This window comes from Leptodactylus fuscus, chromosome 1 (genome assembly GCF_031893055.1).
Source record: "Leptodactylus fuscus isolate aLepFus1 chromosome 1, aLepFus1.hap2, whole genome shotgun sequence".
Lineage (NCBI taxonomy): Eukaryota > Metazoa > Chordata > Amphibia > Anura > Leptodactylidae > Leptodactylus > Leptodactylus fuscus.
Window position 1 is genome coordinate 134,986,497 of NC_134265.1, and position 144,179 is coordinate 135,130,675.

General features: G+C 43.4%; 4 protein-coding genes across 6 annotated transcripts; 3 read left to right on the forward strand and 1 right to left on the reverse strand.

Annotated features, from left to right (window-relative positions):
• Positions 1-15,895: 15,895 nt before the first annotated feature.
• Positions 15,896-24,975, reverse strand: PABPN1 (poly(A) binding protein nuclear 1). The gene is made up of 7 exons (XM_075276704.1): positions 24,615-24,975; positions 24,228-24,342; positions 20,186-20,253; positions 19,054-19,160; positions 17,776-17,863; positions 16,681-16,829; positions 15,896-16,586 (listed from the first exon to the last, which is right to left on the reverse strand). The coding sequence occupies exons 1-7, from the start codon at positions 24,936-24,938 to the stop codon at positions 16,547-16,549; spliced, it is 891 nt and encodes a 296-aa protein (XP_075132805.1). The 5' UTR covers positions 24,939-24,975; the 3' UTR covers positions 15,896-16,546.
• Positions 24,976-41,111: 16,136 nt separating this feature from the next.
• Positions 41,112-53,035, forward strand: PPP1R3E (protein phosphatase 1 regulatory subunit 3E). Its single transcript, XM_075277291.1, has 2 exons — positions 41,112-41,547; positions 52,547-53,035. Exons 1-2 carry the CDS (start codon positions 41,134-41,136, stop codon positions 53,033-53,035), a joined length of 903 nt encoding a protein of 300 aa, XP_075133392.1. The 5' UTR covers positions 41,112-41,133.
• Positions 53,036-64,163: 11,128 nt separating this feature from the next.
• On the forward strand, positions 64,164-92,331 carry LOC142194276 (twisted gastrulation protein homolog 1-A-like). 2 transcript variants are annotated; one of them, XM_075263304.1, is made up of 6 exons: positions 64,164-64,448; positions 73,914-74,033; positions 77,642-77,741; positions 79,072-79,281; positions 91,237-91,506; positions 92,103-92,331. In XM_075263304.1, exons 1-5 carry the CDS (start codon positions 64,437-64,439, stop codon positions 91,482-91,484), a joined length of 690 nt encoding a protein of 229 aa, XP_075119405.1. In that variant the 5' UTR covers positions 64,164-64,436; the 3' UTR covers positions 91,485-91,506; positions 92,103-92,331. The 2 variants fall into 2 exon arrangements, with proteins under 2 accessions (XP_075119405.1, XP_075119415.1); XM_075263314.1 differs by lacking the exon at positions 92,103-92,331 and having other exon boundaries at positions 91,237-91,508.
• Positions 92,332-123,290: 30,959 nt separating this feature from the next.
• On the forward strand, positions 123,291-138,098 carry HOMEZ (homeobox and leucine zipper encoding). 2 transcript variants are annotated; one of them, XM_075277022.1, is made up of 2 exons: positions 123,291-123,352; positions 133,067-138,098. In XM_075277022.1, exon 2 carries the CDS (start codon positions 133,154-133,156, stop codon positions 134,804-134,806), a length of 1,653 nt encoding a protein of 550 aa, XP_075133123.1. In that variant the 5' UTR covers positions 123,291-123,352; positions 133,067-133,153; the 3' UTR covers positions 134,807-138,098. The 2 variants fall into 2 exon arrangements, with proteins under 2 accessions (XP_075133123.1, XP_075133114.1); XM_075277013.1 differs by having other exon boundaries at positions 123,302-123,473.
• The last annotated feature ends 6,081 nt before the right edge of the window (positions 138,099-144,179 follow it).

The window sequence follows — 144,179 nt, forward strand, 5'->3', positions numbered from 1 at the left end:
ACTCCCGACTAGGCCCATTCATTGGGCCTAATCCGGAGCAGAGTGCGCAACTGGATCCCGGTGCAGTGCACCGGAATTCAGTCGCGGCTACCCGTTTTTTGGCCTCCGCCTCAGGTTCCGGACCAAAAAACCTGTGTGAACTTACGCTCAGGTCCAAAATGCCCCTCAAGTCAATAGCACTGTGTATAGGCATTTAAAAAGAGAAGAAACATATCTTTGTGGCCCCAAAGCAATGAACTAATACAGATGTTTTATGAATATGTAAATTAACCTACAAGTGCTCCAGGACTTGACAGACTCCATTTAAAAATCTTTTTGCACATTCTATCAAAGATGTATATGTGTATGTATAAACATACACATGTGAAACATGGGTACCAGAAAGCTTATTTCTTCATCACCTGCTTTGTCAGGGGCAATCTGGATGTCACCAGACACTTTAGCCTGTCAGCAGACCCTAATAAATATTAAATTGAGTACATGGACATTGGTACATTGTACGCACAAGGCAGCATGCAGTTTTCAAGTCGATTTGCTACAAAATGAAACTGGAAAATATATCTAGTTTCCACAGAAGCAGAAAAAGCCCTTGTTCCACTGCTGTTAGGCAAAAGTCAAATTGAGGACAGGGGACATACTGACTAGGCCTCAGACAAGCACATTGCATCAGTTAACTCCCAGACCCACCAACAGCTTTAATGAACTGAAGTCGCAGCACTGCAGATGAACCACAAGTACAATGCATTCAGACAGTCTGCAGACCCTTTCGCTTTTTCACGTTTTGTTATGTTGAACCATTGTATGAAAAGCAAAAGAATTTAAGTTTTCCCATCAATCCCAATAAATACCACATAATAAGAATGTGAAATCAGAATTGTAGTAAGTTCTGCAATTTATTTAAAAAGGAACGAAAAAACGTAAATATCACACAAGTGGATATAAATATTCAGATCATTTGCTATGATACTTAATGTTTAGCTGTAGGGCCGTCCATTTCTCTAGATTATCTTTGAGATGTTTCTACACCTTGATTGGATCCACCTGTGATAAATTCAGCTGATTGGACATAATTTGGAAAGACCCTTTCCCCCTTCTATATACGGTCTCACAGCTGACGACACATATCAGAGAAAAAACAGGCCATGAGCAGGAAAGAACTGCCGGTAGTACAGGATTGTGCTGACAAAGATCAGGAGAAGGGAGCAAATATAGTCTTCTGCACTGAATGTTCTCAAGAGCACAGTGGGCTCCATAATTCTTAAATGGAAGAAGTATGGAACACACAAAATTCAAAAGTCAGAGTTGAGGAAAAGCTGGATGGAGCAAAATACAGAGATATTCTTTCTGAAAACCTTATCTAGAGTGTTCAGGACCAAAAGGTCACCTTCCAACAAGACAATTTATGCATTTATGATCATACCCACTGGCAACCTTTCAAGACAAAAGACTGCAAACCACTAAGATGGTTTGAGAAATCTTTAACAGTCTGCAAATTATTAATTACTTATATGTTTAATTTAAATATGGTTATGTGCTAGGGGTAACATAACCATAACTATTCCTGCTGCAGTTTCAGATTTTAATTTTGACTTCATTCATTGAGCCCTTTAAGGGCTTACTTTTTGTGGAACAAATTGAACTTGGTAATGGTACCATTTAATATTTCATATAATTTTTTTTTTTTTTTTTATGTAGATTGTCAGCCCCATATAGTGTTCACAACGTATTTTTTTTCTGCTATCAGTATGTCTGTGTAGAATGGGAGGAAATCCACGCAAACACGGGGAGAACATACAAACTCCTTGCAGATGTTGTTCCTGGCTGGATTCGAACCCAGGACTCCAATGCTGCAAGGCTGCAGTGCTAACCACTGAGCCACTGTGTTGCCCCTAATATTCCATATGATTTACTGGAAAGCTCGAAAATTCAGAATGAGGTGGAATTGGAGAAAATCTGTGTTTGTGCGACTTTCTTACAAGCTTTGTTTTTACAGCCTTCACTTTGCAGCCAAAATGAGTAGTCACCTGTATTCTACGGGTCGGTACAGTTCTAGAGATACCAAATTAAGGCTAAGGCCCCACGTTGCAGAAAAGCAGAGATTTTCATTGCAGATCTTGCTTTGTTTTTTTTTTAGCCAAAGTCAGGAGTGTATTTAACACAAGAAAAATGTATAAGTGTTTCCTTTATATATTCTATTATTTTTCAAGTCGCTTCTAACTTTGCCCCGCAGTGTGGGGCCTTAGCCTTATATAATTTGTTTGTTTTTTGTTAAAGTTTTAACTTTTGGAAAAAATCTAAAATTGCAAGAAAAAAAAAAATCTTGAATCGCCGTATTCTACACCTGAAACTTTTTTATACTTGCATGTCAGAGGATGTTTAAGGCTTCTGTTTTTTTCAGGTCCAGATGTACATTTTATTGATACCAATTTGGGGACTGTCCATTGCTGTTTAACCAAATTTATCTGGCAGATGAAATAGGGGAAAAAAAACAAAAACATTTATATTTAGAAAACATTTAGAATGTCACTATGACATTCATCGTATCGTAAAAATAGTTATATAGGTTTGTAGACTGGGTGTTTTTGGTCACGGGGATACCTAATGTGTATGTCTCGCACTTAATTTTCTTACTTTTATATGTGTTATAGGGAAAGGATGACATTTCAGTTCATTTACTTTTTCTATTTTTTTTTTCTAATTTTAACTTTTTTTTTTTTTCAATTCAAATTTTTATTGCAAATTTTTAACAATACAACAGGGTCTGAAATCGACCTAAAACACGAAGAAACACAAAAAAAAAATACATACAATGCCAACAAAACAAAATGGTTTCGGACCGCCAGGAGGTCCCAGGACGGTCCGGCCATGGAAAGTGCTGAATTGCAGAAGAACGGAGAAGAAATGGAAGAGGCAGAAGAAAAAGAGGAGAAGCGCCATGGAGGGATGGGTAGAAGGAGAAAAGAAGGGGAAAAAAAAGTAGAGGGAGGGTAATTAGGGGAGAGCAAATAGAGGGGGTGAATGAATGACAAACTGACTAGATGGTCCATACTCGGTGGACTGGAAATCAGTTACCGGAGACCACAAGTCAACAAAACAGTAGAAGGAAGGATGCATCTGCTTGTAATAACCACAAACTGAATGCACCACACAGGTCTAGGTGGAAGATCCAGAGCCCAGGAGCATCTGATATTCCCCAGAGCATTGAAATTCAAACCAATAAAATCAGGTTTTAATGTAGGTTTCAGTCATGCCATGCAGAAAAGAGGTGAGCTTCTCCATACACATGATCTCATTCACCTTCAAAATCTATAAGGAGAGAGGAGGGGTCAACTCGCTTCCAGTAGAGTGGAATGCAAGCACGGGCACTGAGGACCAAAAATTAAAGCAGAGAGCGCTTGTAGACTTTCACTGAAGACTCATAGTGATTGAGGAGGAACAAAGCCGGGCCTAGGTGATCAAGAGTATCAGTTAGTTGCAAAATGATCCGTTTAACACCATCCCAGAACGAGGACAATACAGGGAAGGACCAGAAAATATGGAGCTTATCCCCCCTCTACCTGCCCACATCTCCAACACAGCGGGGAGACCTGTGGGAAGAACATGTGTAATTTTGTAGGGACCCTGTACCAACCAGACAGGATCTTGTAGCGGGCCTCCTGGTAGCGGGATTTTATTTTTATATTTAATCAATCAAATTTTACTAAAGATTACAAAATACACATAAACAAAAAACTCTATATACTCATTATACAAAACAAACCACCGCAGGCCCAAAAAACACAAAGTCAAAAAGGATGCAATTCAGGCTCTCACAATAACATAACCAAAAAAAAAAGACAAGAAAACTGTAGCCTAAAATGAGAGCTTCTCAGAAACCATTGTTCCCACAGGAGCAGGTATACATAGGACCAAAAACAAAAAAGACATAGACAGGAGATGACAAAGGGAAACAAAGAAAAAAAAAAAGGTCATTGGACAAAAATATAAAATCAAAAATGTGTTCCATATTATCAGGGGCTCAAGAAAAGGAGCTAAAAAAAAAAAAAAAAAAAAAAAATCAATCGACTCCTGGAACACCACCCATGGCTGCCAGAGTGCATCAAACTTAGAAGAGTCTGCGGAATCCACCGCTACTAACACCTCGATATGCCGTATATAAAGAAATTCCTGAAGCCACTCCTGCAAAGAAGGTGTGGCGCCACTGTGCCAGTACCTAGGAATGACTGTCCTGGCAGCCACAAGAAAATGTCTCAGGAGATCGCCCTTGACGGTTTTGTATTTACTCGGTATAAGGGAAAGGAGGGCCAAATGGGTGGAAGGCATGACAGTACAACCACTAACTTTACAATACAGATTGAAAATAGAATTCCAAAATGGACGATTTTCTGTGTGCTCCCACCAAATATAAAGAAGGGAACCCCTTTTTGCCTCAGCGCCAACACTGATCAGAAACACTGGGATAAATCTTATGTAGGAGATCAGGAAAGTGATACCACCTGGTCAAGGTTATAGTTTTTCTCCTGTGCATTGCATGGCAAGGGTAATGTATGGGCAAACAAAAAAAAATTCTATGTCAATCAATGGGAGAGATTGAATTCTGTAAGTCTCTAGCCCAAGGTCACAGTATACGCGGAGGCTCCCAGCATAGTGTCACTCAAAAGGAAATGATAAAGTAAAGAGTTTACACACATAGGGCTGTCGGGCCAAAGCAGGGCCTTTTCCAGTGGGGTAGGAGCAGAGGAGGAGACCGGCAACAAAGAGGACCTACGAATGAAACAAGACAGCTGGTAGGGCCCGGACTGGAAACACTCAGCTGATCCAAGGAGGGAAGGGAACCTAAAACACTACACAATTTTATATCATCATGGTCAGACCAGCATAAGATACACCAAGAGGAATGACGCGGTGGAAACATAGGGTTATGGAACAATGAGCTCAATGGCCCAGGAACCCTCACTATACTCTGACTCCAGCACACTGAATCTCAAACACTGGGAAAATGAGCAGAAAAAAATGTATGACGAACCTGTCAGAAGAATCAAGGCAGAGAGGAAAGAAATGTCGCAAGAATCTCCTTCTCCATAACTACCCACTGCTTGTCGGAATCCCGGTAACACCAATCAAAGAGACGCAACAGGATTACAGCCTTATAATACAAATAAAGGTCAGGTAAACCCACTCGACTATCACATTTGATAGACGTGACAATGTGAGAAATTGCAGGCAACTACGAGCCTAGCCCCATGCAAATCAGCTAAAGAGGGACTGCAGTCTAGTAAAATAGGAGTGGGGGGCCCAAATAGGCAAGGTTTGAAATAAGTACAAAAAGTGAGGAATCATATCCATTTTTAAAATATTAATATGCCCGAACCAAGAGAGGCCCAACACTCCGTATCTCCGCAGATCTGCTTCAATCTGTACCAAAAGACGAAAGTAATTACTTGAGAACAGATCAGAAGGATGAGGGACAATCTGAATCCCCAGATATTTAATAGAATAGGGCTTCTACCTAAAGGGGAACTGCGTGGCCAGATGGGTCACCTCTGCTGGTGTTAATGTAATGTTCAAAACCTCACTCTCAGACAGGTTACGTTAGGTTCACACCTGCGTTCAGGTCTCCGTTCGGTGGTTTCCGTCTTCTGCATGCAAGAAGACGGAAACCACAGACAGGGTCCGGCAGTGAGCGTTTTATGCTCTCCGCTGCGAAACTGTTTTTTTTTAATCCAGACACAGAGTACTGCATGTCCGACTCTGTGTCCGGATTAAAAAAACAGATTTCGCGGCAGAGAGCATAAAACACTCACCGCTGCACAGCTTTCTCAACCATTCAAATGAATGGGTGAGAAAGAGTCCTGCAGGTTTCTGTATCCTGCCTCTGTTTTGTGCAGGAAACGGAAACCTGCAGAACGGAGTACGGGCGCAGATGTGAACGAGCTCTTAACTCTAAAATTACTCACCAGAACAAACCTATGAAACTCATAGAATATCGAGGGAAATGACACTCTCAGTTGGATAACATAGAGAAGTAGATTATCAATACAAAGCTGCCTTTTTAATTTTTTCTTGTAATTTTGAAACAAGGCCCATGATGGCCATAAAGCGATCTGAGGTGACAGGTGGCACGTCATTGCATAATCTGGGGGCGCCATTGTTTTTTAATCACTACCTATTGAATTATTGCAATGTATAGCAGACGATAATTTACTCCATCCACACTCCTCTATGTGGCACTACATGTTACGTCACAATGCTGAAGACCAGCGTCTGATACAGCGTGCCCTTGTGGTGGCAGCACAGACCGGCCTGAACAGAAGTGTGGATGAGTGTTTAACCTATTGCAATAATCTAATAGGTAGCGGCCTAACATATCACTGTGTGGGGTCTATATACTGTGTAGGGAACAAAAACAATACACTATTACTTTTGGGGGTCACCAATATTTATGTGGGAGAACAATTAGGACATTATTACCTATGTGTATTAACAATTATGGTTGCTTTCATCTTATTTACGCATAACTGGTATGGCTAGATTTATACAGTCACAGAATTACTAACGCCCCTTTGAAGACAACCATAAGGCTGATGTAGCCCTGGGCGAAAATGAGTTTGACACCCCCTGTTCCACAACACCTTACACACAAGGCACTTAGATTGCTCCCACTCCTCATCCCCTTCCCAGAGTGAATGGCGCACATAACGTCTGGTTACTATGGAAACCTGCGAAGCAGCATTATAGACAGACTAGCTGGTACCCGCGACTTCGTCTGCGGTGATTGTAGAAGTGGGTATATACAGTCGCGGGTAAGGTTTCCGTACTGTGTATAAGGTATGGGATATAAAATGTAACTGTGTATCTTGTTGTTGCTGTAATTCTGAGAGCACATGAGACTTTTGTGTTGAATGTAATTTGTATTTCAGCCGCTATACGGTGTTGTTATAAACTGTACATAGTGACTTTGGGACAGAGGTATTTCAGGTTAATATACTTCGATATACGACATTGTATGATTTGTTATTTTCCGCCAGTACATGTAAGTTTTGGGCACAGGATACTCTTGAGTAAGCAACATAAAGTCTGGCCCTGTGCATGACAGTTTAGTAACTCCATGTGCCTCTTATTAATAGCAATTAACCCCATCATGTCCCTCACATTAACCCCAGTGTAAGGGTGCATGCACACTACGTAACGCCGGGCGTGTATGAGAGCCGTACACGCCGGCGTTACAGCAGGGCTGCCGAACACTTCCCATTCACTTCAATGGGAGCGCTCGTAAACGCCGCTGTTACGAGCGCTCCCATTGAAGTGAATGGGAAGTGTTCGGCAGTCTGCCGTAATGCCGGAGTGTACGGCTCTCGTACACGCCCGGCGTTACGTAGTGTGCATGCACCCTAAGGCTGTATTCACACAGAGTAACGCCAGGCGTTTTTTGTGTGTTTTTTGCACATAGCGCCGCGTTAACGCCGCGTTAACGCCGGGCAACGCCCCCGCTAAATAGCGCGGCGTTAACGCTGCGTATACGCGGCGTAAATGCGGCGCTATGTGCAAAAAACACACAAAAAACGCCTGGCATTACTCTGTGTGAATACAGCCTAAGAGTTACTGATAGAGATGAGCGAGTACTGTTGGGATCAGCCGATCCGAACAGCACGCTCGCATAGAAATGAATGGACGTAGCCGGCACGCAGGGGGTTAAGCGCGCTGGCTACGTCCAAGCGGAAGTACCAGGTGCATCCATTCATTTCTATGGAGCGTGCTGTTCAGATCGGCTGATCCCAACAGTACTCGCTCATCTCTAGTTACTGATATGTGAGAGACTTGGAGGTAATAATTAAGTATCTTCATTACTGAGGTCTTTTATTAGTACCTCCATATGTCTCACGTATTAGTAACCTTTATATGGGGCACACAGGGGTTAATATGAGGGACATGATGGGGTTTATTCCTATTAATGTGAGGCACATGGAGTTACTAACACTAAACTAATAACCCCATGCCTGACATTAATGAGAATAGGAAGTAAAGGAAGGAACCTGTGTGTTTCTTACTTTCAGTTTGCTAGCAGCTTCGGCAGGAGCTATCACTATAGCAGGCAGAGACCTGAGCGATTAAGCTCCACCCCCTGGGTTTCCTGCACCCCTCTCAAAGGGGAGTGTCCTTATGACTCAGCTCTAGCAGAGACTTTATTTAACTCTTGCAGGTCCTGTGCTGCTGGCATCCCAGTGAAATATGGCAGGAGTGCCACTCTTAGCATGTGTGCCAGGGGTTGCTGACCTCTGCTGTAGGGGGTAATATGAATTTTGTGGCTTGCTATGGTCCAAAGTGTGTGAGATTGCAGAGATAGTGATGTGAGTTTGGGTTTTGTGGGGGTCCTGGGAAAAACGTATGTGTGCTATTGTGACGAAAAGTAGCCTATTGCGCAATCGAGTGTAGGGACTATGTTTGTGGAAAATTTCAGCCAAATCGGTGGAGCGGTTTTTGCGTGATTGACCGCCAAAGATCCGAACATCCAAAGGGTCCTGGGAAAAACGTATGTGCGCTATTGTGACGAAAAGTAGCCTATTGCGCAATCGAGTGTAGGGACTATGTTTGTGGAAAATTTCAGCCAAATCGGTGGAGCGGTTTTTGCGTGATTGACCGCCAAACATCCGAACATCCAAAGGGTCCTGGGAAAAACGTATGTGCGCTATTGTGACGAAAAGTAGCCTATTGCGCAATCGAGTGTAGGGACTATGTTTGTGGAAAATTTCAGCCAAATCGGGGTCCAAAGTGTGTGAGATTGCAGAGATAGTGATGTGAGTTTGGGGTTTGTGGGGGTCCTGGGAAAAACGTATGTGCGCTATTGTGACGAAAAGTAGCCTATTGCGCAATGGGGTGTATTAACTATGTTTGTGGAAAATTTCAGCCAAATCGGTCAAGCGGGTTTTGCGTGATTGACTAACAAACATCCGAACACACAAACCCACAAACTTTCACATTTATAATATTAATAGGATCACCGATCTCCAGCATGGTATGGTATTATGAGACAAGTATTCACCACAGATGTGATTTGGGACATACATAGCACTGGGGTTAACAATACAAATGTATCCAGCTAACTGCACCCAGGGTTAAGCATATAGAATATGACCCCACAAGAGACTGAGGAAAAATGAGAGATTCCATATTTCAGCTCTCCACTTATTATGCTGTTTACTGATTTTGGACCCACCCTACATGTGGCCCTAATCTTTTGCCTGAAAATACGACAGGGTTCAGAAGTGAGAGAGGACGTGTATATCTGAGGCATACTCTGGACATTTATACGTCACTAGGGGCATTTGCAGGTCCTGATATACAATAACTAATTCACCCCATTTTAGAGACTATACCTACAAGGAATTTTTCGAGGGGTGTTATTATCATGTTGAACCCATGAGTGCTTCCAAAAATTCAAAGTGCAAATTTACATTTTTATAAAAATACACCATTTCAGTGCCCACTTTGCATCAACAGAGCCAGGCTCTCCTTAAACTTTTAAGATTGTTACCCCAGGTGCAAAAAAGTTCTATATGTGGGTGTAAACTGTGGGTTCAGAAGCGCTGTGATTTTTAGTTTTTGGAGTATAGATTTAGAGGCACTGCTTTCTGGATGCCATATTGTTTTTGTAGAGCCCCAGAGGTGCCAGTAATTGTGAATTTCCCAAGAAGTGCGAAATATGCCCTGCAAAAGCCACATGGTGATCCTTCGCATCGGCTCCCTGGTGTGTGTCCAAAGAGCAGTTTATGGCATTGCTTTTTACTTTGAAATTTTTTTATCATGCAGGATACAGCATAAGAAACATGCTACCTCTATTCTATGGGTCGATACAATTATGGCAATATCTAATTTATATTGGTTTTTGATGCGTTACTAATTTTGCAGAACAAAAACCCATTTGGGGACATAAATCGTTTTTGCATCATCGTCTTTTGCGAGGCGTAACATTTATATTCTTTTGTTGACAAAGCCGATTTAGGGCTTATTTTTTGCAGGGCGAGCTGTGCTTTTGAACCGGGTCATTTTGATTTCAAAGTAGAAAACACAGAAGTTTGACAATAAATGGCTTCACCCAACCACCAACTAAGTGGAGAAAAAGTTTTTGTGTTATCATTCATATTCTCTGAAAAAAGGCCAAAAACCCCCCAAAAAATCTGCCATGGTATGTAAACTTTTTAGCAAAACTGTGTATATTTTAATATTTTATTTATTAGACCCCCTAGGAGTCTTGAACCCCAGGGGGTCTGATCACTGATGCAATGCATTGCAAAATACCACCTTTGTATTAACTCTTTCTTAATGGATAAAGAACAAACAACTATAGAATTGCTTTTTACCTTTTAGTTTTTCTCATGCAGCATACAGCATAAGCAACGTGTTACCTTTATTCTATGGGTCATTACAATTACAGTGATACCTAAGAACAAAAACCCATTAGGGACATAAATCACTACATTTATTTTTTCTGAGATACTTAACATTTTTATTTTTCAGTTCATAGAGTTGGTTGAGAACTTTTTTTTTTTTTGTGGGGCAAGCTGTGCTTTTTCTTGGTACTGTTTTTGGGAACATATAGCGTTTTGATCACTTATTTAAATTTGCATATTTTGTGAGGCAGGATGGTGAAAAATCATTACTTCCCGCGTTTTTTTCTGAGTTTTTCTATGACGTTCACTGTGCAGGTTAAATAACATCTCAGTTTTATTCTACGGGTTGTTACGCACGGTGATGCCAAACATGTATCATTTTTAATTTTTAGGTTTATGTAATTTGTTTTATATAAGAAAGAAGAATTTTAGGGGCTTCATTCATTTTTTTTTTTTTTAAATACACTTTATTTTTACATTTTATGGATGCTCCACTACAGAAATCTAGGCTGACTTCCTCCATTCACGGCAGGATCAACCAATTATGTGGAGTCCTGACAGCCCTGGGTCACTGGTCAAACAAGGTCTGCTAATGATGGGGAGGGGTGACATTCACCGGAACAAGATTCGGGGCCGGTGATCAGTTGCCATGACCCCAGGCTGGTTTGGCATATTGGGGCTTTATAACTTAATTTTTATTTATTTATTTTACACATTTTTTAAAACTTTTTTTTTTGTCGTATAAGGACACTAGAACCAGTGATCAGAAAGGATCACTGGTTCTGTACTAACTATAGACTGCAAAACACATGTATTGCAGTCTATAGAGGAAGCTAGCTATGCAGATGCATAGACTAGGTTCCTCTCGTGCCGGCAGGATCAACCAGGTAACAGGGGGCCTTAGCAGCCTGGGGGTCACTGGGCAGATCACAGGCTACAAAATATAGATGCCAGCACCCCCCGATCTCGCCAAGGGGGGTTCCGGCAGCAAGAAAACTAAACCCTTTGTATGCCGGCGTCATGTTGGACGCTGGCATGCAAGGGGTTAAACCCTCTATCGGCAAACACTTAAGGTGCCATGATCGCTATTGATAATGGCACCTTAAGGGTTAAACAGCAGGGATCGGTGCAATCACCGTCCCTGCTGTTACAGCGGGAGCCTGGCTGTCAGATACAGCCAGGCTCCCATAGTGATCGCACGGGCTCTGCTTCTGAGCCCGTGCGGTCTCCATCACGTACATCAGAGGTTCTCAAACTTATTTTGTCTACCGCCCACTTCGAGAATTAATTATTTTCTAGCGCCCCCCCAAGTTTTTTTTACTTTACTACATCTTAAGAATCACAATCACAGTCATTATGTTAATAATTAAATTATGTGTGTCATGTGAAAATAAGACTTTCTGATGAGGGTAATGTAAAACACCATTTTATAATATTAGGAAAACTTTTATTCATGTTATTAAAACAAACATTTCAATTTTAATACTAATCTAATGTGAAGGATGAATTTGAAAATAAGTCACATTTTTGTCTTTTTTATCTGATGCATTTTATTCAAATGATCTTGTAGCCTTGAGGGTTTCATCGCTTCATTCGAAAATGTTTTTTGACAAAGAAGGCACATAGGCGAAGATGGATTTGTGGGATTTTCAATAAATCCATATTTTATATATTCCGCGCTATATTGCCGTTTCTTCTTTTTTGCTTCCGACATAATTTTGTCTTCAAAAATGCCAAAGTAAAGAATCGAGTATTAAAAACTTGCTAATGACACCACTCACAGTATTCACCACCGCACGTACAGCATTTTACCTAGTCGCTAAATTCACTTGTTTTCGTAATATCGTCGAATGACATGACTGGCTGTGACATGATGGTGCATGCGCTTTTATATGAGGCAGCGGGCGGGCCTAGTACTTTCGAGAATGGACTAGAAACTTCTCGCTTCGCATTGGAGCTTACCGCCATTTATGGTACAGTTTGACAACTTTTGGACAGGAAATAGTTACTGTCTAGTCCCCTAGATGGCGTTACACGAGGAAACGCACGTTAAGTGTAAAGGAGCGGTAAAGTTGGTGTTAAAAGCAAAAAAACAATTTTAAAGGGGTAGCCTCATGAAGCTTGATCTGCCTTCTAAGCTGCCTAAAAATCTCCTTTCTTCCTGTTTGCTCGCGTCAATTAGCCCCACCCCCAAATTAGCATGTAGCTCCACCCACCACATAGCGTGATCCTATAGGATGACTGAAGGGCCTGTGATGTCATCAAAAGGTCCTGTAGACTTGGATTTACCTTGTACGGAGTTTCCTAAAGGACCTGGCTCCTCTGCCCACTAGCAGCCTGCTCTATATAATAAAGCTTTATCCTAGTGAACAGAGAGACCAGGTCCTTTAGCCCAGTAGGATTTAGACTGCTTTATATAAGAAAGCAGCACTTATTCCACCCCACCCCCCCTCCCTCTATCTCACAGCAGGGAGCTAGGTGATGTGTATGTGATGTGTATGTGATGTGTATGTGTGGTGCAGACACAGGCTGGCTCCGTACACTCAGCCACCCCCCTCTCTCCCCCCACACAGCAGGGAGCTACGTCATGTGGCTCCCTCAGCAATGAGCAGGGGGCCAGGTGCTAGTGTCCATAATGAAGTGAATAAAGTAAGATAGTGGACAAACAAAGCCGTTTTGCTGAAGCAGTGTATTTAGGAAAAGTCTTAAATCCACATTAACAAGCAGTATAGATAGGATCATTGTTATGATACCACCCCTTTAAATTAGCCATCGCCCCCCTAAACCGCTTCAATGCCCCCCCCCACAATCTTCTCTGTGCCCTTTACTGCCCCCCTATAGGCCTCCAGCGCCCACAAGGGGGCGTTATCGCCCACTTTGAGAAAGACTGACGTACATGCACGTGGGAATGCAGGCACTAACCACATTCCTTGACGTGCATGTACGTGAAATTGCGCTAAGGGGTTAAACACCCGGCTTCCGCCATACTAGTACAGCGGATGTCAAGAAGGGGTTAATAAATTACAGGGTAAGACTGCCACTGAAAAAGACTTGGGGATTTTGGTGGACAGTAAGCTTAGCGACCAGTGCAAGGAATTACAGGATGAATCAAAAGAGCTATAGATTCTCATGACGAACATAGTTATGCCTATATATGTCATTGGTACAGTCACACAGACTATTGCGCTAAATTTTGGGCCCCACTATACAATAATGACTTAATTGAACTAGAGAGAGTGCAGAGAAGGGCAACCAATATTATTAACGGAATGAGTGGACTGAAGTACCAGTAAAGATTAACCCCTTCCTGCCGGAGGAATATGCGTAGTTATGCTTTGATAAGTCACCTATTTCTTATATCCCTGCAATATTATGCACGTTTATATTTCAGAAGCTTTGAAACGCTGAGTAACAACCAAAGGATTAGTATTCCTAGTGTAGCATATTACACACATAGCATACTGAGGATTTATTTTAGGCTATGGATAGGCCATCAATATTAGATCTGTGGAGGTATGACACCCAGGAATCCTGTTTTGAGCTCCCATAGTGCTCAAAAGCAGAAAACTGTTGAAGTAGGCCCAGATATACTGAAAGACTAACTTTGAAACAGTTTCATTTACAGATAGTTACTGTGCAACCCTAAGTGGTCCAGATGGATGGAGTAGAGGATGGCCACCATTTCCCAACAAGACTGCAATGTCAGCAAGGAGGCAACGGAGTCATGTTTAGGGCTGGAATCATAGGACCTCTGCAATGTATATAGAGTTTCTCACTGACCACTTTAGATGCAAGAACTGTGAAAGTGATATCAAAGGTGGTGTCCTAATAATAGTTTATAAGAATTATGATTTAAATTTTTTGTTTGTGAAAAATGTTATCACTGGGAGATTTGTCCAATAAAATTTGATTTATTCTCTAAGTTGAAAATTTGAACATTATACTGACTGTCATCTGGATCAACCATTTAGGAAAATCTGGGAAAAATATAAATTGCCTAATTTGGAACACTATAGAAAGCTTTGTGAAATGCCTTCCTTTCTATTACAGACTGCCTAGGACAGACTAATAGAATCCTATTGAAGACAGGCCTGAGGGCCAGCAATGCACCCATAAATTGCTGTACCAATGCACCACCAGGAAAGTGGCAGCGGCTATATTTAAAGACCCCAAATCCACGTACTATTATAGTTGATGGCAGGAAAAGATTAAGGTCACCATTTTGTGCAGCTCACTTCTATACAAATGAATGGGGCCAAGCTGCACCACCACTAAATACTAAAGCACAGTGCTGTACACTAAGGATTATACTTGAAGAGGCTAGAGTATACTGATGAATGCCAGTTTGACTCCAAAGGGAAGACAAAAAAAAAAAACAAAACCGTATTTTTCGGACTATAAGACGCACTTTTTTTCCCCAAAATTTGGGAGGAAAAGAAGGGTGCGTCTTATAGTCTGAATGTAGCGCCTGGCACCCGCCGTAATAGAGAGGCGAATGCCGGCAAGGGATAGACGCCGGCACAGGTGCCGGGGCCTGAGACATCGCTGCGTTCCTCTGCCCTGCATGAAGCCAGCAGCGGCAGGGGCGATGCTATTCCGCTCCTCCGTGCCCCCGCCTTCATGCAGGGCAGAGGAGCGCAGCGATGTCTCAGGCCCCGGCGTCTATCCCGTGCCAGCATCCGCCTCTCTAGTACAGCGGATGCCGGGTCAGTATCAGCGGCCCCTTCTCCCCCGGGGCCGGTCCCCACCAGCCCCATACCTGTAAAGTTGCAGGCCGGCTCCTGCGCGGCGATATCGCAGGAGCCGACCTGTTCGGGTGACAGCCGGGAGCCTAATGAGGCTCCCAGGCCTGTCACTGCTATATTAGTATTGCGGCTGGGTCTATGACCAGCTGCCGTAATACTAATAGACAGAATGTCCCATAGACGGCAATACAGTTGTATTGCCGTCTATGGGACTTGCAATCAAGTGACCGCAGGTTCAAGCCCCCGGGGGGGAATAAAATAGTAAAAAAAAAAAAAAAAAAAAAAAAAAAGCTTTAAAAATATATAATAAAAATATAAAATAAATAAAAGTTCTAAATCACCTCCTGTCCCTAGAAAATATATATATAAAAGTAGAAAATCATATATCATAAACCACCGGGTTTTTTTTCAATAGAAGGTGATCTAAGCAATAGATATTCCCCAAAATGGTATAACTAAAAAGTACTTCTGGCCCCGCAAAAAAAAAAAACACTCTATGCGTCCCCGTACAGCTGCAGGGTCACCTGTCAATGTGGCCTTGCAGCTGTTGCAAAACTACAACTCCCATATAAAATATTTTACCATTTTTTGCTTAAAATTTTTTTTCCCCTATTTTCCTCCTCTAAAACCTGCGTCTTATAGTCCGAAAAATACGGTACTTTTATACTTTTGATTTTACCCTCCCTCTCCCCACGTCTGGAACATATTTGCACCTATTAAAAGTTGAACTTTATGGATTTTCACAAATCAGAACACACAATATCCATTTTACCATCTTTTTTATTTATTTTTCTCCTTTTTCCCCTGACTGACGCTATATATATAAAAAATCTCAAATGAAAAAAAAAAAAAAAAACCATCCTAAAACAAAAGATGCCCAGCTTGTTTCTTCAACAGTTTGCAGGAATCTGAGCTAGAATAAAACTAAAGAAAAGGCTGTCGTGAGGGGGCAGCTGAGTCTCTCCGGGAAACAAGCTTCTCCCATAGAAAGAAACCTGCAAAGATAAAAACACGCAAAAAAAAAGAAAAGAAAACAGCAGGATGTTTAGCAGACATCACCCTCCCTCCCCATAGCTAACAATACACTGGGAACCATTTAACGTATACATTTGTTATAACCCGTTATCACCCCCAACAAGGAACAACCAGACCCCCCGTGTTACCAAGGGACAAGTCATACACTCGACACTGAGAATAAGGACTAATCACCTATATTCCCCCAATACACATTAAGCTTCAGGGACCTGGCCTACCAAACTCAACAGTGTGAATCCTGTACACGGGGCATGGGAGCAAGGGAGAAAAAAAAAGATGGCCCACAGGGACCTCATGTTATTCTTAAATTTCATTCCAGTCTTCTTTTTTTCATTTTTTTGTGTTTTTGCCTTTCAGGTCTTCCTAAAGATATATTTTTTAGTAAGGAGAATACCATGAAGTCACTCGAGCCCGACCCCTGAAAGAGATAAGCCTAGTGTAAGCAAGAAATAAGAGTATTTACCCACTCCCGACTTACAGTAAATTCACCATTACTTCATCCCTCCCCAGACCTGTACACGCGTCCTCTGGGCCTTGCTGTGTATCCACTGTAGAACCTGGAACGGGAACTATAAGATGATGCTCTAGCTCTGTATCTTGCCCTTGGATAGCCCCTGTCTGTTGTACTTATACCGGGTCTGTTAGTCCTCTTGGGAACCACCTGTAGAAATGAAAGATTTAATAAGCTTTACAGGCAATGTGGTTATCCTCATGATAGCTCATCAAGATTGGTGGGAGATCACCCAGGACCCCCACTGATTAGTTTTAGGAAATGACTGTGGTGCTATGCGATCGCCATAACCTCTTCAGTTTATAGCAACCGCAATCTGATTTATAGTGGTCATGCAATCTAGCAAAAGCCTAATCCTATTCAGTTCTATTGCAAAAAGCAGTCATATCTTTGCACTGCCAATGTGAAAGTTTTGCAGGTTACCAACATACATCTTTCCAGGACATTGAACCACATAGCTCCAGGATCTCAGATACTTTTTACGATCAGTGACATTTAGGTGAGAAGTTGGTCAACAGTAGTTCAGCTCATTCCAATTCACTAATCACATACATAAGAACCAATCTTAACAGCTGCAGTGCAGAGTATGGAGAAAAAAAAAAAAGGACAAACCGCTACAAAATTTCAATGGTTCATAAAATAAACCATTTTGATACAAAAGTGCATGGGCTAGAAAGACCAGAATCATTTCCACTAATAAAGATTATAGTGTACCCACATTGATCACAAAGACATTGGTCCAACTTCCTCTTCTTGAACACAATAGTATACTGCTGCCCAGTTTAAGGGAGGGGGCTGGAATCCAGACCACAGCTCTCACAATCAGTGGAGGATCCCAGTAGTTACTCCCTCCAGCCCCATCAGACAGACTTATGCCCCCTATCAACAGGGGAACAGTAGGGGAAACAAGCAATTTATGGCAGAAACCCATTAACAGCAAGTACTGTAGCTACTGGCATAGCATGCTGAATGTAGTCTTATCGGGTGAAACCAGAAGGTTCAAAGCAACCTACCTATCCTTTAACAGACTGGTTGGGCCGTAAGAAAAAGTAACAAATATGTAGTTTTGAAAAGTGGAAAATTAGAATCCACTTACTTTAATCTGTCGACCTCTGAACAAAGATTCATCTAATGCCATGGATGTCCGGACTGATTCTTTATCTGAGAATTCAATGTAGGCAAACCTGCAAAGACAGAACCAATCATTCCAGGAATTGCTGTAGTTTAGACCCACTTTTGTTACAAGAGTAAGACTCTTAAAATGCAACTGAAATTCTTCAAGAACAGAGGGGTAAGAGAGTAATTTAATGTATAAAACTCTATTAGTATACAGGCAACGATGCAATTTGTATAGCTGACGCTTCACCTATCTCCAATCATAAATTTAAGAGCCATGTGTCCTAATCACTGTGATGCAAGGAGTACACACTCCCCCCCCCCCCCCCCCCCCCCGATTTTGATGCGTTTAAGCCAAAACCAGGAGTGGATTTAGCGGAAGGAGTATGCTTCCTTTATATTTTTCATTCTTTTTGAAGCCATTCCACCTTGGCTCTCTGGGGTAGCTTAAGAAAATAAACAACCGGTTTAACTGAGGCCCTGTATACAAAGTGGTAGGCTGACACGCACCCTCAGTGTCAACCTACCACTTTGTATACAGGGCCTCAATTAAACCAGTTGTTTATTTTCTTAAATTACCCCAGAGAAAAAATGGCAAGTTGGTTCTAACGTTTGCCACTTGACAACGTTACTTCCAAGGAGCATATCAGATTTTCATACTGATCCATCCACAGGATTGGTCATCAATAAGTGATCTGAACACCCAGACCCCTCACAAATCTGTTTTAGTATCCTCCTGGTGCCAGTTTTGTACTGACCCATCTGACTAACAGCACTGATATCTCTGGAAACAGGGCAGACACTACCAAAACTACAGTGCTCTGAACACTATTGGGCTTTAGAATGGCATAGAACACTCATTTTACAGTACATGAAAGGTCCCCTATAAATTGTTAATCTCAACTTTTATATCTTGTGACACTGCATGGACACTACCCCTAAACTATGCCACTTCCGCTCCCTTAGGCTTCCCATATAAGCATGGTCTACTGAAGTGACACAAACAGTTCTGAAGAGAGATCTTTTAACACTGGGGATTAATATATTTTTGTATTTACGTCAATGCTTATGGAATATCAGGAAGTGAAGAAGAGTTTTCTATGCATTTCTAAAGACTTCTGTCAACCAGGCCTACCTGTGTTCATATGGCAAGATATATGTACCCATATACAAACATGCCGTTTAAGACCAAAACTGTTGAAACACCAGTCACCTTGATACTACTATATGACATACATGGCTTGGGCTCTAAACTTACCCTTTAGGGTGACCAGTGAATTTGTCACAAAGAATGGTTACCCTGTTCACAGAGCCACAACCATGGAAGTGTGCTTCAAGTTCCTCAGCTGTTGCCCCGTAATCCACCTGAAAATAAAAGTAAATATTCAGATTAACTGTCTGAACCATTGATCATAGCTAGGACTGGGCAATCTGACCCAAATAAAGAATTAAATATTTTAACTTTATTACGCTTAAAGAGAACCTTTAATGTCCTTGGGGCACATACGGTGTAATACACCGCTAGAACGCAGGTGGTGCACTGAATTCAGTATACTATCGGCTTTACCGTTCTGTGCCAACGCTGAAGAGCTATGGGTGCCGGTACCGTACCACTTCAGTGTCAGAAGGGTGTTCCTGAAAGTCAGTCAGGAACGCCCTCCCTCACAGCAGCGTCTATTGCTACTTACTGTCCAGCGATGACGGTGAGGAACGCCCCCCTACGTCCATAGACGAGGACTGGGGACTGAATATTTAGCTTTCTAGCAGTATATAAAACCGCATGTGCCCCGCAGACCTGAAAGGTCCTCTTTAATTTTAGGACGCTATCTTTAACATGCGACCCCCCCCCCAGTTATAAGTAATGCCACTATGACTTCCCATATGAGCAATTCTGATTGGATAGCATACAGTTAGTGACATACCATTTAATCTAATGTCCGTGTGAGATAGGATGGCATGGATGCAAAATTGAAATAATCAACATGTGCAGGTTCATGTTGACTGAGCTGACTTTTGGGATGAATTCCTCAGCCCTAATCATAGCCAAAGAGAAGATCTAGAATCTGTAGCACAACTTAAAGAGGAACTTTCATGTCCTCAGGCACATGCGGTTTTATACACCACTAGAACGATGACAGTGTGCTGAATACTTTTTATAATTTTAAACGTTTAGAACTTCACTTTACTGCAAAAGAAAGATTACAGAGGGAACCAGTGGAAAGGGAATTACTTTATCCTGCACATGATAGGGACAGTTTGTTGACAACCTGACCGGTTCCTTTAAGGTATAGAATTCACCCATTTTCTTAAATACATTTTTATCATATGAAGCCCACTATGCATTTACCATAATGTTCACCGCTTATAGTTTAAAAAAGCAAGTTACTTACATTCCCTACATAAATCGATCGAGCATCTGCTTCCATCTTCTCTTCTATGGACATAATGACTGGACCAGCTGTAGAAGAAAGAAAACTATGACATACTGCTTGTACCAGGACTGCCAAAGTTACCAACACACACACCGTGAAACATATCCACAGGGCTTTGGTCATCCCTACTGCCAAGTTAGTTTAGGACATGCTAACGACTAAACAGGAAAGCTTTACTCATTTTATCTATTTTTATATTTGCCAACATCAATATGAAAAAAAACTTAGGCAATGAACAGCAAAATACAACAGCCAGTGTCTGCTTACTCCATACAGACCTCAGGTAATCTGCTCTACACTATTGCCACTTCTAGCCATGAGACTTCTGTAAAGCTTATCACTGAATGCTGTAAAGCTCAAGCAAGATGGAATCGCCATAACCCCCTTCCTGACATCAGCTCTAGTATAGTGGTTGCCAGTTCATTAAAGAGGACAGCCACTCTGAAGCAGACCAGCCGCCATTGCCATCAAGTGATATGGAGCCAATTCCCAAAACTCAATGCTCTGTAATCCACCCCTTCCTACAAAGTGTGAATAAGTTCCCAGGAGCCAATCCCCGCGGACCCGTTGCAGGTTGGCGAGATCGTTAGAACCTTTCTGTTCTTATGGCAGCCCAGAGCTGGTCTGTGATCAACCTAAACAGCTGTGTAACAATTGTATCGCAGTCTCTGGGACATGAAATTAAAAGACTGCAGGTTCAAGCCCTCTAATGGGGGCTAATAAAAGATAAACATATGAAGTTTTTTTTTTTTTTTAAATATATTATTTTATATTTTTTTTCACCCAGAATCTAAAGATTCAAATCACCCCTTTCCCAAGATAAAAATACAAGTATCTCTGCCTTCAAAAATATTTTTGTTGCATCAAAATATGACAAATTTTTTGTCTTGGATTTTTTTTTTTCCCTTTTAAATCACTGGCGGACCGTCAATTGGGTTTCTACGTCCACTTGTCCAGTTCAGCAAGGAGTGGTCAATGAGCACTATATACACAGCTATGGGTGCCACCATGATGTGGCTACCCTCTGACCTGCCGGTCACATGATCCACCGGGATCGGAGTCTGTAAGAGATACTGGGTCCTACCAGACTGAGGTCAGCTCTATAGTTATGGACAGCTTTCCCTCCTCTCTTGTTCAAATTTTTCCGGATAAATTTTTTTTTTACAACAAATTAATTTAATTTTTTTTTTTCAGCTTCCCAGTACATTGTGCAGAATATTAAATGGTACCACTACAAAGTAAATTGGTCCCACAAACATTAAGCCCTCATAAGGCTGCACATGGAAAAATAAAGTCACAGTGTTAAGATGGTAGAGAGTCAAAAATACATTGAAAAATGCCTGCGTCAAGAAGTTGTTAGGCCAGACACCTGACCAATCAGCTGTACGGAGACGCTTCAGGTGCCCATCCTGTACATAATACGTGGCTGGAAGCAGAAAGCTTCTTCCACTGTAGAGCGCTCAATGCCTTCACTGCAGCTCACAGAGCTTTCTGCCTCTGGCCCTGTATGGCAAACACCATATGCGCAGAAAGCAACACTGTAAAGCTGATCAGTCGGGAGGCTGGCTGTGTGCGTCTCAAAAATCAAATTATTTATGGCCTATCCTGAGATAGGACATAAAGTTAAAGGGGTATTCCCATGTACATAATTATATCTATATTCGTAGATAATTAAAAGTTAAACATTCTTGCAAATATAAGTAATTAAAAAATTCTGCAAAGTTTTTAAGATTTTCTCCAACTTTCTTAGTGGTAACATCTGTTGTCTTGATCAGTTGCCAATGGTTATGACTACTAATGCAGAAACTTTCTATGGTCTGGGACTTGTCAGGAACCAGCTATGATTGTCTTATTGTACCTGGGTTATCAGGCAGGGACACTACATGTATCAGAAGATATCCCGGCCGCAATAAGGACATCGTGGATTTTCTGACCTTAGAAAGTTCCTGCATTCATGGTCGTATCCACTGGCAACCGATCAAGATAACAGATTGTGACCACAAGATATTTAGAGAAAATCTTTAAAACTCTGCAAAATGTGTAATTAGTTATATTTGCAAAAAATGTTTAACTTTTAATTATCTACAAATTTAAAAATAATTATGTAAATGATTATACCCCTTTAAGTCTGGACAGCCCTTTTAATCAAATACAGAAACTACAGTAAAAAGTGATCTACTTAATTTTTTGTTCTTCGTAAAGACAAATGGTGGTTCCCATTAAAGAGGACCTTTCACCATCTGGGGCACATGCGGTGTAATACACCACTAGAAAGTCAACAGTGAGCTAAATTCAGCGCACTATCGGCTTAACCCGTTCCGTGCCCCCCGGTGAAGAGCTATCGGTGCCAGTACCGTAGCTCTTCACAATCAGAAGGGCGTTCCTGACAGTCTGTCAGGAACATCCTTCTTCACAGCAGCGCCTATAGCGCTGTATTGTGTGAGCAGGGAGGAACGCCCTCCCCCTACTGATAGTACTCATCTATGGACGAGCACTGTGAGCAGAGGGAGGGGGCGTTCCTCCCCGCTCACACAGCACAGCACTACAGGCGCTGCTGTGAAGAAGGACTGTGAAGAGCTACGATAGCTCTTCACCCGGGAGGCAGATCGGGAAAGCCGACAGTGCGCTGAATTCAGCACACTGTCGGCTTTCCAGCAGTATATAGAACTGCCTGTGCCCCAGATGGTGATAGGTCCTCTTTAATGACTCTACAACTGACTGCGTACAGGCTATTGCTGCATCATCCTGATACTCAGCTATACAGCAAAGGAAAACTTATCAGGAAATTGCTGGTACTACAATTCCATCAAAGGTTTTAAAGCAAGTCTACCACTGAAGTCTCTCCAAACCATCTCTATATTGATTTAGAAATTGTTCATGTCAGTGCACCTGAATTACAGTATGTATTTAGCAACAAGGAAAACCTGGCACTCACTTGATAAGTTTTTCTATAGGCATAAAGCTCTTGCTTTTAGGACCGTTCAATACCTTTACCTATGCTGTAGGCATAGGCTTTGATTGGGTTGAAATGCATCAGATTGTGAACTCGTGCATGAAATAAAACTCTTATCAAATGCAGCAAGTGCCGGGACTTCCTTGCTGCCTTCCCACGAGCACCACAGGATAGGTGGAGTGCAGACTATTCTCCCTATACTACTTATTTTGTACACCAAAACTGCATTCACAATGTTACAGGCTTTACAGCCATGTACCACCAAGTTTGTCAACCATTTGCAAACCAGGAAAATGAGACATTGTTCCACCTTCTCCTTAGATCCAAGTGCTGAATCCTCAAGAGAAGGTAAGGAGTCCTTAAAATGGACAGTGTAAAGCATATTAAACTAGCAAAAACCTATGGTCAAGTTCCCCTGAGTGCAACACTTCCTCCTCACTCCCCATGGAAATTTAGGTTGCAGTTGCTGGAATTAATTTCTTTCACAATATGCAAATGAGCAGCCTGGAGCACAGTGGGTGGCTCCTTTGCTCTAAACTGATCTAACACGCGAGCATGAAAACACAGGGCCAGGATGGGGGAAGAACTGCATATTAGAGCAGTATGGAGAATAGCAGCTTGGAGCAGCAGAGCCACCACTGGTCTCCATTGCTCTTTTGCATATTGATAAGTGAGCATCCCAGCAATGGAGGAAAGAATTTTCAGGGGGGAAAAAAAAGGGCATTACACGCAGGAGAGTCTGACCTACCTATATTGGTGGTTTAACAGGCTTCATGCTGGGAACAGACTCCCTTTACTAAAAGATACTAGTCTGAGATAGTGATCTGCACTTCAGTGGCTGGAGACACTGAACAATTCAGCATATTATTGGGGCGCAACCCAAAGGTGCGCTCCACAGATCGCCATTACAGATCACAATTTCATCTGGAAGCAACTGAACTGTGGGTGCTGCCTCATCAACCCTCAACTACTGACGCCATGCCCCCCCCCCCCCCCCAAAGTCTATCAATCCTCTGATAAGGCTGCGGTGTTGCACACGGGGGTTACCATTGCCTGGCGGTGGGCTCATGTTCATCTGTTTCTCCACCTCATTCTGCAGCTCCTTTAGCTTGACGGCCTCCTCCTCCATTTCTCTTACACGGGCTTTGATGGCCTCGAGTTCCTAAAGGAGACACAAGAGTATGAACAGAAGGTTTCCTATACATTACACCACATCTAGCAGAATACTACACACATGCCAGTGAGAGGGGAGGCTGAGAGCACTGCCATTACTACAGCCATGTAACCAGCATCATTCTATGAGGAGACAGCATGGCTGCAGGCACAGGTAGCATGGCTAGGATGCCCAGAGCCCGGTCCTACACCACATGCCTCCATTACCTGTGCCTACGTCCCCTCCCCCCTCCTCTGACTAGGCCGCCCCTCAGTTCTTACAGGGTCCTCAATAGCAGGGTCTCCTCCGAGCTCTCCGGGCTCTTCCTCCTCAAGCTCCTCTTCCTCCAGCTCCTCCAGAGCGCCGGCACCTCCGCTCTCGGTACTCCCCCGTCCACCGGATCTCCTCCCTGACGCTATTCTGCCCCCTATCCGTCGAATTCTTCTGCCCGGGCCCAACAACTCCAGGTCGAGATCCAGCCCACCTCGACCCATGGGCTCGTCATCGCCACCATCTTCGCCACCACCTGCTGAACCAGCACCACCACGAAGGCCGTTTTCGTAGTCAGCCCCACGCAGTGCCGCAGCCGAGGACACCGCCGCCATCTTACGGAAAGATTGAGCACCCGGCCGTAGAGGCAACCCCTATAACCTAACTAGAGCTGTGATTGGAGGATGCTGCTGCCACTCACACAGACGCGTGCGACTACTGGCTATGGCGACGGTATTATGTTTTGTTGGGCGCTACGGAAAGTCCCGCCCATCCGGTATCAGGGGAATGGCTGCACGGCCTGCCAGTCATGAGGCAGGTTCACGCCCTGCTTATGGCCACAACTATAGACTATAGGGCCGGGGTTTATCTGTTCCATGTGGTCCTTTATTTAGATAATAACACTGTAGCACATCTCATCCGTGCATTGCAGAAAAATACCCACAGCGCAAATGCTGTATATCTCAAAACCATTGGGACTGTGGAAATTGTAGAGTGGAAATTAAACCTATGGAAACGCCAGCGGTTTCCCTATAGATATGATTTAAGAAGAAAGGCCACAGAAGACTAAGAGTCCATTCACACAAAGTTTTTTGGCGCCGATTTTGACGCTGAATCCGCCTCAGAATCCACGTGGAAAAAAAGCCTCCCATTGACTTCAATGGGTTCCTAGCGAAAAAAGAACCCATTGAAGTCAATTGGAGGCTTGTTTTTCCACATGGATTGAGGCGGATTCAGCGTCAAAATCAGCACCAAAAAACTCTGTGTGAATGGGCCCTAAGGGTATATTCACACAGAGTTTTTTGCAGGTGGATTTTGACACAGAATCTGCCTCAAAATCCGCCTGCAAAAAATGCTCCCATTCATTTGAATGGGAGCTGCTCGCTTTTTTTTTCCCCCGCTAGCAGGAAAAAGCAGAGATGCCCCTTCTTCCCACAGCTGAGACAGCCGCAGTGTCTGCGGTGCGAAACTCACTCCTGATTAGACCCATTCATTCAGGCCTAATCAGGAGCGGAATGCCGCGACTGAATGTCGGTGCACTGCTTGGCATGCTGTTGCGGCTAGCCACGTGGAGAGTTCACATGGCGGAATTTGGTTTCCGCCATGTGAACATACCCTAAGCGCTGAGGGGATAAACCGCAATGCTTTTCCACCGCAGTTTTCCCATGACACTGCTTCTTGCTAAATGGGCCTTTATCCTTAATATAGCCTCTACAACAGTTTTCTGATGCAAGAAAGACGCACGTTGATGCAAATGGCAATTTTATGCCACGTACGCCGCTTTTTCCGGTGAAGCTAAAATTCCACCAGAGCAACAGATATGAAATTGCTGCTCCTGATAAAACTCCCCTACTGTGTTTTACCTGTAAAAAAAAACTGTGCGTCTCAACTGCATGTGACTTTTCTGATGCAGATTTAACTGGATCTCTACTGCTACATGTGAATATACACTCACCGGCCACTTTATTAGGTACACCATGCTAGTAACGGGTTGGACCCCCTTTTGCCTTCAGAACTGCCTCAATTCTTCGTGGCATAGATTCAACAAGGTGCTGGAAGCATTCCTCAGAGATTTTGGTCCATATTGACATGATGGCATCACACAGTTGCCGCAGATTTGTCGGCTGCACATCCATGATGCGAATCTCCCGTTCCACCACATCCCAAAGATGCTCTATTGGATTGAGATCTGGTGACTGTGGAGGCCATTGGAGTACAGTGAACTCATTGTCATGTTCAAGAAACCAGTCTGAGATGATTCCAGCTTTATGACATGGCGCATTATCCTGCTGAAAGTAGCCATCAGATGTTGGGTACATTGTGGTCATAAAGGGATGGACATGGTCAGCAACAATACTGAGGTAGGCTTTGGCGTTGCAACGATGCTCAATTGGTACCAAGGGGCCCAAAGAGTGCCAAGAAAATATTCCCCACACCATGACACCACCACCACCAGCCTGAACCATTGATACAAGGCAGGATGGATCCATGCTTTCATGTTGTTGACGCCAAATTCTGACCCTACCATCCGAATGTCGCAGCAGAAATCGAGACTCATCAGACCAGGCAACGTTTTTCCAATCTTCAATTGTCCAATTTCGATGAGCTTGTGCAAATTGTAGCCTCAGTTTCCTGTTCTTAGCTGAAAGGAGTGGCACCCGGTGTGGTCTTCTGCTGCTGTAGCCCATCTGCCTCAAAGTTCGACGTACTGTGCATTCAGAGATGCTCTTCTGGCTACCTTGGTTGTAACGGGTGGCTATTTGAGTCACTGTTGCCTTTCTATCAGCTCGAACCAGTCTGGCCATTCTCCTCTGACCTCTGGCATCAACAACGCATTTCCGCCCACAGAACTGCCGCTCACTGGATGTTTTTTCTTTTTCGGACCATTCTCTGTAAACCCTAGAGATGGTTGTGCGTGAAAATCCCAGTAGATCAGCAGTTTCTGAAATACTCAGACCAGCCCTTCTGGCACCAACAACCATGCCACGTTCAAAGGCACTCAAATCACCTTTCTTCCCTATACTGATGCTCAGTTTGAACTGCAGGAGATTGTCTTGACCATGTCTACATGCCTAAATGCACTGAGTTGCCGCCATGTGATTGGCTGATTAGAAATTAAGTGTTAACGAGCAGTTGGACAGGTGTACCTAATAAAGTGGCCGGTGAGTGTATACTTTGACTTCTAATATTCAGACAGAGTAAGGGCGGATTCACATCTGCGCCCGGTCTCCACTTTGTGGGTTTCTGTCTTCTGTCCGAGAAACTGGACAGGAGATAGAAACCCGGCAGTCAGTGTCCGCCTGTGAGCGTCTTCTGGTCTCCGCGGTGAAACCCCCTTTTTTTAAAAAAGAAAAACAAAAAAAAAAAAAAACGGAAACAAAGTCCTGCATGTCTGACTTTTTGTCCAGTTAAAAAAAAACGGTTTCGCCACGGAAAGGCAGAAGACGCTCACGGGTGGACACTTTGCAAACCCATTCAAATAAATGGGTTTGAAAACTGACCGCCGGTTTCCACCTCCTGTCGGCAAAAACAGCAGCTCATTGAGCTGCTGCAACGACAAGTGAGTGAAGAGGCTGGCTGGCGTCACTGCTGAAATTGAGCAGGGCGCCAGTCCAGGGCCAATTCAACCGGGTGGTCTTGGCCCGACCTATTAGGGCTGGCAGGCCACCGGATCAGCACTCCACAAGTCCCCCTCCCACACATGGTTGCTGCAACAGCAGTAAGCGTGGAGATCGGCTGGCTGGCGTCCCTGCTCACTTTGAGCAGGACATCTGTCCAAGGTTCCCTGCCCTACAACAGCCGGTGGTTGCCTCGGCTCAGCCTATTAGGGCGGACAGGCCACCCGGACTGGCTATCCCTAATCCCCTCCCTCTCGCGGCGGGAGCAGAGCTCCAACATGCATAGGAAGGCTAGAAAAAATGCAAACGGCGGTCAGGCAGCATAACCCGTGCCGATTGCCACCCTCTGTGGCTGCTGCCAATCTGGCGACGGGCCAAAACACTTTGCTGAGCAAGGGCCTTGGAGCCCGTTGGTCAGCACGTGCTCAGGAAAATGTGGATGGTCAAGTTGCACCTACACCGGCCCACCACAATCAAGACTCCAGTAGGTCTCATGCCACCCAGCAATATTACCCTCCCCAATCTCCAATAGTCCTCCTGCTACCCAGCAATATTCCCTTCCTCAGTCCCCAACGCCATCTACGGCCAAGCCCGCGGGGTTGTCTAGTCAGTCCACAACAGCTGCTGCTCCTTATGTCATTCTAGCACTGCCTAGTGCAGTGCACAGCAATGTGGAGTTAGTAATCGGCGACTCCCAGTGCTTGGGTGCCCGCTCCTACAAGGGGTTTTTAGGTCCCCCCCACCCCTGTTAAGCTCCCGCCATAGATGGCAAAGGTCCTATGGTAGATCATCCACCGGGCGTCGTCCAAGTCAGTATAGCTGAAAGGTCCAGAGGTGCACCCGTAGCTATGACAGGGAGTAGTCGGCATTGCGCTCTTCATACTCTTCCTCTTCTTATAGAGCCAGTTAGAAAAGCGGCCATGTGATTGCACGGAGGCGGAGAAGAGAATCCAGGGCCGCCCGGGACTTTTCATATGTGGCTGAGGCTACGGTGCCAGAACCAGCTCCACTGCCTCCACCCTCAGACAGGCCAGCGAGTTGACGTTCTCAAATTGTGGTTTACACAGTCCGCCACTGGTGGTCATGTTTTGGATATTTCTCAAGCCAATGTTGGTAAAGTTGGAGTGAGGGCGTCCTCAGGAAGGTAGGGCGCCCTCAGTGATTGCACCAGGTGTTGCTATGCCACAGACCGGAAGGTTGGATATTCTTAAAGAAACGTTGAAAAGTTAATATGGCAATACCTCAAAAGAAGTGGAAACAGACTTATAAAATGTTTCTTTTTTTACAATTTTTTCATGAAAATCCTTTTTTGAACTGAAATGAGTCACTTAGGGATCGTTCACACCAGGCAAGAGGTCTATGTAGACCGTTAGCTTCCATTTTTCCATGAGCGGTATGTTCCCTCCCACGGAAAAAGAAGCGAGCTGCCCTTTCTTCAGGCGGACTCCGCGGCTGATTCAGCCCCGGAGTCGGCCTCGTGACAGCACCCTCCGGACTAGGCCCATTCATTTGGGCCTACTCCGGAGTGAGAAATCGCGACTGTCTGAGGCCGTCTGATAGTCGTGGCAGGCGCATTTTGGTCCTATTCTGATGCGGCTTCCTGCATCACAATCAGGACAAAAATACGCCATATCACGCCTCGTGTGAACTAGCCCTAACACGCACTAAACTCTATTCTTCTTCCTTGTGAGGCTCCTGTTAGCACATTTTGACTTGTGAGTTGCAACTAGAAGGTCTCTCTGAAGCATTTTCTATTAGCTCACTCAGGACGTTCTTATCTTTGAGGGTTAAGGTTTTTTTTGGCATTTTATATCTTAAATGCACTTATATGAATGAATTAATAGTAATTTGGACTTAGATTTAGTTAAAAATACATAATATAAAAAATGTCACTTTTATTTAAAATATTTGGCTTTTTTTTTTTTTATTACGGGTTTTGACCAAATTTTAGTCCAAATTACTATTAATTCATTCACATAAGTGCATTTAAGATATAAAATGCCAAAAAAACCTTAACTTTCAAAGAAAAGAACATCCAGAGCGAGTGAATAGAAAATACATCAGAGAGACCTTCCAGATGTTACTCACAAGCATAAATGTACCAACAGGAGCCTCACAGGAGTTTAGTGTGTGTTAGAGAGCTCATTTCTGTTCAAAAAAAGATGTCCCCAAGTGGGCGTTAGACCTGGTTGCTGCCACCCCTCATATGCATATATTGTTGTGACGTCCTCACAACCAGTCCAGTGTGTATAATAAAGCTGTGGTCAACCCCACTTATCCACAAAATTGGGATTTGCTTAAAGGGGCTCTATCACTAGGAAAAGTCATTTTTAACTAATCACACCTTTGCATAGCCTTTAGAAAGTCTATTCCACACCTACCTTTAGTATGTAGATTGCCTCAGTGGATTCTGAATAAGTCCGTTTTTATTCATATGCTAATTAGACTGGTGCACGATACATGGTGCACACCTCTCCTGTTGTTTCCTATGCACAGGCTGCTGCTGCTGATGACTCAGCTTCCTGTTTGCCTCACACACATAGAAGATAATAGGAGAGAGGAGGCTGCTGGGAACGTCCTGTGCTGGCTTGAGGCTCATTAGCATATGAATAAAAACGGACTTATTCAGAAACCACTGAGGCAATTTACATACTATAAGTAAGTGTGGAATAGACTTTCTAAAGCCTATGCAAGCATGTGATTAGATAAAAATGACTTTTCCCAGTGATAGAGCCCTTTAATTACGTTATTGTTATACATGAGCAATGTGGAGGGAAAAGGGTGTGTTTGAAAGAAGGTCTAGTATGGCTGGTCTAGAATAGGAGGCCACCAGTGCACAGAATGAGGCGATAAATCGATTAGCAGCCTCCCTCTCCCCTCTGGAGCTGGATAGGATTCTATTTATATAGAATCAGGTTGATAAGAGGAGAAGAGCAGGGGAAGAGAGCACATCCAGGACAAGTCAGGTAAGTACTGTCTGAGGCAGGGGTGAACCTACCTTTTTTGCCGCCCGAGGCGGACGACAGAAAGCCGCCCCCCCAGGAGGAGGGGGCGGGACGGAGCGAAGGGGGCCAGGGGCGGAGTGGCATTAGCAGGCAGAGAGCAGGCAGGGAGAGGACCTGCTCTCTGCCTGAGCGTGAGGGGAGGCCGCTGGAGCAGCGCTGCGTCCACTGGGCATCCCCCAATCCACCGCTCGCTTCCCGTGCTGGGCTGCCGAGACGGTGACGCTAAGCCAGTCCAGGACAGTTTGTCCTGGACTGGCTTAGGTAAGCAAAAATGCAGGCCCTGGCATAGCGCCGCCTGAAGCGGTCGCTTCAGGTCACCTCATGGGAGGTGCGGCACTGGTCTGAGGGGCCATTAAAGAGGGGGGGGGAGCAATAACATGTGTGAGATTACCGCAGTGGCCGCTTAGCAGTAATTTGCATGTATTAATATACAAGAACCCTTATGGTTGAGGATAAGCCCGCCATACTGGGACAGCATATTACCACCATACAGTACCAAAACAACACCACTGTACCATGATCACTGAGTACTACCACCATACATACACTGATTAATACACTACACCGCAAATGAATAATACGACCATAGACTGTCTGACTAAAACCACCATATACTGACTGCATAATACAACTTTACTGTGACTAAATACTACCATATCATACAGTAACTAAACATACAGTGACTGGATAATGTCACTATACTTTGACTAAATAATACCACCATAAAATACACTCACTGAATAATACTACTATACCATGACTGGTTAATACCAACATTATATAAGGAGTGGTATACATTGACCATATCTTTGATATTCAGAACAAAATGGATATACTGGCAGCAAAACATATCCTTGAATGTCATAAATGCCTCTAAGAGACTGATATTAGGTTCATACTAATGTTCGTCTCTCCATCGTTTGGGTCTGCATAGGGAGCCGAAAGATGGAGAGCCCGTACGGTTATAAAAATTTTTTTTTTTAAAAAAGCGGACCTGACAGACTATAATGGGGTCTGCCAGGTTTCTGCAGTTTTTTTCTCCCCTACATAGACTCCAGCACAGGTGTGAAACTAGACTGAGTGTGTCTGCTAAAATGTACAATTGAAACATCAGCATCTTAACCATTTCAGTACCGGGCCAATTTCTTGTTCATTGTTGGGAATTTTGTATGTGCGGTTTTGAGGGCTATAATATTTTTAGCATTTGGGTTATTCAAATAGTTTCTGGTCTTTTTTCATTGACAACTAGAGCTTTATTTTTTTTTTTTGCATGCAATTGTTTTTTTTTTTTTGTTTTTTTATATCCAGGAAAATATAAAACAAGAGGGAAAACATCTCTACTTCTCATTTTTTTAATTTAATAACACAAAAAGTAATACTAAAAAACTTTTTAAAATAGTTTTTTCGTCTCCATTACAGATAACATGAACTCCGGGAGCTGCATCATGGTGGCGCCCATAGCTGTGAACACAGCAATCGGGAAGACGATGGTAATAAACCTTCCCTGCCTTCTCTCTGGGACCTCCAGCTGAAGTTACAGACGGATCCGTTTCAGCAGCTGCACTATTTTGTACAGCTACTGAAAACAGTTTGGATCTATTGGTACGTCCTTGCAGAACAAGGAAGCCACTATCCAGACTTAAAGAGGACCTTTTATGGTTTGGGGCACAGACAGTTCTATATACTGCTGCAAAGCCGACAGTGCACTGAATTCAGCGCACTGTCGGCTTTCCCGATCTGTGCCCCGGGTAAAGAGCTATCGGTCCCAGTACCGTAGCGCTTTACAGTCAGAAGGGCGTTCCTGACAGTCAGTCAGGTACGTCCTTCTTCAAAGCAGCGCCTATTGTGCTGTACAGTGTGAGTGGGGAGGAACGCCCCTCCCTCTGCTCATAGTGCTCGTCCATATAAGAGTATTATCAGGAGGGGGCGTTCCTCTCCACACACACTGTACAGCGCGATAGGCGCTGCTGTGAAGGACGTACCTGACTGTCATGAACGCCCTTCTGACTGTAAAGAGCTACGGTACCAGTACTGATAGCTCTTCACCGGTGACTCAGATCGGGAAAGCTGACAGTGTGCTGAATTCAGCGCACTGTCAGCTTTCCAGCAGTATATAGAACTGCCTGTGCCCCAAACCCATGAAAGGTCCTCTTTAAAAACCAAATGGGTAGTCTGGAAGAAAGTCTGGTTAAAAAAGAAAGCAATGAATTTTTAGACTTCGTGCTAGTTCACATGATAGGGTTCTTTAGCCACCTACTAGCTGTTGGATTAATGGCCTGCACACAGCCTCATAGATCTTCATTGATCTATTCATATAGCTGTTGTTTTAATTGCCTTTGTTACTGATGCGAGAAAAAAAATAGAAACTGTTTTATATTGACAGTTTCTATTTTTCACAGATGTATGTCTGGTCGTGAAAAACACTTTATCATGGCTGAGTACATGGCTCTGTTGTGTAAATGAGCACTAAGCATATACTCACAGCAGATTAGCCAGCAGTTAGTCCACTGTAGTGTGCAGTAGCCGCAAAATGGATGAGATTTAAACTAGATTTAGAATAGGATAGTGATCCACAATACAGCCCAAAATAGTGCATGTGTCCTTTCTTTTTCTACATACCATTGGTCTGTGGCAATAGAACAGACGACTGAGTGTGCCCATTAAAGTTGAACTGTTTCCTCTGCTGGTTTCAGTTTATATTCAGTCAGTAGGGTCCACTGGGCTTCATGTGTAACTGCTGTTATAGCAGTCCACCTCTCTGTTATTCGGATGCAATACTAGTGTGCTGATCTCACTCTATGCAAAATACATAGCTTTAGGCTACATTCTCATAACAGTGAAAACTGGCTGTGTGAAGTCTGTTTTTGTAATGGACGTCATATAGCATTATTGATTTAACTATCAGTGACTGAGGCTTATTCTCACGACCGTTATTTTGACCGTCCGTCGTCATGTACCGTCAAAAAATAAGGTCATATCCTATTTTCAGCTGTTTTCACAGATCCCTCTATACACTGAAATGTATGTGGAATGTGTGAAAACAGGTGCAAGACAGCCGTATACATGGATGTTCTTTTATGGCCATTTTGCACCTCGGTCGTGTGCATCTAGCTTTACTGAGGATACGTAGATAAATAATCCAAAGCCTCTTTAAGGTTAATTGCACACGAACACGTGTGGCCTGCTGGCTGTGACTGCACAGCACACAGATGTCATGTTTGCTGCCCACCATGATTCTGTGGCCTCACTCACTGAATGAATGGGGGCTGCAGAAGCACCACCGCAATATTGGACAGGAACAGGACCTTGTCTCAGTTTTGCAGCCTGGACTGTTGGCCCGCACACTGATCCATGTAACATAGGGTCATGTTTGTGGACTGACAGAAATGAATGGGTCAGTGTGCTATCCAGGAAAAACCCTCAGATACCACACTGATCTTGCCCATGGTCGTCTGCAAGGGGCCTTATTAAGATGCTTAAATTGGTTTCTGGGGTCTGTTTGCTATGCATTTTCAGTTATTTACAACCTGACCAACACAATGCAGACAGAATAGAAGGGCTCTGTTTATGTAGAACATTAACCACTTCCTCCCTTCTCAAGATTTGTCAGTCCTACTGTGGTCATTAGCTTTCCCATGAAGATGAATAATCCCACAAAGCACAAAGATAAGATAAGGAAGGATAAACCAAAATGCCCAGGAAGTTGTAGGGAATATGCAAAACTGATTTCCAGGATGTAAATAGGAAAACAATGCTTCTTTTTGCTGCCTCAAGGACAGCCCCTTAAATATCAGGCATGGCTTTTTCAGATAGCCTAACACCATGATGTGAGATTATTGCCAAACTAGTAGATCTATTCCAAAAGGAACAGACTCCCAGCTGTGGAGAGCGCTGTTTCGATCTGGTTGGATCTCATCAGCACAGCGTAGGGAAAATAGTTTGGCTAGGTGAGAGACTATAGACCAGGTTCAGTACTAAGGAAACTCCTTAAGGAGAGTGCCTTTGCAGGCGTATGGAAGTTGTAAGCACTTGTTCAATATACTTACAAACTTCAGGCAGCAATCTGATCAAGTGAGGCAGGAAGAAGCAAAGAGAAGCCCCGCTCCTCCAATCAGCATTTCCTTCTTGAGCAGGGGAGGTTATTACACATTTATATACACCTTTCCACAATGCTCTAGTACCTCCCAGCACAGTCCAGTCCGTTGTCTTCCAGCGGAAGTCCCCACCACATGCGATTGTTGAGGCCAATTGTTACTTCAGAATAGATATCTCCCCACTGTCAGAAGGGTGAGCATTATAGCTCTGTGTTATCGCTGGGGCAGTAAGGAATACCCCCTCTGACAGTACAAGGTTATGGTACAGTACTATCAAGGTGGGCGTTCCTCACAACCCAGTGATTAATCACATGATCAATATATTCAATAATTCCTGCTCTATTTTTGACCGTTTTTACAGATCCCTCCATTCACTGTAATGTACGAGAGATCCATGAAAACAGTCGCCCTAGGTTGCAAAACTTCTATTTTTCACAAGCGTACGGTATTTCTGCTATACGAATTTATGCTAAGTCTTGGTTCACACTGCATCCGCATATTTTCTGATATGTTTTGATGTTCTTAACCTATGATCACAACAACAGACTAAACAACCAAGCTTAAAATAGATGTACCTTCACTGCGACTAAAAGGCAACAAAATATTTCTAAATATTTAAGCTGCCCATACACAAAACAAATTATCCAACGCCTTCAAAGGGTCACTTCACTCTCCTCTCACAGATGTGTATGGAGCTAAATTTCAACAAGCCTCCTTTCTTGTCTGCTTAGGTTTTGGGAGACATAACACTTTCATGTGTACAACCCAGTTTTAAAGGAAACGTGTGCAATTTTTGTTTTAAATTTATTAAATCTAGATTAAATATCACTATTTTCTCAGTCTTTTTATTTACAGAGTGTCGATTTTCAATTTTATTTTTTGTACATTATAGGGGCAACCAACTTGCATGAGCTCCTCCTTGCGCTGTTAAAGTGGCTGTCCAGGCTAAAATTGTATTTTTTTTTTTAATTAGGCCATTTAAATCATACTTACCTGTCCCCCAGGGTCTTCCAGCACGGTCCAGTCCTGCCAATCTGTTGTTGTCTTCTGGCCTAAGTCCCCGCCACGCGTGACTGATGAAGCCAATCAGAGTAAGGGACATCAGAGCTGGCAAGGAATTCCACTGCAAGAAGACAGATGAGCAAGCAGCAGGACCGAACCACACTGGGAGGCCAGATAAGTTTTTTTTTTTTTTTTTTTTTTTTTTTACAAACCTCTTAGGCTGGGGCCCCACATTGCGGAAACACTTTGTTGCACATTTTGCTATGTATTTTTGAGCCAAAAAGTATAAGAGGTTTTTTTCACATTATTAGCCACTACTAGGTTTCGCTTAAAAAAAAAAAAAAGAAAAAAAAAATGCGTTCCTACGGCGTAGGGCCCCACCTAACAGTCTGAAGAGCTTTTCACAGAAAATCCACAGAGTTTTCCTCTACGTACTTTCTTCTTCATTTATACCTATTATAATACCAGTGTTTCCGTATAGGTATAACTGACATGCTGCGATTTCCAAAAACACATCGGATTTGGAAATTGCAGGATTTCCACTGCTGGTATTTGCAGGGACTGTAAACTGCCATGGTTTTTACGCAACGTGTGGCCCTGGCCTATACAGGTTTTCCAGCATTATGATACAAAGCTCCATTTCTTCTTCTCAGGAAGTGACATCACGTCCTTTAGTCACATGGCCATGTTGCAGCTCAGACTCATTCAGATGGATGGGGCTTTGCTGTAGCATGCTCATGTGACTAATAGGTGTGATGTCACTTCATGTGGAGCTCATCAGGGAATTTTCCTGAAATGCTCTGTGCAGGGGAGGGGGTGGCAATAGATAATGTGAGATCATTAATGTTATCTTCTAGTGTAATCTTGTCTGTAAAGTAAATGACTGCAGCAAGGAAAACCCTGCAGAATTTACAGGTACCAGACTATTATTAGGATGCATGACTAAAGTGAAAATTGAAAGGTTTTAGTATGCAATGTGGCTGGGGCCCCACAGGATGGAAAAGCCGTGATTTGCACCGTGGGAAAAATCATGGCGTTTTACAGTAAGGACAAAGTGTATAGGGTTCTAGAGAATCCCATGCCCACTTTGCAATCCAAAAAATGTGGTGCGGACACGCCACGATTTCCAAAACTGGTAGTTTTGTAAATCACAGCATGTCAGTTATACCTACAGAAACGCCAGGGATTCCCCCATAGGTATAATTGTAACAGAAAGCCCACAGAGGAAAACGCTGCAAACTTTCTGTCTAAAGCGCCTTTTTGCTGCGGGATGTCCTGTGGGGCCTTAACCTAAGGGTGTATTTAGAATTGTTTTTTCCTGTAAAAATGGCAAGTGCATTTAAAAAAAAACCATGGTAAAAATGCAAGCAGTTTTTTTTTTTTTTTTTAAATGCGGTTTAAACTCCACCTCAACCACACATTTTCAGGATTTTTTTAAAATATTTTTTGTATGGCACAGAAGATTTGATTTTTTGTAGCCCATTGGAATTGCCACAGACGACTATGAAGAGATATCTGAAAATAATGCCATGTTGGGGTATTATTACATGATTGTTAGAGCCAGTAAATAACACATTCCATTTACCAGAGGAGGCCTCCAGGCATGTCATTGCATCCTTGGAGATAAGAAACAGCTCTACAAATCACTCACAGCTCCTCAATTTATCATACTTGGCTCCATCTGAGTAGGTTACGTAAGAAAAAAGTAATTCAGGAACTACACAAGCAGTTGTGGCTAAGGAATCTTTAATGCATGGATAAAATTTGCTCCACTTCTCTTTGTAGTGTTCTGTAGAGAGGGAAGCCACTGTTCCCTCATGTAAGAATGACCTAGGTGGGAAATTCCTCCTCTCAGCTGTCTTTCCATAGAGGCGCTTATGAAGACACTTTATCCAATATTTAGACCAGATGTAAACAGTTTTGAGGGAGTGATGCACAAACCTGCTACAGGAGCCTACACACCCTCAGACGCAGAGTGGTTTACAAAAGCGCAAAAAAAAAAAAAAAGTTTTTGTTTTTGAAAACAAAAACCACCCACTTCAGGACCCAAATACAGCAGAGGAAAGATTTAACTGGAGAGGACGAAACTCCCACAAATTCCATTAAAGTATATGGCCAGCAGCAAAAATAAAAAAGCAATAAATACCTGCACTGCATCACAGACACAAATGCATACCGAGCAATACAGGTCGCTCTTCCATACACAAAGCATTACAGGCACAACAGATACATACAAGCACCGCTTCCACACTAAACAAGTTTACTTCACATGCACTGAAAAAATATATGGCTGCAGACATGCCTACATGCACAGTACTAAAAACCATTCTCTCACATACCTAATGTACATATACTGGGTAACACAACCTTGTGTACAATGCCATTCAGCTCACACACACAGCTGGTTGCGCATGGTTAAGCACACTGTTTGCAATGGACATTTAGTGTCTGTTGCTTTGGGTGTCACTTGCTGGCAAACAGAGCTCCCACTGTCATAAGAGCCCCAAGAGCCACTGCCCCCGTCAGTACAGTCTTCAATGAAGCCCAGTTTCCTTCACGTTGCCTTCGTGCTTCTTCTATAGCGCCATCTCCATAAAGAGACAGGAACCCATTCTAATGAAGACATAGAATCAAAGGCTTACATTAATAATAGAACACATTGTACAGTATGTGCGTTATGAAATATACTGTAGGTCTACATAGTGTTCCTATTATAAGACAAAGCCTCACCCATCCACCGTTGCTCTGCATCCAGTCCCTCAAATTGGTCTCAATGTAAGTCACCATCCAGTCTTGGATCCGTGGCAAAAGAGGGGCCATCTCCTTGTTCACACTCTCTGCGCAAAGCGCGGCGCCAAACACAAAAAACGCTACCACACGACCCCAATTCACCCCACCTTGGAACAGGCCACTTGCCACCTCCGCAAAATGCGTATATGCTGTGCCAGGTGTTACATGTATCTGTGTAGAGATTTCACTGAAAGCCTGCCGGAAACGTTCTTCAAACTCATCTCCAGCAGCCCGCATAGCTGAATGCAGAGGACAGGATGCAGCTTGGTTTGGCTCTGGAACTAAGTTTCGCTGGCACAATTTATACTGCACAAAGTCTTCCACCAGGGGGCGAGTTCTTGGATCAGACTGCGCCATCCAGGCTTTCTGAAAGTTGAATAAATATATACGTCCTTTAATTAAAAAAATATGTAATTGGCTGCTACAAGGTAGAAACATGTAGCTATTAGAAAGGAAACTCCAAAATACCCCCCCCCCCATCAGTCATTACACACTCCCTTATGAGCAATTTCTCACTTGTGTTGCTTTTAGAGAGGACCTTTCATTTCTCTTCACACAGCTGTTTAAGGTCCGGTTCACATCTGGGTTTGGGTATCTGTTCAGGAAGTCCACTTGGGAACCCTCTGAACAGAAACCTAATCCGGTTACGTTAGGAAACCCGCGGACCCCATAGACTATAATGGGGTCCGTGTGGTTTCTGCAAGAGAAATGTGCTGCTTGCAGGACTTTTCTCTCCGCATTTTTCATTTAGAGAGGGGAACTGAATAGCCCGGATGCAGATGTGAACCGGGCCTTAGAAAAGGCTCAGGAAATAATGCCTTATAAACCTGCATAGTACCATTATACCAATTGGAAATGGCTAAATGAATTGACAACTAGATGTTACCATTCCCAATTGTTAAAAGGAGTGTGTGACTACACAGACTGGGAGTGTCAGCACTGTACACTAACACACCCACACCTGGGAAGGGTGTGTCAAGTTATGTTGAAGAGGAATAAGAGGCGAACAGCACAGTGCATTGTTATAAAGAAAAAAAAAAGTGCTAAAAAATTATTAGATTATGGGGAATATAAGCATTTACAGGCAACCCCCCCATGTGCACCAGCCAGACCCCAGGTCATGAATAGGACAGGGCAAAGTAGCCATTGCTGGGAGAAGTAACCAGTTCAGATTCCATTGTAGTTGCTAGACTAGGAAAGCTCTGCCTCACTAGGCCAGGGTGCAGACACATGAGGGGGGGGGGTACTAGACATGAAGCAGGACACCTATTACTAATAGCTGTGGTGTCAGGTGCATAGAGCCCCCACCCCCCTGGACACCTGCAGCTCATCCATGGAAGCCCTCCCTGTGGCAGCCTCTCACCAGTCATGTGCTGCTGGGGGACCCCCCGTAGCCTCTTGCTGCCACTCTCATGCTGCTTTAGACCACCTCGGTCCGTTCCTCTTCCCTTTTCGGTTTCAGTCGAATCCACTTCCGGTTCTGTCATGGCGACGCCCGATGACGTCCCCACAACCTCACCAGCTCCATTCTGATTGGACAGCGCAGACTGGCCCACAGGACTAGAAAATGCCGCCATACCGTAATGTGCAGAATATACGGGCAGCATGCACCGCTACCTCATATTCAGTGAGCCGCCTCTTTACAGGTGACTACAGCGATACAGAAGCAATGAGAGGCGGACTGAGAGCACTGGTGACGGGGAGGTGTGCTGCTGTGTCCTGCATGGCCGCTGTCTGGGCAGCCTAGCATGTTACCGCTGCACGGAGCTCCGGCCATGCGGCGCCGCATGTGCTCTCCGGTCCGTCTACAGAGCGGCCCCCCGTGCAGTGTTATGTGCCCGTGGCTGAGGTTCCTCCGGTGCAGCGGTTGTCTCCTCACAAGCGCCCCGGGTCCCGGCTGCCGCCACTCTTCTCCTGCTCCCCGGTTTCCTCATTGCCTCGCGTCTGTTCCTACACAGATCACCTTGCATTGGGCTCCGCCCTGCAGCTCCCCTCCAATCTGCTGTGTGGACAGGAGGAGGCTGGCCATAATAGACTGCCGCTCTGCACGGAGTGTTACGGTAGTGGTCCAGGCGTCTGCAGGATGCTGAGCTGCGGGTGATGGAGTGCAGCACTGACACAGAGGCAGCCCACACAGCAAGGTGATCGAGGTATACAGAGCTCCACAGGGGTGTGAATAGCAGGGAAGCTGCACGTCCATCATATATATGGCACACTGCTCAGGGTAGAGCTGAGCCCCAGCTGTATGGCACAGAAAGGATAGCTCGCTTAGGCTGGGTGCTTGCTCAATAGCCTGGGGGGATGTCTCGCCCCTCACGACCTCCCTCAGGGGACATCCCCAGAAACCTGAGTTATATAGCGGGATTATATGAGCGAGCCTATTACCGGACCGCCAGACCCAGCTTGGAGGAGCATGATGAGGTAGAGGAAGAGGCGTCCTCTCCTGGCCTCTCCTGTACAGTGAAAGCCCAGACTGCTCCGCGTAGGTGGAGATCGAGATCCGCGCCTGCGCTACGTGTGTCCCGGGCGGAACGGCACCGAAGTCCAGAGACCAGAAAGAGAGTGCGCTTTGCCGATGCGTTAGGCTTGGAGTTGGAGTCTGTGCGCCACTTCAGGCGTGAAGACCTTCCTTGTATCCCTCAGCATGTCACCCATCGATTGCAGAAAGAACTGATGGAACAACTCGGGGGCTCGTGCATTGCCAGAGAGGATGCGGTATGTACTGTGCTTCATCGTGTACATCTCCCCTTCACTAGTCTATAATATCAGTACCAAACGCTTGGTTCAGACCGCGCACATCTAAAGATAATTTGAAAACCGTATCGCCATCTTCCTATAGAAAAATCATTCCATTGTAAGATTTGAATAGCCTATTAACAGAAATTGTGTAGTGATTGTTAGCTGACAATAACCATTGTTCTGCATGAAAGCCACATAATAGCACCACCATTAAACCTCTTCTCGCCACAACCATTTTTTGTTTTTTTGCATTTTCATTTTTTTCTCCCCTTCTTCTAAAAGCCACAACTTTTAATTTTTTTTTAATCTTAGAGCCATATTAGGCCTAATTTTTGCAAGACAAATTGTATATTGTAATTATTCAACTTATTGGGATGCTGGAAACAACAGGGAATGGGTGGGAATAGAAGAGAACTACAATTGCACTATTTTCTTATACATTTTTTTCTTAAAACATTCACTGAGCAAAAGTGACATTCTTAAGGTGGGTTCTCTCATAGTAATAGCAAACTTAAGCAACATGCACACAGCCATTGTTGAGCAGTACGGAAGGCACACAGATGTTCGTGTGCCGCTTGCCCTTCTGAGGGCCCATTCATTCAGGAAATACAGTTCGCAAAACGGACAGGAGAAGGAAGACCTGTTCTAAGTTTGGCTCACAGACCCATACATCAGACCATTAAAATACACAGTTGTGTGTATGGGGCCATAGAAATGAATGGGTTAGTCTGTTACCTGTGAAAAAATGGCTAGCACACTGACTATACACAATTGTGTGCATGAGGCCTTATATAGTTTTTGCTTTGTTTTAATATCTTTATAAAAAATCTTTAAAAAATAAGGACAGGAAAGGGGCTAAGTTGCAGATCACTAAGACCCCCAGCAATCACATTGCAGCCTATTCTGAATGGATTGGTGGTCAGTCAGTTTCTGCAGTCCCATCGAAATGAATGAAACAGGGTTGCACCTTTCTGAGCACCACTCTATTGAGAATGCGGTGCAAAACACCACCCTGTGATTGATGAGGGAACCAGCAGTCAAACCCTTAAAAATTTACAAGTTATGCTGTATTTTGTGGATAGAGAATATGTTGCAAAGATGGGAAAACCCTATTAAGGCTAATGCATTTCGGTTGTTCCTGCAGCGCTTTTTACAAAAAGTTCACATAGGTTTATTTTGAGGACTTCTTGCTTCAGTTATACCTATAGGGAAACCACCAGTATTTCTGGTAGAAATACCGGTAATACCAGTATTCGTTCGGTAGAAATACCTTTTTTTACCGGTATGCAAATTAGTTATTTCGCAGCACTGGGGGCGGGCCACAGCACTCAGACAGCACTGGGGGCGTCCCCAATGCTGCGAGAGAACGCTCTCCAGCGACGCCTCCATCTTCAAGAGCAACCGCCTCTTCTGCGTCTTCTTCCGGCTGGGTCACACTCTGGCGTCTGCGCAGTCGGCTCTGCCATATCACATTGAAAGCAATAAGGAAAAAAGCCTCCCGTTGATTTCAATGGGGAGCGCTCGTATGCCGGCACCCATTCAAGTCAATGGGAGCTGGTTTTTACACGCTCATTCTGAACGTGTTTTACGTTCAGAATGAGCGGAGCGTATACTCCGTGTGAAGGCTCCCTAACTGTGTATGAAGTAAAGAGCTGTGTAAAATGTAGAGAAAATAATGGGGGTCGGGTGGTAAGGTCACTTACCACCGACTGTTATCTTGCACATTATAAAATGTACAAACTTGCTTTTGGCATCATATGAGAGAGCCGGGATTGGGATTATTATACCACACATATACAGCTACATAAAAATATCCCATTCCTGACTATGTTTTCAACCAGTGATATCTCTGGAAATAATATAGATAGCCAAGCAATCTTAGTGTCATATGAAAAAGGAAGAATAGAGAGATGCAGGATTTCACAGGAAAGAAACAAAATATGTTAATAAAATATATCACAAAATATATTAACTACACAAATACTACCAGAAAATTAGAAGTTGTCTGAAAGTTTAGTTATACATTATAAAAAATTAAAGTTATGCTGGTCCATACCAATAGGAGGCTCTTTTGCCATATTCCATTTCAAGGTTGTCCTATGGTACATTTGGCTTGTGCATACAATGATCTTTCTTGACCCTTTGGCCAAATGTAGTGCAGAAAACTAATGGAACACAATTTTGCATGGTTCCCATTTCAATCAATGGTCTGTCTGTGTAGTGTACCAAATAACCCCTTTAGTTTCAAAAGTATTTATTGTATAACAGCAAAATGTACAGTTTACAGGCAAAAAAATTAGAATAACCAATAGTGCAAGTACATAGTAGAAAAAGGGAATAGGATAATAATAATAATAATAATTTTTATTTATATAATAAATTTTATTTCTATAGCGCCAACATATTCCGCAGCGCTGTACAATTTGTAGGGTTCAAATACAGACAGGAAGATACATTACAAAGAAAGTCATTTCACACAATGGGACTGAGGGCCCTGCTCGCAAGAGCTTACAATCTATGAGGTAGAGGGGGCGGCATTGCTTATACAGAGGTCAGACACTTTTGTAATAGAGGTGAAACATAAACATAAAACTTTATGAGCCATCAACAGTCGTGTCCTTTAGCATATGGATGGAGCTTGGACCTATAAAGTTAGCATGAGATGACATCATATCATGTGGGGAAATGTGGGAGCGGGGACAGAGGAAGGTCAAGGGTTTATGTTAGACATTGTGATAGGCTTGTCTGAAAAGATGCGTTTTTAGTTTGCGTTTGAAACTGTAGAAATTGGGAGTTAATCTAATTGTCCGGGGTAGAGCATTCCAGAGAAGTGGTGCAGCTCAGGAGAAGTCTTGTATATGAGCGTGGGAGGTTCTGATAATAGAGGATGTAAGTGTTAGGTAATTGAGTGAACGGAGAACACGGGTTGGGCGGTAGACAAACCGAAATATTAAAGTTTTAAAAGTAAAAGGGGTAAAAAGGTATATAACCAGCAACAAACACAAAGGAATAGGGGAAAGGGCTAAATGTGCCAAGGAACATAGGTCGGGGAGAGAAGACTCTACTTAAATCATAACACTCGCAGCCAGTTACATATTAAAGTTGGAGACAATATGACAGGCCTGGGATATTGGTCCTATTAACCCAAGGAAACCAGACCTTGTGAAAATGCGGGCAGGTATCAGAAATAGTGGCAATGATTGTATTAATTTTATTTTTTTTTTTTTCATGGAGCTTGATCGTGTCTACGCAGCCAATGATCACCATGAGAGAAAGTTGGTTTTCTCCAATTGGAAGCAATATGGATTCTCGCTGCCATCAATATATACTAAAGCCGTTTATATTGGGTATGCCAAGGTGTAGTTGGCTTAAGGCCAAATAGAAAGACCGGTGCAGTTAATGGATGGCTTTCCAATAGTGGCGGGCTAGAGGGCAGGTCCAAACATGAAGAGTATCACCCAGAGCATTACAGCCCTGGAAACATAGGAGTGGAATGGTAAGGTAAACGCTATGTGATTCAGAGGGGGATCAGGTATATTCTGTGTAAAATTTTTAAAGCAGGCTCCATAAGGTTGGCCTGCCAGCTGCCCATGCTGATAAAGGTACAACAATCAATCACCGAGCTGGGGTCAGGGAGGTCTCCAGGTCCCGTTCAGATAACTCCTTTAGGCTAGCGAGCTGCAGCCAAAAAACACTGTGGGGAAAAACCGCGACTGAAGCTCCTCTGCATTTTTTCTGGCAGGACTTTTCAGAAAAAGTTCATAGTTTTTCTTATACCTAAAGGGAAACCGCCACTAGAATCCCATCCACTTTGCAGTGACTGTAAAACATTGCGGCCAAGTTTATACCACAAAGGGCTTCAGCCTAGGGCTATTCCATAATCACAATTTATCTATCCACAGGATTGGCAGTAAGTGTTACCTTACTAACTTCCCCATTTGTCGCCAGAACAGTGGTCCCTTCCCCTCAGTGTGGACACACTCACACGCTTCTAATTCACTTCTGTGTGGGGGGACTGACAGAGATTGCAGAGTATGCCTCTAAATTATAATGCACAGTGTGAATGCACCTTTACTGTTGTTAACCCAGACAGTTACGTGAATGGTTAATAGAAGTGACCTGAGGATGTACACTTTGCAATTGCAATGTGAAGTGGCAGAGCAGTGTATAGAGCAGGACATAAGAAGCTGCAGCAGCTACATTATATGGTCACATGCCAGTTTTTTCATTATATTGATTAAAGCTTCTGCTAACTTGTTAACCTGTTCCCTGCCAATGGCAGAAAACAAAAGCTGTTATCAATTAACTTTACAGAAAACACTGATGTGAGGCAGTATCCCAAGGCTGGCTCCTTCAGTCTGGGGCCCCACGGGCCGGAAATGCGGCGATTTGCCCGTGGCAGAAATGCTGTCAGTAAAATTGTGGCATTATACAGTAACTGCAAAGTGGATGGGATTCTTGCGAATCCTGTGCGCACTTTGCAGTAAAAACTGCAGCGAGATTTTGGAAATTGCAGCATGTCAATTCTATCTACGGAAACGCCGGCGGCTTCTCCAGAGATATAATCGTAACAGAAAGTCCGCGGAGGGAAACTCAGCGAACTTTCTGTTTAAAGCACTGCGGGAAGAACCGCAATGCGTACCTGCCGTGGTTTTTCCCGCAGCGCTTTATAGCTGCAAATCGTCCCGTGGGGCCTTAGCCTCAGATTCGGAATTTCTTTTGCATTGCTACATTGTGAAAAATAAGTATTTGATACACTGGGGTTTTGCAAGTTTTCCCACCTACAAAGAATGGAGAAGTTTGTAACTTTTATCATAGGTACACTTCAACTGTGAGAGACAGAATCTAGAAAAAAATCCAGAAAGTCGCTTTTTGTGACATTATTAATTAGCATTTTATTGTATGAAATAAGTATTTGATTACTTACCACCAGCAAGAATTCTGCTTTCACAGACTTGTAAGTTTTTCCTACTCTGTACTCTTTACCTGTATTAATTGCTTCTGTTTGCACTCGTTACCTGTATGAGACACTTGTCCACACACTCAATCACACTTCAACCTCTCCACCATGGCCAAGACCAAAGAGCTGTCTAAGGACATCAGGGACAAAATTGTAGACCTGCACAAGGCTGGGATGGGCTACAAGACAATAGGCAAGCAGCTTGGTGAGAAGCAACAACTGTTGGCTTTATGATTAGAAAATGATGACTGCCTATCTTCCTTTGTTTGGGACTCCATTCAAGATCTCTCCTTGTGGAAGTAAGAATGATTATGAGAAAGGAAGTTTCAGAAATCAGCCTAGAACTATACTGGTGGACCTGGTCAATGACCTGAAGAGATCTGAGACCACAGTCTCCAAGATTACCATTAGTAACGCACGACGCGGTCATGGATTAAAATCCTGGAGGTCCCTCTGCTCACGGCAGCATATGTCCATGTCTGTTTGAAGTTCACCAGTGGCAATCTGGATGATTCAGAGGAGGCATGGAAGAAGGTCATGTAGTCAGATGAAACCAAAAAAAAATTATCTTTTTTTGGTGTCGACTCCACTCACCATGTTTGGAGTAAGAAGAGGGATGAGTACAACCCCCAAGAACAGCATCTTAATTGTGAAGCATGGGGGTGGAAACCTCATACCTTGTGGATGCTTTTCAGCAAAGAGGATGGGACAACCGCAACTTATTTAAGGGAGTATGGATGAGGCCATGTATTGTAAGATTTTGACTAACAACAGAAGAATTTGGTGTGGAATTTCAGCGTTGAAAAAAAAGCCTCCCATTGAAGTCAATGGGAGGCTTTTTTTTCAGCGCTGCAAAGGAAACCTATTGAAGTCAATGGAAGGCCTTTTTTTCAGCGCTGAAATTCCACATCAAATTCCTCACCATTTTCCTCCGTGTGAATGGACCCTAAGAGCATTGAAGATGGGATGTGGCTGGGTCTTCCAGCATGACAATAACTCAAAGCATACAGCCAGGGCAACTAAGGAGTGGTTCCGTAAGAAGCATTTCAAGGTCCTGATGTGGCCTAGTCAGTCTCCATGCAGATCGATCGAAAAATAGAACCAGCGTAGCCCCGTTAGGAAAGATAAAACTCTTCTTTATTTAATCCATGAAAAAATCTTCATACACGCATGTGACAATCTTGGAAACTGCGCCAGACTGACGCGTTTCGGATATAGGTTTCCTTTCTCAAAGGAAACCAGCTAGCCTGACGAAGTGCGCTAAGCACGAAATGATCGTCGCTGTTTGTTTCTTTGCATCATTCCGCCTTCTGTACCCCGATGGTCAAGGTGTGACCTTTTTTAAAGAGGATGAAATAAAAACGAATGTTTTATGTATCCCGTGGCGGGTGAGTGCCCTGTTTTCTACATCTCACATTGATATGTCACTGCCTGTTTAGGTTTTTTCACAGTGAGCACCACCCCGGGATTTTACTTATTCCATGTTTTTTTTTGGCTGTTACAGCCGGAAGATTTGCCAATACTGACACATAATTATGAACATGAGCGTTGTCGCAGTAGTGCCGCTGACTACTTTGCTCTTTTGATCTGAATTTCTGTTATTGCTGCTGGTGGCTGAATACTCCCCTTTTTCCCCCATCCACAAGTGATTAGTCAGTCTCCATACCTGAACCCAATTGAAAATCTTAGGATGGAGCTGAAGCTCAGCGTGGCACAGCGAAATCCCCAAAACCTGAAAGATCTGGAGAAGCTCTGTATGGAGGAGTGGGACCAAAATCCCTGCTGCAGTGTGCGCAAAATTTGTCAAGAACTACACAAAACGTCTGATCTCTGTAATTGCATACAAAGATTTCTATACCAAACATTGAGTTCTGTTTATTTCATGCAATAAAATGCAAATTAATTATTTAAAAATCATAATGTGATTTTTATTTTTAGATTCTCTCACAGTTGAAGTGAACTAATCCTACTAATATTATAAGTGTGAAAGTTTGTGTGTTTGGATGTTTGTGAGTTTGGATGTTTGTTCCTCAATCACACTAAAACGCCTGGGCGGATTTGCGTGCAATTTTCCACAAACATAGTTTTCCCTTAGGATTGAGTCACAGGCTACTTTTGGTGCCACTAAACAACATGGCTTCCTAGCAGGAGACTCACAAAAGCAGGACTCCTAGCCCCAGCTATAGACTCACAAACACTGCCTGGCATTTCCTGCCTCAACCTGCCTGCACACTCCTTACTGTCACCTCAGGAGTAGCCCTCACTCTACTCACTCACATTTACTAATAGCTTTCCACTGTCTGTATCACTACATACACAATACAACACATCACATTGTCTGTATTACTACATACACAATACAATACAACACATCACATTGTCTGTATCACTACATACACAATACAACACATCACATTTGCTAGCCCACCAAACTTTTTAAAGCACTTTTACAGTTTCACACGTCTGTGTCCGCCCAATTCTCAAATCACCGCAGACGAAGTCGCAGGTAAAAGCTAGTGATAAATATTACAGTCCTCTCCTTTCTTTGTAGGTGGGAAAACTTGAAAAATTGCCAGTGTATCAAATACTTATTATCCCCACTGTATATACCTGGGCCAGACCATGCTCCAAATAGAAGAATGGGCCTCATTCTAGTCTCCAGAGTGAGACTGTGGGTTACAGTGCAAACGGTGGTGCTCTAGAAACCACCCGTCACTAAGACCTGAATGAAAGGCTCCCGTGCCACATTATTAAACACTTGATGTGCCATATTACATGATTATATTTTTATGGTAAAATAAATCGTAATACGGTGCTTTGAGAGCGGTACCATACAATGACATATGGAGTGCTACGTACATGGAACCTGCTACGTACATGGACCTACACTGTTCTGACTTCTGAGTTCCTATTAGCTTGTCATAAAAAAGTGTTTTCTAAGAGTCTCTTAATTCTATTGCTCAAGATACTAAAGCAGATTTATATGCGTTCAAGAACTCTCATGCTCTGAGTAGTTACAGTACTGTTTCTGACCAGAAGTACACAGTATGTGTTCCGTTATTAGCTGTAATTGTTTCAGATCAAAGTCAGATGGTTTGCTGACAATTCCAAGAATAGTACTTCAGTCATGGGGCTAGCTTTTTACTGAGTTGGGATTTTCCTTTCTGGAAAATTTCCATTCAAACCACTTTTTAGCTCTCTGGATAGTTGCTGATGTGATTAGTCATTAACCCAATCCATATGGCTTTATTATTTATGGGTTTCTTTCTTTATAAATACAGCCTAAAAACAATGGCCCACTAATTTGTTAGTATACTTATAGCAACCTTATGCAGGATGAAAATCTGGAGGGTGCATCTTTAGGCTGTCTACTCTAAGGGGGCGTTCACACTAGCGTCGGTGTCCGACAGCTAGTGTCCGATGCTAATGTCCGCGCAAAATCACTAGCTGTGTCCGTAACATTTTGCATTGATTTAAATGGGACATACATATTATTATTATTTAAATAATAATAATAATGGGACATCATGTGCGTTCTTTACAGTCTGTGTCTGTCCTTAAGTGTCCATTCACAAAGATGTCCGATTTTTCAAGCGGACAGCTAAATCCTACATGTATCAATGCAAAATGTAACAGACACAGCTAGTGACCGATGCTAATGTCCGCGCAAGATTTTGCGCGGACACTAGCTGTCGGACACCGACGCTAGTGTGAACCCTGCCTAAGATTACACCACCTATTAGTTGGTTTATTTCATGCTGCCTTTTAGCACTACGTGGGTGCACTTTGTTGCATCTTAAGACATGCCCCTTTCAGCCTCTTAGTGCCTTCATGTTGAGAACAATGGCCTATGACTAGATGCAACATTGTATTCCTCAGGTGCAGTGAAAATTAGTAAATTTCCACCAGTGTACTTTGTTAGCTAGTACAAAATAGAATTATGCCCCTCAATGAAAAGATGACTTTAGGTGTTTAGGTGCCCATACACATTAGAATAACACCAGCTGAAACTGTCAGATTTGGTAGAGATGGATGTCATGACGGTCTGATGTGTAATGGGGCATTACTGACTCTTCCTCAGTAGTTATTGCTGGAGAAATAAGGCTTAGTTCACACAGAGTTTTTCGGTCAGGGTTTTGAGGCCATAAACGCCTCAAAACCCGGACCAAGAAGACGGCTCCCATTGAAATCAATGGAAGCTGCGCACGAGCTTTTTCCGGGAGCCATTTCTTTGGCTCCCGGAAAAAAGAAGTGAGATGTTCATTTGTCAGGCTGACTCGCCTCGCGATTCGACCTGAAGAGACACCCTCTAACGGACTAGGCCCATTCATTGAGCCTGATCCGGAGGAGGGTGCGCGGCTGGAAGCCGGTGCCGTGCAGCGGCTTTCAGTTCCGCAACACGTTTTATGGATCGGAACCTGAGGCAGCCTCCTCCTCAGGTTCTGATCCAAAAAACTCCATGTGCACTTAGCCTAAGGATTCGATATCTGGATATTAAAGGGGTATTCCCACGTCTCATACTCACCAGTCTTCGTTGCTGTAAATTCTTCTTTCTTCCGGCTTTGTTGCGTCATTGATGGGCGGGGTTACATATGCAAAGTCAAGCGGCGAGATGCCACTGGCCCTGCGTGCGCGCTCATAGACCAGTCTAGCCTTCACAATGCGAATACAGACCCGGCATCCGCTGTAATAGAGAGAGGCGGATGCCGGGTCTGTATTCGCATTGTGAAGGCTAGACTGGTCTATGAGCGTGCACGCAGGGCCAGCGGCATCTTGCCGCTTGGCTTTGCATATGTGAATACAGATCCGGCATCCACTGTAATAGAGAGGAAGATGCCGGGGAGTGTAGACGCCGGCACAGATGCCTGCAACATCGCTATGCTCCTGCCCTGCATGAAGCAAGCAGCGGCAGAAGCGATGCTGTTATTCCGCTCCAGGGATAAGTTTATTACCAGCTCAGAAATGGCATATTAACAGCAGCTCAGATTCTGCCCACGTACCAGAAGCCTCTCAAAATGGCTGGTGATTTTTGCCTCAATTTAAAATATTGATTACAATTTTTAAAATGTCTTTTTATTTATTTTTTCTTAAATAAACTAAAAAAAAAATGACCGGGATAGCACAATGAGAATGAGTCTAATAAATTTGATGCAGGCTTCATCAATCTACCACTCAGACTAATGCTGGAATGCTGCGTTGATGTACAATTTCTCCCAGCAGACATGGCTTCTTCCTGATTTGTATGCAAATGGGACTGCCCATTGGGCTGGTGCACCCTTATTGCCTGCAACTTGAAAGGCTAGCATACATCTGTGAGCCTTCCCCTGTCAATACCTGTTGTCTGTTTGTATAGAGATCTGCTTCATCAGCTATACCTTGCCCAGCAATATAGGATCTTGGTGTGCTACTTCCTTCGAGAGTATCCTAGTACGGCATTTCTTTCTGATTCTTTGTTAACTGAACTTGGTCTTTTTTCCTTTTTTTTATTTTTTTTTTTTATTTTGCCATTTCACCTCCCATAGAAATTTTAATAAAAAAAATAATGAAAACATCAGACATTCGCCACAGTGGTATAAATAAAACGTACATCTATCATTCCAAAACAAAATACACTTTATATAGCTCTGCAAATGGAAATATAAAAAAAAAGTTACATGCTTCAGAATATGGCAACTTTTTACAGCTTCCTAGTACATTGAATAGAATATTAAATGGTATCATCACAAAGTACAGTTTATCCTGCAAAAAGAAGCCCTCATATGGCTCTGTGAAGGAAAAAAATTAAAAAGCTACGGCTTTTTTGAACAAGCAGATTAAAAAACTAAAAAAAAAAAAAATGGCTGTGATAGGAAAAAGTAAATCTGTGTCAGTTTTGCGCTGCATTAATACACACGACCACTGTTTTTTTTTCATGTTTTGTCCTAGAAAGCCACTTTTAGAAGAATGTCACTAGTGATAATTTATAAATTTAATACACATCAATGTATACCTAACTGAGATGTTGCTGTTTTACAGAGCTGGTGTGAGGCTCGCCATGCTTTATCACCATCATGGATAGTAGAACGTGGAACATGGGAGAAACAATCCTGGGAGCGGAGTGCATGGGATCAAGAGACATGGGATCAGCGCGTGTGCCTGCAGAGCATGCGCTGTGAGAGCTGTTTTTTGTGGGGCTCTGTTCGAGTTCTTGACCTGGCTTATGAAAAGAGAGTCACCGTGCGATATTCTCTCAACAAATGGCATTCTTATCAGGATGCACATGCTCTGTATGCTGCTCGTTTGTGCCATGGTGGGCCTGGGCACCCTGGCACAGATCTCTTTACTTTTCGTCTTCCTCTCCCGCAATTGGATCAACCACAGGTTTCCTCTCTGGAGTTTGCCATCCGCTATCAAGTAGGGACTGAGGAGTTCTGGGACAATAACAAAGGCAGAAATTACAGCCTTGTTCGACCCGAAGCTTCTCGAACTCAGGAGTCTGAGAATGGATGGATTCATTTTATATAAGAGAGAAGAGAGTGTGTAACCTCAGCATTTGGGTAGGTTTACACTAACATTATTAATATCCATTGCTCTCATCTATCATAGGATTAGAGCAATGGACATCAATGGCAATAGGCTCAAGGATGCAGGTAGATCACCATTAGGGTTGAGCGATGGGGATCGGATTCCGATTGGCAATCGAGTAAATTTCGCGATCGGAATTCCGATCCCGATCTTTTTAGGCAGGATCGAGGTTGGAGGTTATTTCCCACAATGCTACTGGCCAAGCATTGTGGGAAAAGCTAACAATGTTAGGAATGAATGGATGCCGCTGACACACAGCCTGTGCTGGCGTCCGGCCACTTAACCCCTTGCGCGCCGGCTGCATCCATTCTTCATTCCTACGGCATAGCAGGGAGGAAACAGAAGAGTAGTTGGCATATACTCTTCTGTTTCCTCTCTGCTGTGCCGTATCCTTGACTCTGCTACATCTGCATTATTGTACATTGACTTGTCTATCTACTCTTCTTCTTAGTCCCTGCTTTACCGTATACTCATCAGCTCTGCTACATCTGAGATCTACATCTCAGATGTAGCAGAGCTGAGTATACGATAAAGCAGGGACGAAGCAGAAGAGTCGATAGACAAGTCCACTTACCCGCACAGATCCGCTGCTGCTCCCCATCTGTTCTCTTCTCGGTCCGTGCGCGACCCAATCTCCCAGGTTAGTGTTACAGACCTAGGAAGAAGGCGGGGCTTGTGGCTTAGGAGAGTGTGGGCGGTTACTGTACCCGCCCACACTCTCCCAAGCCACAACAAGCCCCGCCTAATACCATTATCAGTAACACTAGCCTGGGAGGCGGGGGCACATACGGTGCTCTGCAGACATGCACAGTAGAAAGAAGAGGAGCGAGAGCAGCGTGGATCGGCAGCGCTTCTGTGCAGGTAAGTGGACAACGGAGGGGATTTAAGTAGCTGGGGGATTTTTTAATTACTACACAGCGTGGAGTCTAAAAATGAAAGCGTTCAATTTTTGAATTCCACACTGTGTAGTCAATAGGATTGTTTTTAAAATCCGATCTCCAATTATTTAAAAAATCCCATTGACTTGCATTGGGATTGGGTTCAAATGGAAAATGATCGGAAATTGGATTTTAAAAACGACCCTGAAATATCAAGATTGGCTCAACCCTAATCACCATCCATCTACTTTCAGTCTAAAGAAGCTTTCTTCTGTCAGGCAGAAGGTTGGTACTCCACCTGCATCCTTCACCCTATTGCTATTCATGTCCTAATGTCTATGACTGATGAGAGCAACAGACATTTACAATGGTAGCGTGAATGTCCCATTACAGAGAAATTGCCCTTTGTCTTAAAGTAACACCAAAGACTTCTTGGAAAAGTGAAAGCTACTACCGTGTCAGGAAAATCAAGAGACCCGACTAGATCAGAGGGCTGTTAAGATGATCTATACTGTAACCCATAGCAAACTATCACATATGTATGTTTTTAGTTTAACCTGCTTTAGATATCCTATTTCTGGTTAATCCAGAGCGATGTGAATATGTTCTGTATGCAGGGATGTGTATATGCTGCTACCATACAGGTAACTTACAAGACAGGCGGGTTTCTGTCTGATGTCTTAGCCCACTGCCTCACAAGTGAAGGTTTAGTTAGTTATCTGCTCATATGTCACCATTTAGCACCTGAACACGGGAAATCTCTACAAGAATTGGGCTCAGTTTCTCTAAAGCTCTGGAGTTGGGTGAACAAAGGTCACAGTTATGTGCAGGACGACTGTCACATTGAGTCATTACATTTCACCTCTAATGTGCTGCTTCTCTTAATCTGCCTATCGTAAAGGGAATGTGGTATAACATTTGTCTGTGTTTTATTTCGGCTCTGTTTACATGTGCTTCTGAGGATTTGTTAGGAGTTTCTGTTGACTGACAAAGTGTAATACGTGATGTCCTTTATGGTAAAATGATAGGGCAAATAGGTCAACGAGTTCCAATTTTGTCCTCGGTGTAAGGGATCCAGCTCCGCTTGAATGCAGATTCTCTGTTCCTATATATAACCGATAAATAGAATTGAGAATGCACATGTGAACTCAGCCTTACACCAACTAATAGCGTCAAAGAAGGAAGGAAATAATTAATTGTATGTTAATCTTATGTCCTTGTTATCTGTGGGAGGAAATCACAGAACCAAACCGAATACCTCAGTACTTAAAAATATCTGTTGAATGTCAAGATGACCATAGATCTTAATGCTGATATCCTGCGAGAATGTAATAAAAGTCTATCAGACCCGAGAGAGAGAGATTAGTTTACAGACTGTGTGAAGTAGGGAAATGTAGTTATTTTGTCCAGTATCGTCTGTAGTTCGTATAATATGTAATTAGAGATTGTGAAGATTTCTTGCTTGTTTGTAGGTGTAGTACGAATAGAGACAGGCAAGAGTAACCACGCTTCACCAAAACCTTTGGTTGGCTTATACAAAATCAATATACATCACATATGCATTTAAGTGGCCGAGTGGAACTAGCAATAATGTCGGCTTGATAAGCACAGGTAGGTATTGGAAGGAATCCAAACAAAATACTCCGGTTCCGCGCTCACTCGGGAGTTAAGAATGTTCAAATCAATAGAAGGTTTTAAATGACAGAAAGCTTATTGTAGACAGATAATGTGTTTCGGGGTATTGGAGTTCCACAAATGACTCCACCCCTTCATCCGATCTAAAAAAAAAAGTAGAAATTACACCAATAACTACAGGAGTCCATTACATCACGAGTTATATCAATAAAACATATATATGTATATGGATTGAAACTAAAAAAATAGTCTATCAGTTATTTTACAGAGACCTCTGTATCGAGGGAAAGTTATACAACATTAGCATATGTCCTTACTGTTACATTAAAAGAGTCATGATAATGTTGTCCAATCATAGTACAGTGTTAGTAGTCATTATCATGTAACAGTAAGGACATATGCTAATATTTAGATCTGATGAAGGGGTGGAGTCATTTGTGGAACTCCAACACCCCGAAACGCATTATCTGTCTACAATAAGCTTTCTTCTATTTAAAACCTTCTATTGATTTGAACAGTCTTAACTCCCGAGTGAGCGTGAAACCGGAGTATTTTGTTTGGAATCCTTCCAATACCTACCTGTGCTTGTTTGTAGGTGTATATGACAACACTTGCCTTCTCAGTACCCTTAAAGAGGTTTTGTGCACTTAGTATAGGTTACTAGTTGAAGATCAGCATGGGGTCCGATACCTGGAACCCTGAGGATCATCTGTCTGATACAGCAGCCATTTGAGATCACATTTATCAGCTCAAGTAAGCTGCAACACCAAGCACAGCCACTGCAAAATGTATGGCGCTGTGCTTGGTATTGCTTGAAGGTTGCAGTGCTCTTTGGAACCTTGTCTATTAAAACAGCTGACAGGAAGGGGCCTGGGTGTTGGAGTCCAACCACTCTTCAATTGATGACCTATCCTAAGGCAAGGTCATCAGGTGATAAAGCCGGATAACCCCTTTAAACATTTTTTTTTATTATTATTTAGCAGGGAAAAGTGCTTATAATGGTAGGATTTTATGCTAGAAAGTGTCAATTCAGTTCACTAGATTGCATTTGTACTTAGCTTTGTCAAAGGGGAGCTAGTTTTTTACAATTGTCTTCAAGGAAACAATGGGAGCTAGGAAAATATGTCTAGTGAGAAGCCAACATATGTTCTTTAGGGCTTTGATGGGTTGAATGGGGTGTCCAGGAAGTGGAGACATGAGCTGTTGAATGCAGAGTAATAACAATGAAGAGTGATAGCCCCCTGCTGGGACCCCCTGTGGTTATAAGGATGGGGCAATGTGGCCTGATCTCAGTGGAGAAGTGCCTGCACATTGTAGTCTGTGGCAAACAGGCTCAGAATGAATGCGAGAACTTGAAGAGGACTGGAAGACTGGAAGTAATTGTTTTATTACAGGCATGTAGTAATTATTATACTATGGATGTTGTAAATGAAAACTGACTGTTCAACCTCTGCTGAAGTGCCTGCTTTTTACCTCAGTCTATAACAGTATCTGATATAAAAATACAGAGAATATACTGCATATAATTGTTTACTTAGTGTCTTAGGAGCCGAAGCCTTAGAAGACCAGGGTACAACACAATACCCATCAGGAATGTGTACAAGTATGCAAGTTGTTTTACGCACACGAGGAGCTGCCATTAAAGCGCTGCCCCCTGGATGAACAATTCCTGTTGGTGAATGGAAATGAGTTTCTTCTTTGAGACTACAGTCTTCAATACCTGCCTTTTTTAATCCCTTGTGTAGTAGATCAGTGGAGCATGATACCACCAGGGTCCACATCTTTACACTGCCACTACTTAGCTTTCAAGGAATGAACTATGATGGGACAGGCTCCATATCTTGTATTGTGCATGACATACAGCTGGAAGAGACTTTGGGGTTTGGGGGGAGGTTGGTTAGGGTTTTGTTTCCAGTAAAGTTCTGCTTATATCTGCATAGGTGATTAGTATGTGGTCTGTTGTGGGACACTTGGACCCCCATATAGATCATCTGTTGTAGCAGCATCCAAGTGCCTGAAGCTGCTAATGGATGGCGGCACGTGCACTACTGTTCCTATTCAAGTAATAGGAGTGGCGCTGTAGTTCACTGGAACACCCGCTATGTGAGCAGGGCTGTTGTGCTGCTCCTGTTACTTGAATAGGAGAGGTGCTGCACATGCACCGTCCCACAAGCTGCTTCCTCTGGAGAGGTCATACGTATGTGGTCTATCCCTTTTTCGCACAGATGTGTTGTAGCAGCCTCCATGTGCTAGAATCTGCTAGTGGATGGTTGGCATGTGCCACACCGCTCTTATTCAAGTAATCGGAGCAACATAGTAGCACCGTCCACTGCATAGCAATGGTTCCAGTAAACTACAGCACCACTCCTATTACTTGCACCACCGACCACTAACAGCTTTGGGCACTTGGCTGTTGCTAGAGCAGATGATCTGTGTGGGGATCCAAGTGTTAGTATGAAAATTCAATTTGGTGCTGGAAAGTCCCTTTAGGGTGGGCCCTACATGGCATAAACACCGCTGCGTTTTACAGTCATAGCGAAGTGTGCGAATCCCATGCCCACTTTGTGGGAAAAACTGCGCTGTGGACACGCCGTGGTTTTGGAAATCGCAGCATGGTAATTATACTTACTGATACGCCGGTGGTCTCCACCTAGGTAGAATTGAAATAGAAAGTCCTCAAAGGAAACCTCTGCGCTGCAGGAAGAACCACAATGCTGGACGCCATGTGGGGCCTTAGCCTTAAGGTCTACAACTTTTTGCAAGAATAACGTGACGGCATTGTGACTGTAAATTGAGTCAATTGTTCTCCAAAGGGTTCTTTCTAGCTTAATGCCAGATACTGTTGTCACCCTGAATTCAGCTCTAGATCTTGATGGCTCTATATTGGGAGCTCTTAGTATCAACTCATTTAACCCCTTTCTTACAGAGGCCCTTTAAATAGAAAAATAAGTTGACTCAGAATAAATAAAAGCACAATTGCGGGAAAGGATCTACAACAGGAGAAAGAATAAAATATTTGCACTCAGGATGGGGTTCGTAGATTTCATAGATGTGTGTGCATGGTGTTTTGTCCTGTGATTTCAACAAGAAAAGTGGAGTGTAATATAGAGAAACATTAAAGGGATTGTCCCATTACAGCACCGTGGATAACTGTCACATCAATGGGGGCCTGACTGCTGGGTCCCACAAGAATGGGGTACTGAAAGTCCCCCTGCATCCTCCCCGTGAATGAAGTGCCAGTGTGCTTACATGACCAGCTCTCTATTGGCTGCTATGAAGCTACTGGGACTGCAATCTCCAGCAGTGTGACACTTATCTCCTATGCTGTGGACAGGGCTAAGTGTCTGTAACGGGACAACTTCTTAAGTCTAGTATATACTATAACCTATTCAAATGTAAGATGTAAGTAGCCTGTTGTTCACACAGTATGTAATATTATATTTATCGTAGTAGGAAAGATATTATACAATTTATTACTGACAAATGAAGAAAATTGTAGTAAAATATTTGTGGGGGTTGAATAGAGTTTTATGCATGTTTGTGAAACATATGCCAGGTTATAAATAATCCTGAATGCTGTGGACAGGGCATGTTATGGTGGATACAATGATGGAGGAGAGTTGTAATCCATTAGGCCATATTCATTTCATAAAATCTTTTTTAATAAAGCAAAATCTAATGAGATCAGAAACAAAGTGTTAGAGATGATCAAATAAAAAGAGGACATCTGTGTTTTGTGACAGTGGAGACATCAAGAAGGAACATTGGCTCGCACTCTATGACAATGACATTTCTTTTTGGTAAACACACGTCCTGAATATGTATCATTTTCCTACTGTCATACTCTCAGCTCATGACGTACAGTCTGAAGAAGACGACTGCACGCTGATAGCTAAATGTAGCACTGTATGAGTCAGATTTACACAAGGAATAGCTCTTTGTTCCTGCCAACAATTCAGTATTGGCTACTGCTGGGTGATGTGTAATCTATGGTCACCGCAATGTAACCTTTGTCCAGGTTGTAATGTATGACTTCTAACTCTGCAAACAGCACAGGGTTATGAAAGAAGGATGTATAACGTAGGGCTTGGTGCTGGCGCTGGTTTTCCACCTCAGAGGCCTTCAAGTTGTCTTTTCATTTCTCTTGTTGTTGTTTGTTATTGTCTTGTTTCAATCCAGTGCAAGCAGATAATAAAAGACAATGCTGAACCTGACAGAGACTGGTTTGTAATGTGTCCTAGTTACTATGGGAGCTACTGATATACCATCTAGTAATACCCGGGTGTCTTCATTGGCGTAAAGTTTGTTCATTTTTGCATACATTTGTATTATGCTAGGTTCACACTAGCGTTTGGCTTTCCATTCCTTGAATCCAGTTGGGGGCCTGAGAAACATAAACCTAATCTGCTTAACAAGTGGTTACCTGCAGACCCCATAGACTATAATGGGGTCTGCCAGGTTTTTGCCCAGAAAATACTTTGAGTACTTTTCTCTCCGCATTTTTCAAGTGGATTCAGGGACAGAAACAATCCGCAAACGGATTTTGAACTGGTGTGAACCCAGTCTTAGTGTAGGGTATATATTGAAGAATATGGCTACTCACTAAAGTGAATCCAAATGAATGTTATTATTATTTATTTATATAGCACCATTAATTCCATGGTGCTTTACATTTGGGGTTACATACAATTTGGGGGTTACATACAATACACAGAATATACAGGTAGATATATTACTAACAATGCCCGACTGGCACAGTGGGGTAGAGGGCCCTGCCCGCGAGGGCTTACAATCTATGAATGTTCAACTAAGGATGATTTAATGCCATCATTTTCTGATCTATAAGAACATATCTGATCACAATACCAGTACATAAATTATGATGGAGCGGGAGACCTCCTAATGTGATATTGTAGCTGTTTATTTTGTTATTCTTAGATTATTTTTTTTTCTGTTACCATACCAGGAAGTTCAATCAAAGATTATCTGGACATAGGGCTTCATCCAAAATTGGTTAAAACTGACTGCAACTCCACAGCCCGGTCAGGACATACATTGAATTTGTGAAAATAAGATGTCCTTTATGGCTACAATGACTGTTGTGATCCTAAAGATATATAGAGGGCTTCTCCTCTCTCCCCCCCCCCCCCCCTCACAGCACTACTCCGCTGCTACGGTAGTACAGACACATCAGTGGATAGAGTAAGAGGAAAGGTCGCCGAGGCAGTCGCATTAACCTCTTCATGCTATGTTCAATAGCAACTGCAGCCTCTAAACGGTTATAGAGGGAGGGGATACAATTATGAAGGGCTGATGCCAGAACATAATAGCAGGGGGGCCTAATGAAGGTCTACCTTCCACACATGCCTGTCACTTCAGCACTGACTGCATAATACATAGCACTGCATAACCAGAACAATTTATTATGAAAGCCAGTGTTTCTTAACCTTTTCAGACTTGGGCGAACCCTGGAAAAAATATTTTCCTCAAGGCACCTCTAGCAAATAATTTTTACCAAAAAAAAACACACTACAATTTTTATGTGTTTTTGTTTTTTTAAAAAAACTATTTTTGAAATTACAGCTGGAACAACAAAGTCTTTCCAAAAACCACATCAAAACTTCATACATTTTTCCATTGCAGTTTTGATGCAATATGCATCACAACTGCACCATGTGAATGTACCCTCAAAGTTACACCATCCTATACTTTCCACCCAACACATGCAAAAATTCACCAAGCTCCATTAGTGGCTCCACATACTATCATACCCCCTGGTTGGCCCCCATACACTATATAATGTTCCCCATAGACTAAATAATGCTCCCCAATGGCTCCCCAGACACCTACTAATGATCCCCAGTGGCCTCCCAGTAAGCAATAATGCCCCCCAGGCAACTAATCATCTCCAATGGCCCTCAGACAAATAAAATAAAGGTAGAAAAAGCAAATGCCAATTATGGCAACATGGTCCATATTTAGAGTATGAGAAACAGAATAAGTGGAACAAGCAGCATTAAAAAAAACAACCTTTTAATTATAATGATATGCTAAAAAGGCTCCTATATAAATATGTAATCCACAAACTAATAAACACAATATATAAAGAGATCACATGCAGTGATGGGAGGACAAAGATAACATAAGCTAATAAGAAAATCCAAAATAATAGCAATGTCCAACCACAGTCCATTTCATGTATGCAGATTGGTCACACCAGGTCTTTGTGGGGTGGGGGGAGTTTGGAATGGCAGTTAGCCTCTAGAGAAGGATATACTAAATCCAGTGACCCTGTTTTTGGTTCCTCTGAGGAGTCACAACCAATCTGTAACGAAACATACAGGTATATTTAGTGAAGGGTCAGTTGTGGACTGCTCTTGTAAGGGCAGGGGCAATTTTGGCGAAATGAGGGCTGCATTAGAAAGAAGGGTCAGAAAACAACGACCAAGGCAGCGGATACCTCCCCATGGTGCAAGTGGTGAACATTATTTCCCTTTCGTCCTACAGCAGCACAATACGGGGTATTTCTGCCCCCTTGTGTGCTGGTAGGACAGGCGGAACTTTTAGTCAACATAAATGAATATGCATGACTACAACCCTATAAGAGGTCACAGAGACCTCCCCCCATGTGCTATTTTCTGTCCTGTGTGGTGGGACAGGTGGAGGAGGCTCTGAGGACTCCTGTATGGTTTGGAAGAAGGTGTCTTAAAGCCTTCTTCTTTTCTTTCTTTGTGAGGGAAAGATCTAGGTTTATATTGCAGTCTTTTGTCTTACCTGCTTTGTGCAGGTTGTTACTGACATTCTTCAGCTGTGCTCAGCTTGTTCACTGCCCAGCAGTAGGGTAAACTGAGACCTCTTTCAGCTTTTCCTCTGTGTTCAGTGTAAAAACTAAAAGCACTAATATCTATTGTTATGGGCACTCTGTCAACTTCCTGTTGTTGTTTTTTTTCTCAGTTGTGGGGAATTTTTCTCTTCCCTTATCAGGCTCCATGGTTTTGCTCGGCTGACAGCTGGGCTTCTGGCAACTCCCGTGATTCAGAAACTGCCGCCTTTGGTCAGGCAGTATTAATTCTGTAAGGTGAGGAAACCGTCCCTAGGGGGATTACTTGCCATGTCCCCGCATTGTGCTGCTGTAGGACGAAAGGGAATTGTTGATTATGTAGATAATCTGTTTTCCCTTAGTCCTAACAGCAGCACAAGCTTCTCCTCCCTATATATATTGTAGTACTCTTGTATTAACATGCAGGGGGGAGGTCTCTGTGCCCTCTTATAGGGCTAGTCATGCATATTCATTTATGTTGATTAAAAGTTCCGCCTGTCCTACCAGCACACAAGGGCCCGAAAATACCCCGTATTGTGCTGCTGTTAGGACTAAGCTAAAACAGATTATATCTACATAATCAACAAATATCATCACCAGGCATGAGCGAAATGGTTTACAAACTGGTGAGATGTACCCAGTATTTATATATTTGTTTTGTTTTTTAGTATTTCTGTTTCTTTATCTTTGTTCTCCCATCACCACAAGTAATCTATTTATATATTGTTTTTATTAGTGTGTATCACATATTTATATGGGTGATTTTATAGCATATCATTGTAATTAAAAGTTAGGTTTTATGATATTTGTTCCATTTAAGCTGTTTCAAATAAAATTAAGTCCCTACACAATTCTGTTAATTAAAGACAAACAATATGGGTCTTGGAAAGTAGTGAAGGGGGGGGGGATATTCAGTAGAGAGAAGGATTTTATTATGTAAAACTTCTAAAAGGAAGCAAACAAAAAAACACCCCAAAACACACACTATACATATTTGGTATCAATGTAATTGTATTGACCCAGAGAATAAGTTTATTAGGCAATTGCACAATGAATTGTTGGCATTGTTTCTATTCTCTCCCAGAAAGAGTTAATAAAAGTTAGTCACTGAGATATATGTAAACCAGATTGGTGCCATTAAATGCTATAACTTGTACCTCATACAATTATGTCGACATCATCAATATAAAAGTCCCTAAAAATCTTTATCAGTAATATTCTTGGGTACAGGTGACAATTACTCAAAGCTTCTACCCTGTAGCAGTAAAAATAGCCATAGTATGAGCCAAGGATGTGCGACTTTAAAATGGTGTAAAAACAGGGTTTTTGAGAATACAAGAGTAAATTGTTCTGAAAGGTTACCCAAGTGATGTATTCCTGAGCCTCATGCGTCTGCGGATGTTTTACCCTGAGCTAATCTGTTTGCTAAACACCTTGCCATCCATCCAAGTAATGACATATTCTGTGGCAACAAATCATCACTGTGTTCTGGGATAAGCAGATTTTCCAGCACACATGATCAGTCTGACAAGTAACCTTATGTTAGGCAGATCTGGATACAATAGTACAGGGAAGGAAGACTGTTAATATGGATGTTATATGAAAGCATATGCAGCTCTAGGATCCTAAACAAAAAAAAAAAAACCCCACATTTTCCATGTTTTGTCTCTCCCTGAGTGTTTTTCACGCATCCCCATTGATTCTCCCTCCCCCTGTAGCTGTTTCCTCTCTACCTTCAGCTCTACATTTTATCTTGGCTCCAATCCAAATTATAATCTTTTCCACATGTTTTTCTTACTCCCCGTAGAAACTTGGTCTCTCTTCGTGACAGCCTCCCCTCTCCTTCTACCACCCTCCCTACACTCCTTCACTCTCAGGCCCCCTTTCTTTTCCTTTAAACTCATCAGACTTCCCCCTTTTCGTGCACTCCAGTCTCCTCTACCACACACAGCCCTACTACACAGCACTCCACAAAAGCGAAGAACAAAACGCTGGATTTTAGGTGAATATGGATTGGAAGGTAAGTTACAAGAGTTACATGCAATAAGTTGTGATTACTTGTTTTCTACATTGTAATTTGTTATGTTGTGTTGTCATATCAGATACAGTCTACCTTTATATAGGGTCCCTTAGCTGGGCCTTCAAAGAACATCAGTTCTGTATTGTAGCAAAATCCCACAGCAACCAGTGTTATTACTAGACATGCAGGTAATGTATTATTGGTCAGAATCCCAGATTGCTATGAAAAATGTAATGCAAATTATATTGTAGGGCACACATAAAGTAACAATATTAATATTAATTTACTAGAAGAAAAGAAAGGTGATGACCCTAAACTAAGAAGAAATAATACACCTTCATTAAAAGTGAACACAGCATTAAAAATTGTAAAGTGAAGTTACATTTACACAACCCATAGACAAAGCAGCCATGAAAAAAGGGACATTTTTCATGACCGTTTTGCCTCCAAGGGACACCTGTTTCACAGATTTCTCATGGTCTACTGAGAGATCCATGAAAATAGTCAGAAAAAGGACATGACCTATTTTAGGATCGTCCATTAAAACGGACTCTCGAACAAAAGGTCACATAAATGGCCCCATTCACATATACTGAATGTAATGCAGCCATGAGAAGGCTGTTAAAAACACTGGCGTCACTCAACTTTTAATATCTGTCATGTGATATTGTTATTATTAATTTTACATGTTGTATGCAGTCAGTAAATTGATTTTACTACTAATAGGCTATAATCACACATGTGGTTTATTATACAGCTTTTTAGCCAGCCCGAATAGATCCATAAAGAACAAATATTTGTCCTTTATTATCTACATCTGGCTTTAGGGGGGAAAAAATGCACGAAAACCAAATGTGTCAAACCAATCTTACAGTATGAATATTCAATGGATTCTCAAAATAGTTTTCTTATAAGGAGTATACCATAGACGCACAAAGCTTTCTTTACTTCTTCTTGTAGGCGTTGCTGTGACTGCTTCTGCATTCAGACTGTTTTCATTGATCTAGCTCTAAGCATATACAGTGAAAACTGTGAATTGACCACTCATAAAATGGTCTTGTAGAGGTATGGTCCCCTTAAAGCGAGTCTGTCACTGGGTCAAGTGTATTAAACCAGCAACAGGGTCCTTGGAATGCAATATCTTTTTCTCTGATCCCATCACAGCACCAGAAAGAGGATCCGCTCCCAGGGACAGGAAACCGGAGGATAGAAGACAGGTGGAGCCTCTCCCCCATAAGTAGTTTTCTGTCCCTAGATTATGAGACTACCTGTGTGTTCTTGGAGCACCCAAGAGATACTTTCTTACTTTCTTGGTTGGACCAAAGGCAGGGGATGGTCCTGGTTAGGACACTCTCCCAGTCAATAGTTATATATAATGGACTGCACTCCCCTCCCCTTCCTCACCGTCAGCGGCAAGTTCTGGCTGGAGGGTTGGCAGCATTTTCTTCTTCGCCCCCACCAGGGGTGCTACTGGTAGAGGGTGATGGAATATTAGCAGCAGAAGCAGCAGCATCATAATCAGCCTCAATTGCAGCCATCAGCCAAGCCAAGGTCCCAGGATGGGGGCCAGTATGACACCGCAACATCCCTTGTCTCGGGATTTAGGGAGAGAGATTAGTGGTTGCGGCTGTTCTTTTTTTGTTTTTATGTTATTAATGGAGTTCTTGTTATTGGTTTTGTTGGATAGGCCTCCAATTCTTACGCTGAATTCAGTACACTGTCAGCTTTCTAGTGTATAAAATCGCACATTGATGAGGTCATAAAAAGGTTCTTTTTAAAGATCCCCTTGATAAAAAGATGGATAGCTTCCTTAGGCACACATGGGAATCCATTGGGGCCTGTCTTAAGCCCAATATTACAGCAATGTGTACAGCTAGAAACTTTATGGTGTGGAATAATTAGAAAATCAGTTAAAGGCAGCAGATTTCTAGCAAATGCTTTGGTTGGTGTGTTTAAGCACTTGAGGACCACCGGCCATAAATTTACGGTTGGCGGTCCTGGTCTCTGAAGACCGGCCATGGTGTTACTAACAGCTAACACCCACCTCTGTATTGTCCAGTTGGAGCTGAGCTCTGACCAGACATTTTAACCCCTTGGATCCTGCTGTCAAACATAACGGCGTAGATCCAATGGGTTCCGCCAAGTTTCATTATCCACTGGCAACCCCCGCGGTGAAATCGGGGGTTGCCAGTATCAGTAATATGCAGCCTGGGGTCTGGCCAGTGACCCCAGGCTGCCTAGTGCCCACAGTACCTGGTTGATCTTGCCGGCGATGGAGGAAGTCAACTGATGCGTGTACATCGGCTGTACATTGGCTGACTTCCTCTGTAGAAGTCTTGTGTCTTGCAATGTATAATACAGAATCAGTTGATGTTTTTATCAAAGCATCAAATGATTCAAGTGTCCTAAAAGGGACACATGAAAAAGTAAAAAAAAAAAGTGGAAAAAAATAAAAAATAAAGTGTATGAAAAAAAATTAATAAAGTTACACAGTCCAGTCACATTAATGTGACCACCGTCAAAATCCAGAATAATCACCTTTCGCAGATTAGACCGCTGCGAGATGTGCAGGAACAGAGGGGATGTTGTGATGATGTTCACTGGCGTATTGAGCCATGCCGACTCCAGTGCTGTGGCCAGCTGCGCTAGGTTACGCGGTTGAGCATCCATGGCGCGAACAACCCGATCGAGGTTTATGACACGTGACATTGTCCTGCTGGTAGATGCCATCATCCTGAGGAAAAACAATTCGCATGTAGGGGTGAACATGGTCCGCAAGGATAGATGCATACTTGTGTTGATCCATCGTGACTTCCACAATGATGAGAGCACCCAGATGGCTGATGACACGTGCCTTCTGCGATTGGTTATTTAACGTTGACGTCAAAAATAGGAGGTGGTGACATTAATGTGACTGGACTGTGTATAAAGCCCTAAAAATCCCATTTCTCTATAGAAAATGAATTATATATATACACTAAAAATGAATAAAAACAATGCATATTTGGTATCGTCACGTCTGTAACAACCTGTAAAATAAAACTGAAACAATATTTAATGTACATGGGGAACGTCGGGAAAAAAAATGGAAAAAACCCGCCAGAAGTAATGATTTTTCGCCATCTCATCTTACAATATATGCTATAAAAAGTTATCATACAGTCATATGTACCAATAAAAAGCACAGATTGTCCCGCAAAAAATAAGCCCTCAACCAACACTGTCAACAAAAAACTAAAAATGTTACGTCTCTCAGAAGATGGCGATGAAAAAATCATTGATTTATGTTCTCAAAGGTGTTTTTGTTCTGCAGAATTAGTATCGCATAAAAAAACAATGTAAATGAGGTATCGCCGTAACCGTACAGACCCGCAGAATAAAGGTAACACGTTACTTATACTGTCCGCTGCATGGCGAAAAATTTAAAAGGTAAAATACAATGCCAGAATTGATTTTTTTTTTAAATCTAGCAAAAAAAGAGTTAATTAAATGTATTCAATAAGTTGTAGGCAAAAATGGTGCCATTACAAAATACATCGCATCCCGCAAACAACAAGCCCTTATATGGCCACATCACCAGAAAAATAAAGAAAATATAGCATCTACGAATGTGAAGATGCCAAAGTTCTTCTTCCTGAATCCCATGGGGTGGATGTTCTTTCCCACAGGTGGGAGTTCATTCTGGCCTATACCTTCCCTCCATTTTTTCTTATTACGAAGGTCATCAGGAAGACAACCCTCTTGCAGCAGGGCCTATCCAGCATCCAAATTCCAGATATCTACACTTGACAGCGTGCAATTTGAAAAAAGACTATTAGCTTCAAAGGGCTTCTCTGCCAGATTAGTGTGAAAAAGCAGGAAATCGTTCACTTGTAACATCTATACTAGGCCCTTGTATCACTTCCTGGAATTTATGGGATATTTCCCAGATGATCTTAGAGAAGTTCCAGTTGCAGATATACTAGAATTCCTTCAGAAGAGCATGGAAAAGGGACAACCAGTACTCTCAAGATGCTGGTCTTGGCTTTGAGTGCTGTTTTTCAGGTCAAGCTGATGGATGATGCTTGGATCAGTAGGCTCATCAAGGCATCCTTTAAGAGTAGAGCAATTCCAATCTCTAGGGTTTGAACCTTGTTTTGAACACTCTTACTAAGGCTCCATTTGATTCCAGAGATTCCCTGCCACTTAAAATTATCTTTTTAGTTGCTGTAACCTCTGCCAGATGTATAGGTGAGCTTTAGGCCTTCTCTGCTATCCCTACCTTCACCATGCTGCTGGAAGATAGGGTAGTTCTTAAACCTGACCCTGTCTTTGTTCCCAAAGTGTCGACTAGGTTCCATCACACTGAAGATATTGTTTTGCTCTCTCTTTGTGCTGACCCAAAGACACTTGAGGAACAGGAATTTCATTGTCTTGATGTGAGGCGTTGTATGATTGAATATCTGCCACTTCTAGTTGGAGGAAGTCTAGCTCCCAACATGGGTAAATCTACCTCCAAAAGTACTCCGGCCAAATGGGTTAGATTGGCCATTTCTGTAGCCTACAGTTTCTTTATAGCTTGAATTTAGATGCGGTGACTGATATTTCCTTTGGTAGAAAGGTGCTTTAAAGGGGCTCTATCACTAGGAAAAGTCATTTTTAACTAATCACACCTTTGCATAGCCTTTAGAAAGTCTATTTCACACCTACCTTCTGTATGTAGATTGCCTCAGTGGTTTCTGAATAAGTCCGTTTTTATTCATATACTAATTAGACTAGTGCATGATAGAAGGTGCACACCTCTCTCTGCTGTTTTCTATGGGAGGCTGCAGCTGCTGCTGCTGATGACTCGCTTCCTGTTTGCTTCACACACATAGAAGATAATGGGAGAGAGGAGGCTGCTGGGAACTTCCTGTGCTGGCTGGAGGCTCATTAGCATATGAATAAAAACGGACTTATTCAGAGACCACTGAAGCAATCTACATACTAAAGGTAAGTGTGGAATAGACTTTCTAAAGCCTATGCAAGCATGTGATTAGATAAAAATGACTTTTCCCAGTGATAGAGCCCCTTTAAGTGGTGGTCCTTCCCTGATTTTCTCCTATTTTATTCTCGCTCTGGTGCTGTCGTGGGAGAAGGGAAAAAATAAATTTTCCAGTAATTAGATTTTCCAGATCCCAATACAGCACTATCCTTATTCCTTACCTTTTAGTAGTGCTAAGCCTGCACTTGGCATTGCAGTAAAAAAAAGGCTCCACCTTTGTTTTATCCTGTAGGTTTCCTGTCCATAGGGGTGGATCCTCTCTCCAGTGTTGTCATGGGATCTGTAAAAATCAAATTACTGGTAAGCAATTATTTTTTTTCCCCCATGAGAATTCTTGCCAAGATATTAATTTATTTCACAATATGCAAATTAGCAATCTGGAGCATTGAGGGTTTACATCTACTATGCCCTACACTGCTCTAATACGCCACCTCAAATCCAAGAACGCAGTATAGTTCCCAGCCCTCTCACTTAAAGAAAGAAGAGGGAGAACAAGGGCATATGAGGGCAGTGGATGTAGGAACTTGGAGTGACAATGCCACCCTCAGTGCTCCAGATTGCTTATTTGCATATTCTGAAATAATTGAATATCTTGGCAAAAGAGCAATTCATTTTTATGGGGAATTAAAAAAAAGTTACAAATAAAAGTTACAGTCGACCTAATTTATTAATCCACATGGTGCCTCATTCATTATGGGCATTGCCGCTGGGTCTCTATATAATAAAGTGTACGCCTGAGCGACAACCATACTTAAATATCACATTCATCGTAATAGTATGGCGGATGTTGGGAAAAACCTAAAGAAAAAAAGTATACATAAGGCAGGTTAAAGTGGAGTCAGCAAGCATGTAAGCCCCCCAAATGATGAAAGCCAAAAATCATACATTTCATTCTTAGTATCACATCAGAATATTACATACCGTGTTTCCCCGAAAATAGGACGTACCCCGAAAGTAAGGCATAGCAGACATTTTGCTGCCCTGCCTAATATAAGGTGCTCCCCGAAAATAAGACGTAGTGAATAGAAATGAATGGAAGTAGCCAGCAAGCGGGGGGTTAATCGGCGTGCCGGGCGCTTCCATTCATTTCTATGGGAGCGTGTGTGGGCACCGACCGGAGGCTTTAGCGCTGGATGTCTGCTGACACCAGCAGACACCAGGCGGCTATGGCGGCCGCCCGACTCCCGGGTGGCCGGCATAGTTAAACACCCGGCAGACACCCAGCAGACATCCAGCGCTAATGTCTCCGGTCGGTGCCCACACTGACCGTGGGCATTAACCCTTCTGGCGCCGTTGATCGCCGGCACCTGGAGCATGCTCCAGGGCCGACGTCACGTTGGCATGACAGCCGGGAGCCTTGTAAAGGCTCCCCAGCCTGTCTGCAGTGCTTTTCTTTTGCAGGCTGCTCTATGCAGCCTGCAAAAGAAATGACGATTTTTTTGCAATGCAATGCAATTGCAAAGGTCTGATCACTAATACATTGTTCTCCTTTGCATTTTTCCCCTTCACTGCTAACCTTAACCATATTTACTGACATTTCATAGGCCAAAATTTGAACTTAAAGGGATTCTACCATTAAAAAACATTTTTTTCTAGGTAACATGTCGGAATAGCCTTTAGAAAGCCTATTCGTCTCCTACCTTTGGAAGTGCTCTCCGCCGCGCCGTTCGTTCGAAATACCGGTTTGTACTGCGAGATAACTAATTAGCATACCGGTACAAACCGGTATTTTGAACGAACGGCGAGGCAGAGAGCACTTCCAAAGGTAGGAGACGAATAGCCTTTCTAAAGGCTATTCCGACGTGTTACCTAGAAAAAAAAGTTTTTTAATGGTAGAATCCCTTTAAGAAAGATAGTCCCATCTCCGGGATTATGCTGTATTTGCCAGATTCTGCTCATACAGTGGGGCAAAAAAGTATTTAGTCAGTAACCAATAGTGCAAGTTCCACCACTTAAAAAGATGAGAGGCGTCTGTAATTTACATCATAGGTCAACCTCAACTATAAGAGACAAAATGAGAAAACAAATCCAGAAAATAACATTGTCTGATTTTGTAAGAATTTATTTGCAAATTATGGTGGAAAATAAGTATTTGGTCAGTAACAAAATTTCATCTCAATACTTTGTTATATATCCTTTGTTGGCAATGACAGAGGTCAAACGTTTTCTGTAAGACTTCACAAGGTTGGCACACACTGTTGTTGGTATGTTGGCCCATTCCTCCATGCAGATCTCCTCTAGAGCAGTGATGTTTTGGGGCTGTCGCTTGGCAAGACGGACTTTCAACTCCCTCCAAAGGTTTTCTATAGGGTTGAGATCTGGAGACTGGCTAGGCCACTCCAGGACCTTGAAATGCTTCTTACAAAGCCACTCCTTCATTGCCCTGGCGGTGTGCTTTGGATCATTGTCATGTTGAAAGACCCAGCCACGTTTCATCTTCAGTGCCCTTGCTGATGGAAGGAGGTTTGCACTCAAAATCTCACGATACATGGCCCCATTCATTCTTTCATGTACCCGGATCAGTCGTCCTGGCCCCTTTGCAGAGAAACAGCTCCAAAGCATGATGTTTCCACCCCCATGCTTTACAGTAGGTATGGTGTTTGATAGATGCAACTCAGTATTCTTTTTCCTCCAAACACGAAAAGTTGTGTTTCTACCAAACAGTTCCAGTTTGGTTTCATCAGACCATAGGACATTCTCCCAATACTCTTCTGGATCATCCAAATGCTCTCTAGCAAACTTCAGAGGGGCCCGGACATGTACTGGCTTAAGCAGTGGGACATGTCTGGCACTGCAGGAGCTGAGTCCCTGGCGGCGTAGTGTGTTACTGATGGTAGGCTTTGTTACATTGGTCCCAGCTCTCTGCAGTTCATTCACTAGGTCCCCCCGTGTTGTTCTGGGATTTTTGCTCACTGTTCTTGTGATCATTTTGACCCCACGGGGTGAGATTTTGCGTGGAGCCCCAGATCGAGGGAGATTATCAGTGGTCTTGTATGTCTTCCATTTTCCAATTATTGCTCCCACAGTTGATTTCTTCAATCCAAGCTGGTTGCCTATTGCAGATTCAGTCTTCCCAGTCTGGTGCAGGGCTACAATTTTGTTTCTGGTGTCCTTTGACAGCTCTTTGGTCTTCACCATAGTGGAGTTTGGAGTCTGACTGTTTGAGGGTGTGCACAGGTGTCTTTTTATACTGACAACAAGTTTAAACAGGTGCCATTACTACAGGTAATGAGTGCAGGAAAGAGGAGACTCTTAAAGAAGAAGTTACAGGTCTGTGAGAGCCAGAAATCTTAATTGCTTGTAGGTGACCAAATACTTATTTTCCACCATAATTTGCAAAAAAATTCTTACAAAATCAGACAATGTGATTTTCTGGATTTGTTTTCTCATTTTGTCTCTCATAGTTGAGTGGTGGAACTTGCACTATTGGTGACTGACTAAATACTTTTTTGCCCCACTGTATGCATCCTCAGTGTTTACAGATTGTTGCCCAGGTTTCTGTCCACTTCTGCTGGGCTGATGATGAATATCCCTGTTCCCGGTCACCTCCTTTCTCTTCTTTTCCCTGTGATTGATAGCTAATGTGCCAGCTGCCCAGGTCTGATGAAGGATAGAAAAATGGGCTTGACAAGTGCTGCCAGAGTTAGCAATTGGCATTTTTATCTTGGAGAACACTTCTGGCCTGAGCTGTTTATCACACAGGCCAAGCCGGCTCAGCAATTGGTCACTGAAACCAGGAGGAGAACAGGAGAGGAGACAGGAGACCAGGTGAAACTCAAAGGAAACCCCTTTAAAGCTCACTTGGGATGTCCCCAAGACTGGAAATTTTGGAATGAAGTTTAAATAAAAGCCAGTTCCTGGGATTGTCCTGGCAAAATTAGGAATGTTTGCATTTTCTTCCCTAAGTGGCATATTACAGTTTCCATTGTTGAGCAGATATGAATTGAGCGACTCTTCTCCCCTTTCTGATTCATAAACATCTGAAACATCATGGTTGTTCTTTGTAACAGTATAAGCCACCCACAATAAACAGATTCCTTTGAGTGATTGAAACACATTACTAAAAGGTTAACTAACTACTGAAATGTAACTAGGGGTCAGCTAAGGTGAAAGTCTGATATACAAAACTAGCTAGCTTGACAACTCTTAGCCATTACTTAGGAGGGTGACATTGCTACTAAACTAATAGAAAGGGAAATAAAACAATATTACTCCCCTTTGTGTGTTGTTACCCAGCTATAGAGTGGTGCTCAATCCTGCTACTGATTTTAATGTATTGTGGAGATTTTTTCTAGATTTTTGACTAATAAAGATTTACAGTTTTTATTACCCCATCTAGTGGATTGGTTCACACGTTTTTTGTCTATAGTTTCATCAAAAAATGTATAATTATTCTGCTAGAGGAAAACCATTGTCACAACCAATTTATGTATTTTGGACAGGTGAAATCATGGCATCTGGCAGGGCTCATGCTAGCCACAACTTACTGTGCTTTCATTTCACCTGTAGCTGGCTGCAACAAAGCTCTCTGCGCAAGTGACGTCAGTAAATGTCTCTTACAGGTAAGATTCTGGGGTGGGGTAAGCTGCTGGTTGTATTCTCTGTGGATCCTAAAATAACATTAATAGGCAAGTTTTACATTTGCACAGTTTTAGCCAAACCATCAGTCCAGTGGCGTAACTAGGAATGGCAGGGCCCCGTGGCGAACTTTTGACATGGGGCCCCCCCGACACTGAAGATCTCGACCGAGTCCCTCCTACGCATTCCTGCGCGCTCTATTATGTTCCATAGTGGCCCCTGCATACAGTATTATACCCAATAGTGGCCCCTGCACACAGTATTATGTCCCATAGTGGCCCCTGCACACAGTATTATGTCCCATAGTGGCCCCTGCACACAGTATTATGTCCCATAGTGGCCCCTGCACACAGTATTATACACAATAGTGGCCCCTGCACACAGTATTATGTCCCTTAGTGGCCCCTACAGGACTAAATACTGTCACGTCACCCGCTGACCGCTATACCAGGACAAATTGTGGATAAAAAATCTGGTCATGTGCATTACAATTTAGTAACTCCATGTGCCTCATATTAATAGCAGTTAACCCCATCATCTCCCTCACATTAACCCCTGTGTGCCTCACCATAAGAGTTACTCATATGTGAGAGACATGGAGGTAATAATAAAGTATCTTCATTATTATTACCCCCATATGTCTCACATATCAGTAACTCTTATGGTGAGACACACAAGGGGTTAATGTGAGGGAGATGATGGGGTTAACTGCTATTAATATGAGGCACATGGAGTTACTAAAACACAAGTAATCACCCCATATGCCTGACATTAATAAGTAACCCCAGTACGTACCTGTGTAGCTTTAGTTTCATTTTCCTTCTTCCTTTCTTCCTCCAGTGCAGGACGGCAGGAGCTCAGCAGGGATAAGCCCCGCCTCCTCCTCTCATTGGTGGGCAGAGGACAGCAGAGAAAGGGAGGGGGGAGAGAGGGAGAGCGTCCTGAAGCGCTGACAGGAGCCAGACCTGCAGCTCCTGTGTCTCAGCCGTTGTTGCAGCTTCGGGGCCCCCTGTTGGTGGAAAGTATTCCACCAACAGGGGGCCCCGATCATTATACTCGGGGGTCCGAAAAGACCTCCGAGAATAATGATAGCAGCGGTAGCAGCTGTCACCGGGCCCCTAATGTCCCGGGTCCTGTGGCAGCTGCTACCGCTGCTATGGTGGTAGTTACGCCACTGCATCAGTCCACAGATGTCCAGTCCACAGAGTCCAGTCTGCTGCCATTTGAATCCAATTTCATACGAGCATAATCTGCGTTCCTCATCATGCTGTTAGTTTGGGTGATCAAACCTATATATGGGTTGGTACTTGTGGCCTCAATATGGGCAAATAAATAAACTCATATTATGAAATTGGAATTATTGCTTTTTTTTTTTTTGAAGATGCTTATATGATCTATAGCAGGGGTACTCACACTTTTTCAGCATGTGAGCTACTTTATAAACTGACCAAGGGATAAGATCTACTACCCACTTCTTGTGGGCCTGTGGGTGGGTCCTTGGGCGGGGTGGAGCGTGAGAGCAGGAGACAGCTCTCCGGTGTCTGCTTCTTCACAGCGCAGGCTGAGAATCATCTCTGGACACTGGCAGGCCAGGGCCTTGCACTCGTTCGCAGTCAGGGCTGCGCCGGCCCTGCCTGCAAGTGTCCGGAGATGACTCTCAGCCTGCGCTGTGAACAAGCAGCACCCCGGCTCCCTTCATCCGTAAGAGCGGGGAGCGCGTCAATCCCCGGAGCTGCTGCAGCCCGGCCTGCAAGTGTCCGGAGTGCTTGTTCACAGCGCAGGCTGGGAGTCATCTCCGGACACTTGCAGTCACGGCCGGCGCAGCCCTGACTGCGAATGAGTGCAAGGCCCCGGCCTGCCAGTGTCCAGAGATGATTCTCAGCCTGCGCTGTGAACAAGCAGACACCGGGGATCCCTGGCTGCATCCCACGATCGACCCATACGTCCTTCGCAATCGACTGGGCACCCCTGATCTATAGTGTCATGCCAAATGTCATTTGGTTTAGTTCTGCAACATATGTGGTCAAAACAGCTCCATTATCCAGGAATTGTAGTGTGCAACATTGAGATTAAGATTATTAGACAAAAATTATTGGATGTAGATATATCCTGAACACCCAAATGTTAAACAGCAGAAAGCGGCAAGTTCAATAAGCCTTATATGTATGTGTAAGTACCCTTTGTGGGTCTCTCTGATTCATTGGAATTCCATGGAGGCCCTACTAATATGGTAGGTTGTCTACCGCTGCACTAAGCCTTTTAAAAAAAATTGTCTATGTATCTTGTTAAATTATCACATAAAATGTGTATATGGTTATATTTACCATATATACTCGAGTATAAGCTGACTATTTCAGCACAGTTTTTATGCTGGAAAAGCCCCCTTTGGCTTATACTTGAGTCAGGGTCTACGGAGCACAGAGACCTGCAAGGACCTGCATAAATTAACCTAAGGGGGAGGTCCTTTAGTGCTACTGCTCTGTGATTGGCTTGTCATGTAAGGTCATGTGACTGTGATGTCATCAAAGGTCCTGTAGCCACTAGAATGTAACGCCTGCAGATAAGTCAGTGGCCGTTATGTGCAGGATTCATTGTGTCTTATAGAAGATGTCTGTTGTACGGAGGAGAGGAAGCTACAGTAAAGTGAAAGTAAAGCCACAGGTACCTGCTGTGCCTGTTACTATACCTATTAATGTCAGGCATTTGGGGTTACTAATTTAGTTTCAGTAACTCCATGTGCCTCACATTAATATCAGTTAATCCCATCATGTCCCTCATATTAACCCCTGTGTGCCCCATATCAGGGTTACTAATATGTGAGACACATGAGGGTACTAATAAAGGACCTTAATTATGAAGATACCTAATTATTACTTCCATGTGTCCCACGTATCAGTAACTCTTATGTGAGGCACACAGGGGGTTAATGTGAGGGACATGATGAGGTTAACTGCTATTACTATGAGGCACATGGAGTTACTAAGCTGCAATGCACATGACCAGACTTTTTATCTGCAATGGTGGATTCCCCCCCCCCCCTCGGCTTATACTCAAGTCAATAAGTTTTCCCAGTTTATTTGTGGTAAAATTAGGGGCCTCGGCTTATATTCGAGTCGGCTTATACTTGAGTATATACGGTAGTTATATTCATGTATTATGACTTAAATAGAGTGTAATGTATGTATCTACTACACGAGACTTTGAAGATAACTGCAGAGATATATTTCTGATGTAGTACAATTAGAATGTAGTGTCCAAAAGTTCTAAGACTCCATGCTTACGACCAAGTGTGCCATCCGATGCTTCTCCAAGGAGTGTTTCAATGGTCCATTCCATTCCGATGAAAAGTCCCAATAGGGGCAAGTACTTCAGGGAATGCAATTGGGAATGACAGAGTGTCATCCAATGTTATCCGACTGCATTCTGCTGCAAATTCTGTCCCACATCAGAAACATACCTGCCTGCCTAAGTTTACAATGTCCAGCTGCTAATCAATCTGGGCCAATATTTCAGACATTCAATTTCAGAACTCAGACTTGTACTGACTTCCTGGACAAATCTGTACGAATCTTGACATAATCTTTCTTCTTAGGAGCTCTGTCAGTGCAACCTGAAGGAAGAGGATTGTCCCTGCTGTCAGGACTGCATGCTGTGTCTTGGAAGTCTTTGGGACCAGTGCTGCAGTTGTGTGGGTAAGCAGCCTTCCTGACATCATAGCGATTATTTTGTATGTTGTAGGCTGTTTTGTGCACATCTTACAGTTAAAGCGAAACTTTTGATTCCATATTAAGATATTGTAAGGTATTAGGTAACAGGACAATCATCTCCTGGAGTAGACGGGCATATAAGTAAATAGCGGTCCACAGACTCGGAACCGAAACCTTGCAACATAGAAATAAGCACAGTTTGGGGAATTTCTTAGGACTGGCAATCTGTACGCCAGCTTTAATGAAGTCCCCACCTGAATTATTAAGAGGTCCTCCCATGCACCAGAATTGAAATCTGCACCAGTCAGGAACTAGCATAAATTTCAGGTATAAGGCCGGGACCCCACACAAATCCCATTTCCACAGTGCGAGAAAATGCACGCCACGGACATGCAGAAATCCCTCCCCCAAGCTCATCTTTCGTAAAGACAGTTGAATGGAGCACAGAAGAAACAATGTGGCCAAATTTACACCTATGTCTGAAAACTGGCATAGATGGGTTAGTAAATTCACCATATCTCTGTTGGATGAACTCCTTGGTTGCTCTATGTGTGCGCTGCACAGAAAGGGTCACAGCGGACTCTACCTGCTCAGGAGGCTGAGGGCCTTTGGAGTCCAGGGGCCACTTTTTAGGGCCTTGTTCAACTCTTTGGTTGCTTCAGCCATCTTTTTCGGTGTGGCCTGCGGGGGGAGCAGTATATTAACCAGGGACAGAAATAGACTTGACAGGCTGGGTAGAAGGGCCAGCTCTGTCCTGGGGAGCCCCCCGGACCCAGTACAGGTGGTGGGTGACAGAAGGATACTGTCTGTGGTGACCTCCATGTAGGAGAACAAATCCCACCTCATGTATGGGACCTTGATGGCACTTGGCAGCACTGTAAGTGACCGTCTGCTTCACCCCAAGTGTGAGAAGGAGCGCTATCGCAGGTCCTTCCTTCCAACCGCGATCAGGCTGTATGATCTACATCAGATCAAGCGAAGATCACTCCGCACAGAGAACTAATGATTATGGCTATGAAGTCTTCCTTCTTTCTCTTCCGTTCCTTAGCTGCTATGGACTCCTAGTATATCTTCTCTTCTCAGCATATGTGTGTCTATGTCTGTAATATATTACTGTGTATTATCCTGTATCTGTATTACTATGCTGCTGTAACATGCTGAAATTTCCCCAATGTGAGACTATTAAAGGATTATCTTATCTTATCTTATCTTATCTTATGTAGATGAAGCCATAAATCTTCTTGAAATATAGATACCATCTACAATTTTGCCATATGAACTGTCAAATTATAGTCTGCGTCTTTCCGTATCTCAGGTTTGTGCAGTGAGAGTAAGGGAAGTCGTAAGCATGCCGCCCGAAGAAGTTCACTGGAGGTGCTGCCTATGCCACTGCCTTCTTTGTTTCAGTCCTTGAGTGAACTACAAGGAGATGCGGCTAAGGACTGGAATGTTCACACACTGCCTGTCACCAAAGAGCTCAGCCAGCAATTGCACCTAGATCACATTCTGCTTGGTTTACATACAGGTAAGTTATGGACAATGAAAATATTAACAGTAAATCTTCCTGTTTTCAGCTGTGACCATTCTGCATGCCTTTAGGCCAGGCTCATACAGGTCATATTATACAGTTATTATTTATTTATTTATTTAGGAAATGTGAAGGGGGGGGGGGGTAACAAAAGGCAAACGTGAGTCCTAAAGAGAATGAAAAGCATAAGTTATAGACTCCTGGTTCTAGCTAGGAAAGATGCGTCTCTTACCTTTAGATGTGATCTCCGCCGTGCCGTTCCTTAGAAATACCGTTTTTTACCAGTATGCAAATTAGTTCTCTCACAACTATGGGGGCGGGCCCCAGCACTGAAAATGTGATGGGGGTGTCCGTACTGCTTCTCGAGAACATGATCCTGCGACGCCTCTATCTTCAGCTGGATCCTCCCTTTCTCTGTTGTCTTCCTCCTGCGTCACCTCCGACGCCTGCGCAGTTGGCTCTGCCAGTGAGACACCAGCAGAGCCTACTGCAAATGCCGGCCGGCAGCGATTTTTGGGAGGCCGCTCCTGCATTGAACTACAAGAGCAAGAGCGGCCTCCCAAAAATGGCCGCCGGCCGGCATGCGCAGTCGGCTCTACTAGTGTCTCACTGGCAGAGCCAACTGCGCAGGCATCGGAGGTGACGCAGGAGGAAGACGACAGAGAAGGGGAGGGTCCAGCTGAAGATAGAAGCGTCGCAGGATCGTGTTCTCGAGCAGCAGTACGGACACCCCCATCACATTTTCAACCCGCCCCCATCGCTGCCAGAGAACTAATTTGCATACCGGTAAAAAACGGTATTTCTAAGGAACGGCGCGGTGGAGATCACATCTAAAGGTAAGAGACGAATAGCCTTTCTAAAGGCTATTCCGACATCTTATCCATAAAAAAAAGAGGTTTTAATGGTAGAATCCCTTTAAACTATTACAAAAACTTCCAATATGCTCCAGACACTTCAAAAACGGGCAAATAAGTGTGCATGCTGGGCAGTGTAGTTTCACAAAAGCTGGAGGCCTGAAGGTTGCTAATCCCTGTTCTAAACCTTTTACACGCTATTCTTAGGGCTGCTTGACACTATAAGCTTGTTCGCCAAGTGCAAGCTAGCTGTTTGGTGCACCTGGAGCATGGCTGCATTGACTGGAGCACCCGGTTTTGTCTGTGTTTGCCACTTAGGGCTCCATCCTAACAAATACTCACCGGTGTGGTCAGGGTCGGACTGGGGTGTCTAGGGCCCACCAGTGGAATTGTTTCTAGGGGCCCACCGCCAGGACCATGCAGATCAGCGGGACCAAAACACGACGTCTAAAGGTAATAACATGTCGGGAGCCATGCTGCTCACCCACTATACCATGTGCACTACCTAAATGTATTGCTACACCTTCTATGGCAAGTGAACAGCGCGGCTCCTAGAAATGCTACTATTCCCTGTAGCTGCTTGGTCCTGGAAAAGGCTGATCTGCAGAGGTCCTGGCTGTTGTATCATCGTAGATGTAATATTGATGGCTTATCCTAAGGACAGACCATCAATATTAGAAAGATGAATAAATCCTTTAGAGCTAGTTCACACAGAGATACATGAACTCTGCGTGTGAACATTCTGTCGCAGATGCCAGGCATCCCGTCGTGGCATTCCGCTCTGGATTAGACCCAAATGAATGGGCCGGAGCCTCGCGCCGCGGATGCTGAGATTGATTCAGCCGCGGAATCTGCGGCAAGATAGGGCAGCTCCCATTGAAGTCATTGGGAGTCATTTTTGGCAGCGGATTTTGAGGCGGATTCCACCTCAAAATCCGCTGCCAACTTCCCCGTGTGAACTAGCCCTTAAAGTGGTTGTCCAGGAATTGGAGCAACTCATGTCCCGGGTGGGAAGTGTAAAATAAAAAACAAATAAATAAAAAAGCATACTCATCTGTCCCCAGCGCTCCGTTGTGCACTGCCAGTGTCCATTCAGTCTCGTACTGGTGCCTCCTTGCTGGGAGTCCTGCACCTCATGTGATCGCTGAGACTAGTTAGGTAAAGAATTTCCAGTAATGAGACCGTGAGACCGAACAGACAAAGACGGGGACAACGGGGGGCTGTGGACAGGTGAGTATACTTTTTTTTTTTTTTTTTTTTTTTACACCTCTACTGCATGTATTTTTCTGCAATGTGTGGATGGGATTGCACACACTGTATACCTACACACTCAGGCCTGGTTCACATCTGCATTCAGTAATCCATTTGGGGAGTCCGCATGGTGGCCCCCGAACAGACTACTGAACGCATTAGCAAGCGGTGTGCTGTGAAAGCACATGGACCCCATAGATTAAAATGGAGTCCGTGAGCTTTCCGTGCGGTGTCCACACGGAACATGCGGACAGAAAAGTACTTCATGATCTACTTTCCTGTCCACATGTTCCGTACAGAGACCGCGCGGAAATCTAATCTATGGGGGCACACAGTATTTTCCCCTATAATGGCCCCTGCACACAGTATTATGACCCTTAGTGGCCCCTACACACAGTATTATCCCCCATAGTGGCCCTTGCACACAGTATTATGCCCCATAGTGGCCCCTGTACACAGTATTATACCCCATAGTGGCCCCTGCACACAGTATTATACCCCATAGTGGCCCCTGCACACAGTATTTTCCCCTATAATGGCCCCTGCACACAGTATTATACCCCATAGTGGCCCCTGCACACAGTATTATACCCCATAGTGGCCCCTGCACACAGTATTATACCCCATAGTGGTCCCTGCACACAGTATTATGCCCCATAGTGGCCCCTGCACACAGTATTATCCCCCATAGTGGCCCCAGTACACAGTATCATCCCCCATAGTGGCCCCTGTACACAGTATTATGTCCCTTACTGGCCTCTGCACACAGTATTATCCCCCATAGTGGCCCCTGCACACAGTATTATGCCCCATAGTGGCCCCTGCACACAGTATTATGTCCCACTGTGGACACCCATAAACAGTTATTATACTCTGGGGTCTTTTCAGACCCCAGAGTATAATAATCGGAGACCCGGGGGAATAAAAACATAAAAAATTACTGTTTCTTACCTGTCCCCGACTCCAACGCTGTCTTCTCCGCTGCCGTCCTTCTGAAATGACGTCAGACGTCACATGATCCGGGACGCAGGCCAGGTTCATGTGACGTCAGAGACGTCAGGAAGGATGCCTGGCAGGATTGTGGAGAGGTAAGTAACACTGTTTGTTATGTTCCCTTACCTCTCCCGATCCGCCGATCATTATACTCGGGGGTCTGCAAAGACCCCCGAGTATAACGATGGTATTTGTGGGACCCGCAGTGTCACTTACCGATCCCAGCCCAGCCAGGATCGGCAAGTGAATAGGGCCCGTAACAGCCTATTAAAAAAAAACAAAAAACGCAGCGGTATCGGCTGTCACCGGGCCCCCTAATGGCCCGGGCCCTGTGGCAGCCGCCTCCGCTGCCTCCATGGTAGTTACGCCCCTGATACCATATATGTCATATATACTTATATGAATGTATGAATACTATATATACTCACATATATACATACATACACTCACCCATAAACATTATTGTAGTATACTGTATACATACCTGTATACAAAGACACAGTACTCACACAATATACAACACACATACAGTACACAAATGTACACATATATACATATTACATAGACAGATTTTACCAAAAGGATGTACTTACATTTTCCAGAAGAGCACAGCATTGCATGAGACAGCTCCTGTCTTCCCCACACGATCCGATGTGAGAGACGACTCACTGTGAGGGGAGGGGGAGGGAAGCAGGAAGTGCGGGCAGCACAGCAGGGCCTCACAGGAGAGCAGCAGCTCAGTGACAGGAGTACGAGCTGCCATTATAGCTGAGGCTGAAGCTGCACACGTGTCCTCCGGTATATACTTTCCCTATATATCGGGAGGACACTATGTGCAGCTTCAGCTAATGGAGGCCCCTGTGTGCTGAGGCAAATGCAGATGCATTGGTCAGGTGCTCGATTGGGGGCCCCGACCAATGTATCTGCATTAGTACAATGAGGATTTAACAGTCAGGGCCTGGGGCCCACCGGGGGATTCACCGGTACACCGGTGGACCAGTCCGACCCTGGGTGTGGTGACCACAGGTAAAAGTGGGTGCTCCTGCAGACACAGCCATGCCCTGAATGCACTGACCAGAACATTTGCATACAGATGCTAAGGCTCCACAAAGTGTCCCGCTGCAGGAAAAACCGAGGTACCAACACATTGCGTTTTTTTCCACATAGGTTTTCACAGAAAGTTCACAGAGGTTTCCTCAGAAGACTTTCTGCTTCAGTTACACCTATAGGGAAACCACTGGTGTTTCTGTAGGTATAACTGTTATGCTGTGATTTCTAAAACTGCAATGGTTTTGGAAATCACGTTGTGTCCACTGTGTGTATTTTTCCACAAAATGAGGATGGGATTTGCTAGTATCCCATCCACTTTGCTGTGGCTGTAAGTATGTCCACTATGTCACTAGCCGGCCCTAAAACAGCATATAAGTGGTTCACAAGCTTTTGTAGATGTGACCAGCAAAATAGAGTTTAGAATATTTTTTTTAATTTATTTTTTTTCTTAATTCCAAATTTTTACTTTTTTTTTGAGTATTTTATAAGAACATACAGGCAAATATCAACGCAAATCTTGTAAAGGTACAAAAAGTACAGTAAACCTACACAAGCCACAAAATCAAAGAATAAAAGCATAGGAGAAAAATATCGTACACAACATTAAATTATTGGGTCCATAATAGGACAGTATTGTGTTTCTTACAAATCTACATAAGCATACAAGTGAAAAGAGAAGGTAGGTAATAGAGAGGAAACAGAGAGGGAAAAAGAAGAGAGGGAGAGGGAGGGAAGGGAATGGCCAATTCCAATACTGGATGAGGTGTCATTTATCCAAGTTGGTCGATCAAGTCTTGACATTTCGCAAAAGCCATGGGTACCAAGTTTTCAAATACTTCTCATGAGATCTGGTCGTCCAGCTAAGAAATTCCTCAAACCTGGACAGTTGATTAACTTTGTCCTCCCAAACCGCTAGAGAAGAGAATTTTTTTTTTTGCACACTAGGCAACTTTAGATCATACAATTCAATTTTTGTAAATCACAAATTCTTTATTCTTGACTGCAACACAGGGGGGTTTCCAGGATTTACCTATTGTGAGGGTTTAGCTCTGTAGTAGAGTAGGTGTTTTATAGACAGAAACAAATCAGGAAAGGACGACCAATGGATGGAAAGGATACTGCGCTACTCCTCAGAATGTTGAATTAATATGCACTTTATTTGAGGTTCTTTACACACGACGCTACGGGACAGTGTTTCGGGGATTACCCCTTTTTCAAGTGTACAACCAATATACACGTATCCTATTAATACATAAACCACAAGACAAAACTACTATAAGAATCATCCCAAGAATGATCATAAAATAATATAACCAAAATGGTTATTGGATTTGCTTCTCCCCGAGGGGGTGTTGGATGGTCCCACTGCTGCTGTAGTCTCCAGTGTTACAGTTCTTCAGGCTGCCAACCACTTTCTCACCACCATAAGAAAGCTGCAGCATATCTGTGCTCGGTACTTTTTGTATTTTTCTGTGCTATTATAGACAGAAACAGTCCCAGGTTTCTATTTATTTCATGCAAGGCAAAACAGTGGAGAAACTTAAAGGGGTATTCCCAGCTACACAATTATTTTTAAATTTGTAGATAATTAAAAGTTAAACATTTTTGCAAACATAAGTAATTAAAAATTCTGCAGAGTTTTAAAGATTTTCTCTAACTTTCTTAGTGGTGACAGTCTTTTATCTTGATCGGTTGCCAGTGGATACGACCATGAATGCAGAAACTTTCTAAGGACAGAAAATCAGCCATGATGTCCTTATTGTGGCCGGGATATCTTCTGATACATGTATTGTCCCTGCCTGATAACTCAGCTACAATAAGAAAATCAGAGCTGGTTCCTGACAAGTCCTAGACCATAGAAAGTTTCTGCATTAGTGGTCGTATCCATGGCAACCGATAAAGATAACAGACTGTCACCACTAAGATGGTTAGAGGAAATCTTTAAAACACTGCAGAATTTTTAATTACTTATATTCGCAAAAATGTTTAACTTTTAATTATCTACAAGAATAGATATGATTATGTACATGGGAATACCCCTTTAAGCAGCTTCTTCAGATGGTTGTCAATACGAAACCTGTGGCAAACACAAAGTCCTTACTTCAGGCAACAAAAGGTCCAAAATAAAACTGTTGATCTCACCAGCTTGGTTGGAACACAGTTGCCATCTTTGACCAATGCTTGTTCAGCCTAGGGACCATAGAAAGCAAAGGGTCTCCTCCCAGTCTCCCACTTCCAGAGACTCACACACCACACCCATTCACACGGAGTAAACGCGTGCTCATTTTGGCACAGTACACGTGTAAAGAATACACGTGTAAAAATAAGACTCCCATTGACTTCAATGACATTTTATACACGTGTAAAAAACACGCCAGAAAATGTATGTAAGAAGCCCCCCTTGTTGCAACTGCAGGAACATAAACCAATAACATATTAAAGATTTGTACATGATCAGAATCATGGCCGCTTTATTCTATAAACTGTTCAACAACTGTCCATGAACTGTTTGTGGACAGGGTTGGTGCTGTTTCTTTAAAACCCATGTAAAACCCAAGTTTCAGGATTTTGCAGTGTTTTTTTCGAGCCAAAATCCTGAGAGTCTTGAAAAGGAATGGGAATTATAAAGGAAGCTCTTAGATGTTTCCCTCCTGTTAAATCCACTTTTGGCTTTGGCTCAAAAACTGCAGCAAAATCTGCGACAAAAATGCTGCGTTTCTATAACGTGGGGCCTTAGGCTTGGTTCACATCTTCGCACGGGTTTCCATTCGTGGGGTCCGCTTGGGGACCCCCTGAACGCAAACCTAATCTGCATTTTAAAAAAAAAGCAACCCTGAAAAGGGTGAAAAATTTTTTCATGCGGAGACGCGCACAGAATTCCTGTACGGAGACCAGGCGCAGATGTGAACCGAGCGTTAGCCTAAAAAAAACCTGATTTTCCTAATGGCAGCAATAACTTGAAGTAATGGTTTTCTCTATGACTTTATCAGTCTGCCACATCTTTCTAGTAGAATTTTGGTCCACTCTTCTTTACAGCATTACTTCAGTCCATTGAGGTTTGTGGGCATTCATCTATTCACAGAAAGCCTTTTCAATTGATTTGACATCTGGACGTTGGCTGAGTTTCTGAATAGATGGTCTCAAATTTGACCATAGAATATTTTGGTATACAGAAAAGTTCATGGTCAAATCAAAGACTGCAAGTTGCTCATTTAGGATGTGCTGTCATGTTCTTTTTTTTTTCTTTCTCTGAGCTCTGAATGGTTTGACCTTGGTGTGAACTTGCTGAAATATCCACTCCTGAGAAGATTCTCATCAGTCTTGAATGTTTTCCATTTCTGAATAATCTTTCTCACTGTAAAGTGATGGACTTCAAATTATTTGGAAATGGCCATTAATCCTTTCCAGATTGATGGACAGCAGCAGTTGCTTATCTAAGAATATAGCTATGTCTTTCCTCCTTGGATTGTGTTAACACATGCCTGAATGCTCCAGACTAGAAAACTGCCAAAACTTCTGCCTTTGTAGAGTTGGTCACACTTGCTGATCAGTTTATCAAGGGCGTTTAATTAGTGGCATCTGGCAGATGCTTTCCATTTTAATTCCTATGGGATTAGTAAAGGTGTACATGTAAGAGTATTTCCATGTTTAAAACTTGTAGATCACAACACTCCATTTAATTGAATGATGCTTAGGTACAAATGCTTGGCTATCTCTGGTGCTTCCAATTAAATGAATGGAGCAGTATGTCTGACCACCACTGTTCCATTCAGTTTGTATTTACCTAATTTTAAGACCATCATCTTAGGACCCGAAATATTTTATTATGTCCTGATATGTAAAATCTGCAGAATTCATAAATAGGGTATGTTGCTTTTCTCATGACTTTATATAATATTAGCCCAGCACTGGCAATGTTAGATTTTTCTTTTTCCTTTTTTTTTTTTTTATCAATGGAGCCCAGTTTACTAAGTTGCAACTAGATAGAACTGACTGCCAAGATTGCACTTTCCTTCACCACAATTGCTGAGAATTACTGTTCAATAATGCAGAATATTATATTTATGATCCTGCGCCAACATTTCAAAGTGGGTTTTCTATTAGTATCAAGAGACTGCTTATTACAAGAAAAGTGCTGCATCATAAAAAACCTATGCACATTGTGCCAACTGAATGGATTCTGAGCTTTTAACCAAATGTAATATAACCTGAATAAAGACATAACACAGCCTTTGAATTAAGCATCCAACACTCGTATGACGTATGTGAAAGAGCAATGCATACAACAAAATCGATAAGGATCAATAAGGATGTAGGTGGCATACTATAGTGTGTAGAAATGACGAAGCAGGGTCCTTATGTGTATTCACGCTATTCTTTGGTGCCTTGCCACTTCTGCCATGAAAAACCAGCACATACACCATCTGATGGAGGTCTTTTGACCAAAAACGTTTACACAATTTCTCTACAATCCATGTCTACTCTATTTGAATCTGTATGATGTACTACACGTATACAAGTATATGGTGATTGAATCTACTATCATTGCACTATGAAGTCTCTTTTCTTCTCTATATGATCCACTCCAGACTTTGGCAAAAAATGCATCAAGAATTGTACAGCATCTAAGCATTGTGTACAGACTTCTGACAGAACTGCTCTAAAAAGGGTTTTATACGACTACAATATTGACCATCAATAACAGATCAATTGGCAGGTGGCTGAAGATGATTTCATTTGTTACCAGGGACAATTCCACTCATTTTCTTGAGGCTGTACCTGGTATTGCAGCTCATTCCCATTCAGTTGAGCGGGACTGAGATGTAATACCAGGCGTTTGGCATTGATTAAGGATAGACCATTGATATTGTAGCCTTGGAAAGTCCCTTTAACCCTTCCACTGTCTGAAATCTGTGTTCTGCTCTTGCTCATGGTGCCTGAAAATGTTTTGCTATACATCAGTTCAGTGAGCATTTCTACAAACAGCGGATAAAGTGCCATTTAGGCCACTTGGGGGTGTAATACTTGCAAATTACATTAGATATATAAAAGCTGAAACCGCTGATTTTGATGGGACTGATCGACCATCTAATATTTATTAGGGCTTGCCAACTGCCCTGTTATTTTTCTCCCAGGGAGATAGCCCAGTACATGGATGTCAGGCAGTGAGTGAGGGTGCATGTATGGAGGAGCGAGGAAAGCTGTCAGCTGTCACAACTAGTTTAAGACTAGTGAAAAGGTCTGTGTATTCTGAAGTATTGGGGTAATATATTTTTCAGTTTCTCCATCCAGTGCTGCAAGACAGAACCTTAGTGCTTAGTGAGTTAGGAAAGGGTAGCAGTGGGAGGAATAGTTAGGGAGACAGGGAGGGGTGATAGAGAAAGAGGAGGGGAGGAGTGAGCTGGAGATAATATGAGAGCCTATAACTACCAGAATGCATTGCAGCAGGAAGCTACACACACCATGAAAACAAATGCAGAAGATGCTAGGTACTCTCAAAGAAATCACTCAAAATACCTCTAAAGTTATATGGGTGCACTTATTAACCCATTAGTAACACTAAGATCTTTTTTTTTTTTTTTTTTTAAATATATATATATATATATATATATATATATATATATATATATATAGATAGATATATACACAGTGGGGCAAAAAAGTATTTAGTCAGTCACCAATAGTGCAAGTTCCACCACTTAAAAAGATGAGAGGCGTCTGTAATTTACATCATAGGTAGACCTCAACTATGAGAGACAAAATGAGAAAACAAATCCAGAAAATCACATTGTCTGATTTTGTAAGAATTTATTTGCAAATTATGGTGGAAAATAAGTATTTGGTCACCTACAAGCAATCAAGATTTCTGGCTCTCACAGACCTGTAACTTCTTTAAGAGTCTCCTCTTTCCTGCACTTATTACCTGTAGTAATGGCACCTGTTTAAACTTGTTATCAGTATAAAAAGACACCTGTGCACACCCTCAAACAGTCAGACTCCAAACTCCACTATGGTGAAGACCAAAGAGCTGTCAAAGGACACCAGAAACAAAATTGTAGCCCTGCACCAGGCTGGGAAGACTGAATCTGCAATAGGCAACCAGCTTGGATTGAAGAAATCAACTGTGGGAACAATAATTAGAAAATGGAACACATACAAGACCACTGATAATCTCCCTCGCTCTGGGGCTCCACGCAAAATCTCACCCCGTGGGGTCAAAATGATCACAAGAACGGTGAGCAAAAATCCCAGAACAACGCGGGGGGACCTAGTGAATGAACTGCAGAGAGCTGGGACCAATGTAACAAAGCATACCATCAGTAACACACTACGCCGCCAGGGACTCAGATCCTGCAGTGCCAGACGTGTCCCACTGCTTAAGCCAGTACATGTCCGGGCCTGTCTGAAGTTTGCTAGAGAGCATTTGGATGCTCCAGAAGAGTATTGGGAGAATGTCCTATGGTCTGATGAAACCAAACTGGAACTGTTTGGTAGAAACACCACTTTACGTGTTTGGAGGAAAAAGAATACTGAGTTGCATCCATCAAACACCATACCTACTGTAAAGCATGGGGGTGGAAACATCATGCTTTGGGGCTGTTTCTCTGCAAAGGGGCCAGGACGACTGATCCGGGTACATGAAAGAATGAATGGGGCCATGTATCGTGAGATTTTGAGTGCAAACCTCCTTCCATCAGCAAGGGCATTGAAGATAAAACGTGGCTGGGTCTTTCAACATGACAATGATCCAAAGCACACCGCCAGGGCAACGAAGGAGTGGCTTTGTAAGAAGCATTTCAAGGTCCTGGAGTGGCCTAGCCAGTCTCCAGATCTCAACCCTATAGAAAACCTTTGGAGGGAGTTGAAAGTCTGTGTTGCCAAGCGACAGCCCCAAAACATCACTGCTCTAGAGGAGATCTGCATGGAGGAATGGGCCAACATACCAACAACATTGTGTGCCAACCTTGTGAAGACTTACAGAAAACGTTTGACCTCTGTCATTGCCAACAAAGAATATATAACAAAGTATTGAGATGAAATTTTGTTACTGACCAAATACTTATTTTCCACCATAATTTGCAAATAAATTCTTACAAAATCAGACAATGTGATTTTCTGGATTTGTTTTCTCATTTTGTCTCTCATAGTTGAGGTCTACCTATGATGTAAATTACAGACGCCTCTCATCTTTTTAAGTGATGGAACTTGCACTATTGGTGACTGACTAAATACTTTTTTGCCCCACTGTATATATATATTTACCCAGAAAACCCCTTTAAGGCAGATTTGTCACCATATTGCAGTGTTTTTTATGGGGCAGTATATTACAGGGACAAGTTTACTGTGGTATTTGTTCAACTGGCCAAAAAACATTTTTCTGAATGTAGATATGTACATAGTCATGGTCAGACTCCCGAAGGATGGCTTTAGCGGGCTCTACCGACCCCCAATGTTTTTTTAATAGGCAGTGGAGGTCTGGTAACGGGTGGCATAAGGATCGCAGTCGCAATGGAGTGCGAATGTGACCGGAGTGGATCAGGGCCAACTGGAGAGTTCTCTGGCAGCATTGGGGACGTCCCCAGTGCTGTTTGAGTGCTGGGACCTGCGCCCAGTGCTGCGATAGAGCTCCACGGGATTGCAGGCGAACGGCGGCACGGAGAAGACAAGGAAAGGTAGGAGACAAATAGCCTTTCTTATGGCTATTCTGACATGTTAGGGAGAAAAAAATGTGTTTAAAAGATAGGATCCCTTTATTGGATAACATGCATCATAGACTAAGTGGTTTCTTTCTTTTGCACTTTAGCTGTACCAGCTGAATCTTCCGTGAATACATCCAGTATCTGCACGGTAATGTATTTTAAATCCTGCATGTCTATGAGACGTTGTCATGAAACCTGTGAATTTACTGGATCCTCCAGATATCGCTGGTTTCACAATGGCTGTTGTCAGTGTGTGGGACCAGATTGCTATGGATATGGAAGCAAGGAACCATTATGCCAACAGTGTCACCCAAAAGGAGTACAGATTACTGGAGAAACAGACACAAAGTAGGATCCACAAGAAAATTTACGAGGTGAGCCTTGAAATGCAAAATTTGTACTGCTCAACAAGTTAGTCTATATATCATGTTTAATATACCCAAAAGCCAAATAAGAAACCATAACGCTTATCGACCACGAGTGTTTCCTGGTGTGTCTGGGTGACTGTTCACAATGCTATTTGTGGGGACATTTTCTAGAAAACTAATCTCTACCTAGTTTACCAAACCTAAGATGAAAAGATGGAAAACGTCATATATTGTCAGGATACCAGTTTAAACTGTGATGTATTTTATTAGTACAAAAAAAACCCTTAGAACAAAAGATCATTTTTTAATGTGGTTAAACCATACGCTTCCCCATCCACATCCTGACCACTCTAATCTCTCTCCAAGCAACAGATGTTAGAAGTATTCTTCTTCCAGATGTCACCATCTTCTTTCACAAAACCATTCCATCGTGTGTGCAGCAGAGAACAAAACCCTATAAAACTCTTAGTCTAAATGCACACTAGTGTGTCCTTTTCCTTCTGATCCTACGCCTTTTACTCTGATACTTTTTATTTTTACAGAATAATATAGAAAGTTCACATATCATGTTTTACATTTTATTCTCCCTTTTTCATTTTTAGGCCAAAAAAATATATCGCGGAGAAGCAGACAAGATAAAGCTTTGTTTTACATCTCTTACCTATCTGAGATGCATTAAAAATCTAAAAATACCATAAATATGCATGGATGTTTATTTCAATCAGGAGAGGGGTAATAAACCACTACCAGACATTTCTGCCAGTGGCTTACCTATTCAGGGAACAAAGGATCTGATCCTTCCTTCCTCAATAGAATACGGTACATTAAGGAGACTACAGTGGCGTAAGTAGGAATGGCGGGGCACCGTGGCAAACCTTTGACATGGAGCCCCCCCCGACTGATGCCGAAGACCCCAACCAACTCCCCTGCCCCCCACATCCATGCACGCACTATTATGCCCCATAGTTGCCCCTGCACACAGCATTATACCCCATAGTGGCTCCTGCACACAGTATTATGCCCCATAGTTGCCCCTGCACACGGCATTATACCCCATAGTGGCCCCTTCACTCAGTATTATGCCCCATAGTGGCCCCATCACCCAGTATTATGCCCCATAGTGGCACCATCACCCAGTATTATCCCCCATAGTGGCCCCATCACCCAGTATTATGCTCCATTGTGGACACCCATTAACAATTATTATACTCTGGGGTCTTTTCAGACCCCAAAGTATAATAATCGGAGACCGAGAGGGGGATACAAACATAAACACTGTTACTTACCTATCCCTGCGCTCCCCACTGTCGGCTATCTTCAATGACATCATGTGACCGTCACACAAGTAGGCCCCGAAGCCTTCGCAGAGCGTGGAGAGGTAAGTAACACTGTTTGTTATGTTCACTTACCTCTCCCGGGCCTCTGATCATTATACTTGGGGGTCTGAAAAGACCACTGAGTATAATATTGATGTTTGTGGGTCCCGCGGTGTCACTTACTAATCCCGGCTCCTGCCAGGATCGGTAAGTAAGTAGGGCCTATTACCGGCTGGAGTAACTCCTGTCGGTAACGGCCTATCAAAATAAAAAGAAACCGCAGCTGTAGCGGCTATTGCCGGGCCCCCTAATGTCCCGGGCCCTGTGGCAGCTGACTCCGTTGCTTCCCCGGTAGTTACGCCACTGGGAGACTACCAGGTCGCCAACATACATATTAGATCTCCAGCTAATTCCACCAAAACTAGTAGGCTCAGCCAATATTTATCTAATCTGTATTTCCAGAGTTTGAGTGTAAACCTGGCCAAAGGTTGCTAAACAATGCATTGCACATAATATGAAATGTCCCTGTAAATACATCATCTATAGAAATGAGCGAACACTATTCGAAACAGCCGTTTCGAATAGCAAGCTCCCATAGAAATCAATGGACGTAGCCGGCATGTGGGGTGGGGTTAAGCGGCCGGCCGCCGGCAAAGTCTGCGTCCAAAGTCGCTTCCATTCATTTCTATGGGAGCGTGCTATTCGGAACGGCTGTTCCAAATAGTGTTCGCTCATCTCTAATCATCTAATGTAATGAAACTGCACTATCGTTAAATTTCCACCTTCACTTAAAGGGGATGTGTTAGGAGGTCTCAAAAGCCTCATGATTTTCCTCAACACTGTAGCCCTGAGTATTTTGGTGATTTGTTTATCTAAATCTGTTCCATAGTTATAAATCCTGCTAGTTTTTATACAGCCAAGTGGGCGGTAACACTGCAGTTTCATGAGTTATGTCATTGGTGACAGGGTCCACTTTAACTGCAGCTTTATTTATAAGATTTATGTATTATGTATTATCCAATAAAAGATAAAACATCAGACCTGTTTTATGTGTGCATAACAAAAAAAATTAAAATGAAGAATATTTTGAAGGCAGATGGTGGTGCACTGAAAAGATTTTATGAAAGCTGTAGAATTTTCTCTAATAATCCAAGAAGCAGCCATGAAATTGCTTCACAAACTACACCTTGGAGACCCCAACGTCCCTGAGACACAGATTACATTACTCTGTTTTAAGGATTTTAAGAATGTTGTCCAGGATTAGAAAAATATGCATCATTTTATTCCAAAAACAGTGTCTCACCTATTTACAGATTGTGTGTGGTATTGCAGTTAAACTTTATGGAGACATTCTAACCCTGGACAGACCCTTTCAGGGCAACTAACAAATCCTATTGGCTTTTTTCCTACTGGTAACCTCTCTTTGTGCTTTAGTGGTTACTGAAGCCTTGTGGTTTAACAGAGCCTACACCTAAGATTTGCACTACCCTAGGATGGGTCTAGAACAGGGGTAGGGAACGTACGGCTCTCCAGCTGTTGCAAAACTACAACTCCCAGCATGCATACTTGCTCTGCTGTTCTTGGAACTCCCATGAAAGTGAATGGAGCATGCTGGGAGTTGTAGTTTCACAGCAGCTGGAGAGCTTAAGGTTCCCTATCCCTGGTCTAGAAGGATACAAGCTGCTGCATCCAATCAAAGGTTATCCTCTTTTATAGACATTCAGATCTGTGACAGAAGGGACCTGATAAGTATGTCATGCCTGTCATATGGATATTGGCAGCTGACTGGCTTAAAGAGGACCTTTCACCATATCTGGGCACAGGCAGTGTTATACAGTCCTATGAAAAAGTTTGGGCACCCCTATTAATCTTAATCATTTTTAGATATATCAAACTGAAATGGCTGTTGCAAATACCAAAATATTTAGAACTAAAAATGATTAAGATTAATAGGGGTGCCCAAACTTTTTCATAGGACTGTATACTGCCAGAAAGCTGACAGTGCGCTGAATTCAGCGCACTGTCGGCTTTCCCGATCTGTGCCCGGTGTAAAGCGCTATCGGTCCCGGTACCGTAGCGCTTTACAGTCAGAAGGGCGTTTCTGACCATTAGCCAGGAACGTCCTTCTGCCTCGCGGCGCCTATCCCGCTGTGCTGTGGAGCCGGGAGGAACGCCCCCTCCCTCTCCTGATAATGCTCGTCTATGGACGAGCTGTGTGAGCAGAGGGAGGGGGCGTTCCTTCCCGCTCCACAGCACAGCGCGAAAGGCGCCGCGAGGCAGAAGGATGTTCCTGGCTAATGGTCAGAAACGCCCTTCTGACCATAGAAGAGCTACGGTACCGGCACCGTAAGCTCTTCACACCGGGCACAGATCGGGAAAGCCGACAGTGCGCTGAATTCAGCGCACTGTCAGCTTTCCAGCAGTATATAGAACTGCCTGTGCCCGGATATGGTGAAAGGTCCTCTTTAAGTGAACTAAACCTTTCGTAATTTGGAAGTTCTCCATTTATACATTTATTTTGGACAATTACGATGATGGTTTTGTTTTTTGTTTTTTTTGTGGCCACTGGTTCAAGAATATGCAGTGAGACTTCTGTCAATTCTACAACCTGACCAAAGCTCATCCTTTACTATGTCTCCCAACTCTTTCCCCACCTTACAACCACATGTCTTATATTTGTCTAGGTCATTTTACACAGGCCGATGATTGACTGAATAAAGGTTTGTTCCTAACCATTCATCCACGTAAATACGCCCATCGATCAGCTGACAGACAAGCAAGAAAATGATCCTTTATCAACAGCATATGTCCCAAAATATACAAGGAGTACTCTTCCAACAAATGCAAACTACATATAGAGAAACCATTGTATTAACGATTGTTCCTATCCATGTAGTGCAATGTTTGCTACATCTACTCAGGGACTCATCACACTTATTCTTTGTATTTCCTGTGCACTTGTACATTCCATGCACTGTGGTACAGGCGCCATATTCATGTGCAGGTAGATTAGGTAATCAAAATCCAAATGCTGGCAAACAGAAGAGAGGCCCCAATTAGAGATGTGCAAATTGATTGGTAATGAACCGATTTTCACCCAAATTTTCCAAAAGTTTTGGCTTTTAAATTAATTAAAACCTTTGCGATTCATCTCGGGTAAATTGGCCACATTTTAAATACAGAGGACAAGGAAGATAATATGCGCTCTGTGACACAGGCTAGCTTCAAGCATCACCTGCTTCTAAGCCAATCATGAGTGGTAGGTGGAGATGTTGCAGTTGTGACGTCACATACACAATAAGAAGCTGTAGGAAGCAAGGAGAATTTTTGTGATGTTGCAAGTTTAGGAAAGTTGTGTTATCATCACTGCATTATTGAAAGCAATGGCTGCAGTTTGCTACTGGGAAATCAACACAAACATTGCAATAGAACGACAGAATCATAGTAGGAGGATTAGTGGAGCACAGTTTAGTTAGATTTAATCAATTTTAGATAAAAAAAAAAAAAATAAGAGTGGGGGAGGGAAAATTTCTGTACTATGCTGTGGTCTCTGTATAAATGTAGATTTCACATATACTGAATAGTTCACCCTTTCATTGGCATTAAAGTGGTTGTCCCATCTCAAGGATCCTATCTATACTGCTTATTCACTGCATTGTTTACACTGCGTCTCCATAACCACAGACCTGGGGATGATCTTATCTCTCTGTCCAGGACAAGTGACGTAGCTCACTGCTCTCAGGAATGGAGGGGGGCTGAGTGCTCGGAGCAGCTTGTATTTCTGAGCTGTTTATTCCCCTCTTCCAGTTATCAATCTGCTAATTGAACTTTGCTGAGGACTGAGACAGGGAGTCTGTTACCTCTGTAACACAGACCTAAAACTGAGTTTATTGCAAGCTGACCCTTGGTCCTGTAGCATGTAAATTTGGGATTCTCATCACCTATCAAATCCAGCTCTTCTACATCAGCTTCATATTGTGCATCTTCCAGTGATACTGTGCTAATTTATTTACATCCATCCCTCATTACTGACTGCAAACATATACTGCAAACATATAATGAAGAGAGATAGCAGAGTTGGCTTTGTCTGGGAGACAGCCAAGTGAAATTCCTGCCCACCAATTCATTGAGAAAACCAGGAAGTGAACAGAGCATACAGCCTGCAAGTTGGTGAACAGGCGAGTTGGGAATACCCCTTTAATCTCATTTTGCAATACAGCATTTTTTTTTGTAAGCAGTAACTAATGTTAACAGTGGTTTTTGTTCTCTGCCTAGTCTGGGAGATTCTAGTTGTGTAGGACATTTTTTACTAGAATTGTGACAGGACTTTAAACATTGTCACATCTGAAACCAAAACCTCTTGATCGACAGGGTAAAAAAAAGGATCATAATGCAAATCCTGTTGGATGGTTTTTCCACCATAAACTGGGCAAATCATTTCCAGGATAAAGAAATCCCATTTCCATTGGTGCTCCTCTGTAATCTTTCTATTGCTTAGGCAACATATAGAATACTGTGCACAATTTAGGTACCAGTATATAGGAAAGACATAGGTGAACTAGAGCAAATGAAGAGGAGGGCAAGCAAAGTAATTAAGGGAATGAATGGATCAGAGTATAAAGACATATTATTAAACCTGATGATGAAGGATTTGGAGTGTCGTTCTGGGATTAAATTCCTTACAAAGTAAGAAAAGAAGCCTAAAGAAATCCATGAAAGGATGATGCTGTATATGGTGACGATGCACCTTCCTACTAACAAGTAAAGTTTTGAGCCAAGCAGATTAAATGAGGTAGGGAATGAATTGAAGATGGCCGCCATTCAGGGCGACCCATCAAAGCATTATCAACTTAAATGTGCCATAAAGCGGAGGCCATGATTTTGGAAGATTGTCGGGTCAAAGGCAGTGTTATAGATTATGAATTTCAGCTGGCATTGTTTCCAGTATCATTTATGATATTTTGAAAAAGTCAACCTCCAGGCTGCCAGGTTGAATCTCCTCAGATCGTGGTACCTTAGCTCTCCTTGTGTTACCAGATCTGCGAGGGGAGGAAGGCTCCAATAACTGCCTTGACTCATCCACATGAGCTGGGCAAACCAAGTCCTTTTTGGCCAGAACGGGATAATGGTGATTCCCGAGACTTGGTCCTGTCGTATTTTCATCAGTACCTTGGGTATGATGGAAATTGGAGGGAAGATATATATCAGCCTGAACCTCCATGGGATGGACAGGGCATCCACTGCCAAGGGGTTGTCCTCCTGGTAAAGAGAGCAGAAGGTCTCCACCTTGGCGTTGAGTTGGGTTGCCACAAGGTCGACATCCGGGAGACCCCATCTCTGGACGATTTGTTGGAATACGTCTTGATTGAGAGACCATTCTCCTGATACAGGGATACCCTGACTCAACTGATCCGCTACTATGTTCAGGGAGCCTCTAATGTGAACAGCGGATAGGTGGCACAGGTTCTTCTCTGCCCACGAAAAAATTAAGTTTGCCTCTCTCAGAAGGGCTGGAGCTCTGGTGCTACCTTGCTTGTTCAGATATATTACTGTCGTCATGTTGTCTGATGTACCTTGACTGCCTTCCCTTTCAGAAAGGGGGCGAAGTGCATAAGTGCTAGATAGACTGCTTTCAGCTCTTTTAGGTTGGAAGTTCCCTCCTCCGGATTCTTCCATTGTCCCTGAACGGTCTTGTCGTCTAGGTGGGCTCCCCATCACCATTCAACGAGGTTGAACCGAGGACCTTCCATCTTTCTGAGGGAAGGACGGGTATTAGGAGAAAGGCAGATTTTCTTGTGCAGTCCCCGTGGAGACCTGTTCCAGGCGCTCAACACCATAAATGCCATAAATCCCAAGAGATCGCCCTGGCTGAAGATGACATTAAGCCGAGGACTCGCATGGCGGTACGGATTGTGATCCGCCGGGTCCGAAGAAGGAATCGGGCAGAGGCTTCTATTCTCGCTTTCCTTGGGTTGGTAAGAAAAATCTGCATATTCTTGGAATCCAGAATGAACCCTAGGAATTTCTTCCGGGTAGATGGTACTATTTCCGACTTCTCCCAATTGATTAGCCAGCCCAGCTCCTGGAGGAAGGCGATGGCTATCTGGATGTGATGATGGAGAATTGAAGTAGACTGAGCTCGTTGCGCAATAGAAAGGTGGTTACTGAGTCTATGGACTCCATTCTGAATGGTTTCCTTTTGATATGACAATTGAGAAACCTCAGATCTATGATCATGATCAACCTCCTGTGGACTTCGGAACCAGAAATACGGGTGAATAGACTCCTAGACCTATTTGTGAAGGAGGAACCCTTTCTAGGGCCCCCTTCGAGATACTCTGTGGTACTCTGCCACAGGTCTTTCTAGGCAGGACTGCTGTTCTGCTGTTAATGACCGAGTGATGATGAAGTGGTCGACAGGGAGTTGGGTAAATTCTATTGCGTATCCGCATTGGATAACCTGGAGGACCCACGGATCTGTTATTTGACAATGCCACGCCACGGAGCACTGGGAAAGTCATCCTCCCACGGGAGGACAGGCCACTGAGAGCGGTGTCCCATCAAAAGCTCTTTTTTTGGGGGTCTTCCCTGGAGGCCCCACGACCTGCTCCTCTAGGGCGATATCTGGGACGCCTCTGGGTATGTTGAGATCTGTACTGCCCTGAGCTTCGACCCCGAGAAGGGGAAGGTCTTCTGCCTCTGGCGGCTTGAGGCAAGGATCTGCCTGTGCCCTCGGCCAGCCCTTCCATTAGGTCGTTGTTAGGATTGATCCTGCAGGTTGCTATCATAGCGCAGAGAGCCACCTGGGGGTCAGTCTGACCATTCAGCTGTCACCTTACTGAGCATGCTCAGACCTATTGGAGCTGCTCACAAGCTAAGTGCCATTTCTCCCCTATTGAGCATGAGCGGTGAGGTCATCACCACCGCCCCTATTGGGCGGGGACTTCCCTTTAAATAGTGTGAGCCGACACCCGCCGGGTGCTCACACTTCTACTAAAATTTCCTCAAGTGTTAACCCTTGGCAGCCGTGTGTGTTTCACTTGTACTGGTGCACCTGGCCAGTGAACTAAACTGGCAGGATTTTAGTCGCACCTTGTTCACATTTAATGTGAACATCCCCTGACGAAGCCTGAGCGAGGCGAAACGCGCGTCGGGTCCCCAGGTGGCACGGGTAGGCATTTGGTATTGATATAATAATTTTTCACTTGGTTCTCCATGCTGTGGTTCTTATACTTAGCTGCACCTTAGTGTTTTTACACATGTGTTTCTTAATTATTGTTCACTAACATACAGTATATGATTGTTGTACTTCTGAGTCACATGTTTAGCACTTTGTGTATCTATTTATTGTTGCACTTTACCTTGCATGGTAACATGTCATAAACTGCCTCACTATTTTATTGTGCCTCCCACCACCTGGTTTACTATTTGCTGGGTTTTTGATTCCCCCTATATATTGCATGTTCATTACTATATACAGCTGATGCTGTTGTTCATTGATTTTCAAATAAAATTATTTATATTTTAAGTAATCCTGTCTTTTATAGACATTGTTCTTTCTAGTTTTGGTGGATTTCTTATTTAATAAGCCTTTGCATTGGTGTTTGTTTCACATTTAATGTCGCACAGTACACACTGTTCACATTGGGTTCAGGCTCCAGTGTCTTGCAGTAGTTCACATTTAGTCCACGCTGCAGTGTCTTTGCAGTAGTTCACATTGAGTTCAGGCATACAGCCGCCCACCATTGGGCCTGTTGACCTCGCTGTAGTGTTCTACAGCTAAGAGGTTCTGTTGTTTAAAAAAAAAATATATATATATATACACAGAACCGTAACAGTCGTCCAGCCCCTGGCCAAAAACCTTCCCCGGCTCAAAGGGGAGGGAACAAAGTGAAAATTTAGAGGCAACGTCAGCCCGGCAGGGTTTGAGCCACAAGGCCCTCCTGGCTGCGGTATTCAGGGCCATGGTTTTGGATGACAACTTTAGTTGCTGTCTTGAGGATTCCCTCAAATAATCTGTGGCTAGATGGATTTCGCCCATGGAGGCTAGGATATCATCCCTATTGACACCCGAGTCAATATCTCGTTCCAGACGGTCTAGCCGGGCCCGCAGATTATCCGCAACCTCTGTAGAAGCAAAGGCCACTGCTGCTTGGGCTGAGGCAGATGAGTAAGCCTTCTTCAAGGTCGAATCCACTCTCCTATCCAAAAGGTCCTGGAGGTTAGAGTCGTCATCAATGGGCACCACGGTGCGCCGGGATAATTTTGAAACGGCCAGATCCACTTTAGTTGGTGGTCCCCAACAGTTCAGATGAGAGGAATCGATTGGGTACATTGATTTGAAGGCCCTTGTTGTCCCGTAAACCTTCTCTGGGTGTCTCCACTCCTGTTCCATCAGGTTGGCCTTGGAGGCGTCTACTTGAAAGGCCCTCTGCGTTTCAGAGGTGGACGCAGAGGCTTCTCCCTCGCCATCCTGGTCCCACGACCGGATGGCCCTCAGCAGTTTGTTAGTTTTATCCCGGTGGAAAATGGGCTGGCGCTCCCCATAGAAATCAATGGAAAAAAGCAGCCCATTCATTTCTATGGGGAGTGCACATATGCTGGCTCCCATAGAAAGCAATGGGATCTGTTTTAAACGCCACTGATTCGGAACATTTACACGTTCCGAATCAGCCAGCGCATACTCCGTGTGAAGGGGCCCTAAGACTATCATCCTCTATCAGAACCTCCTATGCTCGTACACAAGACTTCTAATGAGTTGCACCACTTCTCTGGAATGTTCTATCCTGGACAAAGTTTGGATTTATTTTTAGGGGTTAAATGTAAATAAAACTATATAAATTTGATATCCTTGGAATAGTACCACCCCATAGAATACAGCAGATGTAATTTTGGATGCATGGTGAACGCCGTAAAAACAAAGCCTGATAGAAAGTCGCACAAATGCAGTTTTTCTCCAATTCCATCCTATTCTGAATTTTTTTCCATCTTCCCAGTACATCATACAGAATAATAAATAGTACCATAACAAAGTACAATTTTTCCCGTAAACATTAAGCCTTCATTTGGCTCTATAAAAGGAAAAAATAAAAAAGTTATGAGGTTTGAAAGGAAGGGAGTCAAAAATGAAAATTGAAAAATGCCTGTTGCAGGAAGGGGTTAAAGTATAATAGAAAGATCCGCACCTGTTCTGTGTTTTAAACTCACTCCTGGTTCTAGGTTACAGGACACTGTACAAAACTTTAGGCTACATGTACACGCTAGGCTAAGCCCCCCATGTGTGGGTGTGATTAGCCAGAATCCCAGGTAATGTAAAATGCAGCGTTTTCGCAATCTGGTGCCCTGGCCTAAAAGTGGTTGCTTTAGATTTTCTGCACCAAAGTATTTGACAAATTCACATGTAGATTTTGTTGCTAGTATTAGACCTCTTGTTGAATCCGTTGAAATCCACAGTGAAACTCTGCCCAAAGAATTAACATTCTGCGAATTTTAACATTGACACCAAATGCTGCAAAGTAAGAATGCTTTCAACTAGCAAAAATAAGTGAATGCACAGAAGAAAAATCTAAATTCCATCTGTACTTGGTGTGAAGACCCTTTGTCTTCAAAACAGCATCAGTCCTTCTAGGTACACTAAGGCAATATGCACAAGATTGTTTGTATGTTCCTGGGCCATGATTAGACAGCACAGGAATGACTTTTATTTGCCACCTGCGCTTCTATGGCCCCATTCACTGAGGTCAGTGAACAGGGGTCGCAGTATGGACAGTAATCACACACATCTGGCCATCCACAGCAAGCAGGCACACTTGACTCCCCACTACGGCAGTTCCTTTGCACTTGAAGAAGGGCAACTTGTGCCCGAAATGTGTTGTACTGAACTTTAATAAAGTGGTTGTCTTACAAATCTGGTGAAGCGCGGTCCTTTATCCCGGTCCATGTTTATATCGTTTACACCATTGGTGAATAGGATCCAGCTGCTCAATCACAAATAGGGAGCAACCCCCTGTAATTGGTTTCCAGGCACATACGGTAGTTGTGAATTTTTCACAACTCCACCAGGTGAGAGCATACTAAACTATTGTCAGTATACCCTCATTTAAACAATACTTCACCAAGTACAGCTCGGTGCTGTCTTGCCTTTTTTGTTTTCACATAGAAATGAATGGGTCAGTGCAGGGCCGGCTCCAGGTTTTTATGGGCCCTTGGGCGACAGAGCCTCAGTGGGCCCCCTTGTAAAGGAGGTGGGGGAGTCGAGACACTGTGCGTTGCAGATGAAGCGAGTGACGTCATGCAGGAGTGTGGCGTCACCAACGCCATACCTCCCAATCTTGTAAAGAGTAGAAAGAGGGGCAAAATGCTCTGCGCGCCGCTGCAAATTTAGCTCCACCCACTTTTATGTTGATTCCACCCATTCTCATTCATTTATTATGTGCTCCCACACAGTATAATCCTCCTACAGTCACCGGTAAATTATATGCCCCCCCTCCATCTCTCCCCCAGTTTCATATACACCCTTCCTCTGCCCCCAGTTTCATGTCCCCCCTCCATCTCTGTCCCCAGTTTCATTACGTTCTCCCCCTTCATCTGCCCACAGTTTCATGTCCCCCGTCTCTGCCCCAGTGTCATGCCGTTCCCCCCCTTCCCTTCATTTGCCCCTTCAGTTTCATTGGGCCCCCTCCATCTCTGTCCCCAGTTCCATGCCGTTCTCTCCCCACCCCCTCCATCTGCCCCAGTGTCATGCTGTTCTCCCCCTCCATCTGCCCCAGTGTCATGCTGTTCCCCCCTCCCCTTCATTTGCCCCCCAGTTTCTTTGGGCCCCCTCCATCTTTGTCCCCAGTTTCATGCCGTTCTCTCCCCACCCCCTTCATCTTCCCCAGTGTCATGCCATTCCCCCCCTCCCCTTCATTTGCCCCCGTTTCATGGGCCCCCTTCATTATGTTTCACCTTAATATGTAATACAAAACAAACACTTACACTCACCTTCTATCACTCACCTTCCATCGTTCCCCCGACGCTCCTCTCTCTCACTCCAGTCACATACGCGATGCAGGAGCTGTGAGATCAGCTCCTGCTTAGCTACGGCCCGGCTTGCGTGTGTAAGCGTGATGCGATGACGTCATCACGCCTACACACGCAAGCTGGGCCGGAGCTTTAAAGCAGGAGCTGATCTCACAGCTCCTGCATCGCGTATGTATTCCAGCTCATCGGCGGACGGACGCCGATGAGCTGAAATTGTGACAGGCAAGTGCCGGGGGGCCCCCAGAGGCTCTGTGGGCCCCGGCACTTGCCCGACTATGCCGTGCGCTGACGCCGGCCCTGGGTCAGTGTGCTAGCCATGCATAAGGCCTTACAGCTCAGTGAAGGTAGACCTTACAGATCATTGGATGTAAACTTGCTCAAAATTGATTTCTCCTTTCAAAGGGTGATATCTTATATGAAAATGCACAACATATATAGTTTTCCAGAATGATTTTATTTTGTCTGCAGTAGCGGCGGAACTACTGCAATAGCAGCCATAGCAGCTACTATGGTGCCCATAACCTTAGGGTGGGCCAATGTTGTTTTATTTTTTTTAAAAAAACAAACAAACTATATATATATATATATATATATATATATATATATATACATACCTCCCAACTTTTGAAGAACCGAAAGAGGGACAAAATGTGCGGCACGCGTAGCGCGCCGCGGCAAATTTAGCCCCGCCCACTTTGTGTTGACTCCGCCCACTCGTTAATTTTTCATGTGCCCGCACACAGTATAATCCTCCTACAGTCACCCGTAAATTATATGTCCCCCTCTATCTCTCCCCCAGTTTCATATACACCCTTCATCTGCCCCCAGTTTCATGTCCCCCTTCCATCTCTGCCCCCAGATTCATGTCCCCACATCTCTGCCCCCAGTTTCATGTCCCCTCCATCTCTGCCCCCAGATTCATGTCCTTCCATCTCTGCTCCCAGATTCATGTCCCTCCATCTCTGCCCCCAGATTCATGTTCCCCCATCTCTGCCCCCAGATTCATGTCCCCCATCTCTGCCCCCAGATTCATGTCCCCCATCTCTGCCCCCAGATTCATGTCCCCCCATCTCTGCCCCCAGATTCATGTCCCCTCCATCTCTGCCCCCAGATTCATGTCCCCCATCTCTGCCCCCAGATTCATGTCCCCCATCTCTGCCCCCAGATTCATGTCTCCACATCTGTGCCCCCAGATTCATGTCCCCACATCTCTGCCCCCAGTGTCATGCCGTCCCCTCCTTCATCTGCCCCCAGTGTCATGCCGTCCTCTCCTTCATCTGCCCCCAGATTCACGTTCCACCTCCACATTAAACTTACCTTCTCCTCCGCTCCCTCGCCGCTCTCTGCTCGCCTCTCTCGCTGACACATGCGGCTGAAGCGAGGAGCTGACCTGTGTCAGCTCCTCGCTTCGCCGCTGCCGCCGGCTCCTGGCTTGTAGACCTGTGTCAGCTCCTTCCTTCAGCCGCATGTGTCAGAGAGAGGCGCGCATCGGCGAAGCGAGGAGCTGACCTGTGTCAGCTCCTTGCTTCAGCCGCATATGTGTTCAACTCAGATCTGCGTCCTCTGGACGCAGATCTGAGTTGAATTCGGGACATACCTCCCTCCAACCGGGACCGCGGGACATGTCACCCAAATCGTGACTGTCCCGCGGAAATCGGGACGGTTGGGAGGTATATATATATATATATATATATATATATATATATATATATGTTATAATAATATAATAATAATTAACAATAAATAGGCCATTACCTGTTGGAGTTACTACACCAGGTGACAGGCCCTATTTACTCATTCATTCCTGCTCCTGCCCACAACTGATTCCACCCTCTAGAACAGGGGTCCTCAAACTGCGGCCCGAGGGCCACATGCGGCCCGCCAAGCACTTCTGTCTGGCCCCGCCGACAACGCCGGCAGGCGTGCATTTATAATGAAACTCCTGGAGAGCTCAGGCCAGGCCATGGAGCGCACTTCACTTTACCTATTGGAGGGCACCGCTCCCGATGTCTGTGCGACCTGCTCTGCCTCCGGCCCACTGTTTAAAAAGTTTGAGGACCCCTGCTCTAGAGGGCCTGTGCATTCCATATCACGTGACTGACAATGAACAGCATCAGGATGAGTTATGGGATGTGAAAGGTCCCCTGGAGGGATGAATGGGAAGTGGGTTTACCCATGGGCAGGAGCAGAGATCAGTAAGTAAAGCTGAAGGCCCGCAGCAAGAGGATTTGTTGAGCAAACCTCATAAGATGAATCGTCTTGTGGTTTTGTTTGGCCATATAAGTCTGAACTAAGGGAGCCTTCACATGGAGTTATGCTCCGCTCATTCTAAACGTAAAAACTTGTTCAGAATGAGCGGCGTAAAACCCAGATCCCATTAATTTCTATGGGTGCCAGCAGGGCTGGCGTCAGCGCACGGCATAGTCGGGCAAGTGCCGGGGCCCACAGAGCCTCTGGGGGCCCCCCGGCACTTGCCTGTCACAATTTCAGCTCATCGGCGTCCGTCCGCCGATGAGCTGAAATACATACGCGATGCAGGAGCTGTGAGATCAGCTCCTGCTTTAAAGCTCCGGCCCCGGCTTGCGTGTGTAGGCGCGATGACGTCATCGCATCACGCCTACACACGCAAGCCGGTCCGGAGCTAAGCAGGAGCTGAGGTCACAGCTCCTGCATCGCGTATGTGATTGGAGGGAGAGAGAGAGGAGCGTCGGGGGAACGAGGGAAGGTGAGTGATGTGTTTGTTTTGTGTTACATATTAAGGTGAAACATAATGAAGGGGGCCCATGAAACTGGGGGGCAAATGAAGGGGAGGGGGGGAACGGCATGACACTGGAGAAGATGAAGGGGGTGGGGAGAGAACGGCATGAAACTGGGGACAGAGATGGAGGGGGCCCAAAGAAACTGGGGGGCAAATGAAGGGGAGGGGGGAACAGCATGACACTGGGGCAGATGGAGGGGGGGGGGGGAACAGCATGACACTGGGGCAGATGGAGGGGGGGAGAACAGCATGGAACTGGGGACAGAGATGGAGGGGGCCCAATGAAACTGGGGGGGGGAACGGCATGACACTGGGGAAGGGGGTGGGGAGAGAACAGCATGAAACTGGGGACAGAGATGGAGGGGGCCCAATGAAACTGAAGGGACAAATGAAGGGGAGGGGGGGAACGGCATGACACTGGGGCAGAGATGGGGGACATGAAACTGTGGGCAGATGAAGGGGGAGAACGTGATGAAACTGGGGACAGAGATGGAGGGGGGACATGAAACTGGGGGCAGAGGAAGGGTGTATATGAAACTGGGGGAGAGATGGAGGGGGGCATATAATTTATGGGTGACTGTAGGAGGATTATACTGTGTGGGAGCACATAATAAATGAATGAGAATGGGTGGAATCAACATAAAAGTGGGTGGAGCTAAATTTGCCGCGGCGCGCAGAGCGCGCCGCACATTTTGCCCCTCTTTCTACTCTTTAAAAGATTGGGAGGTATGGCATTGGTGACGCCACCCTCCTGCATGACGTCACTCGCTTCATCTGCGACGCACAGTGTCTCGACTCCCCCCACCTCCTTTACAAGAGGGCCCACTGAGGCTCTGTCGCCCAAGGGCCCATAAAAACCTGGAGCCGGCCCTGGGTGCCAGCATATGCGCGCTCCCCATTGAAATCAATGGGAGGCTTTTTTTCCCTATTGCTTTCAATGTTATATGCGCGTATGCCGGCACCCATAGAAATCAATGGGATCTGGTTTTTACGTGCTCATTCTGAACGAGTTTTTACGTTCAGAATGAGTGGAGCGTAACTCCATGTGAAGGCTCCCTTAAACTGCTATTACTATACTGTGGAGTCTCTTTAGACCCCTGAGTATAATAATCCGAGGCCCACGGGACGTGGCACCTCTCCTGGGCTCTGGAGCGACTCTCTGCTGTCTTCGGGCCTCTTCATTGATTTTAAATGACTCCGGCATAATCTGTGTCTATGACGGCATTTAAGAGGGACAAACACAGCAGGGAGTCTGAGCCCAGTGTCTGAGCCCAGTGGAGATGAGGAAGACTAGTTTTTATGTTTGTCACCTCTCCTGGGTCTCCGGTTATTATACTCTGGGGGGCCCCCTGGGTATGATAATAATTTGTGGGTTTTGAACTTTAAAAATTTGGGGTTTGGAAAATCCTGTGTTTTTGCAGTATTTGCAACGAACACTGTAGGGATCACTTTGAAGGGGCCGCTATGGAACATTATACTGTATGCAGGGGCCACTAAGGGACATTATACTGTGTGAATGGTTTAAAAAAGGAAATTATACAGTGTGAAGGGGCTGCTATCGGACATTATAATGTGTGGTGGGGCCGATATAGGACATTTTACTGTCTGAAGGTGTCACTGTGGGACATAATATTGTGTGTGTAAATTGGGCATTGTACCATTTGGAGGCCAGGAAAAGGGGCACTATGCTATGTATAAGTGGGGAGGGCCCAAGTGCTTGCCAGTTATGCCCCTGGTCTGCAACATGTGGATGAGATGTTGTTAAATATCTCATTTACTTTCTATCTACTGTAAAATACTGCATATTTTCTGCTAATCTAGACCAGAAATCCACATGTACTGTATATATGCTACGTGTGAATAAACCCTGACAGAACTTTTGTCACGTGGTACAGAACAGAACATGGTGCTATATAAATAAACAATAATAATGATAAAAATAATAACTTGGCAAGTCATAGCAAACAGCACACTTATCATCCTTTTCTCCTATGCCATATGGCACAGTGGAACACTTGTCATGCAGAAATTACACAGATGGCATCTACATGTGAAAGTGAGATGCTAGAGATACAGATATTACGAGATCATGAAACTACCTGGTAAAATAGCAGACTACTCATCAAGCATCTATTCAGTATGTGTTGCCTGATTCCTCTCACCTTTGCCGACTAAGAGAAATTTATGTAAAAAGAAAAATTACCATATCATACTAAAAGCAGTATTTTTTTTTATTTTTTTTTAAGTCCCATGCCCCCACCCCCACCCCTTTTGTTCATTAATGAATTTCAATGGAAGGGTAACAGCTGTGTACAAAAGAAGAGGGGGTGAGACAGAGCCAGACCTTTTGTCAGTGCAAACAGACAAACAGCGTTATGATTGGTTGTTCTAGTTTTCTTTTGCACTAGTTTTATTGCATCTTTTCCAGTGCCCTAGTGTATTTTTGCACAGTCCTTAGTACTACTGTGCTTTGTGAACTTTGTCAGTATCGTGAAGAATTTGATTTTTTAACTGCTCGTAGAAATTCTTAATTTTTTTTTTTAATTTAAGTACTAGGGTAAGGACACCCAGGACGTAAATTCTGCAGAGAAAAATGCTGCTGATATGCAGTTTAAAACATAACATAATAATAACCTACAAATTCTCAATATACTAGTGTAACTAAAAGACTGCACTATTCCTCCTACCCAACTATACTAAGCGAGGGTGCACACTACCATTGGATATCTGTTCTGATAGTGTCCATTATCCCCCTCCCCCCCAAAAAAAAAAAAAACCCTGGACATAACAGACATTAATGGACACTAACTAATGTATCTATTTTTTTTTTAACTGATCCACTTCAGCTGTTGAATTGAAAAATGGACCAGAAATCACAGAAAAATTGCATGAAGTCATTTCCAATCATTTTAACTGCAGTACACAGGAATGTACATCTTATACAACCCACCCAGGACATATCAAAATAAATGTTTCAGCACCCTTACAGCAAGTTGACCATCTCCACCTTAAAACAAATTGACCATATCCCCTAGGGCCCTTGCAGCACAATGATCCCCCTCCCCCACTTGCAGCATATCGAGCATTCTCATTAAACTAACTCACCCTCTGAAATTGGGCTGAACCCTAGAGGATAAATGCTTCCCCACAGTGAGCACAGTGTATCGACACTGCAGTCACATCACAATGAAATGTAACTGCAGCAACAAAAAGTGAGCTTACCTAGGCAGAAAGAATCACGTACTTACACTGCTCAGGAATGTAGCCTTAAAGGGGTTTTCCCATCTCAGTGTTTCAGCAGCCTGCCTGCAGTCTCTTCTTCTCACTTCCTGTATTACCCCCCCTCCCCCCCCGAACGGGCTTGAAAAGGATCACAATACTTAGGCAGATCAGATAATATGCACATGATTGTACAGAATGGATTCAGTGTTATCTGTGTGTTTACATAGAGAGATAACAGACTTTATCAGCAAACTGCAATTAGCTGAACGATTTTCCTGCCAGCAAGAGCAATCAGTATGTGACTTCAGTTGTCCTATAGGTCTGTGGTTATAGCAACTCTATGTAAACAATGGGAGGAGTAAGGTCACATACCAGGCAAACACAGCAGAATTTCTAAAGCAATACATTTAGGAAAACTCTTCAATTTACATAAGCTACCAGTATAAATAGGATCCTTGAGATGGGACCCCTTTAATGGTATCCATGTTCCTGTCTGGAGTCCACAAGTACCACCCCCAAAGCGGGGAATTGAGCCAGGGGACTGTCATGGTACCCCTAAATAGTTCTCAAGGCACACTAGTTGGGAATCACTTCTCTAACTATTAGTAAATCTAACAGACTCACTATATCTTCTGGATTTCCTGAGTTAAATCTGCATAAAGGGTACCTGACCTTTCATGAAAAGCTGAAATATCTGCAGGGCAGTCTGTTCTTTGGCTGTATAAGCCCTCATACATGAGTGTACTATAAATTTTACTATGTGCTGCTGATAGCCTCCTCATGGCTGCAGAATATTATTGTTTATTTATATTATTGTTTATTTATATAGCACCATTAATTGTATGGTGCTTTACATTTGGGGGTTTACATACAATACACAAAATATACAGGTAGATATAATACTAACAATGGCCGACTGACACAGTGGGGTAGAAGGCCTTGCCCACGAGGGCTTACAATCTATGAGGGAAGGGGGATAGAGACAGAACGAGAGGGGGGAGACTGTTGAGATGGCGGTGCGGTGATAGTGTTATTGGAGGTTGTAGGCCTTCCTGAATAGGTGAGTCTTCAGGGCCTGCTTGAAGCCTGTGATTGTGGGGGTCAGTCTTATGTGTCTTGGTAAGGAGTTCCATAGTATGGAACCAGGAAAATTTCTGCTTACGCTGGGTTCACACCAGCGTTCGATCTCCGTTTTCAGGTTTCCGTCTTCTGCATGCAGAAGATGGAAACCTGTCATACCGAGTCCGGTCGTGAGCTCCGGTGAGCATTTTATGCGCTCCGCGGCTAAACCGTTTTGTTTTTTTTTTAAACCAGACACAGAGTACTGCGTGTCCGATTTAAAAAAAAAAACGGTTTCACCGCGGAGCGCATAAAACACTCACCGGCTTGAAACATGTTGGCAGGTTTCCGTCTCCTGCTCAGTTTTGTGCAGGAAACGGAAACCTGCAGAATGGAGCCCTTAAGGAATTTGAAGCAGATTTTTACGGATTATCAAAAACTAACACTGAATTTTGACTCTAAATTTGAAGCGGAATTTGACGCTGAATTTGGATAAGAGTGCAACCTTATGTTGCAGGGACAAATTCCAAATTATGAAAAACAGATTTTAATAAATTTCTAATCAAATTCTGGTTTATGATGTGAAAGGTGTAGTTTCAATGGGAGTTCTCAGGCGGATTCTGCTAGCTGAAAAAAATCAGCTACTTCCTCTCATTATAATGAATAAGAGGCAGACTTCAGAAAGAATCTAAGTCAAATTCAGCATCAAGTTCCAATGAACACTCCCTAAAAGTTACAGCAATACCAAATATCGCAGGAGCCGGACAGTGAGGGCATCCCGCTGTACTCCCCGTGGACCTTCTGGCTGGACAACTGCAGTATAATGTGAGTGCAACCTACACCGTGCAAACAATACAGTGTCTGGAGTGTATATAACAATATCCCCCCTGCGCTTGACTCGAGTATAAGCCGAGGGGGAATTTTTCAGCACAAAAACTGTGCTGAAAAACTCGGCTTATACTCGAGTATATACGGTATACCGTATATACTCGAGTATAAGCTGACCCGAATATAAGCCGAGGCCCCTAATTTTACCACAAAAAACTGGGAAGACTTATTGACTCAAGTATAAGCCTAGGGGCGAAATGCAGCAGCTACTGTAAAATTTCAAAAATGAAAATGGTCGAAGTTTTTGGGTGCAGTAGTTGCTGGGTGCTGGGAAAGGGGAGGGGGTGTTTTGGTTGTCTGTCTGCCCCTTCCCTGAGCTTGAGGACTGTTTTTTTTCCCCCACTTGGAATTCAGCCTGGCTGAATATAGGGTATCTGCAGTGCTCCTATTAACCCCTTCCCGACGGAACAGGAGCACTACAGATACCCTATATTCAGTAGACCGGGCACTTTCAGACACAGGGATACCTAATCTGTATGTGTTTCACAGTCATTTTCTACTTTTATATGTATTCTAGGGAAAGGAGTGATTTAGAACTTTTATTTACTTTATTTTTTTATTATATTTTTTTTAAAGCTTCTTTTTTTCCCACTATTTTATGAGAGATTCTATGCATTAATATTGCGGCTGGTCAGAGACACCCCTCCCCTCCCCCCCCCCCCCAAAAAAAAAAAATATATTTTTTTGCTTGACTCGAGTATAAGCCGAAAACTGTGCTGAAAAATTCGGTTTATACTCAAGAATATACGGTATATATATTATTTGTTTTATAAACATTATGACATACTCTAGATATAGCTCTATATACCAATACAATATGCATGTAAAAAAAATAGTTCTGAAGCCTTTTGATACTGAGAACAATTGAGCCTGTGGCTCAGAATGAGGTTATGTTCAGATTCTGCCTCAAAATCAGCTCCAAATTCTGCCTGAAACCAGCATCCATTAATTTCAGTGGGAGGCAAATGCAGATTTTTACCTCTAGATAAACGTGTGGTCACAATAAAGCTAAAAACAAACAAAAAACAATGGCCGGTAACCTAATATACTGATAAAATCTAAATTTTATTAAGTCATGTTAAAATACCATAGCATAACCCACAGATATGTGAAACTAAACAAAAAAGTGATGTGTATTTCTAATGTCATTTGATATCAGCGACTACCAGCATAGGGAAACAAAATGACAATAGTAGTCCGCTCTCAATAAAAACAGCGGTCGGAGATTAGTTTTTCCTGTTGCTTAACAATTAACCAAACAACTGTGTAGGGGAACAAATATATTATTAGCTTGAGAGTAATCCCAGATATATTGGAATGTTCCCTCTAGTATCCACCCCACCTCAGCAATGTTAAGCGCCTGTGGCTTAACATTGAACGAAGTACCGATGCTTACCATCCAGACATCGGGAACAGCGGTTCTCACCTAAGGGCTAGTTCACACGGGGCCAAAGGGGCGGATTTTGACAGCGGAATCCATGTCATAATCTGCCCCTTTACAATGGTGGTCTATGGAGACCACTAGCGTTCTTTTTTCCGCTATCGGCAACTGCCAATAGCGGAAAAAAAGAAGTGAGCTGCCCTTTCTTCAGGCGGATTCCGCGGCTCGCTGACCCATTCATTTGAGCCGACTCCAGGGTGGGGGAAGCCGCGACCGCGACATCGTGGCAGGCGGGTTTTGACCATATTTTGACTTGGCTCCCCGAGTCAAAATATGGTCAAAATCCGCCCCACCGCCCCCTGTATGAATGAGCCCTAATTAATTTTTTAGCTAGGAAAATTTCCTCCATGTTAACATACCCTTAGGGTGCATTCACACAGAATAAAGTGGTGCTGATTCTGCCACGATAACTTGCGGCAGAATCAGCGCTGATAAAAAGAGGAACACATTGAAACAATGGGAGGCTTTTTAACCCATTGATTTCAATGTGTTCCATGTGGAAGACGGAACCCATTGAACTCAATGGGAGTCTTTTTATCAGCGCTGATTCTGCCGCGAGTTATCATGGCAGAATCAGTGCCACTTTACTCCGTGTGACTGCACCCTAAGGCTAGATTCTATGTGTTGGCAGAATTAATGGGCTTGAACTTCATGCCTGGAGCAGGTCTCCTAGCATCATAGTTATCTACAGACTAATAAATCCGGTGAACACATGGATAAGAGTTCGGTCATATGAATTTAGCCTTACCCTTTGTTCACATCTGCATTTGGTAATCCATTTAGGGAGTCTGCATGGGGACACCCTGAACGGAATACCAAACGCAATTACAAGCGGTGAGCAGTAAATGCACACGAAGCCCATAGACTATAATGGGGTCCATGTGCTTGCCACTAATTTCCTGTCCGCATGTTCTGTGCGGAGATTTGGCGGCAAGTACACAGACCCCATTATAGTCTATACTAGTCTATAGCTTTTACTGCACAGCGCTTGCAATTGCTTTTGGTATTCTGTGAACCAACCCTAGTCTTTACATACTGTAAATTGGGGATTTCCCAGCAACCTCCACTTTAGTATTCACTGCACTGAGATAACCTGATAGTTCAGTCAATACTAAGGTAGTGACTATTGATTGGAAGACTCCTGGGAAAACCAAGTGAGTTGACATGTCTGGAGTTATGATGCAGTATGCTCCCAAACAGTAGGGTCAAATCAGCACGTAACTGATGTAAAGCTTTTAGTGATCCAGTCATTTGGGAGCTCACTTCCATCATTCACACAATCAAGTTCAGTCAGGTACGGGGGCTTGCAAAAGTATTCATAACCCTTAAACTTTTTCACATTTTGCCACCTAACAACCACAAACTTACGCTAGGTTCACACTAGCGCTTGGAGTCCGTTCTCAGCTTTTTGTCTTCTGCATGCAGAAGATGGAAAGCTGTCAGACCAGGTACGGCCGTGAGTGCCGGTCAAATGAATGGGTATGAAAGAGACCTTCAGGTTTCCGTCTCCTGCTCAGTTTTGTGCAGGAAACGGAAACCTGTATGAACGGAGACCGGGCGCAGATGTGAACGAGCCCTTAAATGTATTTTATTAAGATTTCAAATGATGGACCACTATCAAAGTAACAGATAAATGTACAGTGGAACAAAAATAATACATAGTTTTGAAAATCTTAATCAAATAAACATCTGAAAAGTGTGATGTACAAAACTATTCAACCCCCTGTACTCTAATACCTCTAAATAAAATCCAGTACACACAATTGCCTTCAGAAGTAACTTATTTAAAGGAGTTTTCATGGCAATTTTTTTTAAACATCTGATAGTACACCCATATACTTTTAGCAGTGTTTTGAGTGATTTCTGTGGTTGCTCCTGGGATCTTCTGCATTTGTTTACTTGGAGTTAGCTTCCTGCTATGTAAGTTTCCTGTGTACCATCCACACTGCTTCCTTATCATTGCTCACCCCCTTCTCTCACTCTGTTACAAAATCTTTTGTCATCTTTCATGAAAGATGCAAGCTATATTTTCTTCTCTGACCTTACTCTTCAGGTGATGAGCAGCAACAGGTTGCCATTATAATTTCTTTTTTGCAGGGAAACCCCAAAGCATCAGCCTTTCCTCTATAACACCATGCTCCTGGACTATATTGTGGATCAGGTTTTAGCTGTGCTTGTTTTACAGTAAGATGAACCTCACCTTACAGCAATTTAATCTGCTTGCCCTTTGCCAAGGTCACCGTCCAGATGACGATTACTGTTCTGAGTTCCATAGGCAGTCGGTTCACGCTCAGTGGAATGATCCCACTGTTCAATATTACAAAAGACTTGTTAGTTAATTACTCACCTCTTTAGATTAAATCATGACAGTCACCATTTGTTTGGACCAGCATTTACGCAAGTCCCAGCCAGAACTTATGTAGCTAGTGGATTTAATATCAGTTTATGACAGGAGGGACCATGCTTATGATAGAGATGCCAATCATTTCTGTGTTAAATATTTTTTTTTACAGTTGGTCTTATATAATATTCTAATTTTCTGAGATAATGACTTTTGGGTTTACCTTGGCTGTAAGCCATAACCATCAATATTAACAGAAAGAAACACTTGAAAAAGTTCACTCTGTTTGTTATGACTCAATATAATATATGGGTTTCACGTTTTCAATTGAATTACTAAATAAAATAACTTTTTGAGGATATTCTAATTTATTGAGATGCACTAGTATATGCCACTCCACCAGTGGCACTGAAAATAGACTCTGTGTATTCTGAAGCCCCACAATCTAGCACTTGACTGGGAAAAAGGGGAACTAGTTAAATGGAGCTCTAAATGTAATGCTTCTTGTTCTCCAGTCTCTACTATATCATGAGGTATCTTGTCTTTAAAGATTTTTAGGATCCTGTAAATAATTCTGCGATGTGTAGTAATTTTCAGCCATTTGGGTCTTATAATAAGGTGAATTGCTCTCTTGATGTTACTTGCACTAATACTCTTAATTCTAACTCTTTCCACTCTCACAAAAAAAAAAAAAAAAAATTCTAAGGTGGAGTCTAACAAACTGTATACAGGCTGGGATCAGGACCAGTCGTACCAGAAAAATAGTAGCCTGTTTATAGGAAGAAAAACTGGTTCTATGGGTAAAACCTACTATAAAAAAAAAGAGATCTGGTTTGAGAACTAAGGATCCCATAGCCCCTCAGGATTCCCAATTCGGCTGCTATTCCTTTAACATTACAGTATCAACCTGAGAAGCTTCTGCAGTTTTAGAAGTTCCCTGGGCTTGTTCAATAAGCAGCTGAGGAGGCATATAAAAGACATTTCTCTCCTGAACCAGGTTGCCTGCTATATTAATACTCTAATTTGGCTCTGAACCTGGATCGTGTGTACTAGATTGCTAGTCTGAGCCTTGGCTTATTTTGTCTTTGACGTACCCACTAGGAACCAGATCTTGGCTTTGTATTTGATATCCATTTTTTCTCCTGATTCTGCCTCTGACCACATCTCCTGGTATTGATCATTTGTCTGGACCATGTATTCGTCTGTTTCAAATCTGCCCTGTAAGTAGTTTCAGTAAGTGTTTATTTCTGGTATGGTGGTAATAACTCAGACCCCAAATTCAGAAAAGTCCATCTATACTATGCATCTTGCAGTGCGTGATGGTGAAGTTGTTTGGAGGTCTGGGCCTATCTAGCTGTGCAGAATTGGATTCAAATACCATATTTTCCGGCATATAATGTTATGTTAGTCCAGGTAGCTGCAACGGGGCTAAGGAATAGCAGTAGGAAATCTCGCCCTGCACTACTCCCACTAGCTATCCCGGTCCCTGCCTCACGGGTGTGGGTTGGCTGTACTCAGGCTAAGCCTGACCCCGACAGCTCCTCTCTCACTGATACCGTAGGCCTAGAGGGAAGTGGGAGAAGGAATGCCCTATAAGAACTCTAGGGACTGGAGACTAAAGGGGGTCACCCCTAACGAACAAGTGAAGCTGCTACTGACAGGGACTGACAAGGGTGTGCTCTGACTAACAACACAAGCAGCACACAGGAAAAATGTGGGAAAGGATTCCCCCAAACCAATATGGGAAGGAACCTTACACTAGGAAACAAACACAGGGAAACTGAGTAGAAATCAAAGGATAAGGCAATTCACTCACACAGTCAATACACACGGAGGGAGGATTGGTGAACTCAGAAGGGAAAACACACACACCAACTAATTCACCCAAACCTCCCAAAAACCAACCACGGAACTTCCTCTATCCCAGATAACCACCTACTCCTCCTGCTAAGGCCTAGCTCTGTAAAAGCGACACTCAGCACAGAACCATGGGAGGCATGGGTTTAAATACAGAGTAGAGACCACTCCTCCCAGGTGCAAATGGGAGGACAGACTAATCAACCAGGAGATAAAGCTGCCTACCATCAGTGCGCACGTGCAAGTCAGAAGGTGTGCACCAATACCCACGACAGGACAACCCCGCAGCGCCAGGATGCCACCCCAGACACTGCGCAGCCAAAAACTCCCCAGGTAAGAAAAATAGAAAGCAATGAACCTAAATACTCCTAACATATAAGACAACCCCCAACTTTTCCAGTTAAAATATAGAGTTTAGGATATACTCGCCGTATAAGACTACCCCTCTTCTGTGGGGTACCTCTTCTTAATACACTCTTACCCCTTAGCATACTCTTTAATGCTTTTTTATTTGCTTTCCAGTCCTGAACCATCTTTTCACACTACCGCCGCTGTCTGCCCGGGGTTTCTGTCCTAAACCCCAAAGAAACTGGACAGGCGATGGCTTGGCTTCATTTGAATGGGTTGTAAAGCAAACTGCTGGTGTCCGTAAGCGGCCTCTCCGCCTGAAAACCATTTTTCTGCATAAACAATCTGGCAGTGCCAGATTTACTGTAGCTATACAATTTTGGGGAATGTCTATTTGATCTCTTTTTGTTTAAATCGGACGCGAAACAGTGAAAAAAAACGGCAGTTTGGCACTTTTGACGTTCACCGTACAGGAAAATTACTTTATACTGTAAGTAGACAAGGCATTTTCAAATACAGGAATACCTAATGTGTATGTGCATCACAGTATTTTTCTACTTTTATATGTATTCTAGGGAAAGGAGGTAATTTAGAACTTTTTTAAAATTATTTTTTATATATTTTTTTGAAACTTTTTTTTTTTTTTAACCCCACTAGGGGAATTGCCAAGTGTATTGCCATCTATGGGAGATTCTCTACATTACTCTTACGGATGGTCATAGTAATAGCAATAGTAATATAGCTATGACAGGCCTGGGAGCCTTCAGTAGGCTTCCGGCTGTCATCGGAACAGGTTGGCTCCTGCGAACTCGCCGTGCAGGAGCCGGCCTGCAACTTTAAAGGTATGGAGCCGGTGGGGACCGGCCCCGGGGGTGTTTTTGCACTTGGGGAGGGGGGTTAAGTTTTATTGCCCGCAAATAGAATGCATTCTGATAGCGGGGATTAGCTTTGCACCTCTGCGTATAGCGGAGACCCGGTTGCTATGGCGACCACTCTGCAAGAAGAGCGGTTGCCATTAGCTTTACATACCCAGCATACGCTGTAATAGCACAGTGGATGCTGTGTAGGCTGCGGCCGCAGCAACGCTCCACTCCTGCTGATGCAGGAAGCCAGCAGTGGCAGGAGCGTTGCGATCCCACTCCTTTGCCCCAGCGTATAAGACAACCCGCAACTTTTCAGAAAAGTTTTGGGGGTTAAAAAGTCGTCTTATACGCCGGAAAATACGGTAGCATGGTTACTGCTCTGTATCAGCCAGATTCTGCGTTTGCTGACATTTGCTCCTGCAAATTAACCATAGCAAAAACATTACAAAAACTATAAACTTTGTAATGATCTTACTGTATCGACCACAGATACAGGTAACATATTTTCACTGCACAGTTAATGCTGTAAAAACAAAACCCATAAGAGTATGGAACAAATGTGGTTTATTCTAATTGTACCCAATTCTGATATTTTTCAGCTCCCCATTACAATGTATAGGCTATTAAATAGTACCATTTTGAAGTGCAATTATTCCACGTATGAAAAAGCTTCACTGGCCTCTATGAACAGAAAAATAAACTTATGGCTTAGGGAAGAACAGGAGTAGAAAACAAAAAATCAAAGACAAAAAAATGGCAGCAATGGGAAAGTGTTATAGTCTATGGGTCTGTGAAAATCACAGCACTTTTTCACAGACTTTTTATTTTTTTTAAAGTTGATCTGTCTAATGGGAATAAAAAAAAACAAATAACTTAGGGCAGCACATGACCGAAAAATAAGTGCTTTCACCAGTAAGACTTTAGTGGATAGTCAGGGCATTCCCTCCACTACAGTCCTGTAGCTTTTCTGTGATTTTAGCACTTCAGTGACAAAAGTGAGTGCTCCAAAGCAGAAAATACCTCACTGTATAGAGAAGCCTGTTTTGTTCGACTATATAGTAGCTAATCCCTGACTTTAGAGGGCAGTTTGTATAGTAGATAATCCTAACTATACAGAGCAGCCGGTCCTGTCACAGTATATTGTAGCCAATCCCTGACTATACAGAGCAGCCTGTCCTGTCACAGTATATAGTAGCTATTCTCTGACTATACAGAGCAGCCTGTCGTGTCACAGTATATACTAGATAATCCAAACTATACAGAGCAGCCTGTCCTGTTACTGTACATACGGTAGTAGCTATTCCCTGACTATACAGAGCAGCCTGTCGTGTCACAGTATATACTAGATAATCCAAACTATACAGAGCAGCCTGTCCTGTTACTGTACATACGGTAGTAGCTATTCCCTGATTATACAGCACAACCTGTACTGTCACACTATATAGTAGCCAATCCGTGACTATACAGAGAAGCCTGTTCTGTCACACTATATACAGTAGTAGCCAATCCCTGACTATACAGAGCAGCCTGTCCGGTCACACTATATAGTAGCCAATCCCTGACTATACAGAGCAGCCTATCACGTCACACCATATAGTAACCAATCCCTGACTATACAGAGCAGCCTGTTCTGTCACACTATATAGTAGCCAATCCCTGACTATACAGAGCAGCCTGTTCTGTCACAGTATATAGTAGCTATTCTCTGACTATACAGAGCAGCCTGTCGTGTCACAGTATATACTAGATAATCCAAACTATACAGAGCAGCCTGTCCTGTTACTGTACATACGGTAGTAGCTATTCCCTGACTATACAGAGCAGCCTGTCGTGTCACAGTATATACTAGATAATCCAAACTATACAGAGCAGCCTGTCCTGTTACTGTACATACGGTAGTAGCTATTCTCTGACTATACAGAGCAGCCTGTCGTGTCACAGTATATACTAGATAATCCAAACTATACAGAGCAGCCTGTCCTGTTACTGTACATACGGTAGTAGCTATTCCTTGATTATACAGCACAACCTGTCCTGTCACACTATATAGTAGCCAATCCGTGACTATACAGAGAAGCCTGTTCTGTCACACTATATACAGTAGTAGCCAATCCCTGACTATACAGAGCAGCCTGTCCGGTCACACTATATAGTAGCCAATCCCTGACTATACAGAGCAGCCTGTTCTGTCACACTATATAGTAGCCAATCCCTGACTATACAGAGCAGCCTGTTCTGTCAGAGTATATAGTGGCCAATCCCTGACTATACAGAGCAGCCTGCCCGGTCACACTATATAGTAGCCAATCCCTGACTATACAGAGCAGCCTGTCCTGTCACACCATATAGTAGCCAATCCCTGACTATACAGAGCAGCCTGTTCTGTCACACTATATAGTAGCCAATTCCTGACTATACACAGCAGCCTGTCCTGTCACTGTATATAGTAGCTATTCCCTGACTATACAGCACAGCCTGTCCTATCACACTACATAGTAGCCAATCCCTGACTATACAGAGCAGCCTGTCCGGTCACAATATATAGTAGCAAAATTCTGACTATACAAAGCAGCCTGTCCTGTCAGACTATATAGTAGCCAATCCCTGACTATACAGAGGAGCTGGTCCTGTCACAGTATATAGTAGCTATTCCCTGACTATACAGAGCAGCCTGTCTTGTCACTGTATATAGTAACTATTCCCTGACTATATACAGTAGGAGAAAATCCAAACTATACAGAGCAGCCTGTTTGGTCACTCTATAGTAGCTATTCCCTGACTATACAAAGCAGCCTGACCTGTCAGACTATATAGTAGCCAATCCCTGACTATACAGAGGAGCCGGTCCTGTCACAGTATATAGTAGCTATTCCCTGACTATACAGAGCAGCCTGTCCTGTCCCAGTATATAGTAGCTATCCCCTGACTATACAGAGCAGCCTGTCCTGTCACAGTATATAGTAGCTATTCCCTGCCTATACAGAGCAGCCTGTCCTGTCACAGTATATAGTAGCTATTCCCTGCCTATACAGAGCAGCCTGTCCTGTCACTGTGTATAGTAGCTATTCCCTGACTATACACAGCAGCCTGTCCTGGCCCAGTATAGAGTAGCTACTCCCTGACTATACACAGCAGCCTTTCCTGTCCCAGTATATAGTAGCTATTCCCTGACTATACAGAGCAGCCTGCCCAGTCACACTATATAGTAGCTATCCCCTGACTATACAGAGCAGCCTGGCCTGTCCCAGTATAGAGTAGCTATCCCCTGAGTATACAGAGCAGCCTGTCCTGTCACAGTATATAGTAGCCATTCCCTGACTATACAGAGCAGCTTGGCCTGTCCCAGTATATAGTAGCTACTCCCTGACTTTACACAGCAGCCTGTCCCAGTATATAGTAGCTATTCCCTGACTATACACAACAGCCTGTCCTGTCCCAGTATATAGTAGCTATTCCCAGACTATACACAGCAGCCTGTCCCAGTATATAGTAGCTATTCCCTGCCTATACAGAGCAGCCTGTCCTGTCACTGTATATAGTAGCTATTCCCTGACTATACACAGCAGCCTGTCCTGGCCCAGTATAGAGTAGCTACTCCCTGACTATACACAACAGCCTGTCCTGTCACTGTATATAGTAGCTATTCCCTGACTATACAGAGCAGCCTGTCCTGTCCCAGTATATAGTAGCTACTCCCTGACTATACACAACAGCCTGTCCTGTCACTGTATATAGTAGCTATTCCCAGACTATACAGAGCAGCCTGCCCTGTCCCAGTATAGAGTAGCTACTCCCTGACTATACACAGCAGCCTGTCCTGGCCCAGTATAGAGTAGCTACTCCCTGACTATACACAACAGCCTGTCCTGTCACTGTATATAGTAGCTATTCCCTGACTATACAGAGCAGCCTGTCCTGGCCCAGTATAGAGTAGCTACTCCCTAACTATACACAACAGCCTGTCCTGTCCCAGTATAGAGTAGCTACTCCCTGACTATACACAACAGCCTGTCCTGTCCCAGTATATAGTAGCTACTCCCTGACTATACACAACAGCCTGTCCTGTCCCAGTATATAGTAGCTACTCCCTGACTATACACAACAGCCTGTCCTGTCCCAGTATATAGTAGCTACTCCCTGACTATACACAGCAGCCTGTCCTGTCCCAGTATATAGTAGCTACTCCCTGACTATACACAGCAGCCTGTCCTGTCCCAGTATATAGTAGCTACTCCCTGACTATACACAGCAGCCTGTCCTGTCCCAGTATATAGTAGCTACTCCCTGACTATACACAGCAGCCTGTCCTGTCCCAGTATATAGTAGCTACTCCCTGCCTATACAGTTATTCAGTACAAGGCACTTTCCTACAAGGCAGATCCCCTGGCCTTACTGCAGCTGTATGACTTCTGCGTCCAGCTCACTTTATACGCTGATCACCTATCGCCATTACCGCTTACAGGAATCAGATGGTGACTGTACACTTTTCGGGATTTGCCCCTGACGACGCTTCCTCACAGCTAGCCTGGAGCGCGCCCTTACTACAGTAACCGATCCCCGTAGCCATTACTGTACGTCGCCATGGCTTCCCTCCCCAGTCCCAGCGGTGCCCAGCTCCCAGCATTCTTGGCCCATAGGTCCCTCCCTTCCTGTTGATGCACCAATCTGAGGGCCTCTGTGGAAAGATCCTGGCAACGACCCCCTCCCAGTCTCAGCCTGTACACGCACAACAACACGGTAATAGCTTTGTATACAGTCCGTTCCCCTATAGCAGGCTGGTATGAGGGCACAGGGGAGTACTGTACGGCCGCTGTGGTGAGCTGAGGAGCAGTATGATACACACAGTGGCGTAGCCAAGGTGAGTGTGTTGTGTATTTGTGTATATATGTGTGTGGTGTCACATGAACCACTGCTCGCTGTGCTCGATGATGTATATGGGGTCTCCCTCCACGTGTGCCGTGTTATCGCAGCTCCTGTCTCCGTTTGAACGAAGTCCTTGCCGGTGTGTGCCCCATGTCTGTTTACTTTGTTTGCACTGCACAGATTCAGCTGACAAGAGAGCAGCTGTTCTTAACCCCTGGGTGGCAGCACCAGTCTGCCGCTGACTAGAGTTGGAGCAAGCCCTGACTGTAAAGTTTTACTGCTCACCAGGCCCCTAGTGAGAAATGCCCTGCAATGAGTCAGTGCCTCAGTTATTTATGAGACAAGGCAGCTGTGGCCCCACAACTGCTGGCATCCGGGTACACAGGGGGAAATTTAGGAACATTGGGTAACCCCACCAGTGACGCACAAGGCATAAATGTAGCGCACCCTCCAGAGGAGCCAGGCTATAAGCTGGCACAAGGCTAATGGCTGACCCCTGCATGTCCTCGCCACACGCCTTTGTCATGAGAGTGGCCAGGGTGGAGCGCAAAAGTTGCAATGTTTTTTTTGCCCCCAAAAAATGCAAGTTTTTATGCCAGGAAATTGCCATATAAGGTACAATAAATTTACCTCTATTCCAGGATATTATTAGGGTTAAGACACATTATGGGGCATATTTACAAAGACTGGTGGTGTTAACGCCAGTCTTTATAATCCAGTAGTTGGTGAAGGGTGCCCCTCATTCATGGCAGGGCACACACCTCATGAATCATGCACAGCCTCCGCACGGCCATTTGCTGGAGGGAAATGTATGCCAACTATGAGCCACATTTCCCACTTAATGTATGCCTTCGGCCTTGTCATCCCTTCCCACGCCCCCAGAATTGACTACAGTTATAACTATATCCAGATACATAGTGTGATACCCCCTAATAAGAAATATAAATAAAATCAAATAGGCTTTATTGGCACGTCCGAATGGATATTTGGCATTGCCAAAGCTAGTAAAGTGGGGGGGGGGGAGTTGGAGTTGAGGGTAAGAGTGTGGGGTGGGGTGGCTGATTTGGGGTATAACAGTCCGTGGGGTCTCATCTTCCTCTGGTTTGGTGACAGCTGGACACGTATTGGACAGCGATCTCCACAGTGGCCTCTTCTTCTCCCAGTAGGATGTAGAGTTTCCTCTTCTCGTCTGCAGATATGAAGTCTTTGGTAGTAGACGGCCCTCACAGTTGAGTATTTGGTGCAGTGTAGCAGGAAATGGGCCTCGTCTTCTAGGGCCCCCCTGGTCACAGTGCTGGCACTGTCTGTTCTCCCGTGGCTTGTACATCTGCCTGTGTCGCCCCGTTTCCATCTCCAGGTTGTGGGCGCTCAGTCTGTACCGGCTCAGGGTCTGTCTGTGTTTGGGGTGGCGTATTCTCTCCAGGTAGGTGGCCATGGTGTAGTCTCTTTGCAGTGACTGGTACACAGTGAGTTTCTTGGAGTTATTTATTGCGCTTCTCCATTCCTCGATGTTGCAGACCATGCAGGCCATATTGGAGGTGCTGCAGTGGACATGGAGGAGGTACTTGCACAACTCCAGGTGGAAGGTCTCTGTTGGGCTGGAATCCCACTTTGACTGGTCTGGGTAGGTGGCTGGGCCCCAAACCTGACTGCCATAGAGAAGGATTGGAGCGATGACTGCGTCAAATATCTTCAGCCAGACCCTCACCAGTGGTTTGAGGTGGTACAGTTGTCTTCTGATGGCGTAGAAGGTTCATTAATCAGGGTGTCACTTACTTATTAGTGATGGTACCTGTGACCCCAGAACTGACTGCCGGTATATATATCCAGGTACATAGTGTGTCACCACTAATAAAATAAGCTAAAATAATCCTTTAATACTCCCACAGTGGGGAAATTTCAGTATGTTACAGCAGCATGGTAATACAGATACAGGATAGTACACAGTAATATATTACAGACGTAGGCACACATATGCTGAGAAGTGAAGATATACTAGGAGTCCATAGCAGCTAAGGAACAGAAGAAGCAAGACATCATAATCATTAGTTTTCTGTGCGGAGTGATCTTCGCTTGGTCTGATGTAGATTATACAGTCTGATCGCGGTTGGAAGGACTTGCGATAGCGCTCCTTCTCACACTTGGGGTGGAGCAGACGGTCACTTACAGTGCTGCCAAGTCCCATACATAAGAAATACCCTGGAATTAATCAGGATGCCACTTATTAGTGATGGTCCCTGTGACCCCAGAACTGACTGCCGGTATATATATCCAGCTACATAGTGTGACACCACCATAATAAGAAATACCCTGGAATTAATCAGGGTGTCACTTACTTATTAGTGATGGTCCCTGTGACCCCAGAACTGACTGCTGGTATATATATCCAGGTACATAGTGTGTCATCACTAATAAGAAATATTGTGGAATTAATCAGGGTGTCACTTATTAGTGATGGTCCCTGTGACCCCAGAACTGACTGCAGCAATAACTACATCCAGGTATATAGTATGTCACCATCCTAATAATAAATAGCCTAAATTAATCAGGGTGTCACTTACTTTTTAGTGAGGAAACCTGTGGACTCAGAACTGTCTGTAGTTATAAATTAATCCAGCTATATAGTGGGGCAGATTTATTATACCTTGGAGTTTTTGTAGTGATGTCAAGAGTACAAGGATAATGCACAGAGCGGTGTCAAAGTAAAGAGATAATGCACAGAAAATCCCTATGCACTCTGTGGCATATGAAGAAAGTAATTATAATGATGTCACGTGCAGGCATTATGTAAACATTGCTGAAATACACATGTGAAAAAATCCTGTGTTTTGTTTTTTTTAAATTGAAATTGCATGCATTTTTCTATTTAAAAAGGCATGAACAGAGCAGCAGCTGCACATAAAGACAAAATTAGCATTCAATGTCCTATACTATCTACCTTTGTACGCAGCTGCTGCTTTGTTTATCCGTTTTTTTTTCTGATGTCTTTTCCAACCGTTTTTTACAAAATTCCAAGAAAATGTAAACGAGACATCCTGTGACAACCTAGCTTTAGGCCTCGCAAATCGAAACACAGTGAAAACGCATTTGTCTTTTTACCTACAGGGTTTTTCATTGAATGTGTTTCTTCCCCTATTATTTCTCTAGGGAAACCGCTCACTATTCCGCTGCTGAAATGAATATGCTGCAATTTTCAAAAATACTAACATTTTTGCACACGCAACTTTTTTTTATTCGCGATGTGGATGAAATGAAGTGAAATCTCATTCCTTTTGCTGGTACTTTAAAATGCAACTTCTGTTTCTGCAACACGTGGCCTGTGTTCTAATGCTGTGACTGCGACATATGAACAGCACACCACTGGCAAATAATAGTACAATTATGGAGATAATCCATCTATTTTACGAACATAATCGTGCGAATACTGGCCACTTAATGTAGGCAGGGTTTCATGCAGCAGCCACCACATAAGGACGTAGCCAAAAGTACAGCTATAGCCACACAACAGTGAATATTGGCTGTTTAAAAAGAAAAAATCCAGGGGCCACACGGTGGCTCAGTGGTTAGCACTGCAGCCTTGCAGCGCTGGAGTCCTGGTGTTCAAATCCTGCCAAGGGCTAAAAAAAAACCCAAAAAAACCCATCTGCAAGGAGTTTGTATGTTCTCCCCGTGTTTGCATGGATTTCCATCCCATATTCCAAAAAAAAGACATACTGATAGGGAAAAATGTACATTGTGATAGGGAAAAATGTACATTGTGAGCTCTATGTAAAAAAAAAAAAAAAAAAAAAAAATCCCATGCATGGCCAAAATTTTTCGAACGTGTACTTACCCTTAGGCCAGATCGACATGGTCCATGTATTCAGTGAATTTACCAGCCTTAAACTGGCTCATCCAAAGTGAACTCAGCTCCTCGGTGCAGCTGAACACCCAAACTTGACCATGTAAAATGGGTGAGAACACGAGATGTAACAAGCACAGCATCCATGCAATGTCTGAAGATCTGCCCACCCTTGTGCAGTCATTGGCCACTGTGGGTGAGGTTTTAGACCCCGTTCCCACGGAGTAACGCTCGCGCATTCAGACACGTATACACGTGTCAGAGTGTGAGCGCTCAAAACAGATCCCATTCACTTCAATGTGTGCTGGCTTACGGGCGCTACACATTGAAATCAATGGGAGGCTGTGTTTACATACAGAGGTAACAGACTCCCTCTCACAGCCCTTATCAGCAAAATACAATTAGCAGACCTGATAACTGAAAGAGGGAGATAAACAGCTCAGAAATACAAGCTCGCTCTTAGCACTCCGCTCCCCCTCCTGAGAGCAGTGAGCTACATCACTTGTCCTGGGCGGAGAGATAGCATCATCCCCAGGTCCGTGGTTATGGAAACGCAGTGTAAACAATGAAGTGAATAATCTCAGATAGCGGCCAAACAAACCAGTTTTGCTGAAGCAATGTATTTAAGAAAAGTCTTAAATCCACATAAGATAGCAGTATAGATAGGATCCTTGTGATGGGATAACCCCTTTTAAAATTTGTGTTAATTTCAATGGAAATTTCAATGCAGGATTTTTTTGTCCGTAAAAAAAAAAAAACGGACAGCAAGTGTGTGGTTTTTTTTTTGTTTTTTTTTTAATATTGAAGTGTATTGGCTACGGACTTATAACGGACAGTAAGGGGGCGTTCACACTACTGTCGGTGTCCGCTGCTATTGTCCGTGCAAAATCTTGCGTGGACATTAGCATCGGACACTAGCTGCGTCCGTGACATTTTGCATTGATTTAAATGGACATCGGGTGGGTGTCCTTAGCTGTCCATTCCCAAAGATGCCCGACTTTTCAAGAGGACAGCAAAAACCTACATGTCGGGTTTCGGACACTTTTGGGAACGGACAGTTAAGGACACCCACGGACCCACAGTAAAAGAACGTACCCGATGTCCATTTAAATCAATGCAAAATGTCACGGACACAGCTAGTGTCTGATGCTAATGTCCGCGCAATATTTTGCATGGACAATAGCAGCGGACACTCGCTGTTGGACACTGACGGTATTGTGAATGCTCCCTAACTGATAGCCATCAGTTACTGTCCGTTATTTTGTATCCTCTTTTGTTTTTTCTGCACATGCTCAGAAAGCAGAAACAAACCAAAAAAAAAACCCAAACCCCAGACAGTATTAAAAAAAGTGGACACTAACTGACAGTAAGGGCTCGTTTACATCTGCGCCCGGGGTCTCCGGAAATGGGCAGGAGACGGAAACCTGCAGGCATTTTTCAAACCCATTCAAATGAATGGGTTTGAAAAGTGTCCGTCCATGAGCGCCGGTTAGCGTTTTGTGCTCTCCATGGCGAAACCGTTTATTTTTAACTGGACACAAAGATAAGATAGTCCTTTAATAGTCCCACAGTGGGGAAATTTCAGTATGTTACAGCAGAATAGTAATACAGATACAGGATAATACACAGTAATATATTACAATCCCCATTGCGTCCCTTTTCCAACCCCCTCCCCCCTTTCCACCACCCCTACTCCACGACCCCGGCCCCCTCTCTCTCCCCCCCCCCCCCCCCCCGCGACCCTGGCCCCCTTTCCACCCCCCGCATTACCTGCCGTTTGGGCGTGATTCAGGAACAAACATTCAAACACACAAACTTTCACATTTTATAATATTAGGATAAGTAGACACGCATATGCTGAGAAGAGAAGATATACTTAGGAGTATATAGCAGCTTAGGAAGAGAAGAAAGAAGGAAGACTTCATAATTATACTCATTTAGTTTTCTGTACGGAGTGATCTTCACTTGGACTGATGTAAATTTTACAGGCTGATCGCGGTTGGAAGGAAGGACCTACGATAGCGCTTCTTCTCACACTTTGGGTGAAGCAGACGGTCACTTACAGTGCTGCCATCAAGGTCCCATACATGGGGTGGGATTTATTCTCCAGTGTGGAGCTCACCACGTACAGTATCCTTCTGTCACCCACCACCTGTTCTGGGTCCAGGGGGCTCCCCAGGACAGAGCTGGCTCTTCTGATCAGCCTGTCAAGTCTATTTCTGTCCCTGGTTGATATACTGCTCCCCCAGCAGGCCACACTGAAAAAGATGGCTGAAGCAACCACAGAGTTGAAAAGGCCCCAAGAAGTGGCCCCTGGACTCTGAAGGCCCTCAGCCTCCTGAGCAGGTAGAGTCTGCTGTGGCCTTTTCTGTGCAGCGCCTCCAGGTGATTAGCCCAGTCTAGTTTATTATTGAGGAGCACACCCAGATACTTATAAGTCCTGACTATCTCAATACATGTCCCCTGGATCTCCACCGGGGTCGGAGCACTTCTCCGTTTACTAAAGTCCACCACCATCTCCTTGGTCTTCCCAGCATTAATCCTGAGGTGGTTCTGCTGGCACCATTCAACAAAATCCCTGTTTAAGTCTCTGTATTCCCTATCATCTCTATCAGTGATAAGGCCTGCAATAGAGAGCACAAAACTCTCACCAGAGCTAACGGCCGGACACGGTCTGACAGGTTTCCGTCTTCTGCCTGCAGAAGACGGAAACTGGGGAACGGATGCTGGTGTGAACCCAGCGTAACTGACACTAATGATGCTAGTGTGTTCGTTTTTTTTTAATTGATGCATTAAATGGATCAGTTAAAAAACAGACACATTAACATCAGCTAGTGTCCGTTAATGTCTGTTATGAAAGGTGTCCTCTTTTTTTTTTTTTTTTGTAACGGACACCTCCAGAATTCAACGGTAGTGTGAACCCAGCCTAACTCTTCAAGGATGTACAGTTAATTTTCGACTGCCTAAACATAAAAAGTCAATGGACAGTTGTGAAGTCTTCAATTTTTTTGTTTATTTTAGATACAAATTTTAGAGTGGTTATGGAAATAAGACGGGCTAAGCAGGCCATACATTACTGAAATACTTTTTCTTAAAGAGAAACTTCACCAAAACCTAAAGTTTTCCACATGCTCCATAACTGTATTCCATGTGTCATTGTCTGCATAGGTGAGTGGAGACAATTTGTAGCTCTTTAAAGGGGTGATCCAACTTTTCATTAAGATAGGCCATCAATTTTAGATCAGCGGAGGCCAGACTCTCTGCACTCCCCACCCCCATCAATGAGCTGTAGCTCTTGCTATTGTTATTGAAGTACAACCTGCTCAGTCCTTAACCCACCCCCGCCCCCCATCCCTTATACCCTAGATTGCTTTTGTATGCATTTCACCTGATCCTCTCACAGTAATCTAAAGTGTATGGACATCAGACTTTGTGCAGTCTGGGGGAACTTCTTGTTACCTGCTTGTTAAAACATGTAAGTTGATCACGTGTATTTTGATCCCAAACTGCCCTTTTCATTCAGCAGAAGGTCTTAAAGTATTCTTAATGTTTCTGTTAGTGGGGTACCCCTTTGCAGTTGTACATCGCCTTGGGGTCTTTGATAGAGGTGGGTTTCAGCCATTACCTTATTGGATGTTCATTCATTGATTTGGGTTGAAGTGTAAATAAGCACAACATAACAAAGCCCCTCTCGCACGCTGCCCACATTGTACAAACTGCTTTGTATATTTGACTCTGTCTTCTAGGGAAAAAAGCAGTATGGAGATTATGGAGATATTGTGTGGATAGCAAACATCCCATTATAACTGCATGCTTTATACCCATACCAGCATTCCTAATATATAGGCATGCTTTTTATGCAGTTGTCTTTTTTTTTTTTTTCTTCTTTTATTGCTGTACATGTTGATAGCAAGTGCTCATTATCCCCTATATAAGGACACAGGGTGTTGAGCTTTCTTGGAAGATCACAGCAGTTAATCCCATTCATTTGAAAGAAGAGGTCAGGAAACAAAGGATCCCGGCAGAATAAGGGGGTGGACACCAGAGGTGGGGTTAACCTTTTGTTCTCTCATTAATGACCGGGGGAGGACGCTGTACACTCATTGACTTGAGGTCGATCTTCCCGTTTGACTCCCAATAGTATTAGACAACCACAGGGCATAATAAATAGGCATGTGCCTGCTTGTGATCTCACACTACTGGTAGTCAGATCATCTGGAACTGGTAAGTCTGGCATTGTATACAGAATGAAATCTCCAGAAAGTGTTTGCGGTGTACAGCGATACTCAATAAACCCAGAACTTCAGAACTTTTAGGCATGTTGGTTTATGCTGAGCAATGTGCTAAGGTTTGTGCCGTAAACTGGACCTTTACTAATCCATATTAGTTTAATTTTTTTGTTTCTAAACTCTTTGTTTGGTCCTCTGCAAATCAGACTTTTGTTAGTAAGGAAGTGACAACCTTTTGAAGGTGCTAAAAGGAAATGAACAGCTGGTGCTTCGAGATGGATAGGCTGACTTAAGATTCTCCAGTCTTGTGCTATAAGAGTGCATTTCTAGGTAGCCAATCATTAGCCGACATTCTACATGAACAAATAAAACTCACTGTAATACTGATTAATATAATATACTGTAAAACATCTGGGTTGAATATAAGGAGTGGTTTTCTTAAAGACACATTTTTCTGGAATCTGCATTGCTGTAATGTCTGTAAATTTACTTACTGTTGCACAATATTTGGTGATTTTGGTACATTTATAAATCTAACATTGCTGTCGTGAGATGCTGCTTCACTTTCTATACCAGCGCATCACTTGAGTGAGACAGCTACAATTCTTGCAACTTTTTAAAAAGTCGCATGTGATAAATCTGAGCAGTGGTTATTATCTATTTGATGACTTGTATATTTCTTAGTGTAGCATGACATTTGAATTCTAAAAATCTGGCGTTTTACTGTTTTTCCTAATTTAAAGGGGATGTCCAGGATAACTGGAAATCCCTACACTAATCTAAACACTCCCCCATGCTACATTCTAAATAGCATAATTAATCAAAAATATATAGTTACCCGTATCCCTGGGGAGGTCATGTGACTGTTACTGGGACACTTTCTCATTATCCGGTGACGATCCATTCCCGGAAACGAATCATCACTTCTACTCCCCCCATCTACCCCATTATACTTAACCCCCATGCTTCTTCGAACAAGATGGCTCCTCCTTCTGTAACGATTCGGCAGGCTGTTCTTCTCCTCTTCCCTAAGCGCTGTGCACACTCATTGCCAAAAATTCACCTCTACATGCGCAGTAGAGGTAGCTCATTGCTGGAGTTGAAGAGCTCACACAAATTGAATCAGTTCAGAGGGAGAAACCGTTTCACTGGAAGAAGCGTGGAGGTTAAGCATATAATATGGGTGGGGGTTGGGCTGAGTATGTAGGGAAGGGCTAGAGAGACTGGGAGTGAACAAGTTACATAGCAGGAAGCAGAAGCAGGTAAACAAATGCAGGACATACCAGGAGCTCCTAGAGACACTCAGTAATCAATCAAAACACGCTAAACCCATTAATTGTACTAACAGACATTTTAAAAAAAACTAAAAAATTTTGCCTGTAAAACCCCTTTAAGCTTTGCTATTATATTGAAATATAGTGAATAAATGTTAAAAGGAACCAAGTAAATGAATATAAAGTATATGTAATCTTGTGGTCTTAGTTTTACAATCTAACATACTCTTTTATCTTTATGTAGAAAATCCAAAGAGCAAATAAATTGGTCATCATACAGTTCGAATGAAAATCCCAAGCTGCCTTAGGCTTCCAGCCTTCTAACAGGACAATGTCTCCCACAGCCACCAATGATTCGGGTGTGTATCCAGAGGACACTCCAGGACTTGTGTGTTTGCCACCTATTTCTGATGATCTTCAGTTAATTTGGACTCAGGCAGAGCTGACCAATGAGTTGGATGATCACCCACAGCTTATCCACACTTTTAGTTACTTTCCTTATCCTACAATGCCAGAGATTGCACTGCTTTGCTTGCGACATGGACTACAAATGGAGAAAGTGAAAACCTGGTTCATGGTACAACGTATTCGCTGTGGTATCAGCTGGTCCTCAGAAGAAATTGAAGAAGCACGCTCACGTTTGCTTTACAATCAGGATCAGCTACATTTTAAGCATCTGATTTCAGTAGCCAAGAAATCTAATGTTTTCAGGAAATTAGAAAAATCATCGCATCCTTCACCAAAGCGTGATGCAGGGCACATAATACTTCCACATTCTCCTTGCTCGTCTTCACGTGATGGGGCCCCAGATGCAAAGAAATTGAGATTAAATGATAGTACACCTGACAGACAAATTATTGTAGAGTTCACCACTGAACAAAAGCAGCAAAGCTCAAGTTTGGACTCCCCAAGCACTTACAGACACTGTAAAACGCCTACTGGCAGGCCTCCTGAACTAAAAGAGGCACGTACAAGCCAAGTTGAGCCTGCGGCAGCAAGCCGTGTCTGCGCAGCAAGTGAGACTGAAAATAACTCTTCTGTGTCTTCTCCAGCCACAGATGAAGAAACCCGTAAAATGTTGTCTTCATACTGGACTGCTGATGATTACAAAGGAAGGCAGGCTCATGGGTCTAATGAGACCAGTGGTGGAACTCCTAGAGAAGACTACTACAACCGAGTTATGCGACGACAGAGAAAAACCAAAGAACAATTGGCAATACTAAAATCATTTTTTTTGCAGTGCCAGTGGGCCCGCCGCGAAGACTACAAAAATCTGGAGGAAATAACTGGATTACCAAGGTCAGACATCATTCAGTGGTTTGGAGATACACGCTATGCACTAAAACATGGACAGCTACGGTGGTTCCGTGATAGTATCCAGGAACGTCCAAAATGGTTGGATGAACCGCAGCATCATGTGAGTCAAAATGGAAGACCTGGTGAACACGCCTCTGGAGAACATGCTAGAGTTGTGACTTTGGCTCCTGATTTAGGAAGCCCAGAATCAGAAAGCAAGCCTGCAGTGAAAGTGTTAGTAAAGTTATCTGAACATTCTGTAAGCGGCAGGCAAATTATAAAATTAACCGAACCAATGAGTCCATGCTCAGGAAAAACTATGCAAAACGTTTCAGAAATCCAGGCTAATAGATATGCAACTACTTCAGGGACACCAAAATCTGTACAAGATAAAGTAAAATCAACCTCTACAATAGAGACTTCTTCACAGTCGCAGCCTTCGCATCAGGACCTTATTCAGTCTACATCCCAAAAAAAGTATGATGTGCTCGACAGATATTGGTGTACTTCTGATAACATACGTGAGGAGGACTTGCTTTCACTTATAAAGAAATCTGGTTTAAGTCGAAAAGAGATACTAGATTGGTTTTGTCAGAAATCTAAAGAACCTGCTGAAGTGGAAGTATGTCTGGATGAAGAGGAAGATGAGCTGTTAGATGAAGATGAAGTTGTTGTCATTCAGGACTAAATGCAGTGATTAAAGACATATATTTTTATTAGGAATGGTCTATTTGAATAAAAAAAGAAAATAATGTTCTACCTATAATATAACTTGTTACACTTTTTGTATTTATTATCTACGTGTACGTATCATAGTTATCTATCATGCTATGAGCCACTGCCTCACCATGGGCTACTGTCCTGAAGGAAATCACCATGGGGCAGCAGTCTTCTGGTGAGGCAGTGACTCGCAGCATCTGAGTTAACTGTGATACTGTGAGTCAGGGTCTCAGGACGTGGCGCAGTCTTGAAAATAGTGCCGATATATGGAACATATTTTGTGGCCTGGAACAGCTTGTGTGCAGGAACCCTAAAAAAGTTCTCCAGAACATTAACATTGGTGACCTATCTTTAGTGTTTGGTGGTGCTCTGGAACGCATATACCGTAACTCAGCACAATAATGGGGCTCAGGTACTTTTGCAAGCAGTATGTCCCCTTCATTATTTACCCAACCATAAAGCCGTAATTTCAAGTATGACTGTGCCTGGTAATGTTGCTCTATCCCATTGATTTATATGAAACTTTAATATGTACAGCAATCTATACAATCTAACAGCCCATGTATTGTGATCAACAGGGGTGCCGTGTATGGAAATCTCCCCCCACCACAGATCAAACAATCATAGTCTGATGAAAGGTTAGGCTATCAATATTTATGCCCCGGAGAACAAAGGGAATCTTTCACTAGGAAATTCAGTATTAAACCAGCTACAGTAATTTGTGGGGAACATTCTCCAGAGCACCACCAAACCTTTAGATGGTCCTTTAGATGTACCATTTGTGTGAAAAAAAAAAAAAAAAAGTTTTGTTTTGTTTTTTTAATCACATTCATTTTTATGGATGTGAAAGTGCATCAGTATACAAAAGGTTTTTTTGTTTGTTTTTTTTTATTTTATTTTTAACCATTCAGGTCCGTGATAGACAGAAAAAACACTGAAGCCAGGCCTTGTAGATTTTTGATTAATCTTTGGTGCAGTTTGTTTTATTTAAGATGTACACGGAGCCGGATACAAAAAATAGGAAATGGGTTAGTCCTTCTGTTTTATCTTTAGTATAATTTTTTTGTATTCACTCTTATGGCTAAAAAATAAGCAGAAGATTTGTTGTAAACATTTTTGAACGAAAATTCCTTCTATTTGTCTAAGTGCAGTTGCTTCGGTACAATGCACATGAATTTCTGCACACGCAGTTCAGACTAATGGGACCGTAGCAGAAATTTCTGACTCGGCCATGTGTGAATAACAGAAAAGGTGTAAGGTAGTACAGAGCCAATATTGGTCAATACAGCAATCTACATTTCTTTTTGTTTCTTGTCAAGCATTTATGAAGCAACCACAAGAGTCAGCACACAGCATACTGTCATAGAACTACTGTAATCTGCCATTCTATACAAGTTAGTAAAACCTATAAAAAAAATATAAAAATAAAAAATCTATAAGGATCGATGCATATTTTATATTTATGACATTTGGGGAAATTATCAATATTTGTAATTTAACTTTGGAGAAAAAGTGTGTATATAGTTACAACTACAACAAAAATATTAAAAAAAACAAATGTAAGAACAAAAAGCTAAAATACTAATAAATAATCAGCTAGACGCTGATAAAACTATTCACCTCTGTGTATATGCCTGGCTACAGATGGCGGTCAGACAAGTGCAAAGCCACGTCGTCCTCTGCCAGTTTAGTGCATTATGCACAGCAGGCTTAGTAATGTGATAATAATACGTAAATGAAAATGTAGCTTGCAGGGTCCAGAAAATCCTTAAGAAAAATATGTTTTGCTGACAGTACAAGATATGCTGTGTACAAAATTGTGGTGTATTGGCCAATTTCGGTTGGTTTGGCAGATCATCTAAGGTGTATGAGGGCCAAATAGCAGGTGACAAGGGAGCTAATGATGGGGTAGTTGGATGGTCTCTGGGAAATAAACTACTTTCTTCCCTCTCCCATTTCACATACATGTACCACTCAGACAAGCATGCAGGTGTTTGGGAGATTCAGGCTAGGTAGCTGATTGATAGTCAAATAAGAGTTTGGCTGACAGCTACTTAACATGTATAGCCAGCTTGAGGGTACTTTTTTCCCAGGCTAGTATTCTACCAGCTAACAAGTGTTGTTTGACAATATAGCATGCTGACCAGCACTAGATAACTTCCATTTACACAAGGCAGTCAATCCCAATACGGCAACAGATAACTGTTTGTCCCTGTACAGTTTGCATCTGCATCATATCCCGTGTTTATGGGGCATTTTATGTCAATCATAAATGATGCAATCACCCAACAAATGATGATTGATGTTCACACACTGCAAAGACTGGGGACAAACACTTCTATAAATGCTTGTAAAAATGGACCTTAAGGCAGACTAGCTTACTATCTATTGAGGATATTTCATCATTTGTATGCTAAATAATGTTCCCTTTTTGCACACTTCTGTCTGCCATTTTCAAATCTAAAGGATACTCCAAATGTTGGCGGGGCCTTGGTGCAGACTGGCTTGTCACTTACTGCTGATGTTTGATTATTTTTATGTTAAACATAACGATCCCATGATATTAGGAGGTCAAACTTTTAAGGGTAAGTTCACACTGGGTTTTTTAGTCAGAATTTTGAGGCCATATTCGCCTCAAAATCCTGACCAAAAAGACTGCTCCCATTGATTTCAATGGGAGCCGGTCAGTTCTTTTTTTCGGGGAGCCGTTTGTTCCAGCTCCCGGAAAAAGAAGCGAGATGCTCATTCTTCAGGCGGATTCGCCTCGCGACACCCGCCTGAAGACCCTCCCGACTAGGCCCATTCGTTTGGGCCTAATCCGGAACTGAGTGCGTGACTGGATGCCGGTGCACTGCCCTGGCATCCAGTCGCAGCTACCTGTATTTTTATCCGGAACCTAAGGCAGCCTCCGGTTCCAGACCAAAAAACCCTGTGTGGACTTACCCTAAGGGTACTGACATTATGTAGGAATTTTCTGATCGTAGAAGTAGTTTAGCAAAAATGCTATGTTTAGTAATACAGATTTAGAAATTAAAAATGTCCATGTCTTCCATCTTTGGTTACACTGCTAACTTCATAGAGGACTGTATTCAGAGTCTCCTTGTGCTCACTGCCGGATACAAATCTAAATCCAAAGCGCGCTCCAATTATTTCCGGTTGGCAGAGGATGGGTAGTCGCTGTTATTGTCAATTCTTTAGTTTTTTGTTCCCTGTGTTCTGGTTATGTTGGAATTTTGTTTTTGCCAATGAATTAGTTTTTAGATCGATTGAAATGTGTTTTGTCACATCACATAAAAATCTAATCTAGTATTTTAGTTGATTTTACAAGATCACAATGTCTTGATTTCTGTTGTTTTGAAAAAATTTCAGTAAAATGTTGTTAGTTTATAACTAAATGTTTTTTTTTTTTTTCCACTAAGCTGGTTAACAAAATCAGTGATCCATTTATACTTTCATGGCCTGACTGTATAACATCCAATCCTGAAGATCTTAGGTTGGGTGCCATTTTGCTCCTATAGTGACGTTGTATAGAGTGGGATCACTTTCTAATATGTACAATAATATACCAGGTGAAATCGAAGTGGATATTGGTATATGAGTGTATATAAATGAAAAGAGACACTACTTATATTGCTGTTCTTACAAGATCACAATATAGAAAAATCTTTATACAGTGCTTTCCCTTATAAGGTTGGTAAGGCACATAAGCTAGCCTCATCCATAAAACAGAAATTTGCACTTTGCAGTTTTCTCTTCTTACCCCAATTCTTCTGGTTACGGACCATTTACACAGGCCACTAATCATAGAAACTGTCATTCTCGATCTTTGCCCTGTGTAAGAATGTCTTCGATCATCTTATAAGGCTTAGACATTGCCTCTAAAAAGAAGTTTTATAGATATGGTCAAATGCAGGTGTTGGGATACAAAGCCTTCACCCACCCAATGTATTTAGGGGAATGTAGCAAAGTAGCATTCAGGCAACAGCTGTTATATTTATTCCTGACTTTACAAATCCTCCTATACATGTGCAAGAACAGCTAGCACAGTCTGCATGCTCTGCTGCTGCCTATGCAAAGGGATCAGTCATAGATAGTTGAAGGGAATAATCTGTAGTAATTCATTTCATATAGATAAATATTTTGTTTCTCGTAGCACAAAATGATTTATAATACAAATTTAACAAAAAGCAAATTGGATAAAAGCAGAACTATACCATAGTATTGTGTAACATTATTTGTTTCCTGGTAAAGATCTTCTTTTATAGTTCTGTGGTAGTCTTCACGTAGTCACAGATCAGAAGGGGTACTCTGTCTCGTAAGTTCCTCTTTTTCACCAAGGTAGTCTAATTTGCGTATTTTTAACTCGTGTAGTTACAGGGATACACACAGGTATCATTTTTCTCTTTGTATCACACAGTCAGGATGTCACTGTCAAGTGTTAAGGCAAAATTACTAATTTCTATCGACTTTAACATTCTAAGAATGTGAATAACAAGACTTAAACAGGTTTTCCAGCCCCAAATTTAAATTTTCATATGGATGACCCATCCACAGGATAGGCCATCAGTATGAGATCTGTCGGTGTTTGACACCTGGAGCCTGTGCTGATCGACTGCTGTAAGAGCCTGCAGTTGCTGCAAGCTGCTAGTGGACAGGTGGTGTGTAGCAGAATGTGATCTGTCAGTGTCCAACCAATGGACCTTGAACAGATAATATGTTCTAGCAGCCTCTGGTTGATGGGCTGCGCATACTGCATCGCTGCTATTCAAGTATAAGGATCAGTGCTACATGCGCCGCCATCCATTAGCACCTTGCGGCACCCAGAAGTTTCTAGTACAGATGATCGGTGCAGGGTCCTGGTGTTGGACCCCAAAAGATCACATACTGAGGATAGGCCATCATTATGAAAATGTCTTAATAGGTTTGTAATTTTAGTGACAGTTTGCTCATTTTGAAAGTCGCAGAAGAGAATTAAAAATATGAACATTTCTGCATCTGAGGACCAGAACAACCAAAACTTTACTAGTCCCCATGGTATAATGCCACCTTTACTGGGCCTCCACATGATATAACATCCACTTTTGTGACCCCATATGGTATAAATGCCCCCTTACCCTCCCACACAGTGTATATGTCTATAGGCCATCACCTGCCCTAGGCTCCTCCGGAGTTTATTCTTAAAGGTGACTGAAACCAGGTATTGGATAATGTCCGGTAGAACACAGTGTAATGTCCAATAGTAACCTTCCACACAGAATAATGTCTCAGAACAGTCCTTCACATAGTATAATGCCCAAGTGTGGCCCTTCCACACAGTATCATGTCCCACAGAGAGACCCCAGAGGATAACAGCAGTTCTGTTTTGGTCAGAACAAAACCATCAGACAAACCTTTGCAAGAGGAATCTCATGGTCCTGCTTACCCATCCTACCCACGGCCACTTCTGTTTCTCTCTTCATTTTCAAGGTCCTCACACTATTCAGAGATGTAACTCGGGATGCATGGAGCCCCCTGGAGGGCTGAAGGGGAGGCAGAGGCAGCAATGTGCACGATCGGGCATTACTAGTAAATAGCATCCATTGCCTCCTGGAGTAATCCAGCAAGTATCTGCTTTATTTATTTATTTTTTAAAAAGTAGGGGCCTGACTGGGCCCCCCAAGGTCGCAGGACCCATAGCAGTTGTTATGGTTGCAACACTGGTCGTTCCAGCACTGATTATCAATATTAGATATGCAAAGGTCCGACATCCGGGAATCCCATAGATAACCTGTACCGAGACAGCACAATTATTGGTAGTGTTTACATACTGCTGGGCGTGCTGTTCACTCCCCGTACGAACTGTAGCGCTGTCCCATTGAAGTCTGTGTGACAGTATGTACAGCGAGTGAGCAGCTCTGTACAGGTTCCTGATTGTCTGATCTGATGGATAGGCTATCGATGTTAGCAGTGGTGTACCTACTGGGGTAGCAGCTGCCACAGGGCCCGGGACATGTTACTCCATCCAGTAACAGGTCCTATTTACTTACCGATCCTGGCAGGGGCCGGGAGTAATCTCCCAGGGTCTTTTTAGACCCCCGAGAATTATGATCGGAGGCCCGGGAGAGGTAAGGAACATAAAAAACACAGTTACTTACCTCTCCGCGATCCATACAGGCTTCAGGTGTAGTTGTGTGGTCCCTGACGTCACTTGACTGGGGCCTGCGTCTCGGGTCATGTAACGTCTGAACGTCATTAAAGATGGCCAACACCACCGAGGACTGCAGTGGAGCCGGGGATAGCTAAGTGACAGTGTTTTTTATGTTTGCATCCCCCCTCGGTATCCGATAATTATACTCTGGGGTCTGAAAAGTCAAAAGTTCACCACGGGGCCCCGCCATTCCTAGATATGCCACTGAATGTTAGAGACCAGGTAAACACTTTAAATTTCCAAAACTTACTGGAACCCTGTATTGTAATATCTGTAGAATTCCTGATGTAAAACTAAAGCTGACTAGTGTAGAAAAGAAGGATCCTGCCTAAACCCTTGTTTCGTAAAAAGCCGTAGGAAATATGGCACTGTCCCTTCTCCCTGCTGAAATAGTTGAGTGCTGATCTGTTCAGAGTACAGTATGAGATGTGCAGAAATTTACATGCAGTTTTAAATTTAAAAAAAAAATCCAAGGGTTTTTCATTTCCCACATAGGTAATATATATTTTTATCCACAAGAGGTCACTGTGCATTTGAGTAATATTTATTATGTGTAATAAGAGAAGCTTTTAAGGCCAGTTCACTTATACTGGTGCAAATCTAAGCATGTAATTTTGAAAAATCAAATAGCGGCATAAGGTTCTAATCCTGAGCTCTGATAGGGTTTATCGCTTGTAACTTGCGTGCAAATAGGTCTCACCATTAGCAACCATGTGTTATATCTGAACAGCATTCTAGTCTATACAATTGTGCCAGACCCCTGGCAAAGGAAAATGCAGTTATGTTTTATAATCAACAAAGGTATATGTGCATAGAACTATTGTACTTTTACACATCCGTATTGAGAGCTCTATTACAGATACTGTGGTATTTGACAGAAGAAATAGTGGTGTGCTATTAACCAACCATGCTATCTAAGTAGTTAATTGGTGGTTGTCAGTATATTACTGCTGGCAAACTGAATGCTTTATGACCTCCTATTACAGTAACAACACCAGAGTTGGGGTGTAATAGTATGTCTATTTGTGGGAAGTAGTTAAAGGGGTTGTCCCATCACAAGGATCCTATCTATACTGCTTGTTAATGTGGATGTAAGACTTTTCCTAAATACACTGCTTCAGCAAAACTGCTTTGTTTGTCCACTATCTTACTTTATTCAATTCATTGTTGAGCTGCCTGCTCTCAGGGGGGAGGGAGGAGGGGCTAAGTGCATGGGAGCGAGCCTGTGTATCTAGCTATTCCTGTGTCTACACCACATGACCTAGGTCCTGCACTCAGATAGGGGAGAGGAGCTGCTTTCATTTCTGAACTCGTCTTCTGTTCTCCCAGTTATCAGGCTAGCTCAGGGGTAGGGAACGTACGGCTCTCCAGCTGTTGCAAAACTACAACTCCCAGCATGCATACTGGCTCTGCTGTTCTGGGAACTCCCATGGAAGTGAATGGAGCATGCTGGGAGTTGTAGTTTCACAGCAGCTGGAGAGCCAAAGGTTCCCTACCCCTGGGCTAGCTAATTCAATTGTGTTCATTATGGCAGAGACAGGCAGTCTCTGTATGTAACACAGAATGGAGTTGCTCCTGCCTGTACTTCATAGTCCAATATTGTGCATATAGTGTTCTTTGAGGACCTTTGATGACATCACAGGCCCTTCAGCCGCCCCATAGGATCACGCTATGCGGTGGGCGGAGCTACACGCTAATCTGGGGACGGAGCTAAACGGCAGGTTGCATGTGAAACCCCGCCCACCAAATGACGCAAGAAACCAGGAAGAAAGAAGATGTTACAGCAATGAAGACTGGTGAGTATGCGACGTAGGAATACCCCTTTAATAATAGGACAAGGGCATGCCCTGCTATAAGATCTAAAGGATTCAAGGAGTATTCCTGTCTGGCACATCTATGGCATATCCAACAACCATCCATAAAGTTTGAAATGGTACTTTTCATTCTATTTTCTAAATCTAGATGTAATAACCACATATAATAACCATTAAAAGTTGTGTTCATTTTAGGTTGCTGCTGTAGCAGTTATACATTAGGGTAAATGTATAGACAGACGTGGCTTCCCCTGGCAGTGAGAGTTGTTTGCCTAGTTTATAGGTTGGTGGACACTCCATTTTACATGTAAGAATAAATATGACATTTCTATATACAGAGAAAGTCACTTACTTATCTTCTCAAGCCAAGTGTTGACATTTTAGGAGGCAATTTGAGCTGTAAAACAATGTAACCAGTTTTAATCTTGGTACCATAAATATATTGTTTTAATATATATAATAAAACATGGTCATTGGAACAAGTATGCACAATATTTAGGTCCATTCCATTAGTTTTTCATACACATATCACGTTCTACAGTATTCCTCTGTCTTAACCTGTTCTTTCTTTTGGCTTCAAAAAGTTAAAATAATAATAACCTATTTCCTTGGTCAATGGAAATGTTTATCTTGCTTTTTTCACGTTAGTAAAGGTCTGTAGGAACTTGAAGCTTTAGAGGTTTTCTTCTTTTTTTGTAAATGTAACTCTGAAAATTTCTACAACTTGCTAATATATTTTAATTCCTCACCTTTTAAGATATGTGTTTGCTATCAGTGAACATACATACACTTAACATTTGGGCACAGCTTGGCACGCTCTCTTCTGAGAAGCTGATACAATTGTATCCAGTCTCTGCAATGCCCAGTGAGTTACGCAGCCTGTACTTCAGGCTCATACATTATAGCAAATTAACAGATGTGACTATGTGCTATGCACTAACTGTATTAATTACTCAGCATAGACTAGCAGGACTAGCTACAGTATGTGGACCCCCCCCCCCCCATGCCCCCACAATTTAGAGTTGAACTGTTTCAGCCTCTAAGACAATTGGGTTGACATTATGTAGTCTCAATACATCCGTATACATTGTAATGGTTTTAGATGTAGTAAGGAGTTCAGTCACTTGTATATCAATTTGTCCCCTTAAGGACTGAGCATGTTTTGGTCTTAAAAGGATTGTTTAACTCAGTTTTACTGAGAACCCATTCTCAAAATAGGTTGCCATAAGGTGGAGAGATCAGACATCAGGGACCCTTGCTGGTCAGTTGTTTGAGGCGGCCACAGTCCTCATACAAGTGCTGCGATTTCTTCACAGTTTACATTGTATGCCATCTGTTTT

Coding starts and splice junctions, on each gene's coding strand:
- PPP1R3E (XM_075277291.1), top strand. CDS start 41,134: ATGTCTCGCCCCTCACGACCTCCCTCAGGGGACATCCCCAGAAACCTG. Junction 41,548..52,546: donor GCATTGCCAGAGAGGATGCG/GTATGTACTGTG, acceptor GCTGTTTTACAG/AGCTGGTGTGAGGCTCGCCA.
- HOMEZ (XM_075277022.1), top strand. CDS start 133,154: ATGTCTCCCACAGCCACCAATGATTCGGGTGTGTATCCAGAGGACACT.
- PABPN1 (XM_075276704.1), bottom strand. CDS start 24,938: ATGGCGGCGGTGTCCTCGGCTGCGGCACTGCGTGGGGCTGACTACGAA. Junction 20,254..24,227: donor GAGCCCACCGCCAGGCAATG/GTAACCCCCGTG, acceptor TTTCTTCTACAG/CTGGTCCAGTCATTATGTCC. Junction 16,587..16,680: donor CCCAGAGGACGCGTGTACAG/GTCTGGGGAGGG, acceptor TATCTCTTTCAG/GGGTCGGGCTCGAGTGACTT.
- LOC142194276 (XM_075263304.1), top strand. Junction 74,034..77,641: donor TCAGTAAATGTCTCTTACAG/GTAAGATTCTGG, acceptor CTTTCTTCTTAG/GAGCTCTGTCAGTGCAACCT. Junction 77,742..79,071: donor CCAGTGCTGCAGTTGTGTGG/GTAAGCAGCCTT, acceptor TCCGTATCTCAG/GTTTGTGCAGTGAGAGTAAG.